Below are 110481 nucleotides of genomic sequence, written 5' to 3' on the forward strand. Positions count from 1 at the left end.
TAAGTGACTGCCTTCAGCTCAGGTCATGATCCTGGAGTCCCGCGATCAAGTCCCACATCGGGCTCCCTGCTCAGCAGGGAGTCTGCTTCTCCCTCTGACCCTCCTCCCTCTCATGCTCTGTCTCTCATTGTCTCTCTCGCAAATAAATAAAATCTTAAAAAAAAAAATTTTTTTAAAAAAGTAGTTTTAAGAAAATGAAAAGACAGTACAGACTTGGAGAAAATAGTTTCAAATCACATATCTGACAAAGAACTTGTATCCAGGACATATAAAGAACTCTCAAAACTCAATAGTAAGAAAACAAGTAATATCCCCAAGCAGGAAAAATATTTGTTTAAACAGTTCATCCAAAAAGATATGTGGATGGCAAGTAAGCACAAGAAAAAAAAAATGCATGTTATTTGTTATCAGGGAAATGCAGATTAAAACCGGGAGATACCACCATACAACCATCGGAATGCCCAAAATTTAGTGGTGACAATACAAAATGCTGGAGAGGATGTGGGAGAACAGGAATGCTCACACATTACTGGTGGGAATGCAAAATAGCCCTACCATTTTGGAAAACAGTCTGGCAATTTCTCATAAAGTTAAACATCGCTTACTATGTGATCCTGAAATCCCAGTCCTAACGACTTCCTGTAGAAGAATGACAATTTCACACAAAAACCTGTTCATGGGTAGGTATAGCAGCTCTGTTCATAATGGCCCCAAACTGGAAACAACCTAATGCCCTCAAGGGTGAAAGGACAAGCAAACTGATACATTCATACCATGGAATACTTGCTGATACAAAGAGATGAACTACTCTTACATACAACAACATGTGTGAATCTCATACTGAGTAAAAGAAGCCAGGTTCAAAAGGTTACATGCTGTATGTCTCCATTTATAGGACATTCTAGAAAAGGAATTTTTAAAACTTGTGCATGTTTTATATATTCTAAAAGCAAACAAGCCTCTACATCCGATGACCAATTTATGAAAAATACAGAATACACGGACACATACTACCAGGATGTAAAAACCAGACTCTGAGAACCTCTACAGGACACAGACCCTGTTCTCTCTTAACAGAGTAATTGCAAGGAAGATGGGGTGGCGGTGAGAACACACATGGAAATGAATGGTGTTGGGTGGGGGGTGGCTAGGAATTCACAGGGACCGAAGAGACTTTAATCAACCAAGATGGTGTGTGTATCTTGTTTAGATCCCAATTCAAAATATTACAAAAACTACTACACAGAGGCAAGTGCGAATGTAAACACTACAGAAATTTGCGGGGAGGGAGATCATAGTATTGTAGTTACATTTGAAAAAAAGAAAGAAAGAGCTGCTATCTTTTTGGAAGTTCAACTTTTCATTTTGAGATAATTGCAGATTCACCTGCCGTGGTAAGAAGAGATATCACGTACGCTTTACCCGGTCTGCTCAGTGATAGCATCTCGTGAAACCACAGGATGGTATCATAACCAGGACATCGACCTCAAATCTCCTTATTCAGATTTGCCCAGTTTACCTGTGTCTGTTTATACCCTGTGTGTGTGTGTGCGTGCACACGCGCGCATGATATCACTTACCCATAGACACTGGGATCACAGGTAATTTTCATTGTAATGCTTTTCTACATCTTCTGATTTCCTAATACGATGTCTGGCTTTATTTTTATTATGGAACAGATGGTGCCCAAGAGGCGAGCTAACATATATGTACGCTGTGAAACCTAACAATAAAATGGACACCTGTGAGCCCCCCACCCGACTTAGGAAGACTGCCATCACGTTGCCCTGTGGTGTTAACTTAAAAGCAGGGTAACTTAAAAAAGAAAAAAACACAATAGAACTGTTAAAATAATTTCCCTTCTCTCCCTTCCTGGGCACTGGTGGGGCTCGTCACTGGCCTCTCAGAGCTATAGCTTCCCTCTTGGTGAGATGGGTGCTCCAAAGCGCCAGGTAGAATGTCAAACTGCTTTGTGACAAAATTTTGAAAAAGGGCTGGGTGTAGAGATGAAGGACCCAAAACTCCGCCAAAGAGAGGAATGCGTTGAGCATTCATGCTGCTCATTCTTTCCGAAAAGGCTCTGTGGTGTGTTTTTGTGGGTGAGCATAGACATCAAAATCTGCAGGAATTGTGAAAACACAAACCTGAAGATCCAACCACAGATGAGAGCGTGTGGCTGACCCTGGGATGTCCCCAGTCGGGGAGGAGGGCCTGGAAATGGCAACGTGGGGTGGTCTGAGCCACTGCACAGTGGGGACAGGACAGACCCTGACTCCAGACCCAGTGATGCGGGGAGGCCAAGAGAAACTTCCCAAGTGGGACCCAAGACGTTGGATTCCCAGGTCCCCCTCTATTAGCTGTGGTTAAGGAATGATCATGATAGAGGCACCTGGGTGGCTCAGTTGGTTAAGTGTCTGCCTTCGGCTCCAGTCATGATCCCAGGGTCCTGGGATTGAGCCCTGCAACAGGCTCCCCGCTCAGCGGGAAGCCTGCTTCTTCCTCTCCCACTCCCCCTGCTTATGTTCCCTCTCTCACTATCTCTCTGTCAAATAAATAAATAAAATCTTAAAAAAAAAAAAGAATGATCATGATAATCTCTGCCCAGTGCATGGGGACCAAGCTACCATCGTCACCTCTTGCTCAGATCGTGGCCATTCCCTCAATAAGTCCCCCTGTATCCACTCTTTCCCTATAACCCAGTCCTTGATTAAAGCCCACCAATGGCTTCTCTTAGACCTTAGAATAACTCCCCATTCCTCACCCTGCCTAAATCTTGCCACATCTCGCTCCAGTGCAGCTCTCCAGCTTCAGGTCCTCCCCCTCTCCCTCTGGCTCACCAGGCTCTCACCTCATGGCTCGTTGTGCTACTCACACTTCCCAGACCTGCCTCAGGACCTTTGCACGCCTCTGCCTGGAACACCTTTCTGCACAGCGACACTCCTTCTCAATATTCAGGTCTCATTTTAAATGTCACCTCCTCAGAGAGGCCTTTCCTGGTCAATCTATCTAAAATAACCACCCCCACACCCATCCCAGGTGATACTCTAGCATACTCTTTTTTTTTTTTCATAGCATTTATCAGTATCATAGTTTTCCTGTCTCATGATTAATTTTCTCAGCTACTCATTAGAGCGTGAGCTCCACAAACACTGGGCCCTCCTGTGTCTATTCACCACAGCATGTCTAGCACCCCAGGCAGTGCTGGTACCCAGTAGATGATGAATAAACATCCTGCAGAACAAAGGTGAAGTATTTTGCCAAAAATCACATGGCTAATGAACGATGAAACCAGGGCTAGAGCTCGATCTCAACTGAGGGTATGAAGTCACGGCCACCTCCCTTGCCCTCTGCACCCCTTCTTCTCTCACCTCCAAACCTCGCAGGGCACCCTCTGCCCTAGTAAAAATGAAATGAACACACAGGTAAGCGTCTGTCCAGGTGGAATCAGCAGATATGGAATATTGAGCATGCTTGAAGGAAAAGAAATCACAAAGAGATAGATTAAAAGAGGTGCTTGTCTCAGGACTCGCAGTGCAAAACTGGGGCTATTCTGGGCTGATCTTTAACTGAAAATAAAAATTGTAAGAAGCGTAAACAACCAAGGTCGGAAAGCCTCCTTATCCATTTTTCTCTTCATTCATTTGCTCGCTCATTCATTCACCAAACATTTCTTCAGTACTTATATATACTTGCACAAGTGCTGGAGATGCTCTGTGCTCACCCCCCTTTACTCCTCTGCAGGGGACCTCTGTACTCTATTTCCTGTCCTTTGGGGCTGTTGACCATAAGGCGGTGAGGGAGCCCTCAGGGGACAAGCTTGCACCCAGACAGGAAATGGCAGTGAGCAGCACCCAGGTCATACTCAAAATGCAGCATCACCTCTGTCTTCACTTCATGGTGACACGCATTTCTTAGGAAATGAACTTGCCCGTTTTAGCATCGAAACAGGTCTCTGAAGGTTTTCTTGATGAATCTCAGGGGGGCTCGTTGCATGTTGTTGCACGCCGAAGATTTCAGGGGCTGTCTGCAGAGGACGGCAGCCTCCATCCTACCCTGAATGTCTGCTCAGAGGGGGTGCTTCTTTCTAATTCCAACAAAGGCTCCCCTGTGTTGGCAGCAACCATGTCTTGGCCATCTCTGCTCTTCCAGAAGGCTGGGAAGCCAGATAAGCACATGGGATTGTCTTGTAGGTAAAATAAAAAACAAAGCCTGAGGAAAACAGATCCAGGAAAAGAGCGGGAAGCTTCCATCCACAGACGTGGAACCTCTAGTTGGGCAGCTCAGAGGCCCCGCGGCTCTCTTCTTAGTTCCTGGCAGTGTTCGGAGTGACTGATGTTGCTGAGCAATCAAAGAGCATCTATGGAACACGGTCCAATCCAGGCGGCCAAAATTGGGCAAGGCCGTGGGAGTTCAGACATGAATGAGGGAGACGCGGTCCTTGCCCTTCGAACTGGGGGCCCTGACTTTTTAAGGACTTCTTAAGGATGGCAGTGTGGCCCTAGCTGCCTTGCTTCTGGCCCGAGATCAGCACATTGACACTCTCACGGACCCATGTGCACAACACGCCTGACAAAGAACCCATTTCAGATTCACACCGGGGCCCCAGTGACACACTCTGCCTAGTAGATTGATAAAACTCACCTTTGGAAGAACAACCACACCAATGGTAAATCGAAAAGGTTCAAACTGCTCTACAGTGAAAAGCCAGCATCCTCACCCCTCGTCTGGGCCATCGCCCCCCACCCCCATCGCAGAAGAAGCGAGAGCTTCAGAAGATCTGAATCTGCAGCCAACTCTTAAAAAGTCGTATTTCACATAAAAATCCAGATGCCCAGCTTTTACATGAAAGGAATAACTGGGAGATCTGGCAAGACAGGGCCCACCGTTCTGCATGGCAACAGCCTGCAGGCATTCCCAGCCCGTGGGGAGGGCCAGAGGCGCAGCTGTTCCCTGGTGCCCGGGAGCTTGTCCGGGGCATCATTCATGCCCCGGCAGGACCCCTGGAAGCAGACATGAGCTATGCTGTGTCTCTAGTCCTGATGCTCTAAGAGCAGCCAATAAAGAATGCCTTTTGTGGGGGCACCTGGGTGGCTCAGTTGGTTAAGCGTCTGACTCTTGGTTTCAGCGCAGGTCATGATCTCATGGGTTGTGGGATCGAGCCCCACGTCGGGCTCCACATTCAGCAGGGAGTCTGCTTGGGATTCTCTCTCCTCTCCCTCTGCCCTTCCCCCTGCTCTCGTTCTCTCTCTCAAATAAATAAATCTTAAAAAAAAAAAAAAAAAGAGGGCACCTGGGTGGCTCAGTTGGTTAAGCAACTGCTTTTGGCTCAGGTCATGATCCCCGGGTCCTGGGATCGAGTCCCACATCGGTGCCCATGTGAGTCAGTCAACAAACACCCACGGGGTGCCTCTTCACTTCTCTAGGCACCGTGTATGGAATCCCATTTGTGGATGGACTGGTTGCCTCTGCTAGAATGTTCCATGAGGGCGGGACTCTGTTTATTCACTGCTGGCTCCCCATTACCTGACGCTGCTTATACCAATAGAAGGACCCCGATAAATACCATTGAATGAACGACCACCAGGCACTCGTAGGAAGACAGAACAGGGTCACTGTTGCCAACCGCTCTCAGGCTAGGGAGCAGAAACAAGATTGTGGGGCGTGGCTGGTTGGACAAATGGCACATGACATGAAGATTATGTTGATGCTCAGAATGCTGGCGAAGGAGACGACCATCCCATGGGAAGGGGACCCAGGCACAACGGTGAGACGGACATCGTGCTCTGCCACCTGGGGATGGGGGTCCGGGTCAGACCGCACCTGGGACAACCCAGGCTGCAATGTCCTGCTGTGGCTTTTGTGCCACTGCCCAAGGAAAGGGCACCGCAGGGCTCTGCAGGGCTCCACTCACATGCTCCCGCCCTCTCCCAGCTCCCCCAGTCACCGCAAGAACGAGACAGCACAGGAAAGGAACACACCAGCCTCTGCCACCAGTCAGGAAGATTCTCAGCAGCTGGTGTCGGCAGCAGGGAAAGCAGCCCGGGGTGAACCCCCACCACCAGGGAGAAGCCCCCCAGTCCCTGTGGGCCGCCTCTCACCCTGCCCTGCCCCCCCACCCAGTGTTCATTCAGTGTCTCCTTTACTGAGCCCTGCTGTGTGCCAGACACCGTCCTACAGACGCGGGTAGGAAAACCAGGCCTTCAGTGGGGGACCCAAGAAATGGATGGATTCACTCACTCATTCCTTCATTCAGCCCCTTCTAGATGTGAGACACCATTCCAGGTCCTGGGGAAATGGCATAATTTAAAACAGACAAAAACACCTGCTCTCATAAATGCTTCGCTCTACAGGGTGTTTAATGAGCATGCAGGGGATGGACAATAGACTCAGGAATTAAGTCGTATTATTAGCTGACGGTCAGTGCTGCAAGGACGAGGCCGGGCAGGGGAATGTGAGGCTCCAGAGCTGGGGGTGAGGTTTCTAAGAGGTTGCTCAGGGAGGTCTCACTGAGGAGGGGAGCTCTGGATGGAAACCTGCAAAGGCACGGGCATGAGTGGGGCCAGATCTGCCCGAGACACTCCAGCCTGATGCTCACATGCTTGTCACGCCCCGAGTCATCAAGTCCTTCGTCTTGGACTCTAGACTCTTAGGTTTTCTGCCGGCGAAACTGTGGCGGGCTAACCGAATAGCTACAAGGAGGGGGAGATCTTAGGCGCTTCACAATTCTTGACGTAGGGACAAGATCAGAGACAAAGGATGAATGAGTGACTTGGGATTCGGAGGTCATTATTCCTTAAATATAGAACATTCACAATAAACGGTCCTCAGAGCAGGTGCAAACACCAGCTGGTCACTGCCTTGGGGTGAAACACGGCCCGGGACCCACCACAGAACCACAGTGGTGGCTGTAGGGGACGCAGCAGGAAGAAGCCAATGGGAGCCCGTTCCCTACTGCTGTTCCCAGCCCACGGCTGGTGCAAGACGAGGTGGGGAAGACTTCTAGCTACAGGAAGGACTCAAGGAAGCAGGGTTCAGAGGGGGATCTGGGGAGGCCTGGCTCGGGGCCAGTGTTCCAGCAATGAAGACCCTGGCTTCTGAAGATCCCTTGCCTACCCTGGCACCCCTGAGTCAACCCCCCCCCCACCACCACCATTGCTGGCTTCTAGGCCAGGCTCTTTACACAGAACCCACCACGCACCCTCCCTGCGGCCAGCCCTCCAGGCCTACAATCCGGGAACGAAGACACAGAGTTTCCCAAGATGGTAGCTCTGCGGCCCACCTGTCGTCTGCCCCCGACTCTGGCACAGGGAAAAGGGAATTCCCTGCCACCAAACCCACTTCCTCCTCCTCCCACCACTGCTGCCTCAGAACCCCCTGAGTTTTGGGGACAGATGCTATTTCCAGTACTCTGAACTTTGCCTCCGTGGAGAAAGTCATACTTGCCAGAGTATGTGAGTTTCGGACTCACAGTAGAAATGCAGAGCTCGGAGTCCTCAACCCTCAACCCTCATCCCATGAGGCCCACTTGGGCTTTCTAGATTCCCGAGGCACCGGGGACGCGGGGGCCCTGCTCCCAGCTGTCCCCTGGGGATGGGGCAGGCCTGTTTCCCCTCCTGTGTCTGCCCCTGGCCGGGGAGGAAACACCTGGATGTGAGGGAGGCCAGTCTGGGCGGTGAGGGGTGGGGGAAGGCGAGCATTGTTCGGGGGGGGGGGGGGGGGGGGGAGCAGGGGTGTGCAGGGGAGGAATCTCACGGGGGACCAGATTCACAGCCACCACGTCAGCCAAGGAGTGGGCCGCGGGGAGGGGCTGTGTGGCAAAGTGGCTGGGCTGATGGCATTTGGTGCTGGATTGCCTGGGTTCTAATCTTCTCTGTTGCTGCGACATCTTGGGCTAGTTGCTTAGAACCTTTGTGCCTCAGCTTCCCGATCTTTAAAGGAGGGCTAATAATAGCACCTACCTCGTAGGATTACTGCCAGGACTAAACAGGAGGATGCTCACGAACCTCTTAGAGGAAGGGAAGGCACAGAGCGGGCTCACGCCTGCAAGCCCTCTACGGGCTCCAGCTTCAGCAGCCAAACGGAGTCAAGAGCTGTGCTTTCTCATAATCTCCTCCTCCGCACCCACTCTCCTGCTCTGTGGGTTTGCACACCTTGCTCCCCACTGGGACGCTTGCTGTCTCTGCACACAGACCCTCCCTGCCCCTCAGGGCTCACGTGCCGCCCCCGCCAGATCCCACACCCCAAGGTCACCTGCGTACCTGCCTGCCCTCACCGAGGGCCCTCACGCCCTTTACTTTCTGTCGGTCACTCACACTGCATCTCAACGCCACACCAGCTCGAGCACGGAGACCTGGCCTTGCGTGGCCTCGGGCTCCTGCTCGATTGTGCGTGCGGAGAGAAGCGGCCAGCCCAGCATGATGGTCACCTGCCACCCTGGGAAGAGGGATGGACAGAGGATGTCCCAGAAGGGGTGCGGGAGGGACCAGAAGACTGATCTGAGTCCGGCGCCTTGCTTACCTGCCCTGCAATCCTTGGCAGCTTGCCTCATCTCTCTGAGCTATAAAACGGGCATGAAAACACGTATCCAGCCCACCTCCGATTGCTCGGGAGAGCCCGCGGGACGGAGAGTATACTCTGCCGCGCCGGGCGTGTGTAATCGGTTATATTATTATTGGCACTTACAGGATTCGGGGAAGAAAGGAGAGGTCCTCTCATGGATCCTGGGTCCCTAGTTCTTGTGAAAATGAGTTAAATGATCTTAACTTGGCACAGTGCTCCTAGCGGCCACATATCTCGGTAACCGTTCTCCAAAAGGCTTTTGTACATAAGCGCCGGGGGCATCTCAGCCCCTCGAGGGCTCCCTGCCAGAATCCCTCCTCCAGGCCCCTCCATCTGCTCTGCTTGGATCTGCCTCCCCGACTTCCTCCCTGGACACCTTACCCCAGCCAGCACCTACCGTGGTTCAGGAGGAACTCGGTTCCCCTAAGTCTTTCTGCTGACTGGCTCCCCACAGTCCTGCCCAGGGATGCTGCCCACACCAGAGACCCCGATGTTTTTAGTCTCCACGGCAGCCTCCAGATCTGCAGAGAAAGGCCCTGTGTTGCCCAGGCCCGGCTCTGTCCCCTCCTCTTCCTTCCCCTTCCCCGTGGCCTTCAAAGCTCCTCCCAGAATACATCCTGCAGTGAGGCTGCTTTCTACAGAAGCTCTGCGGTCACTCATGGGCACTGGAGGTTCTTTCTTTGGAGGGGGCACCTCCATAGAGTCCCCCCCTGGTGCTGACTGGGCTGTGATGCCCGGAGCCCAGACCTCTCTCCCAAGCTCCAGACACACCAACCGCACTGTCCCTGCCCCGGACACTGTCAGCCAGAGGATCATCCAGCACTTCCAGCTCAATGCGAGAAAACCAAGCTCTCTGGTGCTGAAACACAAATCTGATCACCTTATGCTCCCAGTACAGCCTTCAATGGCTCCCTGTTATCTTTAGGAGAACGGCCAGACTCCTTGGTGTGACTGGCAAGGCCCGTCTCGAGCTGGTGGTTCCTTGATCCCCAAGCCCAGGCTTCATCCTGTCACTGTGACCCCTCCCGGGGGTCTTGGACACCTGCAGCTCTGTAGTGGTCTGGGCGGCCCCTGAGCTCCAGGCTGGAGTATATGCTGTGGAGTCCCCTCCAGACCTCTCGGCTCCAGCAGAGAAGAACGAAAACACAAGTGAGAGAGGCTGGAGGACAGCGGAGTGCCGTGCAAGCTGGGGGAGGGGAGGGTGTCAAGGACATGGTGGTCAGCGGTGTCAAAGACTGCAGAGAGGACACAGGTGAGGAGGCCATCAAAAGCATCTGCTGACCTTGGCAATTAAGAGAGAACAGAGCCAGGGAGCAGATCACCTCTAAGATATGGACCCATTGGCTAGCTCCTCATAGTCTTTCTTTTTCTCACACTTTGAAGCCAAGCAATACTTTGGGAAATCTTCAACACACTCCTGGACCTTTGAAAAGCTCAGAGTCGCTATGCCCTCAACTGATTTGGCCTAATGGTAAATGGTCCTGGAGAGAGACAGATTGCTGACAGTGCCGTTTGAACGCCTGGATTCAGCCGCGCCTGAAACCCTGATGCCTAATTGTTTGACTACATGATCCAATACATTCTCTTGCCCACATTTTTTCAGTAAGACAGTTTGAGTTGGATTTCTGTCGCTTGGGTTTCTCCTTTGCAATCAAAGAAGTGAGTGGTCTTTTTTTCTGCCAGGATTTGAATGGGTTCTGCAGAAGAGGAGGAGGAGGAGGAGAAAAAAGAGGAGGGGGGAGGAGGAGGAGGGAAGAGGAGGGAGGACGAGGGAGGACGAGGGAGGAGAAGATCATTTGCTCCTTGGTTCAGTCTCCCTGCCATATGTACTTTTCTGAGCTCCCTCATGTGACTGGAATCATATTCTATCTTGTATCTTTGAGTTCTGCCTCATCTGTCCACCCTCCCCCAGTAAGTCCTGGGGAGGCAGAGGCTAGGTCTTATTCATTATCCTATCTGTCCCAGAGTAAGAGGCTGTTAATAGAATGTTTGTCTCATTAAATACAACAAATGGATGGATGGATGGATGGATGGATGGATGGATGGATGGATAGATGGATGGATGGGTGGGTGGGTGGATGGATGGGTGGATGGATGGATGGGTGGATGGATGGATGGATGGATGGATGGATGGATGGATGGATGGATGGGTGGGTGGATGGCTGGATGGGTGGGTGGATGGCTGGATGGGTGGGTGGGTGAATGGATGGGGGAGTGAGTGAGTGCAATGAGTAAGTCCAGGGCAGGATAAGGACCAGGAACTCCGCCCCTGCAGACCAGCACTCAGCAGCAGGCAGCCAGTGTGGCCCTAGTGGGCAGCCCCCTCTCCTTATCAGCTTTGGCCTAACTGAATCGGAAATCACAAGCTGATGAGGGCCTCCTGTGGCTGCACTCTCCTCTTTCAACAGCTAACGTCTCTGCCCGAGTACTGGGCGTGGTAGCCATGGGCTGCCTGGTGACAGCGGACAGCCCCAGAGCTCTCCCCTGCAAGGAGGGGCTGCGTGATAGGCAGCCAGGAACAAGGAGGAGTGAAGAGGAGGGAGAGAAGAAGGACAGAGGGCCCCTACCTGTCCCTTGCAGCATTCTACCATCACCAAGTCACTGCTCTTTTGACGGAGCCCAGGGAACCTTGCCTTTCCAGACGCTTTTCTTAGGGTTGAATCTCTTTTCCAGGTGGCTAGGTTTCCCATCTGCACCAATGTTGCAAAAAGACCCCCTCCTATTCAGGGAGATACTTTGTATCACTGCCTGTCCATTACTAAGTAGCCCAGGGCTTCAGACAAATTACATTTTTAACTTCTAAGCACCTTACATTAAATCCTCTTGATATGGTGGTGGCAGGGGGACCAGTGCTGGGATCGGGGCACCGTGGAGGACCAGGGCATTGGAATCACTCAAGATTGTTTGCTTTGGATACCAGACACCCAGGGTCACCTGCGTCCTCGCTCCAGCTGCACCTTCTGTGGGAACCATCTCGGGAAGCTCAAGCAGCAAACGCAGACTTCATCAGCTCTTGGCAGTTTCCTAAGGAATCCACCCACAGAAAATCCCAATAAACAATGTAGATCTTACTGAAGATTACAGGGCGAACATGGCAAAAGTGTGTACACATCTCTTAGCAAGCAATTTAAAAATCCTCTGTGGGAAAGACAAAGCTCATTTGATGCCACTCATATGTGGAAGTTAAGAAACAAAACAGATGAACAAAGGGGAAGGGAAGAAAAAATAAAATAAGATGAAAGCAGAGAGGGAGAGAAACCGTAAGAGACTCTTGACTATAGGAAACAAACTGAGGGTGGCTGGAGGGGAGGGGGATGGGGGGTAGGGTAACAGGGATGGGCATGAAGGAGGACACGTGATGTAATGAGCACTGGGTGTTACATGCAACTGATGATTCACTAAATTCTACCTCTGAAACTGATAGCACATTGTATGTTAATTAAATTGAATTTAAATTAAAAAACTAAAATAAATAAATAAATAAAAATCCCCTGTGGACATTTCTATTGTCCAGACAGTCTTGGTTCATGCCATGCCATTGGACTGGTGGGCTGGGGTAGGGTGGAGGGGTTTTTCTGCTTTCTCTTCTCTCCCCCCAGTGACTCTGAATCACACACTCCTGGTTCCTTCCGCCCAGACTTTTTCAAAAACAAAGCTAAGTCCTCTTAGAAGTGCATTCAAAGTGGGTGCCTGGGTGGCTCGGTCAGTTAAGCATCTGTCTTCGACCCAGGTCATGATCCCAGGATCCTGGGATCCAGCCCCGCATCGGGCTCCCTGCTCAGTGGGGAGCCTGCTTCTCCCTCTCCCTCTGCCTTTCCCTCCTGCTCATGCTCTCAAATGAATGAAAAGTCTTTAAAAAAGGAAGTGCATTCCGAGCACTATACCTCCATTTTGACCCTTGACTCCAGTTTTATACCCCCAAACTCATGAACAACACCCAAAACCAAATGGCTCCCTGGTTGATGAGAAAGGTGTGAGGGGTCAGCAGACCAGAAAAGAGGTGTGATGGAAACACACCTTACTTCATGCATACAACCGCCTCATGAACTAGGACAGTTATGAAGATGGCTCACCTAGTGGTGGGGGTGGGACTTGAACCAGGGGCCCCCGGGTCCAGGGGCTTCCCGCAGCTCCCCAGGGAGGACGTGCAGGGCCAAGTCAGCGAGAAGGCTGGCTCACCCTCCTCGGCTCCCATCCCCAGTCCAGGAAGACGCCCACAGGGACATGGCTGGTATCCACCTGCCGCGCACCTCTGCTTCTAGTGAATTCCCTCCAGCCCTCAGAGCCGTGGCCCAGGGAAGTGGGGGCAGCAGGACAACATCATGCTCTAAAGCAGTGGTCCGCCCAGTGGGGCCCCAGGATCAGCAGCATCATTATCACCTGGGAACCTGTTAGCCTCCAGTAGTGTCTGCTGTGGGTGTGGAGAGGGAGGAAGGATACAGTGTCGGGAAACTGCCATTCTTATCCCTGGCAATGCTGTCCTATGGGGTGAGTGTGCGTGCAGAGTTAGGACTAGTGGGGGGATCGTTGTAGGAAGCAGGTTTGTGCTCTATACCCATCCACTCCTTCTTTCAGACATTCTTCTTATTTTTGAGGAAAGACGGAGTTTTGATTGTAACATCAACTTTTTTTTTTTTTTTAATTTTCGTGTTTCAAAACATTACTTAAGCAACTCACAGATACATTTTCATTACAAAAAGCCACTCACAGGATGCCTGGGTGGCTCGGTCGGTTAGGCGTCTGCCTTCGGCTCAGGTCATGATCCCCGGGTCCTGGGATCGAGCCCCGCATCGGGCTCCTTGCTCGGCGGGGAGCCTGCTTCTCCCTCTTCCTGCCTCTCCCCGTGCTTGTGAGCTCTTTCTCTCTAATAAATAAATAAAATCCTAAAAAAAAAAACAAAACACTCACACATCACAGGAGCATACAGAGTGAAAAGGAGCCCCCGGCCCCGCCTTTCCAGTATCTTTTTTCTCTCCATCCAGTGATAATCGCTGTTGTCTGGGGTGATTATACAAATCGATCTTCCACGTGCTTTGTTTACTTGGAGAGCGTGGTAGATCAGAACCTAAGGATCAATTTCTTAAATGTAAATGTCCGTATTTTCCGGCCCAGCACCACACTGACACGGGTCGAGATGCAGAGAAAATCAGCCCGCTCCCCCTCGTACACACCTGCCTTCAAGGTGGGGAAGAAACCTTCCCTCCCCAGGATTCTCTTGGTCGGTGCACCTGTCGACCTTCCCAGACTCCTCTGGGGCGGCGGGGGGCGGGGCGGAGAGAGCGCTGGGCTGCCCTGGGGGCGGGGCCTGGTCTCCCCGCACCTCCTCAGGCGGGGCGGGGGCTGGAGGAGCAGAGCTGGGGAGCCAGCCTGCGCGCTCCCCCGAATGTGGAGGGGCCTGGAGCCTTTTTCTGTGTAAGAGACCTAGCACAGTCGCTGTGTTCTTGCACACGAATTCCCTCTAGGAATAGGGACCGGCCGGCAGGGCAAGAAAGCTGGGGGTCAAGAGGGCTGGGGGGTAACTAGGATTGTTGAGAAAACTCAAAGACCCCAGCCCTTTATTATCCATGCCAACTGCCTGTCCCCCATGCACACGCGCACACGCACTCAGGCGTACACATACACCCCAAATAGGGGCTCTGTTGTAACTTCCCTCTAGCTGCGCAGGCCCCTCCTCCTGTCTGGGTCTCAGTTTCCTCCTCTGTCACAGAGGGATTGGGGAGGGCCTTTGCAAAGCCCTTGCCCGCTTCCTCAGGTCCCTGAGGACAATCCTGGTTCTGGTTCTGGCCTTGAGACTTGCCACTCGTTTTGCTCAGAGAAGGCCTCCGTGCAGGGGTGGGGGTGGGGTAGGGCTGCTCTGTCCCCTCCCGCCCCTCCCACTTCCCCTTCTTCAGAGGTCTCCGGGGACCCCCTGGGGCCAGCTCCTGAGCCTGGAACACTTCCACAGAGGGCCTCTTTCCTGACTACGACCCCCCCCCCCCCCCCTCCAGTGGAAGGCACAGGCTTGCCTGGAGTCCTGCCAACCCACTCGGGCCTCAGCTTCCCCGTCCTGCTCCCCCACCCCACCCCACCCACTTTCCCACCCACCCCCATTCCTGGGGGTCTGCGAAGACCCTAGCTTCCATTTTGAAACATCAGAGCTCCAGAATTCCATGACAACGAAGCCAACCCTCTCGGAGAGCTGTGTGAACTTTATTTTTCCAGGCTTCAGTTTCCCCAACTCCGACCTGAGCAGCTTGAGGGAGCAGCCTAGCTTAGTGGTTAAGAGCCCGGACTCTGGGACTCAGCGATGTGGGCTTGAATCCTGGCTTCTCCTTTCCGCTGTCTCTGTGACCTTGACCGAGTTCCTTAGCGTCTCTGTTTCCTCATCTGTAAAATGGGCCTAATAGTACCCACCCCAGGGGGCTGTTGGGAGGCATAAGCTGACAACAGAAGTATGTAAAGCGCGTGGACAGTAAGCGCTGTTTGCTAATATCTCATTTTGTGCTTGCCTGACATTCGGTGGAGATTTCCCCGGTCAGGCTGCAGTGACCAGGAGGCTCAGCCTTCCAAGCCCTAAATTTCTGAGATTCCTCCAACGGGCACTGCACGTGTGCAGGTGACTGGTGTGGCCACGGCCACCTTTCCACCGACCACACACTCAGAGTTGCGGGGTGTTATGGACTGAATGTTTGGGTCCACTCCAAATTCTTATGTTGACCCTCCAGTGTGATGGTAATTAGGAGGTGGGGACTTTGGGAGGGATTTCGGTCTAGATGACATCGTGAGGGTAGAGCCCCAGTGTCCGAGGAAGAGCTTCTTCTCTCCACCACGCGAAGACACAGTGAGAAGGTGACCCTCTGCAAAGCAGGAGGTGGGGTCTCACCAGACGCAGAATCTGCCGGCGCCTTGATCTTGGATGTCCCAGCCCCCAGACTGTGAGAAATAAATGTCTGTTGTTTAAGCTGCCCACTCTGTGGTGTCTGTGATGGCAGCCTGAGCAGACCAAGACACAGGGGACTGTGGTTGGAGCCGGGACGCACATGTGCTTGCTGCAAGGAAGAGAGAGAAATAAAGTGGCCCAGGTAGGGACAGTCTGCCACCTGTCTGTCTCTGCCCCCAGAGAGATGGGGAGGACAGCCGCTTCCAGGATAGCCAGCTACCTGTACCCTGATTTTACCAGTAGGGTTGAGGAAATAGAGGGATTCAGAGATGGGAAAGGAGGGAGAAGCCCCCACCTGCCACCCCCAGGGCGACAGGCTGGATCCCAGTGCTGGAGGGGGTGGTGGGTGTGACAGTGGGGGAGGAGAGTCCGAAGCCCTGGGCAGGCACCAGACAGGTGGGGTCCACACACATCTCTGCTAAGGGGCTGGAAACAGCTCTGATGCCTCTGCTTTGAGCGGACTGAAGGGGATGTAGACATTCCCTGCCCCAGGGGTTGTGGGAGAGCTGATCCACTGGAGGAGGCATGACTTGGATGTCAGGGACCTCAGGGAAAGGTCTGAGAATGATGACAGACCAGTGCGTCCAGGGCCCCAGAGGAAGCTCCAAGCTGTTAGAGGAGAACAAATCGATAAATTGGACGTCATTAAAACTAAGACCATTTGCTCTGAAAAAGGCATCACTGTTAAGAGAATGAAAAGACAAGCCACAGAATGGGAGAAAATATATGTCAGACATGTATCTGATAAAAGACTTGTATCCAGAATATACAAAGAGCTCTTAGAACTCAACAAGAAGAAAATAAACAACGCACTTAAAAAATGGGCAAAAGATCTGAAGAGATACCTCACCAAAGAAGATATTCACAAGAAAAACACATGAAAAGATACTCAACATCATCATCGTCGTTACTAGGGACTTGCAAATTAAAACAACAATGAGATATCATCACTACGTACCCACTAGAATAGATAAAATCCAAAAAACCATGACGCCACCAAATGCTGATGAGGATGTGGAGCACAGGGACTCTCATTCATTTGATAAGAATGAAAAAGTGCACAGACACTTTGGAAGAGCTTGGCGGGTTTTTTTTGTTTTTTGGTTTTTTTTAACTAAATATACCATATGATGGAACAATTGTGCTCCTTGGTATTTACTCAAACGAGCTGAAAACATATGTCTGCACAAAAACCAGCACATGAATGTTTATATCAGCTTTATTCATAATTGCCCAAAACTGGTATCAACCAAGATGTCCTCAGTCTGCGAGTGGAGAAGCAAACTGGGGCACATCAATAAAATGGAATATCATTCAGCAACAAAAAGAAATGAACTGTGAGGCCATGAAAAGACAAAGGAGGAACATTTACTACATATTGCTAAGTGGATGAGCCAGTCTGTAAAAGGCTAGTTACTATATGGTCCCAATTCTATGATATCCTGAAATATGCTAAGTACAGGGGCAGCAGAAAGAAAGACTGGCTGCCAGGCTAGTTAAGAAAGGAATAGTCTCCTTTTCTGGAATATATATTTGCCTATCCAGGAAATCCATTTCTTTCACAAATTGTACTTCTGAGAAACTTCTCCATCTTATCCAAATTGCCAATTTATTGGTGAATTTATAATATCCTTTCATTATATTTTTAGTGTACGTAGGATCTGTAGAGATGTCCTTTTCCCCACGCATATTGATCATTTGTTTGCTAGGGCCTTATCCACTAGTACACTGGTTTTTTAATTCATAGATTTCTGCTCTTACACTTCTTTCCTTTCTTCTACTTTCTTTAGGATTGAGATGAATATACTCCCTTTGATTTCAGTCATTTGTTGAAATTTGATATTCTAGTTGTACTTGAGATAATGTGAATTCTGTGTCTGGGCAGTGTTCTATTTTAACGAGATCAAATGTGTTCATTGTGTTGTCCAGATCCTCTATATCTCTATTATTTTTTGTCTATTTGTTCTATCAGCTACTAAGAGAGGTGTAATAAAGTCCTTCATTATGGTTGTGGAGATGTTAATTCTGTCAATTTTTGCTTTACAATTTTAAAGTTATGTTATTGCATGCATACAGATTTATGATTATGATATGTTTTTGTTGGATTGACTCTTTGATCTTTATAAAATGTCCCTTTTTTTTTTTTTTAAATGCTTCTTGCCTTAAAGTCTTTGTCTGATATTAGCATAATACCGCCAGCTTTTTGGGTCAGGTTTGTATGGTGTTACCCTTTCAATCCTTTTGTTTTCAGGCTTTCTGTGTTATTAAAGTGTGTCTCTTGTGAGCAGCATAAAATTAAAAACAAAAATCATTGAACAATTCTAGATTGAATTTTCCAGCACTTAAAAGATGTCATTTCATTGTCTTCTGGCTTCCAATGTTTCTATTGAGAAGGGAGTTCTCAGTTTAACTGTTGATCTTTTGAAGATAAACTATGTATTTTTTTCCTTTGTCTGTCTTTAAGATTTTTTCATTACATTTTTCTCCCCCAGGAGTCTTGCAATGAGGTGTGTGTGTGTGTGTGTGTGTGTTTGTGTGTGTTTAAAAAACTAAACTCCAGACTTTATAGGGCTTTCACCAGTTTTTCCATTAATATCCTCTTTGTTTCAGGATCCAGTGTAGAGTACCATGTTGCATTTAGTTTTCAGGTTTCCTGTCTCCTTGGTTTTTGAGTTTCTCAGCCCTTCCTTGTTTTTCATGACACTGACTTCCTGGAGGAGTACTAGTCAGACTGTCGTATAGAATGTCCCATAATCTGATCTGTCTGGGATTTTCCTCATGATCAGACCGGGGCTATGGGATTTGGGGAAGACTATCAGAAGTGAAGTCCTCTTCTCGTGTGATTTTGTTTTTATCCTGTGTGACATCTGCCAAGTTTATTCAATCTATGGGTTGATATGCTTCCTTGATCTGGGTCAACTGAATTTTGGCAGAAGAGGCACCGTGCCGGTTCCAGGCCCAGGCCCTAGGAGGCATCCCATGTCTCTGCTTACCCTTCTCGTGCACAAAGAGAGAAACAGGACAACCCCCAAGAACTGACAGCTGCTGCTGTGTGTGCACTGGTTGATGTCAACGAAGCAACGGGCAGTTACTCATCACGCAGCAAAATAACTGGGGGTCAAGAAATACAAGACTAACCAAGTTCTATTTGAAAATAATATTAAATTCTATTCGTTTATTCTTGGATATAGGTTTATCATGTAGTAGCCTGTTCACCCAACAAAAGACTATGGAAGGTATATGGCCGACTGCTCTCTGGAGCCTGGAGCAAGTACAAATGGTGAGGACAGGGGAGGGACGGTGACACAGGGTGGGAGCCGGCTCTGTTCACTTCTCTCCAGTGGTGAGTGGTCCAGGCTGCGGTTCGGGGGCTCCTGTAAGCCCAGAACCTTCGGAGCCGGGTGAAGCAGGAGAAGGAGGGGACGGAGAGGCGCTGAGCAGGATACGATCATCTTCCATGGCTACCTTCTCAACCTGTACCGTCCAAATCCTGGTCCTAGCCCTGCCCTCCCCCACTACCACCCTAGCCCACGTTTGCTTCCAGCTTCCAAACCACTCCGACCCGCCAGCTTTACGTTTTTGGCTCTCACGTCCTGTGACCCATTTCCCCCAGCCAGGCTCTCCCTCGACCCCTCCAGGATCCCGCCCAGACGCCAGAATGGTGCCAGTGAACTTTGGGGCTGGAAGCCTCTATATGCAATGTGCACCAGCCTAAGGCGTGACGTGGGAGCGGGGGTCACGGGGCCCAACCCGGGAGAGAAGTCGGCGAGGGCTTGGGGATACCCGTGCAACCCTCCCCCTAGCCTCGCCAAGGCCATTCCTCCTTCAGAGGGTAAAACTGACCCCTCCTCACTCCCTCAGTCTCGGTTCTGCCTCAAGGGTGAATGAAGAGCATCCCAGGGGCCGTGAGCATGTCCAAGTGCCAGGCAGGGGGGGGCGCTGGAGCTTACGGGTGAGGCCACTCATCTGTACTGAGCACCAGCTATGAGCCAGCCACTGGGCCAGGTGCTTAGCGGACAATTTCTTTTCAACCCCTGAAGGTCTTAGTGCTGAGGATGTGGAGGCTCGGAGAAGCTAATTCACTTCCTTCTGGTCACTGAGCTAGAAGGTAACCGAGCTGTTGAATCTATGCCTGTCCTGTCTCACAAGGCTCTCAGATCCAGAAAGGGGCTCCTGAGAGAATATGTTCCAGGGGCTGAGAGTAGACAAGTAAAGTATTAGTGCTGTTTTTCAGAAGACCCAGGGAACTTGTGAGACATGGGGCAGGGGGGAGAGAGAGAGAGAGAGAAAGAGATGGGGTGGTACTGAAGGTCTGGGAAGAAATTCCTAGTCTTGTTACTACCACCTGAGCCCCAGAGTAGAGGGGACTGAACCCCAGATACAAAGGGCCCCCCAAGATTTTGACAGACTAAGGCGGGGGGTCCAGCCAAGCATTGGGAGAGGAGGCCTAAACCACACCCCAGAGCACCAGAGCCTCAGAACTTTCTAGAAAGGATCCTAGACCACACCAGTGGCCGGGGCCTCTGGAGGTCAGCTCATCCATCCCTCTCCTCTCTACCGTGAGGAATCTGAGGGGCAGTGTGGCCAGCCGCTCTCTCCCTAATGCCTGTGTCTTTCCTAAACACAGCCCGAGGGCCCAGAAACCACCAATCCCCTGCCCACTGTCCACTGCAGGGCCCATAGCAGGGCCTGATCCAACAGAGGGCCATCTAGTTCCCCAGAGGGAGCGAGACCCTCCAGGCCACCGCGTGGGGAGGGCCTCCCAGGAGGCTGCCTGCCCAGGGCTTCCTGTCCAGGCTGGTGAGGGCCCCACTAGGGCAGAGCTCCACTGAACGTCATGATGGGCAGGCAGAGGAGGGAGCAGAGGTCCGGCGGGGCCTGGGCTGGCGGGTCCGGGGTCCTCTGGGGTTGGGGGCGGAGGCTGCTCTTCTCTGGCTTGTAGCAAGGTGAGACCTCACACCTGTGGGGCAGGCGGGAGTAAGGGCAGGCCCCCCCCATCCCTGCAGCTCCTTCCGGGGTTCTAGCACGCGGCGCAGAGGCGGGCCCCTTCCCTGGGCCCCCCTTCCTACCGGACCACACTCTGCAGGATCTTCCTCTCATCCTGATCCAGGCACACGGCGAAGGGGCAGCCATTGGAGCCGATGATCTGCACCTTGTCCACTTTGATCTGTGACGTGCTAATCTGGAAGCAAGGCCCCCATCGGTCCTCCTCGATCCCCGGCCCCAGAACCGCCAGCCCTCGGCGGCTCTCTGCCTCAGGCCACCCCGGCAGCAGCTCTGCGGGACTGACGGCCAGCTAGGGCGAGGGTCCGGCAGCCTCCGTGAGGCCCTGCCTCCTCTCCGGCCTCCACCCTCCCTGAGTCTGGAAGAAACAAGTGCCCCCAGGAGAAGTTCCCACGGCCCCAGTGTGAGGCCCCAGGTCCCCGACACGGAGCCGTTCTGCGCGCACCCAGGGCTCCCCAGGCTGCCCGCCAGAGCCTTTGCACACAGACACATCCGCCCGTAGGGCACCCCACAGCGTGTGCACCCCAAACCGCACCCCCAGCCTGCCTCCCCGCCCCACCCGCACCCGCGCATGCGCGCACACAGGCGCCCACCCGCGCCAGGGTCTCCGGAAGGCACGACGGCGGAGAGGGGGGCGTCTTTACCTGGTTGAAGCCCTTCTTGGACTTGGGGTTCTGTCTTTTCACCACCTCTGTCAGGTTTAGCGTCAGGGCCTCCATGCTGGAGTCTGAGGGGCAGGGGCGGCTCAGGCCAGGCTCGGGGCCCCGCCGCCCCGCCGCGCCCCCCCACCCCCGCGCCCCTGCGCCCCCTCACCTAGCTCCTCCTGCTTCCGGCAGGCCTTGCTGAGATTGACCGAGGTGCACACCTTCTCCATGTTACTCCAGCGGCTTCGTCCACTGATGGCCCCCTGGAAACGCAGCCAGACCCTCTCAGCCGGAGGCCCCCGGGGCCCACCAGCCACAGGGAGCTGCCTGCAGTCGGCGCCCCCCGGGAAGCTCTCACCAGCTCGCTTCTGCACCAAGAGCCCTCCGACTCCCGATCCCCTATAGACCTTGATGACTCCGGGGAGGAGCGTTAGGTCGCTGGCCTGGTCCATGGATCTGAGGGCACGAGAGCTCGGAGCATCCGCGCCCTCTGGTGGGCTCATGGGCGCCCCTCCCACACTCCGGCCCCCCAGATCCCCCCTTTCCCTTCCGACATGGCCCCACCTCCCATGCACCCAGCCAGGCACGCCAGCCCCGTGGACGCTGGGCTCTCCCTCACTGTGCCTCTGGACCCCTCACCCTCAGCCCAGCAGCCAGGCCCTAACACTTCACGGGAGCTGCTGAGCACATCCAGGTGGGGGGAGAGCACACCGGGGGGGGGGGGGCGCTTTGGAGGCCCAAGGGGAGAAGGATGTTCACTCCCTCCCCTCTGTCCAGGGGAGCCTGCTGCAGCCTCCCAGCTTAAAGACTGGGGCCCGGACACATCGCGGGGGGGAGAGGGGGGCTGACTCTGGGTGAGGACGGGTCAGGAACGGGCCCCAGAGGGACAGGGGCCCCAAGCAGCAGCCTCACCTTGCTGTAAATAATCTGTAGTGTTAGAGGGACGGCCTCGCGATCACCATCGATGCCCAGACGCTTGCTGCCAGGACCTGGGCCGCACGGGACAGACCTTCACTCCCTCTCGTTTCCGGTACCCCTCCCAGACCCCGGGGGCCGCCACCTCCCGGCCCGTCTCCCCCGGGGCTCAGGCAGCACCCACCCGAAGCCTTGATGGCGCGCGTGGCGGCCGAGTGACCCAGCTCCAGGGAGTGGATGAAGATCTCTTTCATCTTCTCCCCGGTGACGAAAGTCAGCTGCAGAGGGCAAGGGCCGGCGTCAGTGGGGACCTCCCGGAGCGGCCCCCCGCCCCGGGGCTGCTGGCTGCAGGGGTGGGGCAGTGCCTGCCGTGGGGGGGTCCTTACCTCTGTCTGATAGACCTGCAGCAGCACTGGCCGGGCCGCGAAGCGACAGTAATACAGTAGCATGTCCGCCAGGATGGGCAGCTGGGCCGAGGAGCCGTCCAGGGGCCGGGTTTCCGCCTTCAGAGACTGCTGAGGGTGGGCGGCGGAGCCCGGTCAGAGGCACTGGTGGCCAGCGAGCGAGCGAGGGAGCAAGGGAACGTGAGGGCAGGAGACACGGACACACACACGTGTGGAGACTGAGGCAGACCAAGCCAGGCAAGGGGGTGGTGGGATCAAAGCAGGACACACAATGGTCGGGGGACGACCCACAGTCCAGCCTCCGGAGCCCCCTCACCGGACACCAGGGCCACCAGGGAGGGCCCTGGCCGAGCTGGACAAAGCCGGAGGAAGTGAGGAAGGGGGCTGAAGCCTAAGGTGCCCCGGACCCTGCTGGGACCCGCCGTGACACTGCCCTCGATTTGGGCTCAGTCGCACTTCTCACCCCGGTCCTCCCTGGAGGCCTCAAGCTGGATCCCCCGAAACCAGGGCCTCCGAGCAGCGCCGTGTGACTGCAGTCGGTGCCCCCCGCCCCCCCGGGGGCCACTCACCTGGCACAGGACTTCGGGGGGCAGGTGCATGAGGCCCAGCACGTTGCGCTCATACCAGGGGTCGAGCATGCCGAGGTAGTGGGAGATGTCATTGGTGCTCTCCAGCTCCTGGGGCAAGGGGCGAGAGTCATTCCAGCCCCCCGGGGCCCCAGATGGCATCTGCAGCCCCAACCATAGCTCCTCCTGGCCCTGAGAGAAGTCTGCGAATCTTTAGTCTGTGTCACACAGCAAAGCGCTGCCCCCACGTGCAGGGCAGGAGCTGCTCCCCAGAGCGAGGCTCAAGCGGGAGAAGGCGACTGCAGTCGCCTAGACACGGTGACTGCTCTTGGCAACCTCTCACCAGCCCCCGTCGGGTCACCGGACCTGCAGGTGCCCACTCTGCGCCCCCACTGCATGTGGCCCGGGGCTGGGGACATACCGCAGGGTTGGGGTGCCTCGGGGAGTCTGTGGGGGGTGGGGGCGTCTGGCTGGCAGCGGGGGGGCAGGTGCTGGAGCCGGTCCCCTGGCTTCGCTTCACGGGCACGTAGAAGAACTGAAGCTTGAAGAACCGTGTGAGGAGCGGGCGGTTGTTCTCCAGCTGCCTGGTAAAGAAGAAGGCGAGGAGAGGAGTGGTCCCTCTCGGACCCTCAGCCCCCCCGCCCCGCCAGGGCAGAGCGAGGCCCCCGGGTCCGGCTCCTACCGGAGGTTGCTGTAGGCCCGAGCCACCTTCCCCGAAATCCGATCGGAACCGAAGACCACGACGCGTAGTGTGGACGCCTTGGGGTCCTCGTCCCCGCTCAGGAAGGGCCGGCGGCGTTGGTGCCGCAAGGCGGGGGCCAGGAGCCAGCTGGGCAGCTGGGCGCTGAGCTTGGGCTGGGGCAGGGAGCGCGAGCGCTGGGCCCGCGTGGGGGGCGGCGGCGGCGGCGGCAGGCCGTCCAGGGGGCTGCAGAGGCTCCCCGCCCGCCGCAGCGGCAGGCTCGAGCCTGAGCCCGAGCCCGAGCCCGAGCCGCCCTCCAGGCCCCGGGAGTCCCTCCGCAGCACCAGCTGGCTGGTGCTCTTGAAGAGTTTATAGATCCTGTTGAACTTCTGCCCAGGCCTGCGGTGGCCCCGGCGCTCCTGGGCGCCCGGCCTCTTGGGCCACTCGGAGGAGCTCTCCTCGCTGTCCTCCACGTAGCCGCTGTCCATGCCGTCCGAGAGGCCCGAGACGAAGGAGGTCAGCAGCTGGGGGGAGAGGGTGGGCCCCGAGGCCTGGGACGAGGCGAGGGACAGGGTGGAGTCGTGGAAGACCGCCGAGCTGGTGGAGAGCACTGAGTCCCTCTGGGCACAATGCCCGTCCGTTTCCAAGTCCTCCTCTTCCTCCTCTTCCTCCTCCTCCTCCGGCTCCTCATCATCCCCCAGGATCCCTGGCTGGAGCAGCTCCTGTTCCTTGAGCAGGATTTCCTGCAGGATGTCTGCAGGGAAGCCAGGGGAGGCACCGTCTGGGCATCTGGGTCCTTGAAACCCCTCTTGCACCCCCTTGGAAGGGGCGACAGGCTCAGACCAGCCGGAGGAGGAGGAGGGCGAGGGCAGAAGGAGGTGAAGTGCAGCCCAGAACTCAAGCACCGCCCCCTGCTCTGCTTAGAGCCTGCCCAGGCGGCCGGCGGCAGGACCAGGAAGCAGCCCCCCGACCCCCCCGCCTCAGGGGGTGCGGGGTGGGCGCCACGAGGGCCCCAGCCAGCTGCTTACCGAAGCTGTCCTGGTTCCAGCTGTACGTGTGACACCTGGCGACAGGGATGGGGATGGTGCGGAGCTGGCCAGGTTGGGCAGTGTCTGCTAGAACAGGGGGACAGGGGGTGAGGGCTGGAAGGGGCTCACAGAAGAGACCAGCGCCGGCCACACAGCTGCACGGGGCCGGGGCCGAGCGGGAAGCTGGCCAGCCTCTTTCCGCCCTCGGGGGTGGTGGAGCACCCGGATGAGGAGAGCCTGGGTCCCCCACGGGCGGTGTGGGGCAGAACCACTGGCCGACTTGGACTGCTCACCACCTGGGGAAAAGGCACCGCGCTCTCCCAAGAGCCTCACCTAACACGCCGGGGAAGCCGGCTTTCTGTCCCACCGCCTGCAGCCTGGTCCTGAGCCACTCCCGGGCCTCGGCTGCGTCCCCGATGCCAGAAGCTAGCTCCTGAGCTTCCGCAGTCTCCGTGAAGATGTCTTCGAGCTCGGCCAGGCTCTTGGACTGAAAGCCCAGGAGGAGACGGGCTCACGCCCCTGAACCAAGGCTCGGCTGCCCGACTCCTCGAGCTCCTAGGGTCTTCCCGATGGCGGCCGTGGCCCATCTCCTCCCCTGCCTCGGCACCCACCTCCCCCCACGCCTGGCCGGGGGCCTCCCCGGGCCCCTCTTCTCAGGCAAGGCCCAGAGTCAGGGCACTGCCGAGTTGGGGGAGGGTCCTTCACAGCAACCCGCCACGTCCCAGACAGGAGAGGGGGCTGTCCAGGGCCACAGAGCTAGGACTAGAAGCCAGGTCTTCCAGCTTCCCTCTACAGCCTGTTCCCAGCCCGCCCGGCCCACGCCATCCTCAGAGGCTCCTGCCCAGCCCCCTGCCCAGGCTGCCACCCACCTCTGTCAGGATCCAGTGCCACCGAAACCTCTCAGTGTGGCCAGCCCTCCAGCCACTGCCCTGCCACGTCAGCCATGGTGACGCTAAGGCCGCGGGGCCCCAGGCACGTACCTGCAGCCTGCCGTGCAGCCCCGGGAGGTCACAGTGGGCCCCGAAGGTGGCCTGGAAGGCGTGCAGGAGCAGGGTAGTATAAGCACTGTGGGGCGAGTGCCCGGGCGCACTCAGCTTGTTGGCCACGGCGAGGAACTCAGCCTGCACCTCCACTGGGTTCAGCAACAGCACGGTGCTGGGGACACAGAGGACAGGCTCTGGGGGGTGGGGACAGTGCAGCCCCTCACGTCTGGCGCCTGGCAGAGCTGCTGAGCCCCAACCCCCCTGGCGGCTGAGGCCAGGGGAGAGGCAGGGGGCTGGCTCAAGGGTCCCAGGTCCAAGTGCAAAGCTTACGGTCTACTCCTGAGTATTTTTCAGCCAGTGTTTTCAAAGGGCCTTTTGAAAGCGGGACTTCATTTTTACAAAAGGAACTTCACCTTAATTTTTATATCAACATTTTTCCTACAGGACGTCGGAATGGATGGAAGGAGGACTCAAGAGGACTGCCCTCTCAGCGGAGGTGACTTGGAGCTAGGGGCTCATTTTGCAGGGGGGAGGGAGCCGGGCGGCCACATACCTGCACGCAGGCTGGCCTGGAAGTTCAGGCTAGGCGTCAAGGCTGCCTGTGAGTCTGCAGCTCACAGGGGGCCCCTTTTCTAACTCCCGAAAGCCATCACCCCAGCTAGCTTGTACGGGGCTGGGAGCGACTGTGTGCCCAGCCTCCCCGCCCCCCCTCTCCCCCGCCTCTCCTCTCCTGGACGCTGGGCTCCCTCTCCGGGCCAGCCTTGACATTCTGTTCATCATGGAAAACTTCAGACAGACCCAAATGTTCAAAGAATCGTGAACCCCCCAAGGTGTCGATGGCTCAGTTAACAGCCACATGACTGTTCTCACTTCGCCCACATCGGCCCTCCGTCGCTGTGTTTTCTCGAAGTGTGTTGGAGACGTCACAATATCCCAGCTGTAGAGACTTTGGTGTGAGCTGCTTGCACTGCCCCCCGCCCCCCCAGGCTCCGTGCAGAGAAGCAAGGTGAAGGCGGCCTTCCTGTCCCGTTTCTGCGGATGGCCGCCCCGGGTCAGGGCCCCCCAGACGGGACCGGGCTCTGTCAGAGTCCCCATCCTATAGGGGGGAAACTAATGTTGATTTCTCTATTTGTCAGAAAAAAGGGACAGGCTTGCACAAGCCGTCCCTGCCTGAGCCACTGTCCTCCACTGCGTGCTTGCTCACTCCTTCCACGTATGTGTGCTGAGCTCCACTGTGTGCAGGACGCGACCAGCCAGGCGCATGCCCTCCCCCTGCATGCCTTCTGGGCACGTGTGTTCACCTAAAACTCATTTCAGTTCTGCGTGCGTGTGCGTTTGCGTGTATATGAACGTAGGCTTTCATATAAAATGCATTGTTTAGGGGTGCCTGGCTGGCTCAGTTGGTGGAGCATGCCGCTCTTGATCTCAGGGTCGTGAGTTCGAGCCCCACAGAACTCGGGCGTAGAGATTACGTAAAATAAATAAATAAATAAAAATAAAATAACATGCATTTTTTACTGTCGAAAAAAGTTTGGAAAATGCTATTTTAGTAACAGGCAGAAAGACATCGTAGAAAGCACGTGGGCTTTTGAGTAAGACTGAGGCTTAAATCCCGGCTCAGACGCTTACTAGCTGTGTGACCATCGGGAAGTAATACTCGGCCTCTCTGACCTCCAGTTTCCCCATCTGAAAAGTGGGGGCAAAGTGAGGTCATGTGTGCCCAGGACCTGGCATGATCGGTGCAGGTGGTTTTTAACGTTTGTTGTTTAAGTTTCCGAGCCATTTAGAACTCGGAGGAAAACCCCTCAGCCCAGAGAAACAACCTTATGTACAAAGCATCACCAACTATTCCAAGGTGTTCCTGGTCCTCTCGAAGACTCTTTGTTGGTGGCTGGGGCGGGGGGGTACAGTGTTGGAGGGAAAACCAGATGCATGGGGCTGGGAGGGGGGACGGTGTGGGTTTGGGGATGGGGGAACCCCCCCTCAAGAACACTCACACGGTGGAGCTGCGGTGACTTCTAATGGGCAGGCCCTGCTCAGCCCTCACCAGTCGCTGGTAGGTGATTCCTGTTGCCAAAACAAACGAGAGTTGGTAGGTTTATCTGCAACTTCAGCAGTCATGGCCTTGGGCCTCCCAGTGGCCCCGCCCCGCCCACGATGAGGCTCAGGCCCCATGCAACTCTGCTCCCCACAGACGGTGGGTGCAGTACCTGAGGCTTTAGGGTGGCCAGCCTGCGGCTGCCCAGGGGTTCCCTGACCCTCTCTCGGCTCCCCCGAGGGTGTGTGGGCCCCCAGCTCAGTCTCCTCCAGCCCTCTGAGCCTCTGCCCAGCTTCCCACTGGCTCTCAGGGCAGCTCGCCCTCCCTGCTGCTGTCCCTTCCAGGCTGAGCCCTGCCTCTGCCCCCAGTAAAAAAGTTAACCTTATGTCTATTTTGATAGGAAAGTCCCTGAAACTGGCTACCGCTATCAGAGCCTGGGACGCCACCTGGTGGCCACTCGCGTGCATGACCGAGGAGAGCTCTCCTCCCCGCCCCCTGCAAGCCCCCCAGGGAACTGCTGTCGTGCAGACTCCGCTTGCTCAGTCTTCTCCTGACCCTCCTGCCTGTGGGATGGCTTCCAGCTCTGCAGAGCCACCAGCTCTGCGGGGGAGTGAAGCGAGACCTTCCACCCCGCTCCTTCACTGCCCTGCCCACGGTCACCCCGACAGGACCAGACCCGCTCTGCCACGCCACTCTTCCTGGTGGGCCACATGCAGCAGAGACTTGTGGGCATCCACCCAACACCCATCCTCCTTCTTTACCAAAGGGACTCTGGGCACAGGGCAAGAGGTCACATTTCTCAACCTCCCTTGCAGGGGTTGGGTGGGGCTTCTGGAACACCCCTTTCTGCAACCCCCGCTTTCCTCCTTTCTGTTAACTGGAATAGGGCCATGAAAGCCGGAGCTCCTGCAGCCATTAGACCACGAAGTGGCATCAAGACCGATGTTCCCTGCTAAGGATGGTGGAGCAGAATAAAAGGAAAGGCCTGGTTTAGAATGTTAGTGGGACTCCTGTGCCAACTGTGGACTGCCTTCCACTGGATTTTTTTTTTTAATAGAAGGAAAAAAATAAACCCTTATGAGTTTCTACCAGCCTTATACTGGGGGGGGGGGTTCTGTTATGGGCAGCCAGCTTACTTCCGATCCCACCCCGTGATTTCTGGAACAGCGGCTCCCCACTCTTTTCCCTACATCTCCCCCTGTGACTCCGTGATACAAGAAATACATTATGTGGTCGTAATGTCCTCTTTCAGTTCCAGGATCCTATCAGGGTCCCACACTGCATGGACTTATTTCTCCTTAGCCTCCTCCACCTATGACGCTTCCTCAGTCTGTCCCGGTCTTCCGTGATCTTGACCCAAGTGTCCTGATTGGTTCCCGTAGAATGTCCCTCGATTTGGGGTGTCTCATGTCACCCCAGGATTGGAGTGATGCAAGAATCTTTGACAAGAATACCAGAGAAGTGATGTTATGTCCCTCCTAACTACTGTTTTTCAATCATTAAAATCTCTTTCACTGATGTTGTGTCATCAAACACTCAAATTTTTAAATGTTCTCTGTATTTTTTTTTTTTTTTTGGACAGACCACTTTTGGTCAGTGATAATTAAGACTTTGAAAGGTAAGGAGTAGATTTCAATTATAATGTTTTCCCCTGCCAGTTGCGTCTCTCACTTTGGGTTCTTATCAAAGTGGGACTTGCAACTGGCATCCGAAATGGGTGTAGTCTATGGGACTGAGCTCTTAACCCGTGGGGTCTGCGTTAACTCTGGGTAGCTAGTGTCAGAACCGAGCCGGGTATTGGGACACTCAGGTGGTGTCTGGAGAGCTGGAGGATTCGTGGTTGTCTGGGGTCGGGGGGAAACCTACGCATTTGGTGCAAGAGCGTTCTTTGAGGAAAGCCCCTACCTGCTATTCAATGATGCTTGACTTTCCTTCAAGGGATCTACACCTTTTATTCCATAATCAGAGACAAGAAAAGTATGAAATGCAAATGTCTCTGGTCAGTAATGTCCCAAGAGAAACTTAGGGCCACTGAAGATTATTCAGAATTCACCTGCCACCAGTTGATGAGCCAAAGTGACCGAATCTAGGTTTGTACCTGCTTCGACAGAAGGTCGAAGGGTCGAAGGCACCAAGTCAAAGGAAAAGCGGCCGAGATTGCCCAGAGAGGAACGTGCTTACAAAATGGCAGCTGGGACAGCCCCGGGTTTTCCCGTCACACGCAACTCCTGGCCTATGCCAGCTTTATGCAAATGTGAGAATAGGTTTCTGGAGTCAAAGGATATGGCTTTCGGGGATCAAACAGACATAGGCTCAAGGGGTAGAGCTCTTGTCAGCTCTGTGAGCGTGGCCAAGCTACCTACCTGTCTAGGCTTCAGGTTCATCCTCTGGAAGATGGGAATAAACTATATACCCAAAGGGGTGTTCTGAGCACAGAGGAGACCAACCCTTAGCAGCGGTCAACGCATGGGAAGCCCACGGGAGATGCAAACAGCAGCAGCAGCAGCAGCAGCAGCAGCATCACCAAAAATTACAGTCCTACTTTTGACAGGGAGGCTCAGAGAGCTTATATAACCTGTCCAAGGTCATCAGCTAGGAAGTGACAAAGCAGAGGTCATACCAAGGCCCGTGTTCCCTCTCTCACACCTGACTCTATAGCATGGGCAAGACACATTAAACCTCCCTGAGTCTCGGTTTTCTCCTGCATGAAATGGGGGAAATATTGCTTTTCCCTCTGCCCAGAGGGGCCGAGGTCTGGGCGGAAAGCAATCAGCGTGTGCTCTGGAAACTGTCCTGTGACTCCTGGATGATGCTCACTGTCGCCCCTCACGATTACGGATCTGTTCTTTGCAGGCAGGTACTGTGGGCTACGCAGCTGTGCGGGGGGGCTCGGAGCAAATACTCAACAAACATGTGGGCTGAACCCAAGAGGGCTGTGGTGGGCGGGAGCCGGCAGCACTGACCTGAGGCTTCCTGCCACCCCCAGACGAGAGGCGGGGGGGCCACCCTACAGGGGTGGAGCCAGGAAGAAGGGGGAGGCCCGAACGCTCGATAACCTGCCCACTTCCTCTGCCCACCCAGCCACATCAAAGCGGGATCAACTGTTTCGCTCGTCGCTATGGCAACTGGGTCCCTAAGGCTCCACGGGTGGAGGGCCCGGCTCCCCAGGTCCCTTGTCAGGACCTGTGTCTTCGCTATCACTGCCCAACGCACCAGCGACGCAAAGTCCACGGAGGCCAGCATTAACCCTCACGGGGCTCCGATGCTGCCATTCTATGGATGAGGAAGAAAAGCTCCTATAAGTGAAATAAAGGTCTGCCACCCCACCACGGCCTCATACCAAGAACTGGTAACCACTACGTGATTCAGCCTCGGCTTCCCCTCCGGGGGCTCATTCCGTGGCCTCCGTTCCAGCCTCCACCCCGCCGCCTCCCTCAGCAGGGAGAACTGGGGATGGGGACACTCTGCAAAGAGGCAAAAATATTCGCCCGGGCGGTAACAGAAGCTCGCTACGGCGCTTTCTAACAAGCCTACTTCGGGATCATGTAGGAAAGGGTAATTTAGCTTAATTTACCAGTCGCCCCTGACGAGGGCTGAGGTTCTGCGAAGTGAGAGGTGAACCCATGGGTGTGAGACGATTGAAGGGATTTTTGTTCGGTCGAAAAGCGCACCCCACAGGTTACGGCGTGACCCCCCTCTACGATATTAACTCATTTCGCATCTAATTCTGCAATCTTACTCCGGCTTATCGAGAAACTTCTATCAGGCTCTCATACCCTCCTTTAAACCAGCTCTGCCATCTCGCCGGTTCCGTCGGTAACGAGCTCAGCGTCTTTGACGAAGACTCGCTACATGTTCATCCGGGTGAGGGTGGTTTTTCTTAACTGTTTGAAAATAACTGATGTGCGAAAGGGTCCGTGATTTCCTACTTCGTTTCTGCTTTCCCTGGAAGAGGACGAGTTCCTAGCACAGGCAGTCTCTCCACCCGGGTGTTGGCCTTCTCCATCACCAGGACATCTGAGGTGTCACACGGTCCCCGGGGCAATGTCGAGGGGAAGGCTCTCAGCAGCGAGTGACCGGGCTTCCCGGGGTCCTCTACTCTGAGTCCAAGAGCCCTCATCCCATCAACGGCTCCCATTGTTGCTCTGCCTGGCTCTTGTCCCCCAGGCTTGGAACCCCGCCGTCCCAGTGACAGGCCCTCACCCTCCACAGCCCGCCCTCCATGCTCACTGGGCTGCCCAGAACAGAGTCCCCGCTCAGCTGCCCGCCCCCCAAATATCTCAAGGCATAGCGTGCATTCAGTGGAGAAGAGCCAGCTGCTTCTACCTGACATTGGGAGGCAGTCTCCCTGCATGCAGGTGACAGCTTCCCCCAGCCCTACATCTCCCGCCCGTACCCATTTCAAAGTAAGAAAGAGTCACTTGGATCTTTGCTTAGCCACTGAAGGCCCTGCCAAGGTATCTGCAGTTTGAATCCTTTCTGCCTACATTATAGAAGGGAAGAAAAGCTTCGCCTTCTTGTTAAAGGAATTCTGGTCACCAGCAAGAAGCCCAGACGCAATGCAGATCCGTTGGTTTGGGGGAGGAGTTGGAAGGAAGGGAATGGAAGAGATTAACCCTGAACTGGCTGGTTCACCTAGCGCACCTTGCAAAGTTAAAACTGGCAAACTGTCTATATTCATCACGTGCCTGAGCACCTGTCCTCGTCCACACCTTCTCTTCAGGGCCTTCCTGGTTTTCTAAATTCTTTTTTTTTTTTTTTAAGATTTTATTTATTTGAGAGAGAGAGAATGAGAGAGAAAGAACACATGAGAGGGGATAGGGTCAGAGGGCGAAGCAGACTCCCTGCCAAGCAGGGACCCGGATGCGAGACTCGATCCAGGGACTCGATCCAGGGACTCGATCCAGGGACTCCAGGATCATGACCTGAGCCGAAGGCAGTCGCTTAACCAACTGAGCCACCCAGGCGCCCCGGTGGTTTTCTAAATTCTTGCACCCAAGTCTCTACCATGCAGTGAGGTCCCAGGAACAGGTGGGCTTTGGGGCCCGCCAACCCTAACCCGGTGCCGGGCTCTGCGCCTTTGTAACCGCAGACGGCTGATTGGTTGGGCCCACAGATCAGCGGACTGGTTGGCAGGAGACAGATAAGCTGATTGGTTGGGAGAAGACAGACCCAGTGATTGGCTGGGAGGAGACAGCTAGGCTGACTGTTTGAGGGAGGACAGCTCAGCTGATTGGCTGGGAGGAGACAAATCAGATGATTGGGGAAGAAGTCAGGAATCCCTGGAAAGGAATTTACACACACAGCTTCAGTCCTGAGCTCTCTAGGGTTCTAGGAATTGTTGGGGAATAAGATTTGGTACTCCGGTCCTGTGTGTGTTCAATGTGTATGATGAGAACTAAGTGCTGTGGGCACTAAACAGGGTCTGGTACCTGTACAAATTTTAAAAGAGGAAAAAAAAAAAAACACCCAAAAATGAGATTTATAATATACATAGTATTCTGGGGACCTGCTTTTTAACTCAGCAAGTGACTCGACATCTTTTGCCCTCGGTACCTCTGTATCTATATCTTTAATGATTGAATAGCTATATAAAAGCTTTAAATTTTATGCTCTCAAATCTGTCTGCCTTATCTTTTATCATTTTTGCCTGGGGGAGGGGGTGGCTGTTTGGTATCTCTTCTCTACTCTAGGTGGTTCATGTAACCTACTTCTCTTCTATTACATTCGTGGTCTCGTTTTCCACACTTCAACTTTTAATCTACCTGAAATTTATTTTATGTTTGAGATAGAACTCTTTTTTTTTTCTGAGATAGAACTGTAACTCAGTTTTAGTGGTTTTTCAATGGTCCTGATACCATTTATCAAATGACCAATTTGATTCATCACTGGTTTCAGGATGTCACTTGGTCATATAACAAATCTTTATATATTTAACCTGTTTCTAGCCATTCTATGTTGTTCCATTAACTTATCTATTCTTATACCAACAGTGCACTATTTTATTTTTTTTAAGATTTTATTTATTTATTTGAGAGAGAGAATGAGAGACAGAGAGCACAAGAGGGAAGAGGGTCAGAGGGATCAGGGAGCCCAATGCGGGACTCGATCCCAGGACTCCAGGAGCCGAAGGCAGTCGCCCAACCAACTGAGCCACCCAGGCGCCCCAAGAGTGCACTATTTTAATACCTACAGCCTTATAGTTATGGTTACAACCTTCAAAGACCTAGTATGGGAAATACCCCATTCTTCTCCTGTAAGAATGCATCAATACATACATGATAAATGCATAAGTAAATGTTACTGGAGAGCATTTACTCTTTCAGACAGACTTTATCTATTTTGGTAAATTTTAAAAGATATGGTTGGTATTTTTTTTTTTTATCACACTTGTATTTATTTCTATAACACCTGCTGTTACTACAATACTGACTCAATCTGGCAACACATCTCTTAAATTATTTACCCTTAAGTTTGTTTCTCTATGTAGGTAATTCACATATCTCTTACTTCTTTTATATGTTTAGCTGCTATTACAGATGTTTTTTTTCCCCCCCCATCACTATGTTCCCTTACTGGTTAATGCCATTAGCTACCTGTTTACTAGGTCTGTCAGTTCTTTGGGTGATTCTGTTAGTCTTGACAGATAAGCAATTGTTTGATCTCTGCATAATTACAACGTTATCTTCTCTGAAAGAAGAAATATTCTTTATTTTTGCCTTTTTGCCTAGGCAAAATCCCCATAAGCACAAGGAGGAAGGTTACTGACTTAAATGGAAATGCCTCTAGCATTTCACGGTGGGCTATTAAGAATACTGCCACGTGTTAATAGTATCCATATATTAGAAGGGTTTTGAATATTAGGGATGGATGTTGACTTTTATCAAATGTGTTAAGGGCATCTATCAGGATGTTTATGTGACGTTTTTTCTCTGAGCTACTGACATTGATGAATTACTCTCTCAGGCCACCTTGCAGTAAATCTCACCTACTTAGGTTTTCTCTTGCTCTAGAACAGTTTGCTGGGCCCTCATTTTCATATTTATTAGAGCACTTGCAATTTTTCAAGAATTCCTCCTTTCCAGACCCCACGTGTGAAAACTTGGCCCCAGGCCCTTGTCCATACCTGTCATGGCGCCCATCAACCCGTCCATTCCTAGCCCCGGTCACTCCCCTGACCAGAACTGAATCGATCCACACACGCATTTCCCCATTTGCTCCTGAGGCAAAGAGGACAAGCAAAGGCCTCTTGTCAGTATTGTGGGGGCCCCTCTGTCTGACCTGGGCAGTCTCGGAGACGCTTTGGCAAGCCAGAGCACAGGCACAGACCATGCAGTGGGGTCTCCTTGCCTTGAACCCCTGTTCAGCTTCCCCTAAGAATTCCTCCTTGAGTGACCGCCTGTGTTCACTTCTGTCAGCCATCGGATCCTTTGTGCACCATGAAGGCCCCACGCGCCTGCCACACCAACACTCACCTGGGGCCTTGAGTTCAGCATCGATGAAGGTGAGCAGCTCCTGGTAGATGCTGCAGTAGGGAACAGGCCAGGTCAGGAACCGGTGGTAGGTTCTGGCTGCTTTCAGAAGGAGATCTGAATCGGGTGGGAAGTGTGGCGTCTGGATGGAAAGGGAGCAGCGAGCAGAGAGGTCTGGGTGAGAGAGAGCTCACTGATATTCCAGAACAGACCCTGCTCCTTTCTGGAACGTGCCACAGAAGGCACTCTGTTCCTGGCGGCAGTTCGTCCCGGGACAAGGTCAGAAAGAACCGAAAGTTACCACTGGGAGTGAGTTACGGGTGGGCAAGATGGCACCCGGGGGGCCCCAATTACCGTAAGGGCCATGTTTTCACCACACATAATACCCAGTACGTAAGAGCGCCTCTCTGAAAAGCTGTCACCGGGGAGGTCAGCCTAACGGTGCGATTGCTACCACTCACTTGGGGGAGTGGTCTGCAGTGCCTGAACCACCTCTATTTATACATCCCCACGGGAGGCAAAGGTCTACGCTTGGAAGTGGACTGGCTCCCGCGTAGGTGCGGTCATTTGGTGCCACCGGCCTGGTGAAGACGGGATGCTCACACCGGGTGAACTGACTCCTGGGGTACAGAATGGGGTGGACCGAAAATCTCTCAGCAGGACCTGCGTCACGCCTCGTGAACAGGCCGGGGACGGCAGGCCCTCCACGGGAACCCGGAGGTGCCAGGCACCGTGGCGTCCTGCATGGAGTTCTGGAGGCCTCTCACGGGGGCCGCTCAGAAGCCATCAGAGGGCTGACACCTGTTTCAAGGGTCCCGGCTTGTCTCTGGAGGGGTGAGGCCGCCCCTCCGGGGCCCCTCCCGCCTCCCCCTGCTGGCGGGCGCTGGAACTTACGCAGAGGACAGTGGAGTAGAAGAGCAGGGCCAGGGGGGCGAGAAGGTCATAGGTGCCCTTCTCTTGGACCTGTGGACAGGACAGGAGAGGAGCGTGAGGCTCATCACAGGTGCAGAACGGAGCAGCGCTTTCTCGTTCTGTCCTTTCTTTTCTTTCTTGCTTCTGGGGAAAAGTAATGTAAGCACTAGGCAAAAATTTGGGAAATACAAGTTAAAAAAAAAAAAAGCCCTCACAACATCCCCCCTCCAAAAGTGACCACAGCTGATGTCGCAACGATTCTCCTGACACCATTTCTCCTCTACGTATTTTCCTCTGCAAACGTGTAAATCATAGTGTGTATATTTTTACTCCTCATGCTTCTTACCTATTATTATTATTACAAATGAATTTCTGTTTTGCTACATCATCTCTAAGACCACCCTTTCCCCCGCTCCTAGTTATGCAGTTCCTTTTTATTTCTGTTATTAAGATTTTTTTTTAATTTGTGGTATTTTTTTTTTTAAGATTTTTAAATTTATTTGAGAGAGAGAGAGCAACAGAGAGCATGAGCAGTGGGGGGAGGAAGAAGCAGGCTCCCTGTTGAGCCAGGAACCCAACATGGGGCCCGATCCCAGGACGCTGGGATCATGACCTGAGCCAAAGGCAGATGATTAACCGACTGAGCCACCCAGGTGCCCCTGTTGCATATCTTTTAATTTTATAGATTTTTCCCCTGAAGTCCCGATATTAGAAGTGTTCAGTTTTTTTTCCCTTATAGGTTTTTTGCTTTGGCATGCAAGCATCATGTAAATATTCATATATCTTTTTTCTTCTTTTCTCTGAAGCTTCGTTTTCATAAATGTAAATCTTTAATCCACTTAGAATGCCATCTGCTCTATGGTATGCGCTAGGAAACGCACTCTGAATTTTTCCAAATGTTTAGTCAATTTTCACTAAACCATTTAATAAATCTTACTGATGCAATTTTTTTGTACCTTAAAATTTGTTTATGCCGTTGGACAATGCCCATCTTTTTATTACCTGCATAATATTTCTTCTGCTAGACCTCCGTCATTTATTAACTTCATTTTGGACATTTGAGATTATCTTATCGTCCGGCTGTTTTAAATCTTTTTGCAATGCACATTACTCTGTGCACATTACCTTTTTCCATAATTGGGATTACTTCTCTAGGTTCGAGTTCAAGAAGTGGGATCAACGGGTCAAAGACTATAAACATATTTCTGATCTTTGAAGCTCATTGCCAAGTTGCTTTCCAGAAGGATGGTGCCAATTTTAATATGCCATACTTGTATACAGAAACACGGGTTTCACTCTACCCTTCCCTGCATTGCTCGTTATAATTTTTTTGCTAATTGGCTAGGCAAAGACTGTCTCATTACGGTTTTAATTTGCATCTGTTTTATTGTAACTGAGGCAACATTTTTTCCATATTTTTTTCCAAGGTCTACGTACTCTTCGGTGCATCACCCCTTTGACTCACCCACCACACTACATACGCACGTGATTTAGAATTCTTTGGTCAACATGCTAAAGGTCTCAGCCCCTTCTGGAACTCGTGGGCGTTGAAGATGCAGAGAAAGTCCCACCATCTGTGCTGGGCTCCACAGGCTCAAATTGCGAATTCCCCTTTTCTTTACCCTGAACAGACCACGTGTCCAATACACCTGCTGCCCCATCCCTTCTACAAGCCCTTCCCTATTGTTACAAGGTAGTTGATATTTGCGTTTATAAAGTAAATACCCCAAAGGTGGTTTAGCTTTTCTGAGTTGGTCTGCTTGTGATCAGGGTCTAACAGCACCAGGTAAATGGTGGGACCAGAACTGGGACCTTGGGCGTCTTGATAAAACAAGACTTTCCAGGGACAGCTGAGACAGTCACATGTCTTCCAACTCAGTCATGTATTTAAAAAAAAAGAAAGAAAGAAAGAAAGGGGCGCCTGGGTGGCTCAGTTGGTTAAGCGACTGCCTTCAGCTCAGGTCATGATCCCAGGGTCCTGGGATCGAGTCCCGCATCGGGCTCCCTGCTCTCCGGGGAGCCTGCTTCTCCCTCTCCCATTCCCCCTGCTTCTGTTCCCTCTCTCGCTGTGTCTCTCTCTGTCAAATAAATAAATAAAATCTTTAAAAAAAAAAAAAAAAAAAAGAAAGAAAGAAAGAAAGAAAAAACACTTAAGAATTCTTTATACGAGAGCCAGCATCCTCTGTAGGGATTCCCAGCTGTTCTGGAAGACCAGCCCAGCTGAGCCTCAAACACACCCCTCTTCTTAGTCATAAAAGCCTATTTATTATGGACCTGCTCTTAGACAGGGTCTCAGTTTAATCACTTTTCTCTTCTGTGTCTACTTTTATGGATCTTTTCAAGGAAAGGAATTCGGGAGAGCTTCCCCCCTCCTTTCTAGTCAGAAACCTTCAATCCACAAGCAGTGCTGGAACAGAAAAGTCAGGGGTTCCCAGTGCCTTTGCCAAGCCCCACGCCGGGCCAAGCACCCCAGAACCGACACTCCGTGGGGACCTTTCCCTTGCGTCTTCGGTCCCCGGCCGGCGCTCACCTCTCGGGTTTTCTGCAGGATCTGCTCCAGGAGGATGAGGAAGTGGCCTGGGTCCCTGCTGACCAGCTCCTGCAGGCTCCAGCAGTTGAGACACAGGCCAGCTGGAAAGGCAGAGAGGCGAGTTCAGCTCAGGTTTGGAGAGCAGGGGGAATCCCCGCGGGGATTGCACAGGGGCACTCCTTGCTAAAGTAAGAGTCTGAGAAAACTCTGGATCAACAGTCATCTCTGTCATGCCTCATCGAGACAAGTGTCTTAGTCCTGCAAGAGACACAGAGATGGGCCGGGAAGCTACGGTTCTTCCACAGCCTCCCCTGTCCCCGCTTTCCCACAGGGGTGCTGGAACCTGCAAGGTGCAGAGAAGGAGCGCAGAGGCAGAGTGCTGGAAGGAGGAGGAGAACAGCCGTGGCTCCCACCGGCCCCGCAGAAGCAAGAGCAAGGCTCTCCTGGCCGTGGGGCTTCCCAGGACTGCGGGGCAGGGGAGCGCAGGAAAGGCGTAAGGTCCATGCCTTTATCTTTTGAAAGCCCGAGTGGGCACTTGGTCATTCTGTAACTTCCCCAGACTTCCTTACTGTGTCGGTCTCTGTTTCCCCGCAGTCAGCAAGGGCAAACCCCTAGAAATTAAAGGGGTGGTCATGGGGGCCCGTGTGCGTGTGTGCGCGTGCGCGTAGTGGAGGTCCGAGCAGTAGGGGCGAGGCGGGAAGGGAACCAGCCGTGAGTTTCGTGGAACGTGAGCTCCGCGCACCTTCAGGTGCACCAGCTCCTTCCAAGGTTGGGGAGACCCTAACAGTGTTTTCATGTGGACACGGGGTTTTGTAAAATTGGCCAAAGTCAGATATTTTCGTCTTCTTTTACTTAATGATGCCCCTCCACACACACACTCCATTCTATACGCTTAGGCTCCGTCAAACCCTAGGCAGGAAGCAAACTACCATTTACTGAGCACCTACTGTGTGCCGATAAGGTGCTATGCTCTTGCGTACACTCTGCCCCACGGAGTCTCCCATCCTCCCTTCAGGAAGTGGCCCCTGTTGTTGCTACTCTCACTTTATGGCCGAGGCAGGTGGGGTTCCGTGACTTGTGTGAGGTGATAGCAGCCAGAGAGAGAGGCAGTTTTAATCTACATCTGTGTAATCCCAAAGACCAAGGAAAGGCTCTCAGAGGAGGTGACACTTGGGCTGAGACCTGGATGAGAAGGAGCCAGCTATGTGCTGTTCTGAGGGAAGAGTTCCAGGCAGCAAGTGCAAAGGTCCTGAGGTAGGAAGGAACCAGGGAAGGAACCAGGTGAGTTCAAGGAGCAGTGGCTACCTATCTCATGGGATAGTTAGAGAGGCAAGTGAGACATGGGAGGTGCACAATCTCAGAAGCATGAGAAATTATTACAAGTAGGCACCAGTCTTCAGAGATGCAATTGCCCCAGCCTGCAGATAAGCCCGTTTCTCAGTCCGGGGAAACATGGAAGCCTCCCGCTCCCTGAAGCTCGGCTGACATTCCCCCTTGTCCTGCAGGGAAAAAGGAGATGGGGTTCTGGAAGGAACCAGAAACCAACTAAACAGAACTCTGGGGGGAGCCATCTACAAATTCCTAGCTGTTCTTTTGGAATCGGCAGCTGTGGTTTTTTTTTTTTTTTTTTAAAGATTTTATTTATTTATTTGATAGAGAGAGACACAGCAAGAGAGGGAACACAGCAGGGGGAGTGGGAGAGGGAGAAGCAGGCTTCCCGCCGAGCAGGGAGCCCGATGCGGGGCTCGATCCCAGGACCCTGGGATCATGACCTGAGCCAAAGGCAGACACTTAACGACTGAGCCACCCAGGTGCCCCAGCAGCTGTGGTTTTTCTAAGCAGGACCAATACCTTTTCAAGGAGCTGTGAAGCACATGCAGAGAAAGCAAGATACAGCCCTGAGGAGGAGGAGGAAGATGTCAGGGGAGGACAGACAGACTGCCACATTCTGACGGGCTACTCTCCATCAGGTGCTGTGCCGAGCACCGGCCCACGGGAGGTCCCACACACGGGCCTGGAACCCGAACCTGCGGGCTTCTGTATGCGCTCCAGTGCTCACTGTAGCCCCCGGGGCTTTCTTGGGCCCCACCAGCCCCACCCCTGCCCCCCGGAGACCTACCTGACCAGGAGGTGGAGCAGCGGCTGAGGCTGAGCCCATGTAGGCAGCGCTCCAGGGCATGCTGGATACGGTCCTCCGTGCACGTCGTGGCCCCTGGCTGCATCCTGAGTCATCGCCTACACGGAGGACAGACGCCGGTCAGCCGGGAGAGTCCCGGGCTGGGGGAGCAAATGGCCTAGCGGAGTGGACGGCAGAGTCCATGGGCGCTCGCAGCCCAGCTCGATCAGCCCTGCCGTAGCTCCGGTGCCCAGAGCACAGCACGGAGGTGGGGAGCTCACAGTCACTGCGGCCCAGCAGCACAGCAATGCAGGCAGTGAGGGTCGGGGCGGGACACTGCGAGGTGGACGGGGGCAGTGGCAAGTGTCCCCATGAGTGCCCAAGAGAAGCCAGACCCCAGTGGGCAGGAAGACTCCTGGACAAAAATCAGAATCACGGGAAGAATGCCCCAGTGGATGTGCCAAGCGTGCTCTTGACTGTACTGAGTCCCTTGGAGGGAGCTCAGATGTTGCCCATCCTGCCACAGGCTTTGGCACGCTCCTACTTTCCCGCATTCACCCCTTCCAGGCAGATCCAGTCGCTGGCCCGTCAGGCCAGATCCTGGAGAGGAGCCGAGGAAGCAGTGGTCCAGCTCTGTGGAACTGGGGACAGACCAGGAAACCACAAGCAGAAGCACGGAGCTCAGAGCTGAGCCATGCAAACGACATGCAAAACTGCGAAATCCGAACGCGGACCCAGCTGCGTGACTGGAACCCCCGGCTCGCGGGGGCCCCACGTAGGCAAATCCTCCTACTTCCCCAGCCCGGGAGGAACCACATACCCGAGGAACCATCAGCCCTCTGTGAGCTGTCCAGCGTCTCCCCACCTCAGTGATGTCCCCGCTGGGCCGTGCTCCTTGGCGTCAGACATTAACACTGAACAGTTCAATAGACCAAGAAAGAAGTCGTCACAGAAGGTGATGCTGTGAAGACAGATGGTGCTGGGGGCAGGCCAAATGGGGAGCCCACACTAGGTCGTCAGGATGCCTCCCCAAAGGGACCTTGAAGCCGGACGAGGAATCGAGAAGTGAGGGGAAGTACATTCCAGAAAGAAGAGACAGCACGTGCAAAAAAGTCTGGGTGCAGGGACGAGCCTGCCAAGGACTGAGACACTGGAACAGAAGGCCAGGTCCCCCACCTCCCGGCTGTTGAGGTGGCAGACTGAACTCAGAAAAACCTCTCACTGGGGATTCAGGGCCGTGCATGCTGGGTGTTTCCGTGGGCGGCATCTGGCAGCCCAAAGATGTCCCTGGGCCCTTCCAGGGCAACTTTCCCAGTACACCTTTGGGCCTTTTGTCTGCGGACTCCTCCACGGGTGGCCCAGGCAATGAGTCCAATGCCACTGAGCCAGATGGGGCAGATTCCAAGCTTTCCAGCCCCTACCTCGCCTGCCATGGGTGTGCGTCCTGGGAACGGACCCTTGTGATGAGGCCTCAGCCTTCTGCCTCCAGTGGAGCCCCAATACAAGACCCTCTCCAGCTTAGTCCTACCCAGACTCAGGGCTACCAGTATCCGTTGCAGAAGCTGGAAGCTCAGGCACCTTCAAAAGGATGACTCTGGGGCATGGATGGTTGGTCGGATGGCATCAACGGACCCTCTGCCCCGCAGGCTGATTTCTCCCCGTGAGCCCCAGGGTGGGTTCTTGGAGGGAGCTCAGATGTTGCCCACCCACCCTTGCCTCAAGTCCTTCATTTCACAGTCCTTCATTGTAGGGAGGGGGAGGGGTGAGAACTAGCCACAAAAGCTGGACCGTAGCTGTTCTGCTGATACTTGGCCCTGGAGGGCTGGGGTGGGGGGAGGCGGGGAGGAGGGGAAGTGAGCAGTAGGAGGCTGATGGGTGGACCACCTTTGGGGAGGCGGATGGAGAGATGGGTCATCTGTGGCACAGAGGTTAGACGACTTGCCCAAGGCCACACAGCGAAGAGGTGGCAAAGCCAGGATAGGAGCCCAGGGAGTCTGGTCCTGGCCGCTACAGTGCGCTCTCAGTACAGTCAAGATGCCAGTTACCAGAAGAAAAAGAAAACCAATTCGTGTTCATACCCCCCAAAATGGAGACTCAATTAGCTGTAACATGATCTTGCTTTAAAAGACCTACCTTCCCAGCTGCTAGGGATCTTGAGCCCCCCACGTCTGTCTACACCAGCTGCCCACCCTCCAGGGAGGGGATCAGGACTCACAGAAGGGCGCTACTCGCTGAACTGGGTGATCTCTAGCCTGGAGCAAGGGCTGAACCACACTGACTGGGTTTAAAGTCCCCTCCGCCCAGTCCCTGCTGCCAGGGACAACTGGGTTGTGTCACGAGGCAGGCATGAGTCACCCTGCCCTGTTGCATCCCACTGTAAACACAAGATGCAAATGAATGTTTTCAGCCAAAACTGCCTCTGTTGCACCGCTGTCCTTAGGGGTCAGGACACAGTGTCCTGGGGCTTCTGGGAGCAGCCTTCCCAGCACCCCTCCAACGCCTGCCGGCCCACACTCCTTCCCTTCCCCAGGCCCCCGAGACTCCCATCTCCTGGCCTCAGTGTCCCCCGCGGTTCACTGAAGACAATCAAGAATTTCTCCGCAGATGGGCCGGGTAGCCCCAAGGGCACGGGGCACAGTTCCCGGGGTGCCAGCCCCCCCCTGCCCCCCGGGCATCCTGACACCATCTAGAGTTTGCCCCAAGCTTTTCTGAGAGGCTGGACTTGCCCAAGGCACTGGGCCCTGGGAGCCAAGGCAGGTAGGAGCCCAGCGGGGGGAGGCTCAGCTGAGCTGCCCTGGGGGTTAACCCAGCGCCCCGTGGCTCACCACCTGGTCCTTTGGCACCCTCATTTCCGTTTGATGAGTCAGTCATCAGCCGTTTCTTGTGACTTGTCAGCAGAACCCTAGTGGCTTTGGGGTGGAGATGAAGAGGGAAGAAGGTGGCACTCCCTCCCTCCCCAAGGATGATGTCTTTTTTTTTCAAACACTTGGCAGGCAAGGTCTGGCTTCCCCGAGCACCTTCAAAGAGGAGCGTCTATTGTGAAATCCCAGCTGCTGCCTGGAATGGGAATGCCCCTCACCCACCGGTAGAGTCGTGTGGAAACATTCAACAGCCGGGCTTGCCCCCATCTCCAAGTTCCTCTTCTGAGCCAGTAAGGGTGAGTCCTTACTAGGGACCCTGAGCAGAACAGGGAGGCCTGGAGCTGGGGGGGGGGGGGGGGGGGCGGGGACCGCAGAGGGCACAGAGGGAGACCTCCTCTTCACATGTTGACCTGACCCCATGATGCAAGACAGGGTCATCTTCCCAAATGCGCAGGACTAGTCGAAGGTCTGCCTGGGTCCGACTGCCCTGGGGCAGCCCCCACGTGGGGCAGAGAAGGGCGCTTCTTTCTTGGAGGATTTCTCAAACACTGTGGAATCGTAGGGGTAGAGGGCTTACCTCTCATGGGGGAGAAGCATATACCTCCAGGCTCTGGCCGGCACCCACACAGCTTCCCTGCTGTTCTGGAATAGTCCAGGCCCATGCTTTGAAGCCTTAGTTCCACAGGTGGGAATCACAGAGGCACCAAGGCATGTGGTCCTGCACTGATCCCGCCCGTGTTGGTCCTGCATCACTCCTCCTTCTGCTCCTTCCTATGGTCCCCTGTGGTTTGACCTCCCCTCTCTGGCCCCCGCTCTTCTCCATGTGACTGTTCAAGGCAGAATCTCTTCTGCGACCTAATTTTAAAATTTCTCGCCATCAAAGCAGGAAGGATACACCCGAAACTAAAGATACTGGGGGTAAGAAAGGGGTGAAAAGGAGAGGAGAATGAGATGGGGAGGAGGAAAGGCAACACTTCTTTGGGGCTATTTTTAGGGTATCCCTTTGACTCTTAGAACCATAGCCAAGATTTTTACATACCCCAGATTAGAATAACTCAAGTCAACTAGGATTGCGGGGGGGCAGGGGGACAAAAATCCAAACAAAACAAAGGAACCCAACTGCATTATAAATGAGTAACATGACCGCATTGAAGGGATAGGGGATGAGAGAATTAAACGGAGGAACTTTGGAAAATAGTATTTTGACTGGATGCTGTAAGGCTAAAGACAAAAAGAACTACATACAAACACTGTTTTCTAATTATTAAACCTGTTTGCCATAGGGACGTGTGTTTAAAATCCAGAGACTTCTTTATGTGTGTGCTATGACTAAGCAAGTAAGTAAATATATCATGGGTAATGAGAGCCAACTTCTCACTGTTGGAGAAAGAAGTTACAAAGAAGGAATGTGGGAAATCTAGAATGAACCAACTCTATTGGACTGGAGTTGGAGAAATCAGCATGAACTCGTAGTTTTTTTAATGTATTTACACAGAGATACATACAGAAGTGAAAAAGATGTGTGTCTGCTTGCATTAAAATGCATACATATATTTTCTAGCTCTGCCGAGAGAGCCAGAAAATGACATCCCAGTAGCAATGAGCACACCTAGTGCCCAGGTCTTGGTTTCTAAATACCATTCTCCACTCAAAGGAACCAGGGCTCCTTAGAGAAGTGGCCGATTCCAGGACCGGGGCAGGAAATATAGAAGATGAACCTGGAACATCTTATAGTGCCAGAAAATAAGTCATTCCTTGAAAAGAGATGGGAGTGTCAGAGGATATGGGAGCCAGCTTGAAGGAGCTTCCAGTGCCCAAAGCCAGGACAATTTTAACAACAAAATAAATAATGAAAGCGCTGGACTATAATTTGTAGAATGAAATAAATACCCATGATTCTACACTGATGTCATAAACATTTGAAGAAAAGAATAAATGAAGAAGGAACAGATCTTCTTTATGACAGAATACCAATTAATAAATGTGGCCAGAATGAGAAAAATACAAAAATCACCATTAGGCAAACACCACAGTAATAACCATCCTCAGTATGGATGTTAAAATCTCTGGATGAAATTCTGAGAGGGGACAGGATATTTGCATAGTCTCAGAGTATTTCCTCTAAGAAATTAATTGATTACAAGGGAAAAATAATAATTTCACAGTGGAGAAACCCACCACCACCTTAATCTCATGATCAAAGGTAATATTACCGGTAATAAGACATTTCAAGATCCTATCTCCCCTGAAGCATGGAGAGGGACCTAATGTCACTTCTGCAGGATCCTTACCAAAAAAATGCGTAACTACAATTGAATCATGAGAAAACATTCTATAACATAACTGCCCAGTCCTCACCAGAATGTCAAGGTCATAAAAGGGAAGACTGAGGAACTGCCACAGATGGGAGGAAATTAAGGAGACACAATGTGGGATCCTGGATGGAATTCTGGAACTAAAAGGAGACGTTAATGGGAGGAAGATGGCTAAAATCCTAATAAGGTCCACAATTTTGTGAGCAGTATTGACCAATGATCATTTCGTGGTTTTGGTAACTGTACCAAGTCACGTGAGTTGTTAACATTAGGGGAAGCTGGGTGGATGGCCTCCATAGTTCTAAAACCCTTTCCATAGCCTTACATATCCTTTGAACATACTTCCAGGTAGTTATTCAATGCCTTGCTGTCCTTCATTACCCTGTTTCAAGTTCCCACTTCACGTGTGGTCACAGTTCCTAGTTACTGGAGGGTGGGCCAGTGCAGGGCTAGCTGCCTCCCCCCTAATCCAACGTTCCTCAACTAGGGTGGAGAATCTCTGGGGCTCTTGGAGGGTCTCTGAGGGCTCTCTGTAAGAATAGTTAACCTGTGTTTTCATTTTGATGGCAATCTAGAAGTCAGTAGTTAGTATATTTTGGAGCACATTGATGACACCTATGACCAAATGTTACCATAAAAAGTCGAAGCCTGGTTTGCATTTGAGACCATCGCCTAAAAGGACAGGGCATGCAAGGTGTGTTCTTGGGGTCTACTAGGGATCAAGGCTGCACACAATGAGTTGATGGAAAATGTTTAGTAAGAGGAGAAACACTTATACCATCTGAGGACAAACTAGAATGTAAATTAATGAAAAATGTTTTTAAAAAGTAGTGGCATTCAGTAAATGTTATCTATTAGCTATCAGCGTGCTTTCTTCGCATAAACAATTCTATGGCCCAATTCCAGATAGCTTTGAGACTGGGCCAAGAAATAAAACACTCCCTGGATGATTCTGCTGCAGTCAGGCTTGAAAAGTAATGTTTTCTATTATTCTAAGACACACACGTACTAGACTATTTGACTAGGAAAGCATCCTGGAGGCCAGCTAGTGCAACCTTCCCATTCTACAGATAAGAAAATGAAGGCTCTGAGCAGGGAAGGGCCTTGCTCAGATTAAAAAGTCGCAAATCTATCACTACACTCTGAGCCTAGGACCCAGGGGAGTCATGGCACCCTCTTGCTTAGGTGGGAGTCAACCTCTGCCGTCCATCAGTGAGACCTCAGCTCTTCCTCAAGGTTATTTCTAGACTCCTTTTCTAAATTTCTTTTGAAGTTATCGTGTAAGTATTCAACTTCTTCATGTGTCAACTTTGTGAATTTAGGCTTTCTGACAACATCATTCATTTTAATCCAGATTCAAAATTTTACTAGCCAAGATCGGGGTCTAGAATTTCTATATAATTTTTTAAAAATTTTATTTATTTGACAGAGAGAGACACAGCGAGAGAGAGAGCACAAGCGGGGGCGGGGGGCAGCAGAGGGAGAGGAAGAAGCAGGCTTCCCGCTGAGCAGGGAGCCGGATGCGGGACTCGATCCCAGGACCCTGGGATCATGACCTGAGCTGAAGGCAGATGCTTAACAACTGAACCACCCAGGCGCCCCGGAGAATTTCTATATAATTTTTAAAAATTGTTTCTGAACCTGCGATTTTAGCCCTTCTCTTAATCGAAATGTTGTAAAATTACATTTTCTTTTAAAATACAGATCTGGATCAGATTTGTATTACCTACTTTTACACTACATCACAATTCTTTCAATAATTCTTGTTGACATTCACAGTAAATGTAATAACTGAAAATGGCAGTGTTTGGTCCGGGGGGAGGCAGCAGCTTTAGGATTGATTTACTTCATTGCTTGCTGGTTATTTTTGTTTGTTTCTTTGTTTTTAAACTATGTCATCCCTAGTTACGAGTTATTTTGATTCACGTCTTGCTCAGCTGGAGCATTTCGAGTAACTTCACGATGAGTGTGTGGGTGAGGTAGTTTCTGAGAGTTTATATGTCACATGTCATTTCCTTCATTGAGGCTCACAATGAGTTCTACCTTTGCCGATTAAAGAGCTGGCATAACTCAAAATTTTTTCACCTTCAAAATGTTTATATTGAAACCCAAAATAATCAACCAAAGACATGGCTACCACAAAGAGAATTAGGTAAGGTGGTTTGGTACAAATATAGAAATTTGGTACAAGACAGAAATTAATTATTGTTCCATTATATGAGTAAAAAACAGAAGTTACATTGGAAAAAAAAAGACCCTGCCTATAATAGCAAGAAAAAAATAATAAGAGAAAATAAGCTTTAAAAATAGGCAAAATTTTGATGAAATAAAACTTTTGGAGGGATACAAAAGAAGGCAAATAAATGGAAATACACATGCTATTATGAGACAGGAATATTCAGTATCAAAGAATTAATTCAAAATGGATCAGAGCCTCAATGTAAAGAGCTTCGGTGATAAAACTCTCAGAAGAAAACATAAGAGAAAGCCTTCCTCACACTGGATTTGTCAATGATTTCTTGGAAATGACACCAAAAACATAGGCAACAAAATAAAAACAGATAAAGTGGACTTACACCAAAATCTAAAACTCTGCCCATCACAGTCAAGAGAGTGCAAAGGTAACCTACAGAATGGGAGAAAATATTTGCAAGTCATATATCTGATGAGGAGTCAATATCCAGAATATATAAAGAATTCCTACAACTCAAGAACAGCAACAACAACAACAAAATTTTAAAAAATGGACAAGGGACTTGAATAAACATTGCTCCAAAGAAGACACCCATATGGCCAAGAGCTACATGAGAAGATGCTCAACATCACTCATCAATAGGGAAATGCAAATCAAAACCACAATGTAAGGAGCGCCTGGGTGGTTCAGTTGGTTAAGCGTTTAAGCATCTACCTTCGGCTCAGGTCATGATCTCAGGGTCCTGGGATCAAGCCTCACGTCTGTCAGGCTCCCTGCTCAACTGGGGGATTTTGGGGTATGGGGGTGTCTGCTTCTCCCTCTCCCTCTGCCCGGCCCCACCCCGCTCATGCGCACTCTCCCTCCCTCTCTCAAATCAACAAATAAAAAAATCTTAACCCCAAACCACAATAAGATACCACTTCGCACCCATTACAATGGCTATTATAAACAAAACAAAACAAAAAGAAGTGTTAGTGAGGATGAGGAGAAATGGGAACCCTCGTGTACTGCTGGTGGGGATGTGAAATGGTGCTGGTGATTTCCCCAAAAATTAAAAATAGAATTACCATATGATGCAGTAACTCCACTTGTGAGTGTATATCCAAAAGAACTGAAAGCGGGGACTTGGAATAGATCTTCTACATCCGTGTTCATGGCATCATTATTCACAATAGCCAAACAGTAGGAGAAACCCCAGTGTCCCCAGACAGGTGAATGGATACATAAAATATGGTGTATACCAAAATGGGATATTCTTCAGCCTTAAAAAGGAAGGGAAAGCCTGTCACATGCTCCAACATGGAGGAACCTTGAGGACACCGTGCTGAGCGAAATAAGCCAGTCACAAAGAGAAAAATACTGTACAATTCCCCATATATGAGGCACCCAGAGTAATGAGATTCATAGAGACAGAGCTGAATGGTGGTTGTCAGGGGCTGGGGGAGGGGACACAGGTGTGGAGTTTTAGTTTTACACAACGAAGTCAATGTGCTTCGCACCACTGAACCATACACTTACCAACATGAAGATGGTAAATTTATTTTATTTATTTTAAGATTTTTATTTATTTATTTGACAGAGAGAGAGAGAAAGAGCACAAGCCGGGGAAGAAGCAGAGGCAGAGGGAGAAGCAGGCTCCCCGCTGAGCAGGGAGCCGCACGCGGGACTCGATCCCAGGACCCCAAGATCATGACCTGAGCCGAAGGCAGACGCTTCACCCACTGAGCCACCCAGGCGTCCCCGAGATGGTAAATTTCACGTCATGAGTATTCTACCACAATTTTAAAAAAGGAATAAAGAAATAATTAATTGACACCTTTGCAATATTACACAGGAATGTCAATTCTCTATAAGTTTTAGCCTAGAGAACAGGAAGGAAGGAAAGAGGGCGGGCAGGCAGACAGACAGGCTGGCTATTCCAAGTGGCTATTCTGTGTCAGATACCATGGGGGGGCACTTTCACTGGATTGCCTAGTTTAATGACCATAATCACCCCATGACATAATCATAGTCATCACAATCCCTGCAGCTCGGGGAGAGTCAGCCATGTATTTGCCCAAATTCTTGTGGTCACAGTTCCTATGATCCAAGCTGGAAGCATATCCAGAGTTGGCCGGGCTCTCAAAGCCCACATTCTTTCCTGTGCCATGTTCACAGGAAATCATCCCTGCTGTTTTCTAGACACTCAGAGGTCTAAGTATGTGGTTGCGCCTCTGCGTTATAATTTGAGGCTTCCAGCGAGGACATTCTGCACACAAATGACCCGAATTCTCATTGCCAGTGATTCATTCTCCATGGGTTAGGATGGCTCATTTCCTCTGGCCTAGCTTACTCTTCAAGATGCAAGATTTGTGGAGGGACATTTAGCTAACAGATGCGTCCAACACAGTGGCGACAGTGGACGGTGGACATCAGAAGGACTCCAGGGCCATGGAAGGGAGGAAATGGGAAAGGGTAAGCAGTGATGGTTGGAGGGGGTGTGGGGAGCAGGAAGGGAGCAGGGTGAAGCAGATGGGCACGAAAAGGGAGAACCCCCAAGGAAACAGAGATATAAGCCTTCACTTACTTCTCACCTTTGCTCACGCCCTTCTTTACCAAGGAAAGGGCGCCGGGCTGCTTGGGAAGACCAACGTTGTGGTCAAGACCAAGAGGAAATAAGATGAGGGAAGGGAAGGAGAAAGACACTCAACAATGTGTGTGCGACTCTATGCCAGAGACCGCTTAGGGCTTGAAGCCCACGATCTCGTTCCTTCTGAGCAACCTTGTAAAACTCTGACCACACAAGGATGAGGAATGTCCCGGTGGCTATATGACTTTCCCAAGGTCGCACAACTAGCAAGTAGCATGGGCAGGAATATTTGAACCATATGAACCCAGTTCTGTCTGACTCCCTTCTACCCAGGGAATCATCTGGAAGGAAACAGGATGCCTATTCTGCCTTCACCTATAATAATTATAATAATAGCAGCTAATGCTAACTGAGGGCTTACTATGTGCCAGGCACTGTTTAGGTTCTTTCTACGAATTAATTCATAGGAGGTAGACATGTTCTTGTCCCCATTGTACAGATGAAAAGAGCGAGGCGTAGAGGGCTCTCTCGGTGGCAAATGATGAATGGCCTTTCTTCGCATATGCTAGCAACTTAGCATCCCTGAGCAATAAAGGGGACCTTAAGACGGGCAAACTGAAATTTCTGCCAAGATGGGGAACAAGAGAAAGACTACAGGAATTTACCAAGGTATAAACTCCCAGGCTAACCCCTGGGCACTTGGCACTGGAGGCTGTTTTAATCCTGCCGCCTTTCAAATGCACAGCCTGTCTTGTTTGCCAGCAAACGCTCGCACGTAACAAAGCGACCAATAAATGTAAATGTCAAAACTCAAGAGAGGCCAATTGCACACACACGGGCAGCTTTCTGATTTTTCTGGATGTGGCAAAAGATGGCGGTTGTCGTGATGAGTCGCGTTCGTTACAGGCTGCTCACTCTCGGCAGGATCATTTCCAGTTTGTAAGACGCAGTGACTATTTCGTAGTTTCAGGCAAAGAAGATTGTATGGAGCATTCTGACGTCCAGACGCCTTACCATTGGAACAGATTCGGCACAGACTGGTCTCATCTGTTATCTCTTCCCTCCCAGAGTGAAAACCACTCAGCAGCCCCCTCTTCTCTCCATCCTTCCAACAGCAGGTCACTGATCTCAGACACCAGCACATCCACCTTCGTCAGCCGCCTTCTCCTCCCTCTCTTTAAACTCTTGCCAATTATTTAAGAAAAAAAATCTCTTACCTCCTCCCTTTCCATCCCATTCATGAATATGGTTTATTGGTGCAAGAGAAACTTCTCTAACAAGAAAAGAAATCATCAAGGTTTGTGGATGGAACTGAAATCAGAAACTCGTCTTGATACTTGGCCAGGTGTGGTTTCTACAACTTTTTACGAAACAGACACTGCTTTCGAGAGTCCCACTTAGCCCAGTCTAGAACCCCCTAGGACTCTGAGGGGCTATTCACTGATATTAGGGCAGCAGTGCTGATGCAGTCTTTCCCCAGTCTCACCAAATACACTCACAACGACACAGAAGAGCTCACAGTCCACACTGAAGACCAATATTTGGTATGGTTTGGGCATCATGTCTAAATCAGATGGAAATGGATTTGGCAAATCCAGGCTACAGTTCTGGCCAAAATCTCTATGGAAGGTGGGCGGGGCTGGCATCATGGCTGATTTAAAACTTGGCCCCCAAGTGGATGTGCCCCCTTTCTGGATGTTTGATCGCCTCTGCCTTCTCCATTCATGAAGATTGGTGGGTCACATTCGCCGACATGGGGAAGTTTGGGGAGAGGACAATTTGGGAGGAGAAAAGAAGAGTCCTACTCTGTCCACGTTATATCACATTTCGAGCAGCCAGTGTTAGGAGGTGGCATGTGAAGAATCAGCAAGAGGATGCTGAGAAGGTGAGATTCATGCAGAAAGAGGGGACAATGATGTCACAGACACTCAAAACAAGAATGATGCGAGGAGGGAGAATGGAATACTGCTGTGGCATCCAAAACATGGGGACAGAGAAGTGGCCACTGGACTTGATGACATGGAGGTTTTGGCGAATGAATTTGGAATGAATATGAAGGGGGCTAGAAGACCCAATGGAACAGGCTGAGGAGAGAAAAGGAGGTGAGGGAGAGTCTACTCCTTTGAGAAGCTTTGCTTGCTTGGGTTTTATAAGATACCCCGATATCCTTCTGCTGAGTTCTTTTTTTTTTTTTTAATTTACCCAGCACAAGTTCATTTCTGCTAAGTGTGACCAAAAGGATCCAAGATGCTTCCAATTATGTTTTTTTAAAGTCCTACATCTACATCTAAAAAGGGGCACCTGGCTGGCTCAGTCAGTAGAGCATGAGACTCTCCATCTCAGAGTTGTGAGTTCAGGCCCCATGTTGGGGGTAGAGATTACTTAAAAAATCTTTACATCTAAAAAAATTATATAGGGTTACCTGCCAAGTGTTAATCCGAGAGGCAAGATTAGATACCATTTTTACTTTATCTAAAAACATTTGTATAATAACATATTTTATACATTACTTTTTGATCACACAAATAACAGGTGTAAAGTATATAAAAAATAGACAATGGTCTGGCAAAGTGGAGTAGATGTACTTGTCCCTATTCCTCCTGCAAAGTACAGCTATAAGCCCCAGACATTATATACAAGACTAAAATACGAAGGAGAGAGAAGGCCAAGGACCTTGAGAACAAAAAGGGACATGGTGGAAAAGGATTTCCTTTTTGCCCCATATATCCCAGACTTGGACCTGAGGTGCCGACAACCTGGAAACACCAATGGGTAGAGACAGAAAAAGCCCCAAGAAAAGCCTGGTCTTTCCAGCCAAAGGCTCAGCAAAGAGGCAGCCTAACAAGACACAAAACTTTTAGAGAATAACCGCTCTACCCCAGCCAAACACCACAGAAAGAACTATGGCATCATCTCCACAAGCAAAGGCCAAATGGGGGCCTGAACTTCACTCTGGCTGGGCTCTAATGAGGTGCCTGACCCCTCCTCCCCCAACCATGGGTGGTGTCTGAGAAAGCCAGGCCTTTCATCTTCTCTGCCAGTAACGAGCCCCCTACCGCCCCACGGTGTCAGTGAGGACCACCAGGGATCCTGGACTTCCAGCCCCACCAGACAGTTAAGAGCCCCACCACCACCACCCCCTGACTAGGGTGGTGTCAAAGAAGCCTAGTGAGAGCCAAGACTTTCACTGCTGCCCAGTGGTGGTGAGGTCACTTCCTCCACACCATGGTGTCGATGGAGCCGTAATGAGATACCCTTGTGCCTCCCAGGCAGGGAGGCATCAATGGAAGCCTAGTTGGAAGCCATAATTCCCACCCCACGCAGCAGTAATAAAGAGCACCTCCTTGTCAATGGAAGCTGTGAATGGAACGTGGACTTCTACCCTCCCCTGGTAGTAATGAGGCAGTACCCTCTCCGTTCAGCGAAGTGTTAGAGGAAGCCAGCTAAAACAGGGGCTTAAATAAGACCCAGAGCCTCTTAACTCTTATAATACCCCAAACGCCAGGTGTCAATGGAAAATAACCTGTCACACCAAGGACAAGGAATGAAATGAAGGGGATTCTATAAACTGAGTGAAAAAAAAGACAATCAAGAGGTGCCAACACCCAAATCACAGATGTTAAAATTATCTGACAAAGCTTTTAAAGCAGCTTCATTAAAAATGCTTCAATGGGGGCACCTGGGTGGCTCAGATGGTTAAGCGTCTGCCTTCGGCTCGGGTCATGATCTCAGGGTCCTGGGATCGAGTCCCGCATCGGGCTCCCTGCTCCTTGGGAGCCTGCTTCTCCCTCTGCCTCTCTCTCTCTCTCATGAATAAATAAATAAAAAAATCTTTAAAAAAAATGCTTCAATGGGCAGTTATAAACAAATAAAAACTAAGAAAGTCTCAGAAAAGAAACAGAAGATAGGAATGCATAGCTATGGAAATTCTAGAACTGAAAGATACAATACCTTGAAATAAAAACCTCAGTGGACGGGCTCCACAGCAGATGGAGGGGACTGAGGAAAGAATCAATGAACTTGAATCCAGAACAACAATGTTATTACCCAAGCCGAACAACAGAGAGAAAACCAACTAGAGAAAAATGAACAGAGCCTCAGGGACCTGTGGGGCTCTAACAAAAGGTCTAACATGCATATCATCTGAGTCTGAGTGGCAGGGGGCAAAGCTGGAAAAGTACTCAAAGAAACAGTGGCTGAAAACTTGCAAATTTGGCAAAATACATAAAATTACAGGTTCAAGAAGCTATGTGAACCCTAGACAGGATAAAGCCAAGAAATACACACCAAGACAAATCACAGTCAAAGTTCTGAAAACTAAAGACAGAGAAAAAAAAAATCTTGAAAGTAGCAAGAGAGGAATACCACCTTCTCTTAGAGGGAAAACAATTCAAATGACAGTGGATTTCTCATCAGAAGTCATGAAGCCCTAAAGGAACGGAACAACATTTTTCAAGTGCTTAATGAACAGCCAACCCCGAATCCTACATCCAGAGAAAATACCTTTCAGGAATGAAAAAGAAATTAAGACATTCTTAGATGAAGGAAAGCTAAGGGAATTTGTCACCAGCATAGCTACCCTAAAAGAATGGATGATGGAAATCCTATAAACAGAAAGAGCATGATTAAAAAAAAAAAAAAGTATCTTGAAACATCAGGAATGAAGAAAGAACATGGCGAGCAAATATCTAGATAAATACGATAGGTTTTCCTTCTTTTCCTTTGTTTTCTAAATTATATTTGATGGTTGAACCAAAAATTATAACATTATCTGATGTGGTTTAAGTGTATACAGAGTAAATACTTAAGACTGTTATATTATAAATGAGAAAAGGTAAAGGGGCCTAAAGGGAAGTAAAGCCTCTACGCTCCATTAGAACTGTAAAATGATGACATCATTCAACTATGATATGTATATAAAATATAATAGGTAGAGCAGAAACTAAAAAAGCTATACAAAGAAATATATATAATAACATTACAGATACATCAAAATGAATTCTAAAAGTTTTTCAAGTATCCAGAGGAAGGCAGGGGGGCGGAAAAAACCAAGAAACAACAACAAAAACAGACCCCCCCCCAAAAAAAAGACCCCAGAAAACAAATAATAAAAAAGCAGACTTAAGCCCTAACATATCAATAATTACATTAAATTTAAATGGGCTAAATATATCAATTAAAAGAGAGAGATCAGTAGTGGATTGCAAAACATGACCCAACGGCTTGCTGTCCATAATAAACTCACAAATATGATACCGGCAGATTGAAAGTAATAAGTGGGCAAAGACATACCATGTAAATATTACTTAAAAAAAAAAAAGGAATGGCTATATTAATATCAGAAAAAGTACACTTCAGAGCAAAGAAAATTACCAGAGACAGAGAGTGACATTACAGAATGACAAAAAGGTGAGACCACCAAGAAGACACGGCAATCCTAAATGTGATTCCCCAAACAATGACACTGCAAACTACGTGAAGTAAAAATTGATAAAATGGAAAGGAGAACAAGACAAACCCATAATTACAGCTGGAGACACCAACCTCCCTCTCTCAACAATGTAGGGAGGAACTATATAGAAAATTAGCAAGGACACATAAGAATTAAGTCACACCATCAGCCAACAGGATCTAATTGACACAGAACACCCCACCCAATGACAGCAAAACACACATTCTTTTCAAGTACCCATGAGACGTATACCGAGATAGACCATATCCTGGGCCATAATGTGCAAGACTGTTGAATCACAGATCTGTACCTCTGAAACAAATACTACAATATATGTTAAAAAAAAAAGAAGAAGAAGATAGCAGGAGGGGAAGAATGAAGGGGGGGAAATCGGAGGGGGAGACGAACCATGAGAGACGATGGACTCTGAAAAACAAACTGAGGGTTCTAGAGGGGAGGGGGGTGGGAGGATGGGTTAGCCTGGTGATGGGTATTAAAGAGGGCACGTTCTGCATGCAGCACTGGGTGTTATACGCAAACAATGAATCATGGAACACTACATCAAAAACTAATGATGTGGGGCGCCTGGGTGGCTCAGTCGTTAGGCGTCTGCCTTCGGCTCAGGTCATGATCACAGGGTCCTGGGATCGAGCCCCGCATCGGGCTCCCAGCTCTGCGGGAAGCCTGCTTCTCCCTCTCCCCCTGCTTGTGTTCCCTCTCTCGCTGTGTCTCTCTCTGTCAAATAAATAAAAAATAAAATCTTAAAAAAAAAAAAAACTAATGATGTAATGTATGGTGACTAACATAACAATAAAAAACTTAAAAAAAAAACAACCTCAACAAATGTAAGAGAACTGAAATCATACAGAGTGTGTTCTCTGACTACAACAGAATCAAACTAGAAAGCAAACAGAAAGATAACAGGACAACCTCCAAACACTTAGAAACTAAACACACATCTGGATAATCCATGGGTCAGAGAAGAAGTCTCAAAGGAAATCCAAAAATACAATGAACAGAATGAAAAGGAATATCTAACATATCAAAGGTTGTGGGACATGGCTAAAGCACTCTGAGAGGGAAATTTATAGCACTAAATACATACATTAGAACTGCCATATGGCCCAGCAGTTGCACTCCTGGGCATTTATCTCAGGGAAATGAAAAGTTATGTTCACCCAAAAACCTATACATGAATGTTTATAGCAGCTTTATTCATAATAGCCCCAAACGGAAAACAACCCAGATGTCCTTTAGTGGGTGAAGAGTTTAACAAACTATGGTTCATCCATACCATGGAATACTACTCAGCAATAAAAAGGAAATAATTATTGATATACACCACAAACAGGATGAATCTCCAGAAGATTATGCTGACTGGAAAAGCCAATCCCAAAAGATTATCTACGGTATGATTCAATTTATATAGCATTTTGAATTGACCAAATTATAGAAGGACTACAGACTGGGAGACAATATTCACGATACGCATTATCTGACAAATGACTTGCATCTTGGAATCGAACAAATAGGAATGGACACTTCACAAAAGATAGCCAAATGGTTGATAAACATGTGAGAATATGCCCGCCATCATTAGTTCTCAGGGAAATGGAGATTTAAAACCACAATGCGATCACACTACACTAGAATGGCTAACATTAAAAAGATTAACAATACCAGATTGGCAAGGATATGGAATAGCCGTACGTTGTTGGTGGAAACGTCAAATAGTGCAGCTACTTTGAAAACCTGTTTGGCAGCTTTGTAAAGTTAACAAGTACCTACCATTTTGACCCAATAATTCTACTTGCTTACCCCAAACAAATGAGGACATATGTTGACATAAACACTTGTACAAAAATGTTCAGAGCAGCTTCATTTATCGTGGCGTCAAACCCGAAACAACCAGGTCCATCAACAGAGAATGAGAAAACATATTTGGTACATGTTTACCCATTTACTCAGCAATGCAAGAAACAAAACAAAAAAGCAAACTGCTAATGCAAGTAACAGTATGGATGAAAACCGAAAACCTGGTGTGCATATGAAGCCGGACACAAAAAGACAGATACTCCATGGCTGCATTTACAGGAAGTTCTAGAATAGGCAAAACTAATCTACGGTGAAATAAATAAAAATGGCAGTTGCCTCTGGCTGGTACAGGGAGAGCTGACCAGAAATGGGCATGAGGAAACTTTCTGGGATGATGGAAATATTCTACCTCTTGCTAAGAACAGCCTGAACAGGTATATATATTTTCCGTAACTCACCAACTGTACAATAAAATGTGTGTACTTCACTGCATATAAACCAGACCTCAATAAAAATGTTTTTAAAGACTCGTGTAATACCTAAGTGGACAGAATACATCTTCGAAGTTCTTCTTAGCCTGACCATTGATCTGCACCCCATTTTCCTTTTTCAGATGCATGGACATTTGCCGCCTGTATGACCTGGTTATCCTTCCAGTCATTTTTTTTTTTTTTTTTTAAGCAGACTCCCTGCCGAGCAGGGAGCCCGATGCGGGACTCGATCCCGGGACTCCAGGATCATGACCTGAGCCGAAGGCAGTCGCTCAACCGACTGAGCCACCCAGGCACCCCAAGAGTTTTTTGTTTTTGGTTTTGGTTTTGGTGTTGTTTTTTTTTTAAGATTTTATTTATTTATTTGAGACAGAGAGAATGAGAGACAGAGAGCATGAGAGGGAGGAGGGCCAGAGGGAGAAGCAGACCCCCTGCCGAGCAGGGAGCCCGATGCGGGACTCGATCCAGGGACTCCAGGATCATGACCTGAGCCGAAGGCAGTCGCTCAACCAACTGAGCCACCCAGGCGCCCCCTTCCAGTCCTTTTTAATGCATGAATATGCCCATATGCATACCTACAACACGCATGCATTTTCTTTGAACATAGATGGGATCACAGCATAGACATGGTATTCTATGCAGAGTTGCCCCCCAAAATATGCATCTGATTATCACTCCCTCCCTGTCCCTTAAAGCTAATGGCCTTTTTGTTGCCTTAGGACAAGGTTCAACCCCCAACTTGGATTATAAGAACCCTGAGAAGTCCGGGCCCTTCCTCCCTGGCCAGTCTCATACCCTCACCTTCCCTCTCCATAATGAACATCTCCCTGCCTGGACCCCCTCTGCCTGAAACATTTCCACCACCTTCCCCTGCTTCTGTTTGTCTAATATGCATTCTTCTGTCGTCGTTTATAAAGTCACTTCTTCCGGGAAGCCTTCCTGACTTGCAACCTGGGCTGGGTGCCCACTCCCGCCCCTGTTCCCCCATGCCTATGTTGTAACTGTTTCCTCTACTGGGCTTTCAACTTAGCAGTAGTGGCCCAATCATCATACAAATGGTTCTAACTCCAGCCTCTGGACCAAGGCCCCGATGGATTCTCCCCGGACATGTGAGCATGCCGATGTGCTCTGCAAACCAAAAGCCCCATCCAAACATGTGGCCATGATGTTGTGACCACACGAGCAATAGGGGATCTTCCTCAGGCTTTGGGGGAAATCACATCTACTGTAACCTCCCAGTAAGTCAGTCCTCGGAGGTGTGGAACAGGTCAATTTTGACTACCCGCAGTGTGGGCAGGTTGCCCCAGAGACCTCCTTCCTCCTGCATTTCCCTTCCTGGGACCGAAGGAAGAGATTCAGGTCAGAACGCAAGCTTTCCAGGGGCCGTTCCGAAGGCCACAGAGTAGAGGACAATTTACAGTGCTATTAATGTGTTTCCTTCTGTATACTGTTCCCTCCCCTCACTGCCTCCATGCTAATAAGGCAACCACCTCGGGGAAGGTTTGTGGCAGGAAAATGAAAATCTCTGAGCTCCTGGACAGCTCCCGGAAGGACGGGTGAAACTCAGACCTGGATTTCAGTTGATGTAAGAAGGGTCAAGAAATGGGTTCTTTTTTTCTTTTCATAAACTGCAATTTGTAGAGCAGTTGTAGGTTTACAGAAAAAAAACGAACAGAAAGTACAAAGTTCCCACATACTCCTTCTGACCCCCCAACTCCCTCCCGCCCACAGTTTCCCCTTTTATTAATACCTTCCATTACTGTGGTATATATGTTACAACTGATGAACCTATGTTGATACACCAATATTAACCGAAGTCCGCAGTTTACATTACGGTTCCGTCTTTGTGTTATATAGTGTTATATACAGTTACCAAATGCAAAATGCCATGTATCTACCATGACAGTATCATAAAGAATCGTTTTACCCGCTCTAAAAATCCCCTGTGCTGTCATCTATTCATCCCCTCCCCTCTCTTCAACCCCTAGCAACCACTGATCTTTGTACTGTCTCTACGTTTTACCTTTACCAAAATGTCACCCAGTTGGTGTTATACATTATGTAGACTTTTCAGACTGGCCTCTTTCACTTAGTAATATGCATCTAACGTCCCTCCGTGGCTTTGTGTGTCTTCATAGCTTCTTTCTATTACTAAATAACATTTCGTTCTATAGATATACCATAATTTGTTTATCCACTCACCTAACTGAAGGATATCTCGGTGGCTTCCAATTTGGGGCAATTATGAATGAAGGTGCAGGTTTTTGTGTGGAAATAAGTTTTCAACTCCTTTTGGTAAATACCTAGAAGCCCAACTGCTAGATCATATGGCAAGACTTCTTAACTTTCTAAGAAGCTGCCAGACTCTCTTCCAAAGGGGCTGTACCATTTTGCATTCCTACCAGCAATGAACCAGAGTTCCCGTTTCTCCACATCCTCGCCAGCATTTGGTGTTTTCAGTGGTTTGGATTTTCGCCATTCTAATAGGTGGGTACTGGTATCATTTTAACTTCCAACTTCCCTAGGGACATACGATGTTGAGCATCTTTTTATATGTTTATTTGCCATCTGTATCTCTTCTTTGGTGAGCAGTTCAGATCTTTTGCCCATTTATACTTTTTATTTTTTAAAGGGAAATTTTTATTCAAGTATGATGTTATGTATAAAATGTACACAGATCATAAGAGTAGTCTGATGAGCTTTCACAAAGTGATCACACCCATGGAACCAGCACCCAGATCAAGACGCAGAACACAATCGATATCCTTAAGAACACCCCCCGCCCCAACTGCCTCTCCTGATTACTACACTATTGCCTATTTTTATTTTTTAAAAAGATTTTATTTATTTATTTGACACAGAGAGAGACAGCAAGAGAGGGAACACAAGCAGGGGGAGTGGGAGAGGGAGAAGCAGGCTTCCCGTAGAGCAGGGAGCCCGGTGTGGGGCTCGATCCCAGGACCCTGGGACCATGACCCCAGCTGAAGGCAGACATTTAACAACCGAGCCACCCAGATGCCCCAACTATTGCCCATTTTTAAATTGGGTTGTTTATTATCTTATTGTTGAATTTTAAGAATTCTTTGTATATTCTGGACACAAGTTATTTATCAGAGAAGTGTTTCGCAAATACTTTATTGCGGTCTTTTCATTCTCTTTACAGTGTCTTTAACAGAGCAGAAGTTTTCATGTTAATAGAGTCCAACTCATCAAATTTTTCTTTCATGGATCATACTTTTGGTATTGTACCTAAAAACTCATTGCCAAACCCAAGGTCATCTAGGTTTTCTCCAATTATCTTCTAGGAGTTTTATGGTTTTGCATTTTATCTTTAGGTGTATGATCCATTTTGAATTAATTTTGTGAAAGGTTTAAGCTTAATGTCTCAATTCACTTTTTGCTATCAAAGATCAGTTGATCAGGGCACCTGGGTCGGCTCAGTCGTTGGGCGTCTGCCTTCAGCTCAGGTCATGATCCCAGGGTCCTGGGATCAAGCCCCGCATCAGGCTCCCTGTTCTGCGAGAAGCCTGCTTCTCCCTCTCCCATTCCCCCTGCTTGTGTTCCCTCTCTTGCTTTCTCTCTGTCAAATAAATAAATAAAATCTTAAAAAAAACAAACAAACACAAAGATCAGTTGATCATATTTGTGTTGGCCTATTTCTGGGCTCTCTATTTCATTCCATTCATCTATTTGTCCATTCTTTCACCTATATCACATTGTTTTGATTATTAAAGCTTTATAGTAAGTCTTGACGTTAGAAGTGTCAGTTCTCCAACTCTGTTCTTTTTCTTCAATATTGTGTTGGCTGTTCTGCATCTTTTGCCTTTCCATATGAACTTTAGAATCAGTTTGTTGACACAAAGTAATTTGTGGGGATTTTGATTGGAATGGCATGGAATCTGCAGCTTGAGTTTGGAAGAACTGGCATATTGAGTCCATGAACATGGAGTATCTTTCCATTTATTTAGATCTTCTTTGACTTCACTCCACCAGGGTTTTGTAATTTTCCTAATGTAGATTCTGTACATATTTTGTTAGATTTATTCCTAAGTATTTCTTTTTCTTTTTTTTTTTTTTTTTTTTAGTGCTAATGTCAATGGTGTTATATTTTTTATTTCAAATTCCAACAGTTTATTGCTGGTATATAGGAAAACGACAGATTTCTCTGTATTAATCTTGTATCTTGCAACTTCCCATAATCACTTACTAGTTTCCAGGTTTGTTTGTTTGTTAGTTTTTGGTCAATTCTTTAAGATTTTCTACATAGATAATCTGGAACATATTATAAAGAATTGATATAATTGTTCTTTAAATGTTTGGCAAAATTCACAAGTGAAACCATCTGGGCCTGGTGCTTTCTATTTTGGAAGGTTATAAATTATTGGTTAAATTTCTTTAATAGATACAGATCTATTCCAATGATCCATCCTTGTGTGAGCTTTGATTGTGTCTTTCAGGAATTGGTCTATTTTGTCTAAGTTATCAAAGTTGTGGATATAGAGTTTTTCATAATATTCCTTTATTATCTTTTTAACGTCCATGGGATCGGTAATGATTAACTTTATAAAATTCAGATATAATTCACATAATAGAATATGCACCATTTTAAGGTGCACACTTTAGTGCTTTCGGCATATTCACTATGTTGTGTATCCATCACCACGATCTAAATCCACAACATCTCCATCACCCCAGAAAGAAACCCCATACCCATTAGCAGTGACTTCTCCCTCCCCCTATCATCTGACAGCCACTAATCTACTCTCTGTTTCTATGAATTTCCTTATTCTGGACACTTCATATAAGTGGAATCACAACATACTATTTTTGGCATCTAGCTTTTTTTACTCAGTGTGTTTTCTAGATTCAACCATGTTGTAGTGTGTTATAATACTTATTCCTTTTCATGACTGAATAGTATTCCACCGTGTGGCCATATCACGCCTAGTTCTTAAATACTTCAGTTTATGGATCAACATTCATATTGGATACCTGTAGACCACCTGCTCCTGTCCAGAGCAAAAGAAAAAGATGAGAGACATTATCCAGGTATGCACGTTTCCCTTCTGCATAAAGGACAGTAAGAAATGGACCTAGCCTGGAATCTCCTCTGTGATAAAAAAAAAAAAAAAAAAAAGGAGCCTGCTTGAGTCTCATGGGCTTAAATAAACCACTGTCACTATCATCAACCAGGCAGGCATATGCACAGAGCAAGCTTTCAAGGTAGACCTTCTTTTACCTCCATTGACACGTGAAGAGACTACGGCTCGGAGAAATAAAGCCACTTTCTCAGGGTCTGCAGGAAGGATGCCAGTTAGGTCTGCCTAATGTCGAAGCCCCCACTCAGCTCTCAGGTAACATCCAGAATTTTTTCCCTAGTTGCTCTAGCAGTGGGAATTCCTAACCTTTTTATGCCCTAGATCTGAAGTCTACAGACCCTTCTTCAGAATAATGTTTCAAATGCACAGAACAAAATACATGGGACAGCAAAGGAAATGAATTACACTGAAATACTGATTATTACAATAAATTGGCAGTCTACTAGTTTGTTGTAATAATCAACCTTGTGAAACGGTCATTTATGTTCTCCTCATCAACACATGAAATAACAAAATCCAGCAGCCATCTAAGCACTATTATCACTTGAAAGTAGTCAAAAGCATAAATGACATTTGAGATGCTCCCAACATGACATGCAAAGTGATAGGACCACACCTGGATTTCTACTGGGGACCAAGTCACAGGCACTACTAATATGACTGTGGCTTGTTGTTTGCGTTCATAATGGAAGAAACACTGAGCTTCATTCAGTTAGAGGAGGGTGACAACCAAGATGGTGCAGGTTTCCCACGCAAGTTCTTGGACCCCCTGGGTAAGAGCCGTTGCTCCCCAGAAGCTGTGTGACCCAGAGGAACAGGCATGTGGGCAGGGAGATCACCGTATTCAGGAGTCCTGCTGTGAGGAGGGGTCATCTTCCTGCTCACCCTCCTTCCCTAGTCTGGAACTCCTCAAATCCCCTTCTCCTCTGGGAAGGGCCCTAAATAGTGTTTCCATTTCCCCTGCTGGTTCCCATCTTATTCTTAGTCTTACCTGTCCTAGCTCTCTCAAGACAGTTTAATGCCTTCTTAAAATAACACCCTGGAGAGGTTTGGGGAGTTTCTAATCTCTCATATCAGACTTCTTATATGACTTCAGAAGGGCAGTCCCTAAGCACAGGTCCCCCGGGAGAGGGGGAGGCCCCAGCTAAATGTGTGGTACAGAGATACTGAATGAAAACCCAGGGCAGAGCCCAGCAAGGGGGGCCCTGGGGGCACAGCAATTCCCTGGGCAGAGAGCCACTGCCCTCCCGCTTCCTGGGGGGCTGCTTGGGTTAACAGAGAACAGTGAGTTAAGCCACATAACCTCTGTGGACCTCAGTTTCTTCATCCATAAAATGGGAGATGGGCCTCTCCATATGGGGTGGCCCATTATGGGGTGGGGGATGGACAACAAAAATCCCTGAATACAGCCCCAAACGAACCATCAGGCATGTTCAGAGTTCACCCCCTAGCAAGATGAGACCCAGGGGAAACTCACCAAGTGGTGAACACCAAAGGGGGGCTTTCTGGCCTTCTACTACATGCTCAGTGCACAAAACGACCACAGCTTCCCCTCCCCCAACTGCACACCTCCTGCTGTTCTGAGACATAGCCAGGGAGGGGATGGTTTGGGGCAGAGCCAGAGCTTGGACCCAGACCTCTTCAGCCCCTTCCCGTTCTTCCTCTAAGGTCAAGGCACCCCAACTGGGGCCTTGTGCAGAGTCCTCTCTGTCTTGGCCTCAGTGTCTCCACAGAAAAAGTGCCTTCTGAGGGCCCTTCCAGCTCCAGTCTGACCCAGGAGGGATGAAGCATTTCCCTTCCCACCTACGCCACCCACCTCCGTCCCCCAGCAAGGGGACAGTGGCCCCAGCTGCAGTAGTCCCGGTGCACAGAGACTACTTTGCTTCCCGTCTAACCACGGTGATAAAGGTCAGGGGGACCGCAGACGGGGCAGGGGGACAGGTGCAGGGAAGCCCGACTCCACAAAAGCACATGCCCCTGCATCACCAAGTGACGGCATCACCAGGATGCAACACCTGTTTCCATGGCTCTGGAGACCTCCCTGCCCCCCACAGCAGTGATTGGGGGTGGGGGAGAAGGGGGCACAAGGCAAGAGGGACAGACAGAGAGAGAGAGAGGATAGGCAGCAGGGGGAGGCATGGTGAAGAGGGGGCTTAAAGGCCAGGGTTGACCAGAAATACCCTTAAAACGTCCTGGGCCTGGGGACAGATGAAAGAAGTTCAAAAACAAAAACAGAAAAGTCAAAATGCACACCAGCAGCCCCAGTGTTTCCTGTTTTTCTAACAAATCACCAATGATTTCCAAGAAAAGCAAGCCGTGCTGCGCTCGGCCCCGGGCACAGCCGCAGAATTTGCACATCTGGCCTGTGCTTCGAGAGCGCCCCGTGCCCCGCGCACCCCGGGGCACAGGATGTGGCCGACAGAGAGGTCTGCAGCTCCAGGGTGCACAGGGGCTCAGGGCCATGAGCGCTGGGGAGCCCTCTCTGCAGGAAGACCCCTTGCAGACCCTTCCGGGGGCGGGGGGGTTACGTAGGGGGGCTTCCCCAGGCCTGATTTCTCTGAGAATTTCCAGGCTGGTGGTGCGGGGGGTTCGGGGAGACCCTGTGGGGCCAGGTTTCCCCTAGAGGAGGGCGAGGCACCCAGGGGCTTTTCGCAAGTGCCCCCCCCCACACACACACAAAGGGTCCTGGGCTCTTTCAAAACCTCCCCTGGACGGAAGAGCAGACCCTGGAGCTGGGCAGAGGATCAGCCCCCTTCTCACCTCCCCGGGAAGCGTACCCTGCTCCTACCTGCCCACCCTTCCAGGAAAATCCAGCTGCCCCTGGAGAGCCCCCCTCTGCACCCCTTCCCCTGCCCCAGCCCTCTTCCCTCCTCATCCTTAACCAGAGCCTCCTTCAGCGGTTCCTCTGCGCACTCCCGTGCTTCACCCACAGCTGATGCCCCAGGCCCTGAGCAGATAGATGCCTCCTTCCCTGCCAGCGATGCCAGGGCAGGGAGGGGGTCTCTACGCACAGACACTGAACAACCTCGCATCACCCATTCAGGCTGGGGGCAAGTCCTATGGGCCTGCAGGCGCAGTGAGCCCCCCCCCAGCAGCCGGGGCTTGGGTCAGAGGCAGGCTGTGGGTGGGAGTCATGGATGGAAGGAAGGCAGAGGTGTCCCACCTCTATCTGCTTTCAGCCTCACCCCTATTTGGCTGCTAAGCCAGTGGGCAGAGTAATCCTTAGGTTGACAACACACACGCGCGCTAAACCATTTGAAAGCAAGCTGTTGGTTGCGATACCATGACAAATCACTATTAAATGTTAGATTGAACTGTATCAAACAGGAGTGAGTATCAGCAAGTGCATATGGTTCAATCCAACACCTGAGCACGCACCCCTTAAGAACAAGGGCGTTCTCCAACCTGAAGATACCATTATCACACCGAGCAAAAAAATAACGACAAGGTTTGCCTGCTGCGCCCCAGGCGTGTACATACTTTGCAGAGCACAAGCTCTGTGCCTGACTCCCCACCATCCCCACACCTGGGGGGTGGGAGGGCGGCTCATCCCTGGGGCAGGAGGGTGGGCAGGCGTGGGAGGAGGGAGGACGCTGGGCTCAGCAACCACCTTCCACTGGGAGTTTATGCTGGCCGGGCTGCCCGGCAATTATCCGAAAACCCTCCACAACCCCATGACAACACAAAATGAGAATTCTTCCCCAGGGAAAACAGAAGGTAGGTGACGAGGCTGTATTTTCCCAAGATGGGGTCGCCCCATCTCTCATCCCATAGCCTCTTCCACGGTGCAGCCGTGCCCCTTGCCCATCAAGACGTGGAGCCTGAGCGGGCTTGTGACTGTTTTGACCAACTGGTGACAGCAGACGCAACAGCGTGTGGCTTCCCAAGCTGGGTCATCAGGCAGAGCAGCTCCTGCCTCATTTGCTGGAAGCCTTACACTTGGCGCTCGGAGCGGTTGAGTAATAGATCTGACTAGCCAGCTAGAGGTTGCCACGATAGGAGGAAGCCCATAAGAGGGTGTCCAACCTAAATTCATATACTCAAAGAAGAACTTCCCTTATCGAGTGAATATGTCCACAAGATATTTTGCTCGATGCTGTGGTAGATACAAACATGACTAATACACCACCCTTCATTTCAGATACTGAGATCTGCTGACGCCACCCTGGAAGGTGTCACCTCCTGGGGACTAGAATGACCACAGCCAACACACCAGGTGCGCTCCTGCCTCAGGACCTTTGCACTTGCTGTTCCCTTTGCCTGGAGTTGCTCTTCTCCCAGATGTCTTCTAGGTTCACTCCCTCGCCTCTTTCCAGTCTTTACGTTATGTTCTCAAGGAGGGCTTCTGGCAAACCCTACCTCTGGCACACCCTGCTTTATTTTTCCCACCCCTTACTACCAACGGACACACTGTACATGTTACTTATTATTTATCATATGTGCTGCCCATCCTTTTCCTCCAGCCCCATTAGAATGTAAGCTCCACAAGGGCTTAGAAGAGTGCCTCGCACATATTTGCTGGATGAATGAGTGCATAACGAATGAATGAGGGAACAGTAAAGAGATTTCAAGGATGACAAAAGAAGAAAAGAAGAGAGATGGATATGGGACCACGCACACCTCGCCTGACTGAGGTAAGGATGCTGCTTTTCTCAGATGAATCTTCAGGTTGATCCGCAGCAAGGCTTCGGGATGGTGGCATGCTTCACCTGGACAGCAGCTGGAAGGTTTCCTTGGGTTAAAATCAAGCCATCTGATAAACTGTGTTCCTCTAAACATCTGATGTCTTGGAAGCATGATTCCTGGGACGTATGGCAAAGACAGAAGGGAGGTCCCCGAAAGAGAATGGACACAAAGGAGGAGTGAGCGTGTCAGGAAAGGAAGGCTTGAGAAAAGCACCAAGGACCCAAAAAGGTCCTGTAGAGTTATTTTCAGAACTCAAGCCTGGGGATAAGGCTAGCCACTCCGGGCAGGTGAAGCCATAGTTACAGATGCTCTAGAGAAAGCAGAACCGCTCTACCGCCTACTTCCTCCATCACTCTTTCTCAAAGAGAATGGTCATCCTACTGGAAAGTATGGATCAGAGAGGGTTTATTTAACCAACAGCGAGCATGTATTCAGGGTCTACTATTGGAGGGTCTTAGTAGGCACTGGGGGTCCAGAAATCTCAAGGAGCTCACGATCAGATGGGAAGATGGGATCCTCAAAGGTCACCACGCATAGTGACAGGACCACCACCACCACCAATGACAAATACGAACCAGAGAGAAATCACTAGAAAAACAGGCAAAAGACTTGAATACATCTTTCATGAAAGAGGCTCTCCAAATGGCCAATAAACATGAAAAGGTGCTCAATTTCATTAGTCATAAGGGAAATGCAAATTCAAACCACGATATAATACCACCACACACCCACCAGAATGGCCAAAATGAAAAACATAGAAAACCCTGTTTGTGAGGATGTGAAGCACCGTGAACCCTCACGGCTGCAGGTGTGGGGGGGGTGCAAACCAGGACAACCAGTTAGCAGTACCCACTCAAGTGCAACCTGTGCATGGCCCACGACACAGCGCTTCCACTCCCAGACTTTTACTCAAAGGACACACACCGCGAACTTCAGAGCAGCACTATTCGAACTGGATTGTACCTAAGGGGTGAGGCATCCAGTGAAGGTTAATATGCAGTGCAATAGGAACTTGGAAGAGGGAGAAGGTCAATTAGCAATGCTTCTCTGAGAGGGTAATTCCCAAGATAATTCTTCAGGAAGGAACAACTGCCCTGGGATTCAGGCACAGCAGTGGGAAGATGGACAGAGGTGGGATTCAGGCTCAGTGATGTGAAGATGGACAGAGGTGGGATGCAGGCTCAGTGGTGGGAAGATGGACGGAGGTGGGATTCAGGCACAGCAGTGGGAAGATGGACAGAGGTGGGATTCAGGCACAGCAGTGGGAAGAGGATAGAGGTGGGATTCAGGCTCAGTGGTGGGAAGATGGACGGAGGTGGGATTCAGGCACGGTGGTGGGAAGATGGACAGAGGCAACAGGCATGAGAAAGCATGATTCCTTTAGGGAAGGGCAGGTGATCAGCTCCACTGTAGGATAAAGTATGACACAGGGCGCACTGGGAAATTTTGCTTCATGGGCTGGGGTGGCAGAAGGGAATGGCCTTGGATAGCAGGCTAAGTGTTAAGGGTTTATTCAAGAGCCTTGTGTGGCCATTGCTGAACTTTCAACCGGCGCATAACACATCAGCCTTGGGATTCAGAAGATCACACCGACAAGGGGGTGAGGGGGAAACCAGGGGACAGACAGCCGCCCCAGAGGGCTCTGAAGTCAAATAGAGAGTTTGCTGCTTAAAAGGAGCTGAGAATTGCAGATGAGCATAAATACATCCCCAAGTCATAAGGAAACCAGAGTTTATGAAAGGGGACTGCTACTGATCATCTTTGAAGAATTGGAGTAAATGAAAGAGGTACAAGAGAAATCTGGAGAGCGAGACAGACAGACAAAGACAGAGACGGACACTAGAAAGGGCTGTCTCAATTTTAGAGGATATCAAAAGCGTAGAATCTTGGGAGCTACAGTCTCTGAGCCGGCCAGAACCCTGGCAGAGTTCTCTGTATGCCATTAAAAGCAGTTTGAGAACGCTCATGAAAGGACCCGGGGGTCACCAGGGGCTGGAATGGCCTCATGAACAGTAATACAAGAAAATGCACGAAAATAGCATCTCTGGATTTGAGCGAGTCCTGCTAGAGCCTCATGAGAACGTGGAAAAGTGAGAGCTGAAGAAGGACACAGACAGAGGGATTCACCGCTGGCTTAATAGTGGTGTCAGCTAAAGGGTGTCAGCTAAAAGGATGTCGAGGATCTTCATCAGAACTCAGCTTTTGGCCCTTTAAAGCATGCCATTTTTCAATACACAGCTCAGTGGCATTAAGAACATTCACATTGCTGCATAGGCACCACCACCATCCATCTCCAGAACTTCTTTATCTTCCCGAACTGACACTCCACACCCAAGAAATGCTAACTCCCGAAGCCCCTCTTCCTATTCCCCAGCCCCTGGTAATCACTGGTCTTCTTGCTGTCCCTATGAGTTTGACAACTCTGGGTTTCTCATATACAGGGAACCATGCCGTATTTGTCCTTTTGCAGCTGGCTCATTTCGCGTCACATAAAGTCTTTAGGGTTCATCTATATTGGAACATGTCAGAATTTTACTCCTTTTTGAGGCTAAATAATATTCCATCGCATGTGTATGCCATGTTGTGTCTACCCTTCAACTGTAGACGGACATTAGGGTGGATCCCAGCTTTCGATAGAGAATGCCATCTGTATTTTAAGGGTTTCCAACAGAGCTCAGAAAGCACACTTGTCACACATCAGAAGGGATAAAGAACCTTTGTATGACAGTGAGGATTCAGAAAGACCTCAGACTAGTGGAGTCCAAACGTGGATGAGACTCTCCTAATTGTCCTCCTACATCCATTCTCCTTTCTTCTATAATAATATAATGTTTAGAAATCTTAGATTACATTTCCCAGATTGTCTTGTAGTCAAGTGTGGCCATGTGGCTATCCTCTGGCCATCAGAATAGAGGTAGATATTGATGAGTGCAATTTCCACATCATGCCTTTGAAAGGAAGAGGCATGCCTCCTTCCTTCTCTTTCCTCCTCTTGCTAGCTGGAATGCAGATATGATGGCCATTCCTAGGCAGCCATTCTGCACCACAAGATGAAAGCCACATGTTCAGGCAGGCAGATCAAGATAGAAGGAGCACAGGTTCCCAACCTACGAAGCCGTCTTCTTTACGTCTGATGCAATACAGTTCAGTCAATACTGAGTTGACTAAGAAGCAAAATTAGATTTTTGTTTGGGTTCTTACTATGTCATTTTGATACAGCTGGTAGGATTTTCCCCAAACTGGTGGAGTAGGTTTTATGATCTGACCTTAGAGACCACAGAGCGTGCCCCCACATTCCCCTTTAAGGAGACACACCACAGAAGATGAAGTCATACTCCCAGAAAAGCAGCATGCAGCTTCTCTACGGCGAGCCCACCTCCGTGTATCCCACTCTGGGGGTGCAGGAGCAGGGACTGGCTTATGTAAAGGTCAGACATCCTTTGGAGTGAACTGGGTTGGCCAGCTAGTACTGAAGCAATTCAAGTCGAGAGGGACAGTTTTGATAACTGAATTCGAGATAATCTCCTGCTGGTTGGGTAGCCGGGACCACGCAAATACAGTCTAGGCATTAACAGAGCTTGTCTTCCTGAAACAAGATCGCATAGTTTTGTGAACAATTACGTCCCCAAGGCAAAGCTATGAAGACAATAAAGATCAGTGATTGCCCAGGGTGGCGGAAACAGAAGAAAGGAACGGGCAGGGCACAGAGGAATTCTAGGACATTCAAAATGCTCTGTATAATATTACAACAACGGCTATGGGTCACTATACGTTTACCAAAACTCACAGAATGCCCAACAGCAGGCGTGAACCCTGAGGTAAACTATGCATTCGGCGTGACTATGATGTGTCAATATAGGTTCATCCTTGGTTAAAAATGTACCATTCTGGTGGATGATGCTGAGAACAAAGGAGGCTCTGCATGTGTTGGAGGGAGGGGACGTGTACAGGAAACCTCTGCACCTTCCTCCCAATTTTGTTGCAAACCTGAAATTGCTCTCAAGAATTAAGTCTTTAGGGGCGCCTGGGTGGCTGTCTTTAAGCGTCTGCCTTCTGCTCGGGTCATGGTCCCAGGGTCCTGGGATCGAGCCCCACATCAGGCTCCCTGCTCCGCGGGAAGCCTGCTTCTCCCTCTCCCGCTCCCCCTGCTTGTGTTCCCTCTCTCACTGTGTCCCTCTGTGTCAAATAAATAAAATCTTTAAAAAAAAAAAGAATTAAGTCTTTATTTAAAAAAAAGTCTGTTGCCGCCTCCATCCACTAGGCAGGTTGTAGGAGTAACAGGCAGTGAGAAGTAATCCCTGATCTTCAAAAACACTGAATGGGGAGGAGAAGGGGGGAAACTGGACTCTGAGGAGTTGAGCTCTGGACCCGAGGTGGGACTGTACCAACCCAATCTCTTTTTTTTTTTTTTTTAAGATTTTATTTATTTATTCATGAGAGACAGAGAGAGAGAGGCAGAGGGAGAAGCAGGCTCCCAAGGAGCAGAGAGCCCGATGCGGGACTCGATCCCAGGACCCTGGGATCATGACCTGAGCCGAAGGCAGACGCTTAACCATCTGAGCCACCCAGGCGCCCCCAACCCAATCTCTTTAACAGTCCCCATACAGGAGCCTTGATGGGGAGCCAGCAGAACAGAGTGTTGGTCCAAGAAGGGGCATTCTCCATCCACCTCGGGATGATGCTGGACCATGACAGCAGGCTGCCTTGGGCCAGAGGCAGGAGAACAGGAGAATGAAGAATGGGTGGCACCTCCTTCTTTATCCATGGCCTCCAACACATGGCCATACAGTCTCGAAGGCTCGCTTCTGCCAACTCCCACAAGTCCCCAGCACCTTGTTTTTCCAGCTGACTCGGGAACCTTCTAGAACAGCCTCCTCTCCCAACCCCACACAGATTGCACGCCATAGGCCTGAGCTCCTTAGCATCACTAGCTCAGAAATGTGTTTTCTGGATGCCACCCAAGGCCAGTCCTTCCCCAAGGCCACCTCCTCAAATCACCTCCCTCAGCCAACTTCTGCCTAACGTAAGGGGTTTTATGACCAATCTCTTTAAAAAGTCATGCCCTTGCTTTTTGTCCTTCCTCTGCATCTCAGAGCACCTTGTACCCAAACCAATATTACCACACCAGGACCCGCAGGCTGATGTGACGTCACAGGAATCCTCTGCACTTCTGCCCTGCAGCTGGGCAGCTCATCTCTACCTTTCTCTAACGGGTTCAGAGGAAGAATTCACCGCAGAAAACCACCTCGGGGCGTGAAAAGTCAGGTGGCGACGGTGAGCCCCATCTTTAGATCACCCGCTTGCTACAGAGGGAACCCTAGAGTATTCCTGTCCCCAGGGCCACGAGAGCCCAAGGTGCTTTACCAGACCCGTCCAGACGCTGCTGTCGGGTCGCAGGGATAGCAGGGGATCCTGGACACAAGCTCGTGCTCTTCTATGGGTGGTCCCAGGCTGCCAGGGGGAGCCCAGGGCCACTGCCACAGATGTTGGAGGAGGTGGGGAAGCCAGGCTCAGCCCCCTCGGCCCGTTTCTCAGGGGGCACAGAGAATGGTGTCACTGTCTATGCTGGAGGAATCAGGATGAGAGGGTTCTCTCTCCTAGGTAATCTTTCCCAGTGCTCTCTCCTTCCCAGAAAGCCCTCTTTCCTCTCCAAAACATTACTCCCATTCAAAAGGTGGGGGAAGGAAGGGGAAAAAAAACCCAAACCTCATCCACGCTTACCCTGGCCCATCGCCCTGCTTGGGAGTGACCGAAGGGAATCTCCCTTTGCTCTAAAGGGTGCCCACTTGACTAACAGCGCCACGTTCGGGAACAATGCTTTGTAAGCTGGAAAGGACAATATGCAAACTAACAATACTTAATGGTAGTACTTTACTTTCTCCCAATTTAAAAACTCCCAAGGGAGTTCTATGCCTCCCTTGGCCTCCCCCAGGGTCAGCATGGCCGGGCACCCCTGGGGATGTTTGCAGAATCCCCAGAAATCCTCCAAGCATTTCTTTGTCCCGCTCCCGCCTAAAAACACGGCTCCTGATTGCCCCACAGCCTGCCGGGTAGGCAGGACAGGAAGCCCCTCTGCCTTGTAAACATTGTGTTGCAAACAGACACTTTACTTCCCCAGGTCCCTGTATAGAAGCGGCCATCGGTCTGGGAGTGACTTGTTTGGGGCCGGCTGCCCCGGGCTTCCCCACCGTCAGACTTACAGAACTGCTCGTCTTAAAGCTGACTCACCTGGAGGGTGGCACGAGGGTTCCCCAGGAGTGGGGTCTCAGCATGTGGAATTGGCCAGGGGCCCCTGGGGCCTGGAGGGACCCCACGATGGGGAGGGGGAGACATGTGCCTTGTCCTGTCCAGGAAGGCAAAGACACAGGATTTTGGTGCTCCTTCGGATGCCCACAGAATCCACTGAGGTGCCTGGAGGGTGCAGTTCCTGAGCTGGGGGAGGACTGAACCCCGCGAGATCTCGGATGGCAGGTCAATCACCTGCCATCCGAGGCTGGGGCCCCGGGCTTCCTCCCTATGGAGGCTCAACCGGCCAACACGGACTGAGCGCCGCCAAAGTCTGGCCCCGCTGGGCATTGGGGAGAAGGGGCTGAACACGACGGTTGGGGAGTCTCCTCATCGGGAGCAGGGAGAAGAGAGGCAAGAGCACATGTTAGGTCCTGGAGAAACTGAGGCAGGCAGCCTGGCTGGAGGAGGGGTCTTTTCTCGGGGAAAAGACTCCAAGAGCCGGACTCGGCGTTGACACCTGAATGGGAAGCCAAGGACTCTGGGCTTTCCCTGGGAGGCAGGGCGTCACCAGAGGCTTCCAGAAGCTTCCGAGCACGGTGACAAAGGGGTTTTCGCAGGAAGAGCCTGCTGCCGAAGCAAGGAAGGCCGCCGGCCGGGCTCACGGTGACAAAAGCTGAATGGCGAGCAGCAGGCGCGGTGGGGAAGTGAGAGAAGCCAGGACCCCGGGCGAGGGGGCGCCATGACATGGCTGGGGAGCGGGGAGAAGGAGGGAGGACCCAGAGGTGACTCCAAGGTTTCACGTCTGGGAGGCTGTTGTCACCAGAGACAAGAATGGGGAAGTCCGCAGCGGAAGCCTGCTCTGTGGGTGAGGAGCCGGGCTCCCGACAGGGGCTGAAGTCGAAATGGTGCAAACGGCAGGCATGGGCTTGGAGACGCGGGTGTGGGACAGGGACAGAGACGTACCCCGGGACGGCTGCAAGAGGAGGGGTGGGCGGGAAGAGAGAAAGCCCCAGGGGAGCTGCGGGCATCGGAGGCCTGGGAAACCCCAAGAGACATACCAGGTAGGAGGAGGCCACCGGAATTCGCTGTTACGGAGCCACCAGTGACCTTGGAGGGAGCCGTCCTATAGACAGAGGGCTGGGTGGCAGGAGGCATGGCGCCCCTGGGGTCTGAACCTGGCAGCCGCCAGGAGTCCTGCCATTAAGACAAGTGCCATGAGGGAAGGAGCAGCTCCTCTAAGTCCACACTCGGAGAGCAGATGGGGCAACTTACAGGCTGGGCCCCTCTGATCCAGGAGGGAAGGGGCTGGGAGGGATGAGCGGGCGACCCGGGGACAGAGGCTGGGACGGGGACCTGTCACCTCCCACCCCCACCCTGTGGTCTGAACATCAGGCCGCAGGCCCCGGGGTTCCCTCAAGCGCGATAGCAGGCCAAGGAAAACTCTGACTTTGTCTTCTCAGAACGCAACTCCCGAGATGTCAGTACAGAAGTGAATGCAAAACACAAAGATCTATGAAACACTGGCTCCCAAAACCCCACAATAAGAGGCCATTAATCCCCAGGTCCACCACCGGGAGGTTGGGCAGGCTGGCCCTGATAGCGGGTCTCGGATAGCCGCCCGGGAAGGTGATCCTCAAAGTGGGGCTCGATGCGTGTCCCTCAGCAGGGGCTGGAAGGAGCCAAGAACAAGAGAGCCCCCCACAAAAGCCCACGCTCCAGCACAGGATGTGGGCGAGGGTCCTGGGGTCTCCTGCCCTGGATGGCAACACTTTTCTGACCACCAAAGCACCCCCACTCCAGAGGAACAGGCTGTGGGTTTTGGCGGGGGGAACCAGCCAGCTTCGGGATTTGTTTATTCAAGGCCACCGAACTTCTTAAATTCAAATTCCGTTCTCAGAACAACCGATTTGTATACAACCAGTCAGACGTGGCCACTATGATTTGGAGAACTAGAGACCTGGGAATAGAGCAGCCGTGGCCTCCATTCTCACGACAATCATGTCTACATATGACATGTATTTCCCCTGAATGCTTCCCCCAACGGGGAACTCATTACCACAAGGCCACCCAGTCCATTGTTGATCTGTTCTGAATTTGTCCACGATCTTCCTTGTAGCAAGCTTGCGGCCTATTTAGGTCCTGTTTTTTCCTTCCTGGAGAATGATCCTCACAGAGCAGGCAGCCTTCGCCTTTTCCCTTCAAACATCTGGAGATAGACACCACTTGTCCCTGGTGCCCTCTTCTTCTTAGAGGAGGAAAACCTCTCTGCTTCTTGGGTCCTTTGGCATGATGTCATCACCGTCTTGGCGACCTGTGTCGTGTATGACGTGGTTTATCAGCATCCTCACCAGACGCAGCACCTGGAGCCGAACTGGGGCCATCCGGTCGCCCAAGGGCGTGGGAAGCAAGGACTCGTGGGAATTCGTGGCTGACTGCTGGAGGCCAAGAATTAAAGGGGACGCCCAGCTGGGGAGCACTGAGGTAGCACCCGAGAACAGCAGGACAGAAAAGCAACACGCGGGCCGACCTTACTTACGAGAAAGGATGCGAAAAATCCGAAAGAGGTTCCGAGCACGTCAAACCTGGCACCGCTTTTAAAGAATAAAACGCCTTGACCCAACGGAGTTTGTTCTAGAAATGCAGGACGGGCTCAATCCAAGGAAGCTAAAGATATCATCTGTCACATAAATCTATGGCAAGGCAAAAAAGGATGCAAGAATCTCCTGGTAAGATGCCGACAGAACTATTCGACAGACTTCACTTCCATTCATGCTTCTAAAAATCCTTCGTCATGAGGAACTGAAGAAAACCTCCTTCACATGTGGCACCTGACTGGGCCCCTGTATCAGAAATACAAGGCCCTGGGCTCAGGCTGGTCCCCGGGCGCTCGGGGAGCTGGGAGCATCTGTGGCAAAGAAAGAGCAATGCTGGGACGGAGCAGAGGGTTTCTAGTAAGGACGCCACGAGCAAAAGTAACGCTTTTACGTCATCTTGAAAATGGCCTGAATTCAAGACTTGATGAGAAATCCAGAAACCGTAAGCATGGAGGATGGGGGCTCCGTGAGTGGTCAGGGAGCTCATCCCCTGCGCCCACCCCCCCACACACACTTTTTTTGTTTTTTAAAGATTTTATCTATTTATTTGTCAGAGAGAGAGAGAGCACAAGCAGGGGGAGCGACAGGCAGAGGGAGAAGCAGGCTGCCGGCTGAGCAAGGAGCCCGACGTGGGGCTCGATCCCAGGACCCCGAGATCATGACCTGAGCTGAAGACAGTCGCTTAACTGACTGAGCCACCCAGGCGTCCCAACCCTGACCTTTTATGCAAAACTCTGAAAGAGAGAGGGAGAGAAACCATGTATATGTGTGTACGCACACGTGTGCCTTTTTTCTGCCCGGGGCGGGGGGTGGTGGTGGTAGAAAATCTACCATCTCCATTATCAAGGAAGAGCTGTAGGTGCAGACGTGATCTAACCCAGAAGAACACACCGAGGAGGTGGGCCGCCCCAGCCCAGCTGTGTGGACGTGGCTCTGTGACCATGTGCCTCGTGCCAAGAGTCCCAACCACATGGCCATTCAGGCACAGACACTCAGACCCCAAGTGCCCACGCGGACTTCGTGGTTCTGGGAGGACAGCTCTGGATGGAGAAGGATGTGGTGGGGGGGGGGGGGGGGGGGGGGGGCATTGACCAGATGATAGAAAACCAGCATTTCTTAACCCTGTAAGGGCAGCTGCTCCGGAAAGGGACAGAATGAAGGCTCAGCAGTGTGGCACAGGGAGTCCCTTCAAAGCTGGGGGCCTCCTGCCAGGAGCCCACATGCTCCCTGCTGATGATCAGTGCCGAGGAAAAGGGGAACACCACTAATAGAACTGATGGCCTCCAAGGGCCTGAGCCCCTGGTCCATGCCACACACTGGGCGAGCTACCTGCCTAATGGCAGGGATTACTACGATCGGCATTGCTGTTTCTTTCTGTCTTGCATCTCTCAAGTCTCACCGTGAATGGGATTTGGCTAGGGAAGCCTTTCCTTCACCCTCCAAGCTATATGGAGCTCCCTTTGTGTAAAATCACAGGCCCCCGCTAAATCTCACCAGTGTGATGAAATGGGATGTGTGTGGGTCTAGTGTCTCGCCCGCCTGACGAATCTCATGAGGGCAGGAACACTGTCTGTGTTGCTCAGGAGGGAGGGAGGGAGCCCAGCACGTGCCCGGGACAGGGAAGGTGTTCCGTAGAAAAGTGCTGAGCCAGTGAAGGGAAGGCGGGAGCTCAGGAAGGGACTGCAGAGAGCACCTGTTACACACCTCCCCGCAGGTGAGAACGGACACCCCCCGGGGACGTGCGCGGATGCAACCAAGGTCACATGCCTAGCGGCGCAGGAGACCCGCAGAAACAAGGCCAACCAACTCCAAGAGAGGCAGAAGCCCAGACGCCGCCTTCAGCCCTCACGCCCCAGCCCCTGCCCCCAACAAGGAAACCACACAGCCTCATTTGCCTAGGTCAACAACAGCAGCTAGAAGACTCCAGAGGACACGAAAATGAAAAGCACACCCCTCCCTCCTGACCCCACCCTCCTGCAGGCGGCAACTCCCACTGTTGGCCTGCATGGATTTCTTGCCTCCGACATCCTGGCTGGGGGGGGTTATGGTGAGAGCTGGACAGCCACACAGAGCATCAGGTGGCTCAGGTGAGCAAGCCAACACTTTGCTGGTCGGACCCTGCAGGCCAGAGTGGTCAGTGCTAATGCAGGAGGACACACAAGGTGTGCTGACAGGGGGAGTGGTCAGGGCCGGGGAGTGGGGAGGGGGTGGTTGGAAAAGACTTCAAAGATGATGAGGTTTGAACAGGGGCGGCGGGGGCGGGGGGATGGAGTCACAGTCCACTGGGCAGTAGAGGAAGGGAATGGCAAGGTGAGGGAAGGAATAGCAGGTGCAAAGGCACTGGGGTTTGCCCAAGCTTCCGGAGGGACAGCAGCACAGTGGCCCTGAGCTGGCTGGCGGGAGGCCCAGCTAGCCATGCCAAGGGGTATGGGCCGTCTCCAGGGAGTGGTGGCAGCTCCAAAGGGTTCACAGTCAAAACTCTTGCTTCGATCTGTCGCCTTGCATGACCATGGCAACAGGAGCAAGGCTGAGCTGGGAGCTGGGATAAGGCTGGAGCCTAGTCCCCCAACTGGTAGACCCACCAGACCCAAGAAGGACCCAGCGCCAGCTCTGTGTCACCAGTGACCCACTGCGTCCTATCCCTCAGCCCCCAGCCTCCACCTTGCTACAGCTCTATCTCCCTTATCCAGAAGGCACCTAACTGAAACCCCCCGTTATCCAGAGCCCAGCCGCGAGCCTGGAAGCAAACCGAAAAGACCCGTGGCGGGCCACCACTCATGTCCCCAAAGTCATTATTTTGTGCGCCACCAAGAAAGAAATATTGTTGTCTATTATAACGGTAAGATGCCAGAGATGATAGATGCATCTTGATTTCCGAGTCGTTAAAATGTGAAAATATGTATGTCTTCAAATCTATGGAATATCCTAATATGTCATACGTGGTTGCTCTAGGGACGTCTCATCTTCCCTTTGGGCCCAAGTCAGATGTAACCCTTCCTTCGTTCCCTCCCACACACATCTATGCCAGAGCCTCAAAAATCAAACTTAGCCCCTCTCCCCTGAGGGACTGCTCATCACTCTCTGGCCCCTCTAGAAGCTTCCTCTCTTAAGAAGCTGATCCAGGCCTTCAGCCCACCCACAGCTGAGGCAAACAACACTTTTGGTTCACGGGGCTCCCACAGGGCCGGCTAGGTCAGCCCACTGGGGTGAGCCTCTTGGAACAAAAGCTGGAGAGCTTAGGTGAATCCAAGCTGGGGCTTCTAGGCTGTCCAAGCCACGAGGCTACTGGGGGCTTCTGGCTCTCCTCCTCTGCCACTTCTCAGCCAGAGGCCCCTGATCAGTGTGGGGAGCCTCATCATCATTACCCCTCCAGTGACCCCAAACATGCTTTTCACCCAGTACCACCACTTAGCTTCCACCGATTCCTCCTGAAAGAAACAAAGAGAGCAGCATGGGAACGAGGAAGGGGAGGCCGAGGTTGGTCTGCTTCCATTACAGCCCGGGGAGAGAAGATAATCATCTCCCTCTTAAGCTGGAGGTGTGTGGAGGGAGGTGGGGGAGATGACGCTTAAAATCCCAACGAGGCCCAGCATACGGTGACCCCAAGCCTGCCTGTCCCTCCAGTCCTGGCAGCTTATGCTTCAAAAAGCAAGGAAGGGGGCGCCTGGGTGGCTCAGTCGGTTAAGCGTCTGCCTTCGGCTCAGGTCATGATCCCAGGGTCCTGGGATCGAGTCCCACATCTGGCTCCTTGCTCAGCAGGAAGCCAGCTTCTCCCTCTCCCACTCCCCCTGCTTGTGTGCCCTCTCTCGCTGTCTCTCTCTCTGTCAAATAAATAAAATCTTTAAAAAAAAAAAAAAAAGCAAGGAAGGGTATCCTGAAAAGAGAGGGTATTCAGGAAAAGAGAGCTTGACCATTGGAAACCTTCTTGTCTTCCTGGACCCGCACCACGGTGGGGAGCTGAGGAAGCAGGGAAGCCCCCTGATCTCCATACTCCTGTTCTGCAAACGCGCAGGAAACAGCTCCCATGTGCAGCTAGTCTCATCACACTTTTCTCATGGAATTTCCCCACAGCCCCCGCCCCCCGGGGGGGGGGCACTATTAGAGCCCATTTCACAGATAGGGCAATGGGCTGGGGGAGGGACAGAAGATGCTCAAGGTCACACAGCAAGACCCCTGCGGCCGCTCAAGTCTCCTTTCCACATCACACAGGGCTCCCCAGCAATGGGTCCAGGGCATCACTGAAGGAGCTTATCCAAATTTTAGAAAAATACAGATTCCAGACTCTCCCCCGCCCCCCCGCCCCCCTTCCCAAAGCTGGGCCTGGGGCCCGGGGAATGCGTGCTTTAACAAGCTCTGGGAACCAGCGCCTTACCAGGTGGTCCAGGGCAGGAGGAAGAGTGTGGACGAGAAGATGCAGCGACCACGGGAGGGAGGAAGGGAAGGGCGATCCAGAAGGGGCCTTCCGGGCAGACCTGGCCTACTTTGAGCCCTCATTTCGCCTAAACCCACCCCTCCTCTCTGCGCAGAGGCTTGTTAACTCACTCGATACCACATCCTGCTGCTTTCATCTCGCGTTCCTTTTCCCCCTGAACCCTCGCCTTCCTCCTACTGACCTGAACCTCTCACTTATTTACCCCGGGGCCTGGGATGGGCCAGCGCGCGCGCGCACGCGCACACACACCTGCACACACGCACCCGCGGAGTCACGCAGGGACACCCGGGTGTCAACACGGCTCCTGCCGCGCGCCGACGAGCGGTGCTCCAGAGGAGCGGCCGGCGCCTGGGCACCTCCGCGACGCCCGGGGCCTGGCGGCGACGCCCACGCTCCCCGCGACCACTCCCCACGACCGCCCCCAGGCGGAGGGGGCGCGGGCTCCTGACCCCCACTCGGGCCGGCCTTCGAAGGGGGCGGGAGGACGCGGCCACACGCACCGCCCCGGCGTTCGGCAGGGCCCCCCCGCCCCGGGACGCCCCTTCTGTCTCCGGGAGTACGGGGACGGCCGGTGCGCGGACCCCCGCGCCCCCGGGGCCGGGACACTGCAGGACCGCCCAGCCCGACCGCGGCGGCCGCCGCTCTCAGAGCCCACTGCTCCCCGACGGTCGCCACGCTGCTCCGCCCGCCCCGCCACGCACCTGCAGTCCCCGCCGGGCGCCGAGCCCCTCTCCAGCGGCGACTCCCCGCGGCTCGCGTGCGGTCGGGACCACGACGCCGGGCAGGAGCCGCGCTGCGAGTCCCCGCATCGGCCCCGGCTGCGCTCGGACTGCGGGCCAGGGGCGGGGCCACGCCGGGGCGGGGCGGGGCGGGGCGGGGCGGGGCGCCCGGCGGGTCTCTAGCGCCACCTGGCGGCCGGGGCGCGCGGGCGCCTGGCCCACGCATCCCCCGAGTCCGGCCGACCCCGCGCAGCGCAGGAGGGGCGGCGCCAGCGTGGAGCGCGTCTGCCCTGGAAGGGACAGTCCCCCGCGGGTGGGCGGCCGCGGCCGGAGGGGCCCCGAGCGCCACCGACCCCCCGCGAGTCAGGTGCGGCGGGTCCCGGGGAGCGGAAGCGCGGCCTCGGCCCCGCAGGACGGGTGGGCGGAGCCGGAGGGAGGCTTGGGGTGGGGGCTTCGGGGAAGGAGGAGAAAGGGGAAGCTCCGACGAGCTGCTTCCTTCTCTCACTGCGACCCAGCGCCCCACTTCCTCCTCCTACTTCTATTTTCTTTGGGTGCTGTTAACCTTTAAAATGCCTGCACCCCTGGTGCGCAGACGGGCGCCTGGACCCCCACCCCTCTGCAAGAAGGCAGGCTTTCAGCGCCGCACCTCCAGCCCCCTGGCTGCCTTTCCCCCGTTCCTCCGCCGGTGGCTGTCACTCGGCTATTTCTCAGCCCCCGAAGCGGGGGGTGGGGGTCATGTCCAGAGTCCAGGCAGGCCCTCTTCGCCCCTTCCCCACCCCCAACGACGCTGGCAGGAAGAACTCAGCACGGAGTCGCGGGAGTCCCTGAGCTGCCCTAAGCCTCGTTTCCACACTTACAAAAGGGGTAAGAAAGTTGTGCCGGCAGCCCTTGCAAGGGAAGAATAGCCTTGATTTCAGAATTAATACAGGGCAAGGCTGAAATTTCCACTTCCACTGTTGAATGGGACTCTGTCACAACAGCTGTGGAAGGCGCTTGAAACTGACCACAAGGTCGGACGTTACGTTGGTCAAAAGCCACAGCCCTACCTGAGGCTTTGAGGGATGTGAACACCAATAGCTCTTTTCCTGACTCCCAAAATACCAAGAAAAAGCACTTCCCCAAAGGCACAGAAACAGAAAGTACCCCTGGGCCAACACGACGGTCTGGTTCCAGCCTACAGTTGGAAAGGGCGCTCAGAGCCCGTCGAGCACTTGTATGCGCGTCATCCACCAGCCGGACCCCCGCACGCCACCCTTTCACAAATAAGGAACCAGAGCCACGAAAGACTGGGAGGGGACGCTGAGGTCACGCGACCTGATAAGGGTGGGCGCGGACTCTCGTCTCCCCAGTCCCTACTCTTTTCCACCACAATAAAAGGAGAAAGGGGAAGACGGAGACAGCTCAGAGATGGCCAGGGTGGGGACACTGGGGTGGAACTGCTCTGGTATCAGGAACTGAGTCTCCAGAATGGCACAGTGTATCCCGGATTGACGTGTTGGATTGTGAGATCACTTTGCAAGGCTCAAGAAGACGCTAGAGAAGTTACGGCATCCTTGACCTCCTCCACGTCCTTGGTATTCCTAAAACTGAAGATGGAGGAAGGCAGAGTTGCCTGTTAGAGCTCACTGCCAGGGAGCCGAGCACGCCATGAAGCCCACTTAGTCCCATCCTGCATCCCCCGGGCTTGCACGGTGTCCCACCCCCTCACCGAGCTCCACTCTGTCCTCAGAGGTCTGACCACTGACCTGGAGATCTGGTCAACACCTGACACCTATTGGCCAGAACTTGGAACTACAGCCACTCTGGCACATTCTGCCACCTTCTACTCCCACCTCCCCCAAGCCACTGGCTAAGACTCAAGGTGCCCTTGTCATTCCTATGGCACCTGATTATGTAACACTTTGTACAGCTCTTTGTCGTTGCTCCATATGTCTGGGGCGCCTGGGTGGCTCAGTTAGTTGGGCAACCGCCTTTGGCTCAGGTCATAAGCCCAGGGTCCTGGGATGGAGCCCTGCATTAGGCTCCCTGCTCAGTGGGGAGCCTACTTCTCCCTCTCCCGCCCCCCGCCCCCACTTGTGCTCGCTCTCTCTGTCAAATAAATAAAGTCTTAAAAAATAATTAAAAATAAAAACATACGTCTATCTATCTATAATCTCTCTCCTTTAAACTGCCTTGTTTTCAAAGAGGAATCTACCCCGTCTGCTTCCTCTTCTTACATTTTTCCTCAATGCTCTGAAAATAATCACCAAGGAAACACTAAAATTGAATAAATAAATAAGTAAACAGAGAAAAGACACCGCTCCCTTAATGGTAGAATTCCAGTGACTAAATGTAGGAGGAATGATGGAATTAGAAAATCACCATTTGGCAGACGTCACAGTAATCACGTTTGCAGGCAAGAATCATCAACGGGTGCTCAGTGTGGTGGCCAAAGGTGTGATGATGAATGGGTTATTTGCTTAGACTTAAAGTCGCTCCCCACAAGACACCTGTTAGCTACAAAGGAAAGAATAGTAACATGACAGTGGAGAAACGGGGAGACCCTACCTTCACCAAGTGAAAAATATCGACAGTATCATAGCAAAGCATCGCAACGTCATTTACCTCTTGATTTGATGTGCTAAGAAAAGCCCATCATTTCCATGGCATTCCGGTCAAAAATGCCTTACCCCCAGGGGCACCTGGGTGGCTCAGTCGGTTAAGTGTCCAACTCTTGATTTTGGCTCAGGTCATGATCTCATGGGTCATGGGATTGAGCCCTGCATTGTCGGGCTCCCAGTTACTTGTACCCTCTCCCTCTGCCCTTCCCCCCAATCTCGTGCTTACTCTCTCTCTCAAATAAATAAATAAATCTTTTTTTTTAATGCCTCACCTCAATCTAACCATAAGAAAACATCAGACTAAACCAAATTGAGGGAAGGTCTACAAAATCTTCCAACTGCATAAAAGTCAGGACACAGAAGACTGAGGGACAGTGTCACACAACAATTAAATGCATTGAGGGATTCTGGACTGGATCCCAGACCAATAAAAAGGACATTAATGGGACAGTTGGCAACATTTGAATAAAGTCTATAGGTTCATCAATAGTACTGTATCAATATTAATTTCCTGATTTCAATAATCATACTATGTTATGTTCTATCCTGATATTTAGGGAAACTGGTTGAAAGTTTTATGGGAACACTCTTTGCAACTTCTTTTGTAATTTGAAAATTGTATCAATATATAAACTTTAAAGAACAACAACAACAAAAATGTTCCAAATCTTACAAGCATTTGAAAAACTTCCCCTTTCATTTTCTGTTATTAAAACTTAAAAAGGAAACTATAGACCACTCTTCTCTATGATACAGATATAAAAATCTGAAATGAAATAAGCACAAACTACATTCAGCCTTCAGTGGAAAACAGTAATATGCCACGACAAAGTAGGGTTTGTCCAAGGAATGCCAACATCCTGGAGGAGCCTAAAGGAATTCGGACATATTCGATGCCTCAGGTGGACTGGTTTGCCCAAAGCATCTCTGGTCAAAATTCAGGGGCCTGTGAAGAGGGGTTTGTGGGTGGACCAGAAAGAGTGGTCTCCAGTGGAAGTTCCAGAAGGTCAACACATGAGAGGCTGAAGCTCTGACTGATCGACTGCCATCTTGAAATTTAGATGGGACGTTTGGGGAGCATCTGGTGGACGTGGGGCCAACCTTCCCCCCCATTCCTGCCAAGTCTGTCCTTCAGTGTTGCAACCAATGGGCATGTGACCGCTGTACCTGGCCATCCCCACAGCTTAGCATCTGAACCCAATGGGGAAAGAGCTTCAGGCAGAAGCCCAAGGAGCTGCTTCCATTAGGGTCTTCCAACCTGGACACAGCAGCAGAAGGGCCAGGGGAGAGGTCTGGGGAGAAGCACACAGTGAAGGAAGCTTTGAAAGAAGCTGGGAGACTGGCATACGGGCCAGAAGCTCAAGTGTGTCTGAGAGCCAAGAGGTCAAGCTTATGGACCGAACTGGCCAGAAGGTGTTCATTTCCCCATATGAGGGCATTTCATGGCAGGATTGTTTATACTCTGTGCCTCCTGAAACAAACCCCGTTGATATTTCATTCTTTTATTTTCCCCAGTCCAGTGAGATTTTCTTTCCCCACACACAGTATTCTTACGATTTCTTTCTGGTGGCATCTTAACACTGTATTCTTCTTAACACTGAGACACATTTTGCATATTAAACATAGAGGAATATTCTTCATTTCCACTGATAAATATGTTTGCTCCCATTTCTCTTGAAGCCCATAACCCTCTTGGCTTCTTCTGTTATTTCCACATTTGCTAGAGACATGATTACAAGAAATATTTCACCTTCGCCTAATCCCATTATAAGAAAAACAACTGCACGAATACAAAACTGGCAATTGAACCTTGACCTTGATGTCTAGGAAACAATGGGGTATGGAGAAAACAAGGTGTGGAAAACATGCAAATAAGCTAACGGAGCCCCTTTCCCGGCCCCCCCCCACCCGCCCAGGGGGGCAGCTCCAGCCCACTGTGGGCATGTGGGAATGCAGGCCTGCTGTGGTCAGATTTTATAATTTTTAAAGAGAGATCAGAAATTGGAATTATTAATCTGAAATCTCTTGATTTTTAAGTCCTGGCAGCTAATTCAAAATGGTATTTTAAAACCCCTGGCAGGCCAAGCCAGACATGACCCTATTGAGTTCCAGTCTGTGACATCTGTTTTATATTATGCAGGTGGGAGCTGCACCAGTGAGACCTGAGTTATTTCTGTTAATGTGAGCTAATTTGTTCCCACTGGCTCCGGAGACACTTCGTTTATGGAAGGAGGGCCAACGTTAAAAGTTTATGAATGTTGTTCATCATACGAATAGGACACAGGAGAAAAACCATATAATTATTCTAATAAGATGTGCCCTGATGAAAATGCATAGTGACTGGGGATAGAAAGACTTTGTCAAGATGACAAATGTGTCGATCTCAGTCCAACAAACAATAGGATACCGAGTGATGACCTGGAATGGAGAGCAAATACAGTCCTTAATAGCAAAAGCATTCCTGTGAGAATGAGGAGCAAAACAAGGATGTCACTCTGTGGAGGGTGTCAATAATATTCCGAAATTCAAGGGAAATCCATAACAGTCAAAAAATGAATAAGAAAAATAAATTCAGGGGTGCCTGGGTGTCTCAGTCGGTTGGGCGTCTGCCTTCGGCTCGGGTCATGATCTCAGGGTCCTGAGATCGAGCTCCACATTGGGCTGTCAGCAGGGAGTCTGCTTCTCCTTCTCTCTCTCTCAAATAAGTAAATAAAATCTTTTTAAAAAAGATAAATAAGGGTGCCTGGGTGGCTCAGTTGATTAAGCGACTGCCTTCGGCTCAGGTCATGATCCTGGAGTCCTGGGATCGAGTCCCACATTGGGCTCCCTGCTCAACAGGGAGTCTGCTTCTCCCTCTGACCCTCTTCCCTGTCGTGCTCTCTGTCTCTCATTCTCTCTCTCAAATAAATAAAATCTTTTAAAAAAAAAAGATAAATAAGTTTGTGAAGGAAACGTCAAGCTTATTGTTATTTGCAAAAGATACGATTGTCTACCTGAGAAACTCTAGCTAATGAACTGAGCAATGTTTAGAACCTATGAGAGAGTTCAGTAAGTAGCTGGATGCAAAAACAAATATATGACCTTCAGTAGTTTTCTGTACACCAGCAATGACCACATAGAAAATAGAGCTCATTCACCCTAGCAAGAAGAACACCTAGGGATTGGAAATCCAAGGGACCCAGAATAGCTAAAACAATCTTGAAAAGAAAAAGTTGGAGGACTCAAACTTCCTGATTTCAAAACTTACCACAAAGCTACAAGTAGACATATAGATCAGTGGAAGAAAGTTGAGAGTCCATAAATAAACCCAAGCATTTACAATCAATTGATTTTTGACAAGGGTGCAAAACAGTTCAAAGGGGGCAAGAATTGTTTTTTTCCAAAACAATGCTGAAACAGTTGGCTGTTCATACGGAAAAACAAATCAGCTTGAATTGGAAAATGATATTGTCAAAGACATCCGTTCTTCCCAGTTGAGTATATAAATGTAATACAGTTTCGATTAAAAGCCAAATAAGACTTTGGGGAGGGGAAAGGATATTGACAAAATGATTTTACATTGTATCATTAAAAAAATGCTGTGTGAGAATAGCCAAGAAAATTTGTCAAAGGTTTAGTAATGAGAGGAGTTGCCATCTGGGATAGGAAGATGTTCTATAAAATCACAGAGTTCCATAAAATCACGATAGTACTATATATAGAAGGTGTAACATCAATGGGACCAAACTGATTTGTCAGAAACAAACACGAGTATCTGAATGAATTTAATAGGTGCTAAAGAAGATAGGATCCATCATCCAATAAACGGATCAGGACAACTAACTAACCACAGAGGGGAAAAAAACGTAAGTGTGGCTTCCACCTCAAATATTATACCACTAAAAACCGTGACTAATTAAAGATCCACATGTAAAAATTAAAATAAAACAAGAGAAGTCAGAAGGAAAAAAGGAAGTGTGTATATACTGTTGGAATTGTAACTGGCATTTTAAAGCTTGACACCAAAACCAGAAGTTACGAAAGAAAAGGTGGATTTGAATATTTTACAGTAAAATGACTTCTCTATATGAAAAATTACCATAAGCATTGAATTAAAAGGCAAATGGCACACTAGGGCAAAATGTTTGCAATAACAAAGGACTCCATCTTTGATATAAAACATATTTTTTACATTAAAAAAATTATATCCCCGGAAGAAGAGTGATCTGAGCAGATAAGTTGACAATTCACCAAATATATACAAATAGCCATAAGTATATGAAAAGTGTTCAACTATAAGCGAAAATGTAAATTAAAACAAGGAGATATAAACTTCCATCTGACAGCTGGGCAAAGATAGGAGAATTTATATTACCCACAGTTTTCAAATATTTGGAGACCTACTTCTCATAAGCTGTACAGTAAGTATAAATTTGGTATTGTGTATGGAAACATCAAAATGCATGTACTCTTTAATCCAATAATGGTGCTTCTAGGAATTTATTTGAAGGAAAAATAAATCAATCTTGTATGCAAGATTGTATGCAAGAGTATTAATCACCAGTTTGCTTATAATTTAAAGCAGTGAATAATTTATTAGTAACATGAATATGTAAACATAGAGAATTAGTTTTAAAATATGCTTAATCTATGCAATAATAAAATATGAACAATTAATTAATAATATTATAGAAGAATATTTAGTGACATGGAAAAGTGTCAAAATATGAGGTTTAAAATGCAGTTTCAAAACAGTATAAAACTTTTTGACCTAGAAATTCCATTTCTGGGAATCAATCTTTTTTTTTTTAAGATTTTGTTTATTTATTTGAGAGAGAGAGAGAGCATGAGCAGGGAGAGGGGCAGAGGGGGAGGGAGAAGCAAACTCCCCACTGAGCAGGCAGCCTGACATGGGGCTCATTCCCAGGACCTGGGGATCAGGACCTGAGCCAAAGGCAGACACTTAACTGACTGAGCCACCCAGGCGCCCCTCTGGGAATCAATCATACAAAATTTCCTGTGTATGAGTATTTGTGTATGTATATATACATACATGATGTAGGCTTCTAGTCTCTCTCACACACACACACACACACACCAAAAACAGCAAGAGAGGAGGAAAAAACAAACAGAAAAAGTGAGAAATATAGAAACCAAGCTAAAACGGCAGAAACAAGCCAAAATATATCAATCATCATAATGAATGGAAGTGAAACAAAGTGACCTATTAACAGGGATTGTTGAATTGGATAAAACAAAATCCAATTTGTTGCAGTTTATGGGAGGTAAATCTGAGGTATGAAGACCCCAAAGGGTTGAAAGTTAAAGGCTGAAAACAGAAACACCCAGCAAATACTAACTAAAATAAAGGTGGCTGATTGTGTTCATTTCACATTAAAATAGACATAAGTATTATTAGAGATAGAGATAGTCACTATACAGTCATATAGGTTTAATTCACCAACAGATAGAACAAATCTGAACTTGCACAAAACCAATTTTTAAAAAGCTAAATAATATATAAAGCAATGATAAATAGAACTACATGAAGAGGTTGAAAAATCTACTGTCATTGTGATAGCTTTCAACAATCCTCTCTGGATGATTAATACTTCAAAATACAGAATATAGTAAGCCTATAGAAAATTTGAACAAAACCAGTTAAACTGAACTTGATGAACATATATAGAACCCTACATCCAATAATTGGAAAAAAATCATGTTCGTCTCAAGAACACATGTGACAACAGAAATTAATCATGTGCAACATCATAAATCAAGTCTTAATAAATTTCAAAGAATTGATGTCATACAGACTACATTCCTGACCACAGTGCCATTATGTTAGACGTCAAAAAAATTTAAAAATTGCCATAAAACTTGACACTTCTGAATAGCCCCTGGCTCAAAGAAAAACATCACAATGGGAAATTTAAAAAATACATATTTAGAGCTGAACAGTAATGAAAATAGTACATATCAAAACTTGTGGAGGGGTGCCTGGATGGCTCAGTTGTTAAGCGGCTGCCTTCGGCTCAGGTCATGATCCCAGGGTCCTGGGATCGAGCCCCGCATCGGGCTCCCTGCTCGGCGGGGAGCCTGCTTCTCCCTCTCCCACTCCCCCTGCTTGTGTTCCCTCTCTCGCTGTGTCTCTCTCTGTCAAATAAATAAATAAAAGAAAAAAGAGATGTAAAACCTGCTGTACCCTAAGTAAAATCAAATGCTACCTACCAAGTGTACATTCCATTTAGGAAAAAAAAAAAAAACTTGTGGAGTTCAATAAAGCAGTAGATAGAAGGAAATGTATAGCCTCTTAAATGCTAATCTTTGTTCTTTTGAACAAAGCCTGAAAATTTAGCTAAGTGCCTGATTTTAGAAGTTAGAAAAGAAAACAGAGTAAGTCTCCACTCCACCCCCCAAAAGGAGATAAAGAAATAAGAGCCCAAATCAATGAACTAGAAAACAAATATTCAACAGAGGGAACCAAATAAAGCCAAGAGATGGTTTTTTAGAAAGAAAAACACATATCTGGCAAGATAGAAGAGAAATAGAAAATACAAGTAAATAATATTAGGGATGAAGAAGGAGACGTAACTACAGATACAGTGAAGATGATGAAAATAATATAATACAACGAACAACTTTATGATGATGCATTTTAAAACTTAAGATGAAGGGATTTTTTTTTTCCCTAGAAAACTTAATAAAACCAACTCAAGAAGAAACGGAATGCCTACAATCCCGCAACAATAAAACATTGAAGCAACTGGGGTGCCTGGCTGGCTCAGTGGGTTGAGTGTCGACTGTTGTGTTTGGCTCAGGTCACGATCTCAGGATCCTGAGATGGAGCCCTCCCCCCGCCCCGCCCCGCCCTGCCCCAGGCTCTGCACTGAGCGCACTGGGCAAGGAGTCTACTTAAGATTCTCTCTCTGGGGGCGCCTGGGTGGCTCAGTTGGTTAAGCGACTGCCTTCGGCTCAGGTCATGATCCTGGAGTCCCGGGATCGAGTCCCGCATCGGGCTCCCTGCTCGGCGGGGAGTCTGCTTCTCCCTCTGACCCTTCTCCCTCTCATGCTCTCTATCTTTCATTCCCTCTCTCTCAAATAAATAAATAAAATCTTTAAAAAAAAAAAAAAAAAAGATTCTCTCTCTGCCCTTCCCCCTGCTTGAGCTTTCTCTTTCTAAAATAAATAAATAAATAAAATCTTTTTTAAAATTAAAAATTAAAAAAACCATTTAAGTGACAATTTAAAATCTTTTCTCAAAGACAATCCCAGCTAACTTCCAAGGAACAGATCATTTCAAACGTGTATGAACCCCTTGAGACAACTGAAGAAGGAAAGGTCCACAACTCACTCTATGAGACCACCATAACCTAGATATTCACATTCGAGAAAGATGGGAGAAGAAGAGAAAGATTATAGGCCAATTTATTTGTGAATCTAGATGCACAGATATTAAGAGTTCAAAACAGATTATATATTATGGCCACTTGGGTTTATCCCAGGAATGCAAGGGTAATGTGATGTTAGAAAATTCTATGATGTCATTCATCATATAACAGTGAAAAAGGAGAAACGTCATATAATTACCTGGTTGGATGCCGAGAAGGCATTTTGTAAAGTCCTTTTAGAAAACTAGAAACAGAACTTCCTTAACCTGAAATGGGGCATCTATCAAATACCTATAATAGAAAGCTTCAGTGAGGAAATATTGGTAGTATCCTCTTTAAAATCAGGCACAAGTTACAATGTAGATGAACCCTAGAAACTTCATTCTAAGTGTGTCTTGGTCTCTCGGGTGCAGGGGGCTGCCTCAGCCTCATCCCCATGTTCTAGGATGCTCTCAGTGATGTCTTGTTCTTGAATAGATGTTGGCTGTTCTTCTTCGAAGGGAGAATGAAGTCAGGAACAACCTATGTTGATATCTTGGTGACTATTCGGTGAAAGAAGCCAGTCACAAGAACCACATAGTGTATGGTTCCATGTATTATGAAATATCCAGAATGGGCAAATCCACAGAGATAGAAAGTAAACTGGTGTTTGCTTAAGGGTGGGGTAGTTCAGGGGATATTTGGAGGGGGGTGACTGCTGAAGGGTATGGGGTTTCTTTATGGGGAGATGAAAATGTTGATTATAGTGATGGTTGCACCATGCTGAATATATGAAAAACCATTTGATTGTATATTTTAAATGGGTGAGTTGTCTGTGCATTTTATCTCAATAAAGCTGTTTTTGAACGAGCAGTTAATGAGCAGAAGGATGTTGCCAAGAGCAGTCAATTTGGACTAAAAACATCTGGAGTGAAAAAAAGAATCAAGTACAAGACAAGGACACGCAATGTTACCACTTCTATTCACCATTGTATAAGAAATCGTAGCCAGAAAATTGGGATAGCAGCAACAGCACATGTAAAGTCACTGTAAAAGAAGAAAAGATTCACAGATTATAGCACTGTTGACATACAAAACTAAAAAGAAGATGCAAAGAAATTAATCCAAACAAGAATAGATGTCTGGGTGTAGGATCACTGCACAAAAAATGGATTCTGTTGCCGTATACCAGCAACTAACAAAAGACACATCTTTAAAAAAAATTTACAACACCAACATAAGCAATAAAAATTAATATAAGACATATGCAAGACAATAAGCAAAATATTGTAAAATGTCACCAAAAGACATTTACGTAGACCTAAATATTTGGCAAAGTATCCCATTTTCATGGATGAAAAGTACTACAGAGATATCGGTTCTCTCCCAACTCATCTGTGACACTTAATGCAATCCTGGAGAAGCACTTCCAAAATAGCAGAGTAAAGACCTCCTAAAATGTGTCCCATGTACCCAGTAAAAACAGTGGCCAAAAAACAAACAAACAAGCAAGCAAAAAGCGACAACAAAATCCACAGACTGTCCAAATCAACTTTTTTTCAGAACTCTGGAAAGTCACCAAAGGTTAATCCTCAGACGGTGACAACCTGGGGAGCATTTATTCAAGAAAAGCGTCCGACTGTCAGTGATAACAGCAGGCTTTGTGTCACTTTTTTTTTTTTTAAGATTTTATTTATTTATTTGACAGAGAGACACAGCGAGAGAGGGAACACAAGCAGGGGGAGTGGGAGAGGGAGAAGCAGGCTTCCCGTGGAGCAGGGAGCCCGATGTGGGGCTCGATCCCAGGACCCTGGGATCATGACCTGAGCTGAAGGCAGACACTTAACGACTGAGCCACCCAGGCGCCCCATTTTGTGTCACTTTTAACTTGCCCTGTCCCTAGCTCTGAGGTAGACTTGAAAACCAGCAATCTTACAGACACGGAGGGAGGCAGAATGGGCTTGGGGAACCCCAGAGTGGCCCACCCCGATAACTGTCACTATTTAATTCATTGGGCGGCTCCCTAGAAAAGCCCCACTCACCTGGCTCAGAGCTTGCCCTCCTCCCAGGTCCCTTGTTGGAAGCATCAGGAGGGATTATTTAACAGCACAGATGCCGGGGGCAACAGTCCCAGTATGGGCAGACAAAAGGCTGGCCAAAACACGTAAAAGAAAAAAATCTGGGGAATGAATTGTCCATAAGGGGCTTTGAAAAGTTCAGACACATTCCTGGAAATCTAGACGGCTGTGCACATGTGCAGGGCTGTTTGTACGCCCAAGGAAGACCCCGGAGACGGCCCTCATCTTTCACCTCTGACTGACCTTGAGGATCTGCTTGAGCAGGAAGTGGATAAGGCAGCATTGTAAACTGTCAGAGCACTGAGGTTTTCACCCAACACATACACACAGCCTGCTGGCAAAAGGTGGGATACTTAGTGTTTTAAGGCATGTAAGGAAAGCTCTATCGAATCTTTAGCTGACCACCAAGCTAACCGAACAGACTTCCTTACCATGTGCTACAAATAATCCAGGCTTGTTACAAGATTCATCCAGGAAACTCACTGAACGAATAACAGGACCAACAGCAAACTCTGGGGTGGAGGTATGAGTTTGATTTCCGGGTTTAAAATACCCTGTATTCAATGAGAAATGATGACCCTCAAAGAAACAGTGAAGAATGGCCCATACACGGGAAATAAAACAGAAAATATTGGGTGTCCCTTAGGAAGCCCAGGTGCTGGACTTACTAGACAAAGACTTTAAAGTCAGCCATTATAAATGTATTTTAAAAAACAACTAAAGAAAACCATGCCTGAAGAATTAAATGAAAGTATGAGATGATGTCTCACTAAATTTCATGAAGATTCAATGCCATCCCAAGGAAAATCCCAACAGAGTTGTAAATCAAACTTGCTAAGGTGTTCTTAATGGTATGGGGAAGACCAAGGGACTAAGAATATCCAAGACACTCCTTAAGAAGAATAAGTGGATGGGCAGAGGTGGAGATGGGTTACTTCCACACATGAGATTCTAAAGCTATGATTATGTGGTATTGGTGCAAGTATAGACATCCAGGTCAGGGGAAACAGGAAATGTGATTTATGAGAGACGGTATTACAGACAAGTGGGAGAGGGGCGTGCGTTCAATAAAATGGTGCTTGCACAACTGATTATCCATATAAAAATTGAAATAAAGTCCTTACAGTCTTAAACTTAACACAGAATTAACTGCATATGAATTATGCTTTATCTGATTAAGGGAAATTTCCTGTTTGCTGAGAGTTTTTATTCTGAACAGGTGTTAAATTTTATCAAGTGCTTTTCTGTATCTATTAAGATCATCATATGATTTAAAAAAATTTTTAACTTTGTGAATATGATGAATGACATTGATTTTAAAACCTAATCCAATCTTGCAATTCTGGAGAACACCCCACTTTATCATTATGCACATAATCTCATTTATATGATTGCTAGACTAAATTTGCTGACATTCTACTTAGAACTCTGCATTTATATTCATAACAGAAATTGTCCTGTAATTTCTCTTCTTAGAATGCATTTGTCAGGTTTTAGGATCAGGGTGTACTGGCCTCACGAAGAGTTAGAATGTGTTTCCTCATCCTATATACTTTGAACTTTGAATGAATTTATGTTAAATTGGTCTTATTTCTTCCTTAAATATTTGGAAGGGTTAATCAGGAATGACATCTGGGTCAGAGTTTTCCTCGTAGGATTTTTTTGAAGATTTTATTTATTTATTTGGCAGACAGAGAGAGATAGAGAGCACGAGCACAAGCAGGGGAAACAGCAGAGGGAGAGGGAGAAGCAGCCTCCCTGCTGAGCAGGGAGCCTGATGCAGGGCTTAATCCCAGGACCCTGGGATCATGACCTGAGCTGAAGGCAAATGCTTAACCAACTGAGCCACCCAGGCTCCCTCTTTGTAGGATTAAAAAAAAAATTTTTTTTTTTACAGCCTCATTGAGGTATATTTGAGATAGTGCATAACAAGGACACATATGTGAAGAGTACAATTTGAGAAGTTTTGCCATACATGTATACATATGAAAATACATCTCCACAATCACAGTAATGAACATATCTATCATTCCCCCAAATTTCCTTGTGCTCCTTCTTACTCCCTCCCACCCATCCCCTGCCTTCAGGCAACCACTGATCTACTTTCTGTCACTATAGATTAGTTTTCATTTTCTAGAATTTTGAATAAATGGAATCATACAGTATGTCCTCTTTTATTTTTTCTTTCTGGAGTGTTTTCCAACACCAGCAATCAATGCTCTAATTCTCTGGCCACCAACTGGGTGTTCAATTAGTCTGACATTAACTACCTGACATTAGCACAGATGCTACAGTTGTAGGGCTTGGCCCCACAAGACTGGCCCCCACTTTAGATGCCAGTCACAAATCCCAGCGTTCCTGTACTTTTGACCAACTATATATATAAGGAATTTCCAAAAGCCCTTCCTAAGCTTCAATAATTTGCTAGGAAGACCATAGAACGCAGAAGGGCATTTTACCAATGTTTATCAGTTAATTATAAAGCATACAACTCAGAAACAGCCAAATGGAAAAGATGCAAAGGACAATGTGTGTAGGAGGGGTGCACAAGCTTCCAAGCTCTCTACAGATGTGCCACTCTCCCAGCACCTCCACCTGTTCACCAACCAGAAAACCCCTCCAATCCCATTGTTCAAGAGTTGTTATAGGGCTTCATCTCCGAGACACCTCTTCCTAGAGGCTGGTGGGTGCGTCTGAAAGTTTCATCTCTTTAATCAAGTGGTTTTCTGGTAACCATGCCCATCTCATTAGCATAAACTCAGGTGTGATCAAAAGGGGCTCATTACAAAAAACCAAAAAAACACTCCCATTCACTCAGGTTTTAGGAGTTTCTGTGCCAGGAACCAGGGACAAAGACTAAATTATTTCTTTTTAGCCACAGCTTGGATTTTCTCACTTAGTAGAGTTATTTTGAGGTTTTCCGCCCATCCTGTTGCATATATCAAAAGTCCATTCATTTTTTTTTTAAAGATTTTATTTATTTATTTGACGCAGAGAGAGAGACAGCGAGAGAGGGAACACAAGCAGGGGGAGTGGGAGAGGGAGAAGCAGGCTTCCCGCCGAGCAGAGAGCCCAACGCGGGGCTCGATCCCAGGACCCCGGGACCACAACCCGAGCCGAAGGCAGTCACTCAACCAACTGAGCCACCCAGGCTCCTCAAAGTCCATTCATTTTTGTTGCTGAATAATATTCCATTGTATGGATTTACCATAATTTATCCATTTACCTATGATGGACATTTGGGCTTTTTCGACTATTACACAGAAATCTGCTGTAAACATTCATGTACAAGTCTTTGAACAGATATATGCTTCCATTTCTCTTGGGCAAATACCTAGGAGGGAGTGGCTGGATCATAAGAAATTTTAAGCATTTTAAGAAACTTCCTATTTTCAAACTGGCTGTATTATTTTACATTCCCTCCAATAGGTATGAATTCCAATTGTTTTACATCTTGGCTAACATTTAAAATACTTTTTAATCCATTCTAATGTGTAAGTAGTGGTATCTAATTGTGGATTTCCTTTACATTTCCCCAGTGATTAATAGTGTTTGACATCTGTTCATGTGTTTATTTGCCATCTGTATATCCTTTTTGATGAAAGGTCTGTTCAAATAGTTTTCCAATTTGGAAGCATGAATTTGTTGCCTTAATATTGAGTTTTTAGAGTTCTTTATATAGTCTAGATACAAGTTCTTTACCAGATATATGACTTGCAAATATTTTCTCCCAGTCTACGGCTTTTCATTCTCTTATTAGTGGAAATTGTTACTTTTGAAGAAGTCCAATTTATTTTTTATTTTATAGGATTGTACTTTTGGTGTCACACCTAAGAAACCTTCACTTAACCTGAGACCACAAAGATTTGTACCCTTTTTTTTCTTTCAGAAGTTTTAAAGTTTGGGGTTCTAAATTTATGTCTGTGATCCATTTTTATTCATTTTTAAGAGGTATGGATCCAAACTTCTGTTTTTTTATTGTTTTTTTTTTTTTATTTGTTTTTACATTGTTTTACAAATGATCTAACACAATTGCCTCTGTTGAAAATCAATTGACCATTTATGTGAGGCTCCATTTCTTGGCTGCATTCTGTTTCATTGATATATTTATGTATCTCCATGCCAAAAGTACTCTGTCTTGATTACTGTAGTTTTATAATGTCTTGAAATCAGGTAGTGTAGAACCTCCAACTTTAAACTAGTTTTGCTATTCTATGTCCTTTGCATTTTCAGATAAACTTTAGAATCACTTTGTTAATTTACACCAAAAAGATGCCTACTGAGATTTCAATTGGGATTTCATTGAAACTGTAGATCAGTTTGGGCAGAACTGATAATCTTACACGTATTAAGTCTTTTAATCCATGAACATGGTATATGTCTCCACTTACTTAGGTCTTCTTTACTTTTTCTCAGCAGTGTTTTGTAGTTTTCAGTGTACAGGTCTTTAATATTTTTATCAGATTTATCACTAGGTATTTCATCTTTTTGATGCTATCGTAAAAGGTATTGTTTTTAATTTCAATTTCCAATGATTTGTTGCTAGTCTGTAGAGATATAATTGATTTTTTGTGTGTTGATCTTCCAACCTGAAACATTGCTAAACTTGCTTATTAGTGCCAGTAGCTTTTCATAGATTGAGGTTTCTACCTAGACAATCATGTTGTCTGTGAATAAAGACTATTTTCCTTCTTTTCTTTTTTTCTTCTGTGCTACAGTTGTATATTTTTGGTTGCACTGTGTTTGAGTTTACCAGTCCTGTCTCCTGCTGTTAAACCCATGAGTTCTTGGGGCGTCTGGTGGCTCAGTTGGTTGGGCATCTACCTTCAGCTCAGGTCATGATCTCAGGGTCCTGGGATCGAGCCCTACATCAGGCTCTCCGCTCGGCGGGGAGTCTGTTTCTCCCTCTCCTTCTGTGGGCTCTCTCTCTCAAATAAATAAATAAAATCTTAAAAAAAAAAAACAACAATGAGTTCTTCTTAATTTCAGGTTCCATATTTCTTAGTTCTTGGATGTCCACTGGATTCTTATTTAGATCCAGTTCTCCATCTTTTCGTCCATTTTGTCTTCCTCTTCCTCTGTTTCCTTTAACATACTTTCCATAGTCATTTTTAAGTCCCTGTCTGCCTACTCCAACATCCAGATCACCTGCAAGTCTACTACCATTGTTTGTGTTTTCCTCTTGATAATAGGTCATGTTTTCAGGCCTCCATACTTGCCATGTTAATTTTTATTGTATTCTCTACAGTGTTTATAAAAGAACCATGGAGACTGAAGCCAATGCTGTTTTCTCCCAGCAAGGGTTTGTCCTCTCCCCTGTTGGGCACAAAGAGTGAGGGGTTGACCATCTCAGCCCAATCAAGAATGAGCCATTTCAGGAATGGGTCTTCCAGCTCCACTCAACCCACAAGTGCTTTCACATGTGTCCATGTTGAGACCTGTCGCCTGTTTGTTATATGACACTCTCTCTCTAAGCACCACAAGAATGCAGGAGATATCATGCTACCTTTATAGCTTGCTCCCCAGCCTCCATGCCACCCCAGAACTCAGCAAATACATCCTTGGGGAAATCAGCCTTCAGTCTGAGGACCTCCTAGATTCTGGTTCATCATGCCTGGCCATGAAGTCATTAAACGTGCAGCTGATGTCTCTTTCCCCAATTAGAAGCCTCCCCTATGGCAAGCCTGAGCCTCAGTCTGTGCTCAGATTCAACAAATGCCCTTTGGAAGAAAATGTTGTTGATTGTGGCTCACCTAACGAGCATCCTTCCTTTTCTGAAATTTTAGTGAATCTAATTTTGTTTGCTTCCACAGCTCTTTGATGTGTTTACAAATATGACTTTTATAATTTACCCAGTTGTTTCTGGTTGTTGCAACAAAACCTCACCACTACTTACAACATTCGATTTGGAAGTGGAAGTCTCCCATGTGGACGAAACACTTAAATGTGAAAAACAAAACCTTAAAAAGAAAATAGGAGAATATCTTTATGACCGTAGGTTAAGAAAGGATTTCTTAAACATGATATCAAAGTCATCATCATAAAATAAGATTAAAATATTTAAATCATTTTAAAAATAATTTCTGTTAACTAACAGATAGCACAAGGAAAGTGTAAAAGACAAACTTCAGACTTGGAGAGTGTATCTCCAGCACATATAACTGACATTTAGCCACCAGAATATATAAGACACTTTTATAAGTCAGTAAGTTAAAGAATATATCCGAGTAGAAAATGGGCAAAAGACATGAACTTGCACTTCACAGGTAAAAAAGAAAAGCATAGCTAATAAACATATAAGATGCATAATCTCCTTAGTAAACAGCAAATAAAAACCACAAAAGTGGGGATAGTGGTTACCTCTGGGAAAGCAAGTTATGATCAGAGGGAAGCCCATGGCAGGCTTGTTAAGGGAGAGGCTAATATTTTATTTCTTGGTGGTAGTTACGCACTTTGTAATTATTTATTAAGCTGTGTATTTATAATTATTTATTAAGCTGTGTTTTGTGACTATTTATTGAGCATTGTGTGTGCTGTATGCTGTATGTTGCCTGAAAGCACTTGGCATTTCACAATTTTAAAAGTTTTTAAAGTTCTTTAAAGGTAGAGATCTTTTCCCCCTTTATATCAACATTTGCAGCCACACTATATGCTTCTGGGTCCTGGTAGCCATTCTCCCTCCTTAAGGTAATTTTGCCTTGTTCTGTTCGACCAGATTCTATCTCACTGTATTATCATATGTTTGTCTTAAAATGCAACCTCCTGGCCCCTGGGAGGAACCCCATTGCCCACTTGTGCACAAATACCAGTAGGATTTGGAGATTCCAAATTTTGATGTTTCGACTTGAACCACTGTGTCAGCCGTGCGTCAGCCTAAGGCAGACACTACAGTGGTCCCTCTTTCCACTCGCCTTGATCCTGGCCATCCTGAATCCTATAACTGCACAGTGGGTCAGCAGCCTCTGCCTCTATGGCAGAAGAGGATCGGACTAACCCTGCTCCTTCCAAAGCAGGGTTCCTTAACCATTTTTATATCGTGGACTCCTTTGGCAGCCCGATGAAGCCTGTGGATCCTGTTTCACAATAACGTGTTAAATGCAGAATATAAAACACGTGTGGCCGCAAAGGAAAAACGACGATACTGTATTGTATTTGTAACACAAATAAAAACAAATCAGAAATCCAGTAACACCGGCTTCTTTATCATTGTGCAACATAACATGACCCAGGGGCCAATCTAATAGCCGGCATCGTTTTAATGTCATGATAAACATAAATGGTATTTCAAGTTACTGTAAAAACCCTAATGTGATATAAAATACCTGTTAGGTTGCTGGGGACTGAATCACGGGTACCATTTGCTGACACTACTGTGATTTGCTGCAGACGTTCATTATTAAAGGAAATGGCAGATTTTGGTGGGAGGTGAGCGAAAATTAAGATGTGTACTCTCCCCCTCCCAATTCAGACACTCCAGATGAAGACCCCTGAAGGGCGAGTGGAGGCTTACTCCCACTAGGGGGTGCTGGTATTTAAGAAAGAGGAGTTTGCTCCTCTGGCTAAGAGAGCATCAAGTGCCTGTGGCTGCCTCTGATGGGGCTCAGATGTCTCCCCAGACCACCTCCTCCTCGCCCTCCTCCACATCCTCACACACACACACACCTTGACAGGTGTGACCATCTGAAGCTCACACAGAGCCTTCCCGGGGGTGAATCACCTGCCAACCAGCCCTGAGAGGGTTTCGCCAACATGGCTGTCCAGCTCTGGGTCCTTGGCTGTGAGCGAGAACCCAGAGAAATATCACACGGGCTGGTTCCTGGCCAACCGCCATCCTTTCTTCTGCGACTGGTGGGGAGTCGGGGCTCGCAGGGGTAGCTTCTGAGGAAATTGGAGGTGGGCCGCTAGCCTTCTGGAAAGTTCTCTCCTCCATATGTGGGGGCTCCTCAGGGAAGAATAACGGTCTGCCCCTTGAGTGGTGATGCTAGGATATCCAGAGCAGCGTAATTCCTCCCAGAGTGAGAGGAGAAATAATGTCCCCTGGGGGAGGAGCACCATCATGTTGCTGTGTATTCAGAGCAGAGGACGGGGTCAGCTGTCCCCACCGTGGCCTCCCATTGATAGATGAGCCCGCCTTGGAGTCACTGGAGAGGTGATGTAACAGAGTGGTTGGGAAGCAGACTCCAGACCACCCGGCTTAGAAACCCTAGCCCTTCCACCTGAGTCAGCAGGTGGCTTTGGGCACGTTACTTAACATGGGCGCGTCCATTTCCTCCTCTCCAAGATGACATTAATAACGTTACTGATCTTATTGGGTTGTTACGTGGGGTCAATACCATGTGACACAGAGGGCACTTAAAAGAGCGCCCGGCTGACAGGAGGTGTCAGATGAGATTTTGCTGTTACTGATCATAGGCATGAATTTAATAAAATAAACAAATAAAATACATCCACTGTGCCTTCCTTCCTTGCCTCCACTTACCCAAATGCCCACTCTAATGCCGTCCTCCCTTTACTACTCTGTTTTTATCTGAGAAATAAATCTTTCTTCCCTTTCTGAAGAGCTTATTCCTTTCCCCCCACCCCCAGACTTGCCCGTCCCTGCCCCCCACGATCTTTCCTGGGGAGGCCAGTGGAACAAGCATTGGGGACAGAGCCCAGAGACCTCGGTCCGGTCCTACTTCTCTGCTGCTCTTCCCTGAGCCTCAGCTAAACGTCCAGGGTCCCCTTGTTGTAAAGTGTAGGATTTGATATTATTCATGTACAGTAAAGGCCCCTGCAGAGCTAAAGATGACAGCCAGCAAACAGACAGTTTATTACTCACACTTCCCAGGGCCATGTAGGGTCTCCTGGGGAAGCCCCAGCGGGGGTCATGAGGCAGAAGAAACGACAGGGAAACGTGGCAAGAGGCTTTGTTGTGGTTTCTGCGGGAAAGAACTGGTAATGCAGGTTCAGGATTGGCTGGTTTGAATCATTCCAGAAGGCTCTGGTGTTTAGGGGATGTTTCTAGTTGTCTGGTACTTGGCCTGGGGTGGTTGGGACCCGCGGTGGGGGAGGAGAGGGTGGCTGGCAGGGGAGAGCCCAGGTTTGGTCTCAGGATTGGCCGGCTTGCATATCCAAAGCATCCTCATGGTGGGGGGTGGGGAGGTGGGGGTTTGGGGGAGGCTTTGCTATCTCTAGAATTAGCCCCATTTTGCCCGCATTATCCCATCCCCTGGGTGGGTGCTACTGAGGGCCAGGAGGGCACTCCCGGTCTAGACAGCTCCCCTCGCTGGGAAAGGAAGAGAGGGGTGAGCCACCAGCTTGCACAGCCTTTCAGGGCACTGCATGGAGGGCCCCTTTCAGTTTCACCCCACTCAGAGAGACTGGTAAGGCTGAGATGTGCAGAGATGGTTAGGAACATTGAAGAAGAGCAGGGGACGACCCGCAGTAACCATGCAGAGGAGGGACCATGCAGCGGGAGGGATCTCCTCTGCAGATGACCCAGCCCCTAACAGCCAGCACGGCTGCCGCAGACCCCTGCAGATACCACCCGTTTTCACCCTACAGGTATTAACATTTGCAGACACCAGTCGCCTGAGTCCCTCCCCACTCCTCTCTCTACCATGCGCCCTCCTCCCCCAGAGCCTGGGGTCTGCATGGGCAGCGAGTCCAGGTGTCTGCAGCCCTGGGATTGCAGGAGGCCAGCCTGGACCCCTGCAGCCGATCCTCACCACTCCGCGTGTTCTCCGGCTGTGCACCTGCATTCTGACAGCCTGGCGCCTATCACTGGCACCCACTGCCGTGCACAGGCTCAAGGGGGAACCGGAAGCCACAGGAGTACATGCCCACAGCCTGGGCCCCCACAACTGCCAGTGTGCCCACAGCTGGCCCTGGCCCCCACCACTATGGGTATGATTGCAGCCGGCCCCGGCCAGGACACAGACACGCGTAGTTGCGAGTGTGCCCAGCACTGACTCTGGCCACCACCACTACCACCACCTGCCCCGGTCCCTAACTGCTGGCCCTAGAGGCAGGGCTGAGACCCCATCAGCCCTTGTAGCCATTGTGGACCTCCCACGGCACTCGCCAAGAACCACACTGTTGTTGATGCTGAAGACTCCCGTGGCCTGAGCTGACAAGACATCATGGTCCCCTGGACCTGCACACCCTGCCACACCCCCCTGCAGTTGGTGCCCCACACCACTAGATCCAGGGTCGCAGGATGCTCCAGCATGCCCCCACCCACAGGTGAAGGTCTATCCCTTATCTTACGTGACTCACAAAAGTTAACTTGAAATTGACTTTAAATATGAAACTTGAAACTATAAAAATGCTAGAAGAAAACATGGTGGAAAAAGCTCATTGACATTGAGCTTGGCAGTGTTTTTTTGGATATGACACCAAAACCGAAGCAACAAAAAGCAAGAGCAACAAGTCGGACTACATCAAACTAAAAAGCTTGTCACAGCAAAAAAAATACCAAAACAAACAAACAAACAAACAAAAAACGATCAACAAAATGAAAAGGCAGCTTCCAGAATGGGAGAACGTATTTGGAAACCATCTACTGATAAGGGGTTAATATCCAAAATATATAAAGAACTCATATGACTAAATAGCAAAAAACAAAAACAAAAACAAACCAAAAAAACCACCCAAACAGTCATGGGCAGAGGACTTGAAGAGACATTTCTCCAGAGGAGACATGCAAGAGTCCAACAAATACCTGAAAACATGCTCAACATCACTCATCATCAAGGAAATGCATATCAAAACCTCACGCCATGGGGTGCCTGGCTGGCTCTGTCGGTGGAGTATGCGACTCTTGATCTCGAGGTCGTGAGTTTGAGCCTCGCGTTGGATGTAGAGATTAGTAAAAAATAAAATCTTAATAAAACAGTTCAAACCCGTGAGAATAGCTGTTAAGAAAAAGGCAGGCGATCAAATTCTGGCAAGGAGATTCACCATCAGTGGGAATGTAAATTAGCAAAGCCACCATGGAAAGCAGTATGGAAGTACCCCCCAAAATTAAAAATAGAACTGCCCTATGATCCAGCAACCTAACTTCTCGGTGTCTATATCCAAAGGAAAGGAAATCACTATCTGGAAGAGATATGTGCACCCCTGTGTTCATTGCAGTGTTACAACAACCAAGACATAGAAAAAACTACTGTGGCCATCCACAGATAAATGGATAAATAAAATGTGGTCTATATAGACAACGGAATATTATTCAGCCATAAAAAAGAGATCCTGCCGCTTGCAACGACAGGGATGGGCCATGAGGCCATTATGTCAAGTGAAATAAATCACACAGAGGAAAACAAATACTGTCCGAGCTCACCTGTAAGTGCAATCTAAAAACTTCAAACTTGCAGATACAGAGAGTAGAGTGGTGGCTGCCAAGGGCGGTGGGGGGAGGTGCTGGGGGAAAAGGGGGAAAGTTGGTCAAAGGGCACAAAATTTCATTTATAGGATGAATAGGTACAGCCTGGTGACTATAGTTAACAACATTGTATCATAGGCTGGGAAGTTGCTATGTATGTGTATCAAACCGTGGCATGGTACGCCTTAAAATTACACCGTATTGTATGTCAATTCTATCTTGATAAAGCCGGGGGAAAAAACTAAAAAAAGAAAAAGAAGAAGAAGGATACAGTTTCTGGAGTAAGATGATCTGGGTCCAAATGCTGGTTCTGTCACTTTGTAGCTGGGGACTTTGGGACATTTACTTAGCCTCCCCATGCCTCAGTTTCCCTATTTGTAAAACAGGGCTTACAGTACCTTATTTCATACGATCGTGAACATTAGAACGGATACCCATAAAGCTCTTAGGACAGACGGGGCATACAGTGAGGGAACCAATAAATGTTGACTATTATAATTTCTTGACCACACCAGCCTGCCTTCTGGTTTTTGGGACTTTATCTGTGCTGTTCCCACCCTGGGAAGTCTCTTCCCCACTCTCTTCACCTGGCTGACAGACACCTCATCTCTCAGGTCTCAACATAAATGTGACTTCGTCGGTGACTCCAGAGTCCCAGGTCCCTGGTCCCCTTCAGCCTTTGTGATGCTCCCTCACCTGGCCTCCATGTTCCTTGCAGTTTTTGCTGCAATCATATAGCTGTTTGTGTTATTGTCTATTGAACGTCTGTCTTTTCCACCAGCCTGTAAGCCCTAGGAGAACAGGGCTTGTTCTCCTGCCCCGTTCCCACTGGACCATAGGGCACGGCATTCAGGTGGTCAATAAATGTCTGTGCACTAGATAAGCCACGTAGGTTTACAGCTGCAGGTGCATGGATAGCTGAGTGAGAAGGCATTTGGACTGTTGTCTAAAGAGCAGAAATATACAGTTAGAGAGGCTTCTGACCCTTTTGTTTGATGGCAGGATGCATTCCGGGCCCTTTGGCTGCCCTTTTTAGGCCAGAGAGTCTGGAAGGAAATTCTTGAGGTGTCCAAACCTGTGTTGTAGATGACCAGCTGGCCCTGAAACATCAATTGGCAGAAGGGCTGGAATGTGTACAGAGAGAAGCGGCTGCCTCGCTCGGGAGGGATCCAGTCTCGGTTTGCTAAACTAGCTGAATTCCAGGAATACCAGCAGGGAGATTGGGTCATGTCATACCTGCTTCTCAAGACAAACAAGCTGAAAGCTGGGGTGGGGTGGGGGGAGTCCGGGGGAGAGGTGCCCTAACTGCTGGGAGAAAGGGAAGACCAGATGCACGGACCGGAAAAAGCCCCATAGCAGGTGGAGCCCAGGGACAAGCCTGGACATGCCACCATGTCAAAACCTTGTTCCACCGAGCCCTGGTCTCTCTAAACCCATCCCTGAGAAAGCAGAGCAGGAATAGCTTGAGACTTCCATGCCAAGCAAATGTACAGCGGGAAATTCTCCTAAGCCAGGGGTTTGCTCAGAGGCCCCAGCCCCTGTGGCTAAAATCAGGATTCTGTCTGTGCTGATTTACTTCCCAGCTGGGTTTTAGGAAAAGCCTCAAAAAGACCACTGGGCTATGCCCGGGATCGGCCGTTGAGGCCAGCCTCCCTCAGGGCCACCCCCCCTTTCCGGACAAAGAGCCACATGAAGGGAGGTCCTCGAAGTGTCCCCCTGAACATTCATAAAGATGCAAAAAAAATCATCTGTGCCCAGAGCCCAGTTTTATTTTGTTAACGAACACAAAGGATCTGCCTTGTTTTGTCTTGATGCACTATCTTTTATTTTTTATTTTTTTATTGTTATGTTAATCACCATGCATTACATCATTAGTTTTAGATGTAGTGTTCCATGATTCATTGTTTGTGCATAACACCCAGTGCTCCATGCAGAACGTGCCCTCTTTAATACCCATCACCAGGCTAACCCATCCTCCCACGCCCCTCCCCTCTAGAACCCTCAGTTTGTTTTTCAGAGTCCATCGTCTCTCATGGTTCGTCTACCCCTCCGATTTCCCCCGCTTCATTCTTCCCCTCCTGCTACCTCCTTCTTCTTTTTTTTTCTTAACCTATATTGCATTATTTGTTTCAGAGGTACAGATCTGAGATTCAACAGTCTTGCACAATTCACAGCGCTCACCAGAGCACATACCCTCCCCAGTGTCTATCACCCAGTCACCCCATCCCTCCCACCCCCCCCCCCACTCCAGCACCCCTCAGTTTGTTTCCTGAGATTAAGAATTCCTCATATCAGTGAGGTCATATGATACATGTCTTTCTCTGTTTGACTTATTTCGCTCAGCATAATACCCTCCAGTCCCACCCACGTCGTTGCAAATGGCAAGATCTCGTTCCTTTTGATGGCTGCATAATATTCCATTGTATATATATACCACATCTTCTTTATGCATTCATCTGTCAATGGACATCTCTGCTCTTTCCACAGTTTGGCTATTGCGGACATTGCTGCTATAAACATCGGGGTGCTCGTACCCCTTTGGATCCCTACATTTGTTTGATGCACAATCTTAACATACACAAACTTCGCAGGACGGCAGCTCGACGGAAACGTGTTGGCCCGCTTTGAAAAATCACGTTGCCCAGGTCGGTGGCCACTGGTGATGTTGGAATCACCAGAGCTACTCGCCTCGATCAGATATCATTTGTCACAGAGGTCTTCCTGGTAATTCTACTCCAAGATGGAAGCCTGCAAACTATTTCTCTACATCACTGAATGTAGCTGTGCGGGGCATTAGCATATTGAAATGCGTGTTATTTGACTTACATGTGACTTTATTTTTATTTTTTGCATATGTCACTCACAGGGGGCTTATGTTGGAGGAGGAAGTTATGTGTGCGGGAAAGCTGCATGATTGTAAATTTCATTTCAGGATGATAAGGGAGGGTGTTACAAAATATTCGTAATCCAAAGGAGGAGGGTGCCCTGGGAGGGTGCATCACAGCGACCGTTCCATAGCAGGTCCTGAGCTGGTGCACAGCGGACATTTTGCCCTGGACCACGCACTTCATTTGTATACCTGCACTGGTTTGTCTAGATTGGAGAACACTTTTCCCAGGGAGTGGCACAGACTAGCGAGATCTGCCGAGTCATAGATGATGTTGCTATCTACAGCTCACAGATGGAACCAGCAGGAGCAAACTCTTGGGGTGGTTTATCAAAGCCCAGAGTTAACCATGCCGGGACCCAGGGACCCTTTTCCGGCGTCCGAAGTGGTATGTCTGCGCCACCTAGTGGGATATGAGAAAATAGCAGGTCTGTGAGCTAAGTCAAGCACCTTGATTGGCAGATGGGGAGCAACGACTGAGTGGGTAGCATCAGCTAGTACTTACCGGGCGCCTACCGCAGGCTATCATTTTATAGATATTAACTCATTCTCTCCTCCTGACTTAGGAACTGTTATGCCCCTTTTGCCCATAGAGAAGCAGGCCCAGAAAAGGTAAGTGACTTGACTATGTGCCTGGCCAGAGGCAGGGCTGGGATTTGAACCCTGGAGGTCTGGCTCTGTCTACAGGTGCTGCTCTTAATCACTGCTCCATGGCTTTGCGGGCGGCTGCTCTCGGGGGAGACACTATTCTGAGAGCCAAAGTCCACTGAGTCTTCACGGCTACTGTAGCCTTTTCTTTCCGGGCAGGAGAAAAGGAGGAAAAAGAACGGGAAAGTAATACCTAAGCGTCACCTTTGTCTTGTCTTTGTATGGGCCATGGAAGTCTTTGTGCACAGCGTGAGGAGGACGCTGTTTCATTCTTTTGGCAGATCCTGAAAGAGCTAACCTCCCAATTGTGCCGTAAGCTTCACGCAAGCTTCACGAGCGCAGAGCCCACATCTCATTCACTTCTGTAACCCCGTACTCACCCCAGCACCTGACACTCACTGCGTGCTCAGGAAGGACTTTGGATATAACATCTGTATTGAGATATAATCCACATACCATCTAATTCATGCATTTAAAGTGTACAGTGGTTTTTAATATAGTCACAGGGTGGGTGCAACCAACATCACAGTGTTTATCAGCCCCCAAAGAAAGCCCATTCTCCTTAGCATTCACTCCCCACAGCCCCCAAGCCCCATCCCCAGCCCTAAACAACCACCAGTCCACTTCCTGTCTGTGTGGATCCGTCTATTCTGGACATTTCAGAATAAATGGAAGCATATGACATGTGGTCTTTGGTAACTGGTTTCTTTTTTTTTTTTAAGTCTTTTTTTTAAGATTTTATTTATTTATTTGAGAGAGAGAGAGAGCACATGAGAGGGGGGAGGGTCAGAGGGAGAAGCAGGCTCCCCGCCGAGCAGGGAGCCCGATGCGGGACTCGATCCCCGGACTCCGGGATCATGACCTGAGCCGAAGGCAGACGCTTAACCGTCTGAGCCACCCAGGCGCCCGGTAACTGGTTTCTTTCACTCAGCATACCGTTTGCAAGGTTCATCTGCTTTGTAGCATGCATTAGTATTTCATTTCTCTTACGGCTGAATAATATTGCATTATAGGAATATGCCACCTTTTATGTATCTCTTCATCAGTTAATGGACATTTGGGTTGTTAACCCCTTTGGGGTTCCTACAAATAATGGCTACTATAAACATTCATATACGAGTTTTTGAGTAGACTAGTGTTTTCATTTCTCTTGAGGATATCCCTAAGAGTGAAATTGCTGGGTCATAGGGCACTGTATGTTTAACCTTTTGATGGATTGCCAGACTGTTTTCCAAGGGCTATACCGTTTTCCCCATTCCCGCCAGGAATGCATGCGAGTTCCGATTTCTTTACATCCTCGCCAACACTGGTTATTACCTTTATTATTACA

The 110481-nt window shown here is 49.3% G+C and overlaps 1 protein-coding gene across 9 annotated transcripts; it reads right to left on the minus strand.

The window, feature by feature from the left end:
- Positions 1-18626: 18626 nt before the first annotated feature.
- Positions 18627-82479, minus strand: PIK3R5 (phosphoinositide-3-kinase regulatory subunit 5). Of its 9 annotated transcripts, none has more exons than XM_021694745.2 (19): positions 82207-82479; positions 40773-40888; positions 38654-38754; positions 36106-36289; positions 35215-35353; positions 27699-27768; positions 25699-25873; positions 25052-25205; positions 24719-24802; positions 23694-24444; positions 23433-23595; positions 23015-23122; positions 22428-22553; positions 22226-22319; positions 22039-22115; positions 21296-21389; positions 21127-21209; positions 20548-20660; positions 18627-20438 (listed from the first exon to the last, which is right to left on the minus strand). In XM_021694745.2, the coding sequence occupies exons 1-19, from the start codon at positions 82448-82450 to the stop codon at positions 20291-20293; spliced, it is 3024 nt and encodes a 1007-aa protein (XP_021550420.1). In that variant the 5' UTR covers positions 82451-82479; the 3' UTR covers positions 18627-20290. The 9 variants fall into 9 exon arrangements, with proteins under 9 accessions (XP_021550420.1, XP_021550419.1, XP_021550425.1 ...); XM_021694744.2 differs by having other exon boundaries at positions 22428-22556; XM_021694750.2 differs by having other exon boundaries at positions 22428-22556; positions 36106-36174; positions 82207-82278.
- Between the last annotated feature and the right edge of the window lie 28002 nt (positions 82480-110481).

This window comes from Neomonachus schauinslandi, chromosome 15 (genome assembly GCF_002201575.2).
Source record: "Neomonachus schauinslandi chromosome 15, ASM220157v2, whole genome shotgun sequence".
Classification (NCBI taxonomy): Eukaryota; Metazoa; Chordata; class Mammalia; order Carnivora; family Phocidae; genus Neomonachus; species Neomonachus schauinslandi.

Bases quoted from the DNA above. Each gene is read 5' to 3' on its own strand.
- PIK3R5 (XM_021694744.2), bottom strand. From the start codon at position 82,450: ATGCGTGGGCCAGGCGCCCGCGCGCCCCGGCCGCCAGGTGGCGCTAGA. The intron at 40,889-82,206 runs GTGCGTGGCGGG...TCCTCCGTGTAG, and splicing joins GCGCCCGGCGGGGACTGCAG to GCGATGACTCAGGATGCAGC. The intron at 25,206-25,698 runs GTACGTGCCTGG...CTGGGCTTTCAG, and splicing joins GGCTGCACGGCAGGCTGCAG to TCCAAGAGCCTGGCCGAGCT.